Source organism: Pelmatolapia mariae, linkage group LG13, assembly GCF_036321145.2.
Source record: "Pelmatolapia mariae isolate MD_Pm_ZW linkage group LG13, Pm_UMD_F_2, whole genome shotgun sequence".
Classification (NCBI taxonomy): Eukaryota; Metazoa; Chordata; class Actinopteri; order Cichliformes; family Cichlidae; genus Pelmatolapia; species Pelmatolapia mariae.
Genome location: NC_086238.1, coordinates 20,882,236 through 21,026,414, shown reverse-complemented (window position 1 = coordinate 21,026,414; position 144,179 = coordinate 20,882,236). Strand labels below are relative to the sequence as shown.

Below are 144,179 nucleotides of genomic sequence, written 5' to 3'. Positions count from 1 at the left end.
AAGGTAAAAATGCCACCATCACAAAAAACATTAATTTTAACTGAAAAAAGTTATTCCGGACCAGCAGAACATTAATGTTTTACCAAGTACCAATCTTTCCCTCATTTATACAAAATGTTTTGAGAAGCAGCTCACATATGTTCCACATAAAGTAAAAAAGAAAAAAAAAACTTTTGTTAGGACAATATTGGAAAATTCACATTAGACATACCCTGTTGAACAAAATTATCTGCTTGTAGATAGCTGCCATATTAGTTGGGCTTGGCTAAGACAATAGTCAAGTAAGTGGCTTCACCTAAAACAATGACTTAAGGGAAAGATGATTTGGCACGCACGTGGCAGGATCCTTATTATAACTTGAGTGTGTGTCAGCAGCCAGAATTAAGTTATGGCCCAGTGGTGCTCCCAGCTTCTTAAACTCTGACATTACAGCCAGACTAATTAGCCCCTGTAGCCATAACTAGCACGAGTAACACAAACACTATAGATCTCTCAGTGACGTTTTAGCTTGCTAAGCCATCAAACACGCCAGTGCTCTCTGTCACACACATAAATTCCATATCCGACCGACAACAGCTGGTTTCTCCTGACTATGTGCAATTTGTTAAACTATTTTTCAGCTTTAGCCAAGTAGCTAATACCAACTTTAGCTAGCACTGTAAAAGGAAAAAACAAGGCGTAGATGCATTACAGATTACTTTTCATATAGCATGCACTACAATGATTCTGTGAAAATGTCCCCAAATAAAACAAATGTATTTAATTCACTTCTCAGTATGCCTGACTGAGTGCCAAAGTATGTGGTCTCCTTAAATTATGTTGCTGTCTTATTGGATAAGAGTCTAAAGACAGGGGTCTTATTATTTAATCATATTTAGTTGTTGTCTTTGAATATATTGCAATGATTACAATGGTTTTAGTATTCTAATTTAGTCACTTTAAATCAATGCAAGAAAAATGAGTAGTTTCAGTATTGTTTATAATCAAGTAAATGCTACTTTATTGAATCATGTAAATAAAAGAAACGTGAAAGGTGTGGTATCGTAAGAAATTATTTGTTTATATAAATATATTGGTATAACAGTTTTTATTCATAGATACAGACATCTTAAGTTCATGTTGCCTGGCGCAGGATTGTAACTATGGCAACACGTTACAACAGATGTTGAGAGATAGGATCGTCTCTTGTCAGAAATAGACCTCACTTTTGACAAGGCTCTGTCAATTGCAGTAGCTATGGAGACTGCAAATAAAAATGCACAGGATCTGCAGACCTCTGGGGCGACAGCAAACTGTTTCAGACTCACCAAATGACAACAGGAGAGTCGTACCTTTAAGGGAGAAAGCAAAGAGTGTTATCGTTGCAAAGGAACCAAGCACACAACGGCAGACTGTAAGAAAACAAGAAAAATGTCTTGTGGTAAAGTGGGACACATAGCCGGAGCTTGTAGAAGCAAGACTAAACTAACCCAGAAAAAGTATGCATCGACATATGTAAAGAGTGACAAAAAGCAGAGTTCACACTACCGTACACAATGTGGGCGATAACAGCTAAACTGATAGCTCTGAAGATGACTCTTTCACTTTGAACTGTGTCAAGTGCAGTCGAGGGCACAAAAGAAAACTGTTCAAATTAGGGCGTGGCAGTGTGGTACACTTGAGAAAAGTAGACCCCTACACTGTGGACATGCAAATTGATGGGAAAAAGGTGAACTTTGAAATAGACACTGGATTTTGCCTAACAGTCATGAATGAAGAGAAATTCAGAGAAACAGGGCAAGGCACCAAGCCCCCCGGCCTGCAGCCCATCAAAATCAAGCTGGAAACTTATACTGGGGATCCTGTTAAGGTGATTGGGGCGACACGAGTCAGCGTCAAATACCAGCAGCAGAAAAAACATCTGCCCTTGGTGGTGGTCAAAGGAGACGGCTCCAGCTTGCTAGGTCGAGGTTGGCTTGAGGAAATTAATTTGGACTGGAGTGAAGTGAAAAACAGTCATAACAATAGAAAGCTGCGTTGGGGAGCCCGAGTAATTATTCCCACCAAAGGCAGAGACAAAATATTGAAACTCCTGCACCAGACTCATACAGGCATGTCGAAGATGAAGGCTTGGCAAGGTCTTATGTATGGTGGCCAGGGATGGATGAGAACATTGAAATGGAAGTGCAGGCATGTGAGAAGTGTCAGAAACACCACAAGTCACCACCTACGGCACCATTACACCCTTGGGAATGGCCGGAGTCACCATGGTCCAGGATCCTTTCCTCGGGGAGATATTTCTAATCATAGTGGATGCTCCTTCCAAGTGGATGGACATTTACCCTGTGAAATCCTCTACATCACAGGTGACTATAGAGAAACTGCGACAGAGTTTCAGTGTGTTTGGACTACCTAAAATGTTAGTTTCAGACAATGGAACATGCTTCACAAGTGCTGAGTTTGAGTCATTCATGAAGCAGAATGGCATTGACCATGTGAGGTCAGCACCTTTCCATCCTTCTTCAAATGGGCTGGCTGTGAGGGCGGTCCAGACCCAGGAGGGAATGAAGAAAGTAAAAAGTGATACCTTGCAAACCAGACTGTCCTGATTTCGGTTCAGTTATCGCATCACACCGCATGCCACTACTGGTTTATCACCTGCAGAGTTGATGATGTCACTGAGACTCAGATCAGTTTTGGACTTGCTCATGCCTGATGTGAAAACAAAAGTGCAGCACAAGCGATGGAAACAGAAAGAAACTCATGACAACATGAAAATACTGAGAAGTTTCACACCAGGAGACAAGGTGTTCATCAGAAACTACTCCTATGGTCCGAAGTGGATTCCAGCAGTCATTGTGAGAAGATTGGGTCCAGTGTCTTACATTGTTACTGTTGGATCGGGTCAAACTGTGAAGCGACATGTGGAGCAGGTGAGAGCAAGAGTAACAGACACTGTTCCCAGGGCACTGAACAGGGAGGTGGAGCCATTTCATGACACAGAAACAGTTCCTGAGTGCTGCTTGACATCAGAGTTGGACACATCGCCACAAACCCCATCATCGGAGATCCAAGAGTTGCCATATGTGGCAGACGCCCTCAGACATCGGTGCGTTGGTGGTTCTTTGTGTCTGGGGATGGGCGTCCAGGTACACACCGGCTCACTCCTTGGTGGCTGCTTATCGGGGCCTGGAGCCTGGGGCTCGCTCGGACCACTTCGGGGGTGGGGTGCCCTCGGCCTCTCGGCCTGGGGCTCGGTCACTCTGGCACAGCTGGCTGCCGGCGGAGCTCACGGGCACGTCACTGCAACCCCCCCTGGCTTCTGCTCCACGGCTGCTGAGTGACCCCTCATCTGGGGCTCTCCTCAGCTCTTTCTGGGATAGTGGCGCGGCTGCCCCTCTGTTGGTCTTCCTTGGTCTCTTGTGTTCTGGGTCTCTTGTGTTCTGAGGACCTCTGGATGTCTGGAGTCTTGATCTCCTCCATACCTGCTTCATGCCCTGGTGGACGGGGCAGTGGCCCCCCACACCCTCTAGCAGATCATTACATGAAGGAACCTTTTCAATACAAGCGTGCTCACGCTCACAGGTGTACACACGGGTGATCACACACACAAACTACACCCTTTTTGTCTCCTACCTCAAAGCACACTGTGCGCTGTCGATCTTACGTGCTGCACAATAATGTTTAATATTTAGTATTTACTGTTATATTCCCATATATCATTGTGATGTTGTTTATTATGTTGCTCTTTTTTTTCTTCTGCTTGTTTTCTCTTTTTTCTTTCTCAACAGGTGATCCAGGTGATTGATATATGTATTTTCTGTCTGCTTATTTTGTTGGTTTTTGTTTTTTGCCCTTTATCCCCGTCCCTCTTCCCCGCTGTTTTTCTTTCCCTCTTTCTTTCTCCCCTTTCTTTTCCCCAGTCAAGTCTGTCCCGTATTTAACAAGTGAAAATAAAATAAAATAAACAATAAAAGGTGAATCAAATAGACCCTTACGGCAAGGCTGGGATGGTCCATTTGGTAAAGTAAATGCGTTGGGCATCTTTCCTCGCCTTTGGACAATAATTCTGATGGCAAAAGAGCCAAATGGGACAGGCAAAAAAAAAAAAAAAAAAGATCATTTACTTAAATATAAAGCCCAATTTTCCTGCCTGCCAGGACAGTATTTATGTACTTTACATTTTGCAAGTCTAGACTATATTTTCCATCATAGAGAGGATGATGTGGATCTATTATTCAGGAAAACAAATGAAGACTTAACTAATTGTCAGCTGTTGTAATATTTGACAAATTATACATAAATTAGAAAATGTTCTTAATCATATCTTAGAGTGACAGAAGCTCTTTTTAACACAATTATTTCTGAGATTATCATGTTAATTTAGTAAAATAGAGAACACGTAAGTTTAGTTCTCAAACTATTAGAATTTCTGAGAAACTGAGGCTACTTCCACATGTACACGGCTATTTTTGAAAACGCAGCTTTGTCTATGCACTTGGGCCTTTCGTCCACACCCTAAACAGCATATTGAGTCACTCAAAGGTGAGATTTTTAAAAACTACGTTTTTGTGTTTAGGTGTGGATGAGGAAAACTGAGATTTACTCAGGCAATGTCAAAAGTGTGTGCCGTTTTTGACGTCACGCTGTGGCCACGTTATTGTTTACATGAGATCAGTTTCTACAATGCAGGCGGATGTAGACAAAATACTGTTGCTGTTAATCTTAGTATCTGCAGTTTTTACACACATATATACACACAGTTACTGTGCCTGCATTTAGAAAGACAGAGGCATCAGAGTGAGCATCAGGTGTGGCTTCTACATTCAACACAGACGCTCTCACAGCCCAAATCCTGACGTCGGTTTGGAATAAATATAATTAAAAAAAATTACATTTATGCATTTTGTCCATTCCAAAGAATCTGAATCTTTGAATCTATACCAGCCAAAAATGCTGTCTGTAGTTATTAACATTTTAAAAGATGATGAGGGCACTTGAAAGTAACACAAAATTAGCTGCCTTTCCAGAAAAAGACAAAAACCTTTCAGAAGTACGTAAGGTTTTGTGAGGTTTTCCTCCCAGGCTTCTAGACTTCTGATTGGCTAGCATTTCTACACGGTTAGGATTTGGCATGTTCCTGACAGCGTTTAACTTTGTTTTTAGCGTTTACATGTGGAAGGAGATATTTTTTCAAAGCTGCACATGTGGATGGGATTTTTTATTTTTAAACTAAAACGGAAAATTTCCGTTTTCAGAAATACCAGTGTACGTGTGGACGTAGCCTAAAGTTATCACAAAAATTCGCTGAACATTCTGAGTTGAGATTTAGTGATCGTTGTTGTTTTGTGTTCCTTGTAGTTAAAATGAGTGGAAGAGGAGATCGATCAGAAAATACCCGTAATGGTTAGCACGTGTAATCATTCTTGAAATTGATGAAACTGATTTTCAGCAGATATTTATGAATGCTAATTAAAAGATAAAATGATCTTGCAGGCCGACAGGTTAACCCAGAAATGTTTCCAAGTGGAGATCAGGAACCAGCTTATGAGCCTATAGGTGGACTCTGGGGCTTACTGAACAATCTTTATCTTGCTCTCTATGACAACAATGTAAACATTCTCAATATTAATGTGAGAGACAATAATGCCAATGTTGACAACAATGAACTGCATGATGATCATAATGCTGTTGTTGTTGTTGGCATTGAAAATGATGATTCTGATGAGGCATTTGAAGACTGTGTGGATGTTCACCAGTACATCCCAGAAGAGGATCCTCAGCCAGCTGTATCCAGGAGGAGGTCTAGAGAGATGGATGATGAAGATGTGGAACCAAACAAAAGAATCAGATGGAGCGAGGAGTTTTCTGATGGTGACTCTGACTTCATCTCTGCTTGTGACACTGATAGCGAGGGCTGTCCTCATGTTGGTAATATTGCTGATGAGGACATCAGCAGGTAACAGAAGAAGAACCGCTGCCTGGTGGATCCACGAAAAGGTCCAGAAAGGAAGATGTAGATGAAGAAGAGCGTAACAGCAAAAAATCAAAGCTTGCAAACTCTGATTCAGGGACTAGCTCAACTGTCTTTTCCTCATCTTTTCCTTGTTTTGATGTAAGAATTCCAGGATCCAGAATTCAAAAATATGTAAATAAGAAAATATTTAAATTGATTTTTTCTGAGTAACACAATCAAACCTCTAAGATATCACTAGAAGGCGTCAGATCTCTTTCACCTGTGCTGAACAGGTGAATAGAAATAATTTTGCCATCTTTTGTCTGCAATAGAGAGGACAAGCCAGGGCCTCGGGGTCTGTTCCACTTATTGTGTATGAGCTGATACATCAGGGCAACATGGGTGTTCCCCTTCCCAGAGGTTTAAGATGTCAAGGCAGTGGACAGTATGATGCGATGGTCTATTGTACCCAGAGGGGTGGAGAAATCCAGGTAGAGTTGGAGGAGAAGAAAGTGACAGAAGCTGCTCGAGAAATAAAGTTTTACCCTGTGAGGAAAGAGCAGAGAAAGAGAGGGATCTGGAGGTGGCAAGCCCACACTCTCTACCCCATTTCAGACTTAAACAGGACCAGCGGACTCAGAAATATGAGGTGAGGAAGGAGCTCCACTACTTTATTCTGCTCTTATTTCATTCTTTTATTGGGGGCAAGGCACTGTCATGACTTAGTTACCCAGCCTCACGTGTAAAGGTAACATAAAATAATCGTTATTGCATTTCACTAAAGCACTGATATTTTTACTGAAAATTAATGTCAGCTTGAATATAAATAAAGGACGAAAGCTTCACTGGACTGATAGTGCCTCATTACATGGGTCAGTTTGTGACATACTTTGGCAAATGCAAGTGTATGTTAACTGTGACCTGCTGTCAAATTCATTTTGCATCAAGGTCCACATTCAGCCCACTTTAATCTTAAGTGGGCCGAACCAGCAAAATGCATTTAATCCCCTTTAATATAAAACAAAAGTGCAATTTCAAGACTTTTTTTTCTACACAATAAAAAAATGCTGCTCAGAAAATGTTATTTTTCCCCTGTGGACTCCAGTAATCGGCATATTAGTAATACAAACCAGCTAAAGCTACAGTTAGTTGTTAAATACCAGGAGGGGTGAGAAGGGTCGCTCTAAAACCTTTTACAAAACCTGCTTTTAGCATGAATTAAATTCATAAATATATTTTGCATCATTTTTACAATCTGGGAGGTGGGAAGTACAAATTCTACATTACTGTGCTTAACTATGTGCTTTACTTGAGTATTTATCTTTAGGTAATTTTACTTTTACTTCCTACACTTCAGCTTAAATATCTTTACTTTCTGTATGCATTTTTTTTTTTTACCTCTGGCTTTTACAGAGGCTTATATGTTGCACTGTTTCTTAGAAGGCTGTCACTTATTTTGGTCTTTTTTCCTTTTTCTTTTTGCAGCTAAACAAAGAAGATATAATATGTTCACAAGCCTGTCTCTTTTACTTTGGGCTGTGCAGGAATATCTGCTTGCATGTTTAGAGTCTTTGTGCTATGCTAAGCTAATCAAGTACAGCTTGACATGAGACTTGACAATAGACTGGTATTTTTTTTTAAATGGTCCAACCTTTTCCACTCACAGAAAGTGTAGCGTTAGAGTAAGGAACAGCAGACCAATTATAAAAATCAGAGGACATAAAGTTTTAGCAAGACTAATAGCGTTCGTGGCAATGCACTTCTTATTTGTCATTTGCTAAAGCAGGACTCCCCCTTAAAGAAGATTAATATGATTTACACTAGGCGTGCCCATATTGATGTAACTGGAGTCAGCCTCAGTACTGACTGTCCATCCAGAACCTTCTCCTGAGACACAGACAATAGCGTTGCATGCCCTGGAGACAGTATTAACATTTAGATGGTAATCTGAGCAGAAGAAACAGAGGATTGTTGGTATTATTCTCATAATTTAGCTCAACTGTACTCTGAGTCATTTCCCATAAAAATGCTTTGGTGGCGGGAAAACCACATGACATTATGCCAAAAAGATTTTAAACCGAAGCCCTCACCTCAAAACTAACTCACAGTTGAAACTCTGAGTTTAATTTATCAACTATAGTTATATACAGTGGCTTGCAAAAGTATTCGGCCCCCTTGAACTTTTCCACATTTTGTCACATTACAGCCACAAACATGAATCAATTTTATTGGAAATCCACGTGAAAGACCAATACAAAGTGGTGTACACGTGAGAAGTGGAACGAAAATCATACATGATTCCAAACATTTTTTACAAATAAATAACTGAAAAGTGGGGTGTGCGTAATTATTCAGCCCCCTGAGTCAATACTTTGTAGAACCACCTTTTGCTGCAATTACAGCTGCCAGTCTTTTAGGGTATGTCTCGACCAGCTTTGCACATCTACAGACTGAAATCCTTGCCCATTCTTCTTTGCAAAACAGCTCCAGCTCAGTCAGATTAGATAGACAGCGTTTGTGAGCAGCAGTTTTCAGATCTTGCCACAGATTCTCGATTGGATTTAGATCTGGACTTTGACTGGGCCATTCTAACACATGGATATGTTTTGTTTTAAACCATTCCATTGTTGCCCTGGCTTTATGTTTAGGGTCGTTGTGCTGCTGGAAGGTGAACCTCCGCCCCAGTCTCACATCTTTTGCGGACTCCAAGAGGTTTTCTTCCAAGATTGCCCTGTATTTGGCTCACATTCATCTTCCCATCAACTCTGACCAGCTTCTATGTCCCTGCTGAAGAGGAGCACCCCCAGAGCATGATGCTGCCACCACCATATTTGACAGTGGGGATGGTGTGTTCAGAGTGATGTGCAGTGTTAGTTTTCCGCCACACATAGCGTTTTGCATTCTGGCCAAAAAGTTCCATTTTGGTCTCATCTGACCAGAGCACCTTCTTCCACATGTTTGCTGTGTCCCCCACATGTCTTGTGGCAAACTGAAAATGGGACTTCTTATGGTTTTCTGTTAACAATGGCTTTCTTCTTGCCACTCTTCCATAATGGCCAACTTTGTGCAGCGCACGACTAATAGTTGTCCTATGGACAGATTCCCCCACCTGAGCTGTAGATCTCTGCAGCTCGTCCAGAGTCACCATGGGCCTCTTGGCTGCATTTCTGATCAGCGCTCTCCTTGTTCGGCCTGTGAGTTTAGGTGGACGGCCTTGTCTTGGTAGGTTTACAGTTGTGCCATACTCCTTCCATTTCTGAATGATCGCTTGAACAGTGCGATCAGTGGGATGTTCAAGGCTTAGGAAATCTTTTTGTAGCCTAAGCCTGCTTTAAATTTCTCAGTAACTTTATCTTTGACCTGTCTGCTGTCTAAATCCAATCGAGAATCTGTGGCAAGATCTGAAAACTGCTGTTCACGAACGCTGTCCATCTAATCTGACTGAGCTGGAGCTGTTTTGTGAAGAAGAATGGGCAAGGATTTCAGTCTCTAGATGTGCAAAGCTGGTAGAGACATACCCTAAAAGACTGGCAGCTGTAATTGCAGCAAAAGGTGGTTCTACAAAGTATTGACTCAGGGGGCTGAATAATTACGCACACCCCACTTTGCAGTTATTTATTTGTAAAAAATGTTTGGAATCATGTATGATTTTCGTTCCACTTCTCACGTGTATACCACTTTGTATTGGTCTTTCACGTGGAATTGCAATAAAATTGATTCATGTTTGTGGCTGTAATGTGACAAAATGTGGAAAAGTTCAAGGGGGCCGAATACTTTTGCAAGCCACTGTATGTAAAAGGAGCCAATACTTATGTTTCCTGTGATAGGTGTTCATATTAAAAAGGTCAAAGTTTCAAATGCTGAAAACCTGAGCAAGTGTATTCACAACCACTTTATGTGAGCTGAAAAAACAGAAATTAGTGTGTTTAAAACACTAATACTTTTTCCATTTTTGGATTTGTATAATATCAGTGATAGGAGATACCTCTAATTCAATTCAATCCAATTCAGTTTTATTTATATAACAACAGTCGCCTCAAGGCGTTTTATACTGTACAGTAGACCCTATAATAATAGATACAGAGAAAACCCAACAGTCATATGACCTCCTATGAGTGAGCACTTTGGCGACAGTGGGAAGGAAAAACTCCCTTTTAACAGGAAGAAACCTCCGGCAGAACCAGGCTCAGGGAGGGGCGGGGCCATCTGCTGCGACCAGTTGGGGTGAGAGAAGGAAGACAGGATAAAGACATGCTGTGGAAGAGAGACAGAGATTAATAACAGATATGATTCAATGCAGAGACTATTAACACATGTTGAGTGAGAAAGGTGACTGAAAAGGAAAAACTCATGGGAGTCCCCCAGCAGCCTACACCTATTGCAGCATAACTAAGGGAGGATTCAGGGTCACCTGATCCAGCCCTAGCTATATATGCTTTAGCAAAAAGGAAAGTTTTAAGCCTAATCTTAAAAGTAGAGATAGTGTCTGTCTCCCGAATCCAAACTGGAAGCTGATTCTGTCAAGGTTGGCTGAAAGAGAACCCAAATGCTGGACTTTTAGAATGGAGAAAGTGTGTTTATTTACAGAGAAAACAGTGCCAACAATCCACAGTGTGTGCTCTCCCAATTCCCCGTGCTGTGATTCCTCTCCGTGATGCATGGTAGTGTTTCGTCCTCCTCGGTGCCTGTGTTCAACAGTGTGCTGCTCCCTCCACACATTTCCGTAATCACCCTGGAAACAAGAGATGCCACGATGAGTGCCGTCCCATCCACCGACCGATAAAACACATTGACCATTCCAACAAGAGAGTAATTGAAAACACGACTATACGAGCTGAGTACTAACTGTATTTCTAGATTAACGACCTCACAGCGACTGCAGCTCCACTGCTCTGTTAAGTAGAGCTCCTTGATTAGGCAGATCAGCAACAGGTGAGTGATTATCACAGGTGTGGCTGGCTCCAAGGCAGGGACTCTCCAGGCCTGGTGGGGCAGCAAAGCTGACATAACAACACACAGGGAAACGAGGAACCAGGAGCAGATCACACCACAACCATAAATGATTAAGAAAGACGAATAAAACTCATAATATTCATTAAACTCAAAAATAACACATGATCCCCGGGTCACAGACCCAGGCCCATGACAGGTTCCATAGAAGAGGGGCCTGAAAATTGAAGGCTCTGCCTCCCATTCTACTTTTAAATACTCTAGGAATAATAAGTAAGCCTGCAGTGCGAGAGCGAAGTGCTCTAATAGGGTGATATGGTACTACAAGGTCATTAAGATAAGATGGGGTCTGATTATATAAGACCTTGTATGTGAGGAGCAGGATTTTGAATTCAATTATGGATTTAACAGGAAGCCAATGAAGGGAAGCCAAAACAGGAGAAATATGCTCTCTCTTTCTAGTCCCTGTCAGCACTCTTGCTGCAGCATTTTGGATTAACTGAAGGCTTTTCAGGGAGTTTTTAGGACTTCCTGATAATAATGAATTACAGTAGTCCAGCCTAGAAGTAATAAATATGATCTGCACCAAGACCCAGTAATTAAGGAGGTTTTTTAGACCTCAACCAATCAGCAAATAATACTGGCTGACAATATTGCCTGCCAGTGTTAGCTATTTGCCATTTTATCGGTGTTGCAATTTATCAAAGTTTAAAAATGTTTTTAAAGCAAAGAAGGTGATAAGTGCAAGTGAGTACATTAAAAAAAACATATAACAAAGGTTATAAAAACCGGTTTTAATTTTGTGTGTCTGAATAAATTTTAAAAAGTTGTCTCATATATTGGAATATAGTACTTTTAAATCCCCTGGTATCCAAAATCCGTTCAAAATCCTATAGCTGTCAGCTGTAATTACTTTTAACCTTTAATCATGCAAAGCTAGTAAAAAATATGGCAGGAGGATAGAGGATTAACAGGTCAGGTAAACTAAAAAAAACAAACAAACCTAAAACAAAACCAAAAAACTAATGAATAAATAATAAAAGTGCTTCACTTTTTTCGTCTTGTAAATCTGGATTATCAGAGCAGAACATTGTAATAACCTTAATTTCTTATTCCTTCTCTAAGTCTACAGAAAACTGAAAATTTTGTTATCATAACACCAAAAATTATAACGTCAATAACAGAAATGATTTTTGCTTTTTGATCTTTAATACCATCACCCAGTTTGTGCAGCACATGACATTTTTTCAGAAGCCAAATAACTGCCAGATCTTACAAGTCTACAAAATCTATTTCTCATTTTCAGACAAAAGACAAATTAATCACACAAAGACCCTTAATCGGGTTTGGGGCGTTTATTTTTAGGTGAAATGAAACATTTGCTTTAAATATAAAACTCAATGTCTTCATTTATGGTAAAACCAGGTTGGAATATTTCGGCATGCTATGTCTTAGAAAGTGCTACGATTACTTTGACACTTCTTTTATTAAGTGAAGGCATTAACTATAGGAGATCTAATTTTATGGTATGATGTAGCCATAGTAAAATTTTAGGAACTCAACAAAAACATGTTTTTTCTTATTGAAAACGACAGTCCTACTTAGATGGTGAGTCAAGATAACCCTATAGGTTTATTTGTGTTAAATCGACCATAACAATGATGATGATTGATGAAAGTAGGCCTGTAAGTAGAGTAAAAAAGGTAACACATGCTCTCTGGTTACAAAAGCCTAGTTACACACCAAAGCTTGACAAACAAACCTGGATGACATTTCACCTCACTCTACATAAGGTAGAAACTGAGGCCACTTGGGTATAACATGGGTGTTTATCTGTACTTAGAGAGCTATAAAAAGTCTAACTTGGGTGAAATTCCTCTCTCCTTACCTTTGTATACCTTTGTATGAACTCTTCTTGTTTATCCATTGTCCAAGAAGAGTACAGAATGCCTACAATGTTTCTAGAAAAAGTATATTGTTGCATATGCTACTTTAAATAGTTATGGGCAGCTCCCATAATTTTCTTTTCATTGCCTTCACAGGTTTTCACTTCTGTGGCTGTTCAGTCTATTTGCAGTGCTGGATTACTGCAGTGCAGGTATCAGACTTCTGCATAATACTTTCAGGTGACACATGATCAGGTGCATCTTCTTTCAAGCTCATTTCTTGTCTTTATGTCTTTTCAGTTGATCTGAGGGACTGTGAGGAAGCAGGCAGCAAATGTAACCCCAACGCTGACTGTATAAGGATCAGAAACACCTTTACCTGTGCGTGTAGAATGGGCTACCAGGGCGATGGTCTGACGTGCAGCGACATCGACGAATGTGGCAGTGGCCTGAACAACTGCCACAAACAGGCAGACTGCACCAATACCTTAGGCAGCTATAACTGTGTCTGCCGCAGTGGATACACTGGAGATGGTACAAACTGCCAGGACGTAGATGAGTGTCAAAGAGACAATGGGGGTTGCCATGAATATGCCCTCTGTACTAATTTTGAGGGAGGACGAAAATGCCAGTGTAAAAGTGGCTTCAGTGGTAACGGCTTTCAGTGTACTGATATTAATGAATGCACAACACCGAATATTTGCCATTGGAACGCCACCTGCACCAACACCCCAGGGTCTCACGTCTGTACCTGTAATCCTGGCTATAAGGGCAACGGAAAGTACCTGTGTCTGGATGTAGATGAATGCTCAGAGACTCCTAATGTGTGTCCTTCTGGACGTGGCTACAGAGGTTGTAGAAATCTGCCTGGATCCTACAGTTGCCTGTGCAGCCCTGGCTTTGAAAATATTGGAAAGAATTGTGTGGACATCGATGAATGTGCTGCTAGCACCTGCAGCCGTTTTGCAGATTGTGAAAACAGCTTAGGGTCATACATGTGTACTTGCAAAAGTGGCTTTGCTGGAAATGGGCTGACATGCGTAGACATAAACGAATGCAGTGGAAACAATGAATGTGACCCCAGGGCGGTGTGCATCAACAGAATGGGCAGTTATGAGTGCTCTTGTCCAGTTGGTTTTCTTGGAAACGGAAGACAGTGTAACGACATAAATGAGTGTGAAAGAACTAACATCTGTCCTTCTACCACTACCTGTGTGAACACTGGTGGCTCATACTACTGTGACTGTGGCCGCGGCTTTATCTTCAATAACTCCCAGTGCATTGACGTGGATGAGTGCGTGCCCGGCCGCTGCAGCCCCTACGCAACCTGCACCAATTCACCTGGGTCCTTCTCTTGTCAGTGCATGGAGGGATACAGGGGGAACGGTTTTACCTGTGAGGATGTGGATGAATGCTCGCAGGCTAAGCAGTGCCACACCAGTGCCCTGTGCATTAACCTTCCAGGCTCCTACAACTGCACTTGTCAGGTTGGTTATTCTGGAGATGGGATAAAGCAATGCAGGGATATAAATGAGTGTCTGGTGGATAACGGAGGTTGCAGAAACAAAGCTACGTGTGTCAACAATCAGGGATCCTTTTCTTGCCTGTGTCAGCCTGGTTACATCTTGATTAACCGTACTCTTTGCCAGGATATAAATGAGTGCAAGGAATTGAAGAATCCCTGTGGTGTGAATGAAGAGTGCAATAACACCGATGGGGCGTACCAGTGCCCATGTCGGGTTGGGTACTACCGCCCTGGTAGCAACATGAATTGCATCGATATTGATGAGTGTAAAGACAACCCATGTCATGTCCACGCCACGTGTATCAACACGCAAGGCTCATACACCTGCACCTGCAAAAGTGGCTTTGTAGCAAACGGTACCCAGTGTGTGGATGCAGACGAGTGTTCTCAGAAGGATATATGCCACGCACGAGCAAACTGCACTAACCTAATAGGGAACTTCTTATGCACTTGTCAGGAGGGTTTCAGGGGCGATGGCTTCTTCTGTCAGGATGTGGACGAATGCTCCATCTCTAATACAACCTGCCCCGCTTTCTCAACATGTATCAACTCGGCCGGTTCTCACGTCTGCTCATGTTTGAATGGTACAGTGGCCTTTAATAACACTTGTGTGCCACCCAGCCCACTGTGTGACCCTGCGTGCCACAGTCGCGGCCTGTGCCACCGTTCACAAACTGGATACCAGTGCGTTTGTGACCTGGGCTACACGGGTAATGGACTGACTTGCTCCGACATAGACGAGTGCCAGAGGGAAAATGTTTGTCCTCAAAATGAAATGGAGTGTAAAAATATCCCGGGATCATTTTCCTGCATCTGCAAACAGGGCTACACTCTCAATGGAACTCAGTGTGTCGGTAAAACAAACTTTTCATATGTCTCACAAATACTCTGTCAAGGCATGTTTAACACTTAATTATAAAGTTAAAAAAAACAATATTCTCAATAATATAATTGCGTATCTCTCATATAATGTTTGATTGGGCTTTTTATTCAAACTGTTTAAGAAACCATGCTTAATACTGATTAACAAACCACCCGCTCTTCCTGAATCCAGAATAATGAGTTACTTCATTTATAGTATTCATTCCCTAATATTTGTCTAAACCTCCTAGGACCTGGCGTCCACATATGTGGATATCACATTTTGGGTTTCTAAAATACTAAATTTTGCTCTACAAGGGCCTGATATCCACTTACGAGGACGTTATACTGCCACTGTTCTATCGAAATTTAAAGCGAACGTCCTCATATGTTGATCTAATTTTTCTCAGAAACAAAAATCAGGTTAAAAAAAAATCATGTAATTCTTTGTTTTTACATTCATCAGGTCCCAATCAGCCCAAATAGCAAAGAGAAATTAAAAATACATGCCATGAAAGAGTTTGGGTCTTAGGAGGTTAAACTTATATGTATGTTATCTCACTTCTAGATGAAAGTTTGCTTATTAAAAAAAAATTGAATCTATATTATTTTCCTTTTTTTCTACCCTGCCTTACACCTCATTTCCTGTTACCTTTGTAGATGTGAACGAATGTGAGACAGGTCAACAGGATTGCAGTGAGTTTGCTAAGTGTGTCAACACAGTGGGCAGCCATTCCTGTTTCTGTCTCAGCGGTTTTACGGGTGATGGGAAGAACTGCTCTGGTAAGTCATAAATCCTCATTTAAACTTCAGTTGCAATAATAGGTTCTTTTGCACCAATCAGTGGACTTTCTTTTGAGCTTTTTTTAGCAGCATTCGGAGCTGTTTCGTTGACACTGTCCCATTTTGGATAAATTATAGACTTCGATGAGTGCCAAGGCCAAAACGAAGGATGCCACCCAGCTGCCAGCTGCACTAACACACCTGGATCATTCTCCTGTGTCTGCCCACTTGGCATGGAGGGAAATGGCTTTGACTGTCAGGATGTGAACGAATGCCAGGAGAATAGTACCCTGCCACACAACTGCAGCGCCTTAGCTTTATGCCTCAACACCAACGGCTCCTACCGCTGCCAGTGCAAGCATGGATACCAGGGTGATGGCTTTGTGTGTGATGATGTAGATGAATGTCAGCTGGTCACAGCCTGTAGCAAGAACATGACGTGTAGCAACATTCCCGGATCGTACACCTGTTCATGTATCTTGGGACGGGAGTACAACAAGGGCACATGCGTGAATGAAACAACCTGCCTGAATGCTAGTGCCAACTGCCACCCACTCGCCAAGTGCCTTCCACATGAGGGTTCCTTCTACTGTCAGTGTACAGATGGTTATGAAGGAACAGGAACTGACTGCTGGGATGTGGATGAATGTGGCAAACTACAACATCAAATCTGTCCTGCCTTCTCCAACTGTTTCAACACAAATGGTTCCTTCATCTGCACATGTTGGAGTGGTTTTCAAGACAACGGGACGCACTGTCTGGATATAGATGAATGTGCGATGGGTGACTTCCCTTGCCCTGACAACAGTACCTGTACTAATCTAGAAGGGAGCTACAAGTGTACCTGTAATCCTGGTTTTACAAGGAATGGCACTCTATGTGTGGACATAGACGAGTGCTCACTTGGCCTTACCCGGTGTCCTAAATTTTCCAACTGCTTAAACACAATTGGATCTTCCTTTTGTAAATGCTGGAAAGGTTACCAAGGAAATAGCACTGTCTGCAAGGAGATCAATGAATGCCTAGACAACATTACCTGTCCTGAACATAGCAGGTGTATCAACACCAATGGTAGTTACCTGTGTCCTTGCGACAGAGGATTTTCCAGCGTTGATAACTTGTGTGTGGACATTGATGAATGTAGTAACAAAGAACTAGGGGAGCTTTGCACCAATGGAACGTGTGTCAATGCTATTGGCTCATATTACTGTGAATGTGTCAAAGGATTCTGGAGTAACAATACGGAATGTGTAGATGTGGATGAGTGCTCAAACTCTTCAGTGTGCCAGCCCCATTCCACATGTGTCAACATCCACGGGTCTTACGACTGCCGCTGTAATGAAGGGTTCAAACAGAATGGTACTGAGTGTCAGGACGTGGATGAGTGTCAGGAACCAGAAAACAGCCAGTGTCCAGAGCACTCATTTTGTAACAACACCATAGGGTCCTTCTTCTGTCAGTGCTCTTCAGGGTACAAAACCATTAACTCAGGCTGTGAGGATATAAATGAATGCAAAGACACCAACGCCTGCCGCTTTGACCAAGTTTGCAAAAACCTGCCTGGATCGTACAGCTGCTCTTGCCCATTGGGATATCATGAAGAGAAGCTGGCATGTGTAGACACCGATGAATGCAAGGATTCACCTTGTCATCCAGTGGCACGTTGCTTGAACACACCCGGATCCTTTTCATGCCACTGCCCAACAGGTTTCAATGGAAACGGCTCCTGGTGCAGAGATGTGGATGAATGCGCTGCCTTGAGTAAACCATGCCACCCTCTTGCTCACTGTCACAACACCCCAGGGTCATTTGTTTGTATATGTATGCCAGGGTTCATGAGTTTGGGGCCATTGTGTGTGGATATTAATGAATGCAATGCCATGAATGGGAATTGTCACTCTGCTGCCACATGTATCAACAATGTAGGAGGTTTTAAATGCTCGTGCAATCAGGGCTGGAAGCCCACCAATGACAACGGTCATGGAAAAGAAGGATGTGCAGACTTGAACGAGTGTGCGTCACTCCATCCATGTCCTGGAGAATCGTCCTGTATCAACCTACCAGGGTCTCATACCTGCTCCTGTCTGAGAAACAGCACATTATGCAGAAGGATAACTATGACGGGTTGGCTATGTCTTAGTTAATCACCTTAATAATTATACACTGATGTTTGTGTTTGAAATGTGAATATTTTCTTATTTTATGTTCTCAAAACTTTCTTTTGGTCAAATTATGCATTATCCAAACAAAAGGTTTTCACTGTGCTACAAGCATCTATTAGCCCTTCTGGCAAGCTAAATTTGCAAATTCTATTTGAAACTATCACTATCACTTCAAAAACAGCCTGCAAATAATGCTAAGCTTCTTGAAATTAATTTGAAGGGTATTCATGTAACTTCATTAAAATATATTGTGTAATTAATAAGGCGTTTGTTAGTATACCTGCGTTGCCTTACTGATTAAGCTAACTTTCCTGCAAAATGAGAAAACAAAACAAAAACAAAAAACAAAGGAATAAGAAAACCTTACCTTTATTTACACGTTTTCAGTCGATGGTTGTGGATTCAAAGTGCTTCCTTATATTACCACTGAGGTGGTTAAATATATTTATCTAACACAATGTAGATTAAGCTGCTAGCTGTACGTAGTGTTTTCAGTGGGAGAAACACTTCGTCACTCATCCAAGTGACTTTTTCAGTCCTCAGTGGAGACTTGGATCAGTGACAAACACTGCGTTCAGATTAAAAGAATCAACTTTATGTACCTTTCTGTCTTTTCTGGATGATTGAGAATGCTTTAAGAAAGTTTTCAGCATGTTGTATTAGCAAAAAGGACAATAGTCTAGCTCACAGCATGTTAGGGTAGCAGTAAAGCTCAGCTGGATTACTGTTAATGACACATAAACATGTGACAATCAAAACAATAATTGTGCATGTTTACAGCAAACTGATTTGCATAGTTGATGACTGTATGGTGAAATACAGTTCACATTAATATGTAACTTATTAATTTTCTGTTATTCCCCCCACAGAGGGCAATCTGTTTCCCTATGGAGATGATGTCGGGGATAATGGAGTAAACATAGACACAGAAGATGGAAATTCTCCATACATCACACCACCAATGGGCTTCCTCTTCATGGGGAAATTGTACGACAGAATTTATGTGAGTTCTTACTACACTTCTCTACAAATACTAAAACGAAAGTCCCTAATTTATTATAATGTTGTAGAATGTTCCTTCAAAGTACCAGCAACTATTGAGAAATGCTTAAATTGTGATGCAAATGCAGTAACATAATAGAAACAACACATTTCAGAAATGAGAATGACATTTTCTCACTTATACATTTGTTGAATTACGCATACTGTACATGCAATGTACTAATTGCAGCAGGGTATTAGCCACAAAATATGCAAATAATGTAGATTTTACTTAAAGGTTTACAGCAGTGGGAGTTCTTGCACTCAGCTCTTTATAATGAAGTAAATATAGTGAGGAGAGCATGTTAATATACAGTAAAATTAGCCATAAATATTGAGTTTCATAGGAGAAGATTGGTATTTTAATGTGTGTCTGATATTGTCTCTCCGTTTTGTTTTCTTAGTTTTCTGATAATGGGCTTGTCCAGTTTCAATCTGTTGTTGAGAATGAGCAGTATCTCCTCCCGTCTCCTTTCGCCAGTGGCTTCCCTGACGACATGAACTTGACTTTGTTAGCTGTGTTCTGGGATGATGCAGACCTCACCCAAGGGAATGGACGGCTCCTCTATCAGGTTCAATGCCATCAAATGTCATTGTTGAGCTAGGATCAAAATGACTTTTGAAGTTCATTTTACATGATTTTGTTTGGTTGAAACAATAAAGTAAAACCAAGACAAAGAACAACCTAGTTTTCTTTTAAAGAGATACAGCTTACAGAGCAAGCTCACCATGGTGTACTTGCTTTGTTTTAATACTCCCTTTCTTGTTAAATGTTAGGAATACCACACATGGAATGTGTCAGATGTCTACTCCCAGGTAGTGGTTAATCGTACGGCTGAGGAAGTAACAAAATTTGAGCGCCTGAAAAACAAGCCAGCTTTTACCCCTGCCTGGATCCTCAAAATCACCTGGGACAATGTGATGCCTGTCTCTTTCCAGAAGGTCAGCTTCTCAGAGGTGAGTGTCAGCCAACATTGCTTGCATTCTTATTTTATATGGACATGTCACACAAACATTGCATATGGTCATAATCAGTAGCTTCAGATGAAAGAAATATAAAAAGAGCAAAAGTTGTTTGAAGAGCAGTTTAGGTTTTGATGTTAATGATGTTTGTAAAAGTTTTGCTTTATTATATTATTTTCAAAACTACCAAACTCCATCTCACAACAATGCAGTAACATGCTTTTGTGTGTGTGTGTTTTTTTTTACTATAATACTGGGCTAAATATGTTCACATTCATAGTGTTTACTGGAAAAGTTAATGACCAGTTTATAATCTGAACCTCTGATTCAGGCTCTACCTGTTCCTGAAAGCTCTTATGTACCAGTTTCAGTAAAAGGTTTGATTGAGCAGGGAGTGTAACTGGTTACTTGTCAGATTGACCTCATTTACGTGTTATTCTTTTATGCAACGTGAGCCTTTTGAACAGTGAGCTGAAAGAAAGGCATTCAGTCCTGAGTCCTGGAACATGCTGTTTTGTTTAGCTCTGGTGCCACCTTGGGGCTGTGTTGCCCTGAAGGACTTGAATGCAGAGTGCAGTGATATCTGCTGCCACCAGTCTTCATCCTAGATCACTTTTACACTGTATCTAAGCTCTTGTTGCTCTTTTGTACTGACAATACTAGACGCAAAGTACATCAAAACAAAAGTATACATTTATTAGCCACTTTGAATAAGTGATTGAATTCATTAGATTTAGTTATTGTTGCAACATGTTGAGTTAGTTAAAGTTAATGTTTGTTATTTTTAGAGCAACACTTTCCAGTGTATCCTGACCACAGATGGAGCACGTTCCTTTGCCCTCCTGCGATACGGGGAGATGAAATGGGGCCCAGGTCAGAGAAAATACCACGATGCTCTTATCGGCTACACAAATGGAAAGCTGTCTATCAAGGAAATCCCAGTCCCTCCTGAAAATCTCTTTGGCCCTGGGGGACGATACAGGCCTCAGCAAGTGAAAGGAACCATGGGGAACTTAGGCCAGCTGGTGTATGATTTGACAGGACCGACGGGGTCAGACGTAGATCCCGGCTTCAGGTGCCAGGAGTGGGCAGTGATGCAGCCTGATCCTGATGAATGGACAAAAGGGCTGCCTGCCTGTCCCTGCACACGGAACCAGGTTCTGGAGGATCTGTCATTTATGCAGGATACATCTGTGCCTAGTCCAACTGTGGTGAAGCTGAGGGGTCAGCGGTGGGGGAGTGCACAGGGGCAGACCTTCCGCTCAGTCCTGTCCAATATATATGGCTCAGGGAAGAGGTGTGTGTATGAACCTGATGGTGCCCTGCTAGCTGGATACAATGAGCGCTACTTCTCTGGATACAGCATACAGAAACATATTGGTAATACAGGCATTTTTTTTGGTCACATCAGCCACAAAACTAGTAGAACTACTAACTAACATATTAGTGTAATGTACAAACTTGTCACGGCCACTTGATGAAATAACACGACTATGTTATTTTATTAAACTTCTCTCTTCAGATGAAGATCTCCTGCCCTTTCAGTGGTGTTGTATGGAGTCTCCACTTTGCCACTTTTACCTCGACAAGAGGCCGTTGGACCGCTGTCAAGGTTACAGCTGGACTAGACCTGACGGCTTCACCCAATCCAAGAAGGTGACACAGGGTATAGGTGAGGGGCTGCTCCATTTTCAGAAAAACTAATACATATCTATCTGTCTGTATAAGTAAGTGTCATGGCTGAGAAGGCGGTGTGTTTTTGATGTGGACCCAAGTGGGGAGATGAACTTTAACGAAAGGCGAGTCGTTTATTTTGCCGAAAAACATGAATACAAAAGGCAAAAAATGAACAGTGGCGAAAACTGAAACTAAAACCTAAACTAGGAAAAACTAGACTGTGATGACTATGAAAAAAAGATGTGGCAGGAGCATGTGGGAAGCTGTGAGAATAAACATGAACATGAAACATGAGCATGACCTGAAGAGAATCATGACGTACCTAAACACCTGACATGACATAAAGGGAGGAAAACAGACACACCGACACTGAACAGATGAAGACAGAGGACTTAAATACGCAGTAGAGTAATGAGGGAAGTGGAAACACAGCTGACACAAATAAACATAACGCCACAGGGGAGCATAAAACTAAACACACTGAACAGGAAACACAAGATCTTTCAAAATAAAACAGAAATATAATAGAATGTAGACATGACAACACAGGCTTGACAATAGACATGGAAACACAAACACATGACTCACTGGGGAAACAGAACAAAAAGAGAGACATATGGGAACAGATAAGGAAGACAAAAGCACAGGCATAACTACACGTTAAACATAGAGGACAAGACAGACAGAAGACAGGAAAAGACTCATAAATACAGAGACATGGATGAAATAAAAACTAGAATAAAACTCAACTAAACCCTAACTAAATAATAACACAAACACTTAACATTATCACAATCTAACATAAAAAAAATCTAAAAGCTGGGTCACAGGCTCAGCCCCTGACAGTAAGATGGGAAAAACTTTTTAATTTCTCAATCCCCCCCCCCGTGCAGCAATGGTGTATGGCAGCCTCCATTTCATCACCTTCGATGGGAGAACGTACTCCTTCAAGGCCCTGGGAGAGTTTGTGATATTGCGTCTCTCATCTGCCACCGGCTCTAATATCTTCACCCTGCAAGGACAGATTGACAGGCTACACCCAGACGCAAACAGGATCACTGAAGTCCCAGCGGTGGTGCGCATGGCTGCCTTCTACCAAGGCATTGGCAAGGTCAGGATAAGAGCGAGAAAGTCTGTGTGCACTAAAGGAATAGTTCCATGTGGGAAAGTATACATATTCACTTCTGGGAGTTAGCTCAGGAGACGGATTTTTAGCTTAAGCGAGATTTTCTAAGATAAGCTTATCATCTCCACTTCATTATAAAATGCACATGGCAGTAATCCTCTAACTTTCGGGAAGTAAACAGATGATTACACTTTCTTTATTTTCCATAAAAGAGTAGAAATCTGCTACAAATAGATATATATTATATTATATATTATACTATATCAATTTGACTGAACATGTGCGATCATCTCTGTTGTGGCAGGTACATGAGGTTCAGTGTCAAAATCTTTAGGCAGTAATGAATTTATCTGAAATATGAATTCCATATTTTTCCTATGCTTCTTTTGTTGCAAGATGCATGCAGGCTTAAATATATATTAGATGATATTGTTGATATTCCATGGATGAACCAAGCTCTAGATAACCATTTACCATTTTCAGATTGAATGGAGGAGTTCAGAGAAGGACAGCGGACTGCGAGTTTTGGTGGATGACGTTGAAGTCCCAGTCACCGTTGGTAATGATCACCACACACATCTTAAGGGGATCAAGTGTATATTTTTATTCTTAAAGTGTACTAGAGAAGCTTTGCATGCCGCTGGTGGGTGAGGAGTCTGTGATCACAGCCTGAGCCGTGTGCCTGAGATGACCAAATAAGGCTCATTCAAAGTGAGCAAAGTGAACCAGTTGGCTCAGAGAGATTTCCTTGTTATTACCTCATTATTTGAAATTTTCAACACATTTAATACAATCATCCATCATTGTAACAGTGTATACATGACTAAAAAGGAGGAAAAGCAGTAATAACAGATCCCTTTTAAAAAGTATGTAACAATTATATAACAGTAAATCATCAAATTTGAACCTAGGCACGTGTATGAAGTATTACAGATTTGAAAGCTATTATAAACAACACATTACAGTCTTAACTATATGATGCATATATGTTTGCTGTCCATTCAGGTCTTGTACATGCTGGTAAGAATAACTTTGCAGTGCGCTGTACTGAGCTGCAACGCTGCGCGGCTGTGTATGCCAACGGCCTCCACGTGGTGGTGTGGCGAAGTGTGGGTAGCAATCAGCTGTGCGCCATGGTGGAGGTTCCTGAGACCTTCTTCAACCGCACCGTGGGTCTCATGGGCCTCTGGAGCGCCAACCCCTCTGATGATTTCCTCATGTCCGAGGGCAAGGTCATTCGCTCGACGGATGTCAGCACCCCTGCAGAGGAAAAACTGCATCTCTTTGGTTTGTCCTGTGAGTGGATCATTGCTGTTTTTAGAAACAGGTTGGGGCATTTTGAGAATTAGCTTAATACAAATCATTTCTGAGAGGAGTGTTTTTATTTGATGTTCATCAGTTTGTCTGAAGCACAACTCCAAATGAATGCTATGCTGCCACTAGGTGGCAAAAGTCTACGACTTAAGCTTGTGTTACTGTTTTTATTTATACTCTCGAGCTGTGCTGAGCTCCCTTTTGAGGTTTCTGTTGTTAAATCATTATCCTTAATACTAAACAACTACAGATTCAGATTTATTGGAGCAGGATTCTAGAAACTTTTCTGAGGACTTACTTAAGGTTTTAAAACAATTTAACTGATTTATGCTTAACATCTCTTGTGGACTGACTCAATATTCCCCCTTGCTTGCCAGCTAGCTGGCTAATAAGCAAAACAACACTACAGCAGAAACAGTTTGTTGTAGAATTTAGTAAATTCATGACAGATTGAAGAGATGTATTGCATTAACATCAACATTTCTGGCCCAAAGATAACAGGAGATGAAGCATAAAACACAATATGCCCCTTTTACTGGTGTATGTGTACCTTTAAACGATGCAGTATAATTTTAATCGTGTGTGTGTGTGTGTGTGTGTGTGTGTGTGTGTGTGTGTGTGTGTGTGTGTGTTTAGGGGCAGTCCCAGGCCCAGAGAGCCTATTGTCCTCTGTAACTCCTATGAATTCACTGGTGGTCACCCCCACTGAGAACCTGCTGAAAAGCATCAGTCCTGCTGAGATTGAAGAGCTGACAAGAACCTGTAAAAGCAGCATGCGATGTGTCCATGACACACTAGCAACCGGTGTTCCTGAACTGGGCCAGGAGACTCTGAAAGATGAGACAGAATTTCAAAATCTGGCCCTGATCAAAGGTAAACTTGTCTGAACCCGTCTCTAAAAAACAATGGTGCATTTTTATCACTGACCTGTAATAATTAGATACAGCGTTTTTGTGATCTGGCAGGTAACATGCCTCCCATAGTGACACAGCCCACAGTGATCCGCTCTCAGGTCAAATCCCAGGTCAGCGTTCAGATCATCGCGGAGGACGCCAACAGAGACAGCATCACTTATTCGCTGCTCTTACCCAGGCCTCCCCAAGCTTCGATCAACAGCGGTGAGACACCTACTCAGACTCTCCGTACCTAGCTCCATTTGTTGCTGTTACAGATGACGTTACTGTTGACATTTGTTAGAGGGATGGAGAGGCTGCCGCTGTAGCCGGCAGTGCAGTCTGTCAGCAGATGGGACATTTCAGAGCTGAGTCAGTAGACTGTAATGCTGAGAGTGACAAGCACAAGACACAAAATACACAAAACATGAAAAAATATGAAATGCTGTTTCAGTGATGTAGGTTTTTACAGCCTCTTGTGTTCTCTCCTGTCCAGGTAATGGCTACCTGACTTGGACCCCTCTAAGCACCCAGCCTGTCCAGCTGAGCATCAAGGTCAGTGACAAACTGGGCAGCTCCCTCTTCACTCCCATCCTGCGTGTCTGCAACTGCCTCAACGGAGGAACGTGCCAGTATGACAGCATCGCTGAAAACCATCTGCAGGGAAAGTTTCAGGTGCTCTATTGTCTCAGTTGAGCTGATACTTTCATCTAACTGCAGCATTTCTTGTCATGGCATTCATGATTTCTGTTTACAAAGTTGCAGCTTTGTGCCAGTGTCAACCTTGAACAGCGATAAGCAGGTGTAACTGAAGATGATGTAGTGGCAGCCCTGACAAGAACTCATAGTATACTGAATGTTAATCATCCCTAAAAGAACAAAAATATATGTATTTATATCCTCCTACTCTTTGACTAGGAGGTGTCACAACACAGGCAACTGTAGCCAGTGTTGCCAACTTAGCGACAGCTATATTTAGCGGGTTTTCAGACCCCTTTAGCGGCTTTTATTCTAAAAAGCGACTAGCGACAAATCTGGCTACTTTTTCTGGTGTTATTGGAGACTTATTTATGATGACTTTTTGACGTGAAAGTGCGTATCGCTCTTCTCAACAAGCAGCGGTGCTGCCGTGGGCACCTCGCTCATGCCAAAGCGCTCACGGGTGGAAGATAGTCCTCCCCCAGCTGCTATCAGGGCTGGAGATGTTCACACTTATGCGTCCAAACTGCAAATGAATCGCGCATGAGCGAAGCCGCTGCTCACGCGCTGACTGTAACGCAGTCAGTTCTTCTTTTACTGTTATGTTGTTTTGTGGATCACAAGGTTTAAAACTGCTTATAAACACACACACACACACACACACACACACACACACACACACACACACAAAGTAACTCCACCAGAGTGCCTATTTCGGGTCACTTTTGCCGGTCCAAGCCCGGATAAAGGAGCAGGGTTGGAATTGTGACATTAAAAAACCAATAATTGCTAAAAGAAATTTAATTTGTAGTTCTAAATAAATTCTAAATGCATTTAGGACGTTTTTTACTCACTTTATGTCTCTTCCACGATGTTATTTCTCTCTCCAACAACGTAGGTTACAATTACATTAGCATGACCAACTATGCAAATTAGGCGATGATGTCACATAGCGACTTTTAGGACAGCCAATAGTGATTTTCTTTACTGAGGACTTGGCAACACTGACTGTAGCTAATAGCTGTCTGTTAATACCTCCGCTAACTTAAGTCACTCAACTGGATACTTCGACTATGTTTCTGCAGTTGATGCCTTTTAGCTTTATTAACTGACCAAAAACATGGCTTGATGTTTGATACAGACTCTCCAAAAAGTTAGTGCTTGGGTTTTGATCAAATTCTAAACTGTTTAGCAGGAATTTGGACCTGTGCAATAGAGCCATACACTTTATGGAGCTTGCTAACCATGCTCACTAGTTAGCTGATAGCTTAGCACTACACTCCCTTCCAGTTTTTCCCCTGAAAAGACCAAATACCTCCTTCAAAATGTCCAGTCCAGTCGTGAAACCAGTGGGCAACCTCACAGTGGCCACAACTGTGTTTTATTTACGGTCTGTGGTTTGGACCTTCTTAAGGAAAGGGCAACCAATCTGAAGAAAGTTAGTTTATTGAAAGGGAGAGGGCAGCTTTGTGGTGAAATAGGAATGCTATGTGCGATCTACAATGTGCCTATCCTTCCAGGTGGTGGGGTGTCTGTGTCCAAAGGGATTTAGTGGGAAATTCTGTGGGAACACTACAGATTTATGTCGAGGCAAGCCCTGCTTCCGAGGAGTGCAGTGCCGATCAGAGTCTGGCCAGTTCACCTGCGGTGAATGTCCTGATAACACTTTCGCTAATGGGAAAAAAGGATACAAGTGCTTTGAAAGTAGTATGTAGATTTTTTTTACTTGTCATCACATTATCACCTTCTAAAAACCACCATGACTGACCCCATAATTTCACCCTGTACCTTTTCCCAGACATGTGCATCCCTCCTTTTCCCTTCCCCTGCCACAAATATGCTTATTGCAACAGCACAAAACAGAGCTACACCTGCACATGTATGGAAGGCTTTAATGGAGATGGGCACAACTGCACAGGTAGTGAGCACTCAGCACTCGAGCATGAATAATAATGCAGCTTTTTAAAACGTCTTCACTTCATTCTTTGTGTCTGTGTTGTAGATAAAGACGAGTGCGTGGAGATTATGGCTTGTGAAAATGCCAAGTATGAGTGTAAGAACAAGCTTGGTACCTATGAATGCATCTGCAGATATAAAAACTCCAAGGATGATGAAGGATGTGGTACGTTCACCCTCACAAGTAGTGGACTATTGTGGCAGTCAAAGTCTAAATATCCATAAATGCATTAGAGTGAGTCAGATGACAGTTTGCAGTTTCCAGATACTCATGTAGCTCTAGACAGGTGTGTGAGTTATGTAATATGAGGAATAAACAGTTTTGCGCATAAATAACTAGCCCCAGACATTATATTTAATATTAATATCTACACTTATAAGTGTAGAGGCTGACACAAGAAAAAATTGTCTTAAGAAAAAATAAAAAACTAAATAGGTTTTTCTGTGTCTTAATGAGATCTTACCCAGTTTCATATGGAGAAGTTTTTACTTAGCGAGTGAGTTGGTTAATGACTAGTTAGTGACAAAGAGTACTTCCTCTTTTTGATGACCCTTTTAAACTTTCTTTGAACTGTGGAAACTTTAACAGGTGTTCAACACATAGCTTCCACTGTAGTTACTATAATACCTCTAAAGTTACAGCAGGAAATCAAATAAATGTACACACACTAGATTCAAAAAGCTTCAACAACCCTAAAACAGCAAATGAATCCAAACCATTTATCGTCTTTTACTTGGAACCTATCCCAGCTAGGGGAGGCCACCAGTCTGTCAGCTATCACAAGAGACAAATAAGCATTCATGCTCACATTCACATCTACAGATGTAGCTGATATACATGTCATTGGACTGTGCATAGCTAGAATACCTGTGAGAACATGTGAACTCCACATGTAATAAATACAACAGAGGATTTAAATCTAGGACCTATTTGCTATTCAGTTCAATTCAATTCAATTCAGTTTTATTTATATAGGGCCAAATCAAAACAACAGCAGTTACCCCAAGGTGCTTTATATTATAAAGTAAAAACCCTACAATATTCGAGAGAAAACTCCAACAATCAGACAACCCTCTATGAGAAAGACCATGTCACTTTATAATGCTGGGTACAAAATGATTGTTTGGCTAAGGATAGTACAGATGTGCAAACATCCTCTTGCCAGCTGATACGAGTCATATTGAAGCTGCTGACAGCTGGATCATGCTAAAAGAATTCAACTATTCAATTGAGTTTTATTTATACAGCGCCAAATAACAACATTGTTGCCTCAAGGCGCTTTATATTGTAAGGTAGACCCTACAATAATACATACAGAGAAAAAGCCAACAATCATATGACCCCCTATGAGCAAGCACTTTGGCGACAGTGGGAAGGAAAAACTCCCTTTTAACAGGAAGAAACCTCCGGCAGAACCAGGCTCAGGGAGGGGCAGCTGTCTGCTGCGACTGTTTGAGGGTGAAGAGCGGAAGACAGGATAAAGACTCACTGTTGAAGAGAGTCAGAGATTAATAATAACTAATGGTTAAATGCATAGTGACATATAAACACCAAGAGAAAAGAGGTGAATGAAGAGGAAACACCCAGCTTAATAGGCATATTGCAGTGTAACTAAATGAGGATTCAGGGTCACTTAATCTAACTATATGGTTTAAGGGAAAGCTTTAAACCTAATCTTAGAGATATAGTGCTCTACATACTGCACTGTGCAGCTGAATTAAGGAATCAAAACAGGAATCCAAAACTGGATTAAGACCATGACACTTTCTAAACATGCTCACTTCTAATTCATGGTGCCTACTTCCATCATTTATGTACAGCCTATTGATGAAACTGAATCTCTCAAAAGTGATGGAGTATTAGAATCACCTCCACACTCAGAAAGGCACAAATTGAAGTTGCTGTAGTCTCTGCATATGTAAAAACTGTAGTTGTCTACAGCAGAGCATACTTGCTGGTTTATTATAACTCAGCTGATGTGTTTCTCTGCAGGTGACTCTCCTAATCCCCCAGGTAAGCGCTCCCATATGGTTTCCCTTGTAGCTTCATCACAGCTCACCTGTTCCTCTGGTGTTTTATGGAAAACATCCGCGTTTATTATAGCAAAGATGCTTAAAGCTGCTCTTTCTGCCGACAGGCTATAACATGTTCAATGTCTCTGTGGTCTGGAAAAAGAACCCAGCTGGTGGGATCCAACAGGTGTGTTTGCACATCAGAGATGTCTGGTAACACGTTCATCTGTAACAGTAATACAGGTTTATCAGTAGTTTACAGTCATAATCTCTTTTTTTTCTCTCAGTTGGATGACATATTAACCAAAGGTTTTACAAGCAAGTATTATAACATCACCGAGATCAATCAGGGATTCACACCAGATGTGCTCGAATATCGAATCAAAGTGTCCAGTGACACCCCCCACTGGTACATCACAGACTACCTGACCAGAGTCAGCAGCCACTATGGCATCCATGCCATAGAAGTTAATGGTAAAATATCTTTTATCTTTATATGCGCTGTTACTAGTGTGGATGCCGATTATAAACACAGCCAAAGTTTCAAGTAATGAGGTCAGAGCATGCAAGAGTTCAGGCTTCAGACTGCTCTAAATTCCAGGTTTCTCAAAGGCTTTTGCCCACTTGTTTCTGTAAGATGTCAATAATATAGCTGTAAGCAGAGAAGCCGCACCCATCCAGCCTTCTGTTTGTGAGTCAAAGCTAATCAGAAGAAAGTTGGTTTATATGCACACAGCTTGTTTAAGACAGACGATGAACTGGAAAGCTGCACGGAGACACTGTTCAAGATAAATAAAGATTATTTTTAACTTTTAATCTACTCAAAAATCTACTCAACTGGAGTTCAGCATTAAAGACATTAGCATAAACGGTATTGCATGGACGACACATACATACTCTGACGTCATTATTTGGATATTTATGCGTGTATTTTTGTGTATTTTATTAGTAGAAGCATAACAGTGTTAGTAAGACTGTTTCCCTGCCTACAGACGTGGATGAGTGTAGTAGTAACGAGCATAAGTGTGACCACCCTGCTCTGTGCACCAACACCTACGGTGGCTACAGGTGTGTTTGCAACCAGACTGAAGTGGATAAACGCCAGTCCTGCATCATAGGTGAGCGTGCAATGTATTCATCTTGTGTCCGTCCTGGTTCTACATCAAGTTACCAAATTAGTTTTTTAGAGTTGAAGTGATTCTGTTAAATGGGATGGTATAACCTTCAAAACGCTGCTCAGGTTGCATAGCAACTATTGTTTGATAGAAATCTCACTCGTCTTCCTTTTACTGAGGTGTTTCAGTTGTATGTGATGTGTCTGAGGCTGAGAGATCACAGGCCTGTAAAGACAAGACAAAATTTGTTATTTGGCTCATTAGTGGCTGATCTATTACAGAAAGAGGCCAAGTGAACGACACAGAGGTAGACCTGGTCCTGGGGCTGGTTCTGGGCATCTGCATCCCTCTGCTGCTGCTGCTGCTCCTGGCTGTTCTGGCCTGCGTCTTCTGCTGCCGCAAGAAGACTGTTACTGGAGAGTGAGTGACACGAGCTTATATACAGTTTTAAATTTATACATAACATGAATGCAAACTGAAATATAAAAGTTAGTGTTTTCAGTGACTAACACTACGTTTTGATAGCTAGGAATTAATGTTCCATGAACTCACTGCCCTTTAAGATCCAAGAATAGCGGTCTTAATTTCCAGTGTGTTTCTTTTTTTTTTCATTCATATGACACTGTTGTCTCCTGGCGCACAGTGAGCACCATGCATCAGGCCTCATGTGTTCTGGTCTGTAATGAGCTTTACAGCCTCACAAAAGCCGTGCTGAGACAAAGCCTACAAATTAGCCAGACCTTCGTGGGGCACTAAAACTCTAATGAATAAATATAAAACATGCTTTCAGGTGGGTCAGCAGCTCCTTTGGGCAGGGTGAAACGAGGTTTATTGCAGGTCATCAAAAGATATACTGCTGCAAGGAGTGACCGGGCCAACACGCACATACACCGCTTGCGCACAAACACAGTTACACACTGTGCATTTCAAGGTACAGTAGTCAAGTAGGTCTGCCCAGAGACAATCTTCTGCAGCAACTTGAAGGCTTTAAATCCTGTCTGCTGTTCTGCTGCTGCAGCACCGTCGTCCTCCTATTTAACTTCTCAGTTGGAGTACAGACTGCCCACTCTACTGCTATATTAAACAAAGACACTTCCTACTAACAGCTTTGGGCCGAGTTATGAAACTGCACTTGGGTAACACTGAGGAATAGTTACGGGTACAATAAAGCCTAAACCAGTGTATTGATGAGGGGAGAACATTCATCGGTGGAACAAATCTTTCAGGTTTTATTTATAATTAGAGACAATATTGGCTTTCAGCAAAATGTCTAAAACAGCACTGTGAATCAGTCAGCTATTGCAATGTTTTAAAGCAGGGATGTCAAACTCATTTTACATGGTGGACCAAATGTATCTAAAATAGATGTATAAAATTACAGCAAAAGTTTGGTTGCTGGGTTTTTGCTAATTCATAGAATAATTTTTTTCTTTCTTTGTTTTTTAACCTATTCTTTAGTTGCTTTAGTGCAGTATGAATGACCACGTGGGAGGTCTCGATCAGTAGGAAAACCTGTAAAACACAGTTAGAAGTCCAAAATCTCTATCCTTCTTAACATTTTCCAGTTGGAGTCTTTTGTGGGCTAAATCTAACCCCGGGTCTTATTTTTGACGCTCCTTTTTTAAAGGAATAGTTTAAACCTTTTTTGAAAGGGAAACTACTGACTACTATTTTCTTGTGTGCTGACTTACCTGAGGAGGTTACTACATTTATATCTGTGTGGTAAATATGAAGTTACAGAGAGCAGGAACGTAGCTTAGCATGAAGGCAGGCAATGGGGAAACTGCTAGCTGCTAGCTCTGTGTATAATTTGGTATTGAAAATATACCCAGTATATCAGGTATCAAATTTTGTTACATGTTGATGTTAGATGTAGGTGTTGGGCACTGGGGGCACAGGCTTCAGAGTGGTCACTGTTAGACTAACGAAGGCATGAGGTCAGAAGGGTGTGTCCATGGACTATGATGTTCACAGATCACGTTGTAATTTGAGAGCACAAAGAGCTGGAGGTATGCACTAGAGTGAAAGGCAGTGGAAACAAGACTGAATACATGTATGTGAATAAGAGGGCGGCAGTATCTAAAGTCATGTAACAGTGAACGTGCAAGGACTAGAGGTAGTAAAGATGGATGAGTTAAATAGCTGGGGTCAACCATCCAAAGCAACAGATGCAATGCACAATGAAGACAGTGTGGATGGGGTGGAGTGGATGGAGACGAGTATTAAGGGCGGTTAATGACAAAAGGATAGAAAGTTAGAAAGGGTTGACATGGTTTGGACATTTGAAGAGGAGGGGTAGCAGATATATTGAACAACAGATGTTGAAGCTGGAGCTGCAAGGCAGGAAGAGAAAGCGAAGACCACAGTGAAGATTCATAGATGTAGTGAAGGAGGATGCGAGCGCTAGGGTGAGACAGATAACCCCTTTCCCTTCTTTATGAGCAGCCAAAATAAGAAAACTGGTGCACAGGTGCAGGGAATTAGAGCTGTGAGGAACACACACATTATTCGCGCTTTCTTTATGAGCTTGCTTTGTCTTTAATTCATGCAACTGACTTTTAGGTTGTGTATTTTTAATCTAAAATATTGACTTTAGTTTTTTCATCTCAATGAACTGGAAATGACTTCAAATTCCCAAACATGTTTTTGTTTATTTGTTTATTTATTGCTAGTTGGATTGCAGTTAGAATCATGCTCAAGTGCTGAAATTGTCATTTATAAAAGTTGCACAACTTTCTGAATTTCTAAAGCATTGGTTGCTGTATGGGTGTGTACTGACAGAAGTATCCTAATTGAGACACAGTCTATGTCTCAGATGAGATAACTTGGTGGCTGAAGGTGGCCTTTAGAGAATCTGGTTCACAGAGTGCTCCAGGAAAGAATGCAAAGAAAGCAAGAAAGTTAGAATTTACACCGTATTTTTTGGACTATAGGGTGCACCGGATTATAAGGCGCATAAAGCGAAACAAAACTGTCAGATAAGTCAAACTTTATTCAACTCATTCAAAATAGCTCTCAACATTGTTCAGTTGTAACACAAAAAATATAGAACAATACACTCACTTTTTCAGTTCATTCCTCTCCCACAAATCCATCAAATTCTTCATCTTCAGTGTCTGAGTTTGACAGTTGGGGAATTTCAGCGTGTCTCTTAAAAGGTGCCATTTTGGGGTCCTTATACACACACCATAATATTATGTTGAAGCACAGTAGGTATTACTCTGCAAGACTCCTGACTACAGTAGCCGTAATGCTCCGACAAGCTATCAAGCGGTGCGGCTTCATAGCTTACCAAAGTACCACATAAAATCAGTTTGAGGTCAGTAAGCACAACCAGAATTAATACATAAGGCACACTGTTGATTTTTGAGAAAATTAAAGGATTTTCATGTGCCTTATAGTGTGGGGAAAAAACGGTATTTTGAAATGTCTTCTTCTTCAAAAAAAAAACCAACAACAAAAAACTGTAGTTTTTGATCTTTTTAAGCTTTTTATATTGTGTTTTTTATGTAGTCCTTTCGATGACCTGATATATCCAGATAAATATTAAATATATATCTGTGTGTGTGTGCGCGTGTGTGTGCGTTAAAAAGTGCACCGCAGAAGATCTGTTTATGACTTCCGCACGGACGTAGAGCAAACGAGGTATTAGAGTGGCTTGCTGTTGGTTTCCTGAGACTCAGGTGGTAGAGCAGATCAGCTACTGACTGGAAGGTTGGTGGTTCGATCCTTGGCTTCCCCAGTCTGCATGCCAAATATCCTTGGGCAAGATGCTAACCCCAAGTTGCTTTCCGATGTGTCCGTCAGAGTGTGAATGCATTCACTGAAGTGCAATTGGTGAGATTGCACTTGAGTATATATTGTATGAGTTGGTGTGAATGGGTGAACGAGGCATGTTGTATGCACGCTTTGAGTACTCCGAGAGTAGAAAAGCACTATATAAGAATCTGACGTTTGCCATTTACCAAGAGACAGGGAGGGGACGGTACAAGCATTCTGAGATTGTTAAAGTAAAGTGAACAATAAAAATCCAGGGAGGTAGTTATCATGTTTTCAGAGAAAAACAGATACTTGGATTACTTAATAATATGTTAGTAGTCCTTATGATAGAGCAGCTATAGTTTCATTTCCTTCTTTTCACTCTTTCCATCAGGCTGTATCAAATATCTTATAAAATCAGCTCTGGATATAACATTTCAACACTCTGACTGCAGTTTAGACTGAGCAATATCACAAAATTAACTCTAATAAAGAAACAAACAAAGGGTCTGAGGAGGTTTGCACATTCAATTGGCAGCATTACAAAGAATCACTTGGCAAGATATGTGTTTTTGTTTTGGGTCTGTTATTCACAGAATGACTCATGGTACAGCAGGTTCCACAGCCTGTACCTCATTATCAGTGGGGATATACATATTTGCACAAAGAACAACTGTAATTATATACCATCAGACACCAGTGAATGGCTAATCAGACGACAGTGAATCTAGAGAGCCATTCGGGATGTGTGTTTCATGTTTTTAATCAGCTTTAGCCCCGGATTTCAACCTCTTTCAACACTCGGGACAACTGTGCTGGAGCCTGCATGAATATGCATGAGTCAGTGAGTATTCCACAAGAACTGCTGCCCATCCAAACATTTCCATAAATTTGACTGAAATTATTGTCTTTTGTGTGGAAACATGGACGGGTATTAATCAGATTAAAAGAAAATACAGTAGAATCTACAGAGAACACCTGCTATTGATAGAGGTCAGTGCTGCAACCAGGCTGTGCTACATATGGACCCATTTAATCCAAGACTCTGGCACCATCTCCTTGTCCGGAAAAATGCACATATAAATACAGAATCATGACCTGTAGACTGCGGTGATTTCATGTTTACTTCTTCAGTATGACTGGCCTGTGTGTTTTCTTCCAGAATCCCCCACCTGTATCCAAACTACATCCCGGAGCAGTACAACCCTCCACCCTTCAACTATGCAGACCCGGCTCTGCAGTACATGACTCACTGCAGCCCTCGAATCCTGGACAACTACGTACCAAGGCAGCGCCATAGATAGCACACGCTTACAGCTGCATACATCTCACGCACATTTGCATCTTATCAACCACAACATTAAAACCACATACAGTACACAATTGTGTATTACACCCTCGTGCCCCAGATCACCTCTCAGCCATCAGCGCGTCAACATGGGACCTCTTGATGAGGCGTCCTGTGGTCTCAGCTGTGGATCATTGCGACTGTGGGCTGTTTTAGGGCATCCTGTGGACTCTGTGGAGTATGAAACTATGGGTCAGCCTCTTTTTGTTGTTATCTTTAAGAAATTGCTGTGAAGTCATGGCGTATTTTTCTGCTGGGGAGGATGCTGCCGTCGGTGAGGTGCTGGGGCAGAATGTTGTTCATTTCTAGTGTCTTCTCATCCTGATGCACTGTAAACCTCCTTCATCTATCCATTAAGCATGAGGTGTAATTGAGTGCTGGTTTAGCACTTATTTGTTCCTCCGTGCTTGTTGCTTTCACTTCCACTCAGTTTATTCTGTAAAAACAACTTGGTTGGTTAGGGTTAAGGAAGAGATGGTGGTTTGGGTTAAAACGTACCCCCCAGCTTTGTTTTTGACACATGACGAGCGACAGGGGATGGCTGCTCAGTGTCTCTTATGCTACATGTGTCAAGACATCCATGCCAAAGGAGAATGAGCGCAAATTAGTCCTGTATGATAAACATCACTAATTCACGCCCCAGGGATGCCAGAGGGCTGTCACTTTCCCTAACAGTGGTTTTAATGTTGTGGCTAATCATTAGGTGTTTAAAAATGTTGAGATGACAGATTTTGATTAATCCCATCACAAAGAAGTAATCAAACCCAAGTGACTTTAAAAGACAGTTATTTCCAATCCTCTCCATTGATCCAGTGAAGGATGTGCCAAGTTCGACAGTTTAGAGTCAGAGTCTTACCCAGCAGAATTCGACAACCTCTTGGCTGGAGACGCTGATGAAAAGTAAACCACTGCAGTGGTTCTTGGTTTCCAGCTGATCCAACGCCAACAGCTTGTTTGATAGCAACATTAGCATTTGTCAGAATACCTGATGTCAGGATCTGTTCACAATAAATAAAATAAAATTAATCCCTACTGGCAAAACCAGCAGCACTCATACCCAGTAAAACACAATGAATTCAATTTGTGTTATTATTCTGCCGAGACTTCAATCCATGAAAAGTAGATGTCGCTGTTTTTTAAAAGGTATTTATCTGCTGTGAAAGTGACACCCTTTATTGTTTATTGATTGACTGTGTCCCAATAAATTTGACAAAGAGTGATTCAGTGCTGCAGCTGGAAGCTGTCAGTCGTAAAACCTCCCAGACTCTGCAAGTAAGAACCATTTCTAAGTCTAAATAAAATGCCACTTTAGCAACCGTGTGATATTGTTTCAAGAGCAGAAAGGGTGGATGCAATGAATTTTGCTATTGCATCAACCATGTCACTTTATAATGCTGGGTACAAAATGATTGTTTGGCTAAGGATAGTACAGATGTGCAAACATCCTCTTGCCAGCTGATACGAGTCATATTGAAGCTGCTGACAGCTGGATCGTGCTAATAGAATTCAATTATTCAATTCAGTTTTATTTATACAGCGCCAAATCTCAACACTGTTGCCTCAAGCCAATGTAGACCCTAAGGTAGACCCTACAATAATACATACAGAGAAAAAGCCAACAATCATATGAACCTCTATGAGCAAGCACTTTGGCGACAGTGGGAAGGAAAAACTCCCTTTTAACAGGAAGAAACCTCCAGTAGAACCAGGCTCAGGGAGGGGACAGCTCTCTGCCGTGACTGGTTGGGGTGAGAGAAGGAAGACAGGAAAAACAAGAAGTGAAAAGAAGTGTTTCCTTAAACATTTAAAGGTAATATAGGCGGGTTGCTCACATTCTTAAATCAAGCACTTCATGAGAAAAGAGGACATTAGCCATTATAGTCACCATATCACATTGAAATAATTACAATTAGTGCATCATTCAAAGCTAAAGCAACAGTGCCAGTTAATTAGGAGATGTCATTAAGTTATCAATAAGCATCTGAACTGTGGTGGAAGAAGTACTCTGTCCAGCCTGTCTGTACAGTTAGGAGAATTGAAAATGAGCTTTTCTTCATTCACAGTGTTCATGGAAGTAAGTGAAATTTGAATTCTATGAGTGTATTTTCAGAGTAAAACAACTCATTATGTATTAGGATATAAGCAGGATAGTGTTGGTCAAAAAAGGTCTAAATTTTAGCTGATTATGTATTTTATGCCATGGATGATAATAAGGGTGTCAGCCTTTGGGGACATGGGTTTTATGTTATTTAAACAAGTGGACAGTCTAAACAACCACAACAGTCCTGTAGCAGTTTAATCTTTGCTGCCTGTAACAAAGAACCACACCTACTCAACCAATCGGCAGTTAAAAGATTTGTATGCTTGTTAGTTAATATGTTGAACTGAAAGGAGAGGTACTCTGTAATACTGCATGTACATAAAGTTTTGTAAAAACCTTCAGTAAAAGTTCCAAAGTATTATCCACAAAGTGTACTTTAAATAAAATAAGTACTTATAGGCTTAATGCTCCCTTTCTGACTGTTTATTAACTATATCTTTGCATCCTAATGTAAATTAAATGTAATCTCATACTTATATTTCTATACAGCACTTAGCAAAATAGACAGTTATTTTCCAGGATTGCATTTGATTAGTATTCCTTTCACAATGCTTCATGCAATTCCTGCTCCTACCACCAGGGGTCAGAGCTGAGACTTTCCACACAAACTGGCTCAATCACATTTGTTTACGAGCTGGGTCTGAGCAGAAACAGCACTCCCACAGCTTCACATAAACGCACACACAGACAGCCTGACACCTGTTCTGCAGCCTTCATCTGGAAGCGGCCACAGCATGCAGCAGAGAGAGCTACCCCCTGCAGAATGAGATCATCTGAGAGGGGGCACGGAGCGAGGCAGCCCTGCAGGTCCCTGCCACTGCGGAGACAGACTTGGCCCGCACTCCAGCAAGGGTCAAGGACGCGAGAGCTGCTGCAACTCTCTACCCCGTCACTTCTTTTGCACACCAGAGAAGGTGCTCGTGCACAAAAATGCCCCTGCCTAACCTCTGTGATGCTCGTTGATTCCTCTGGTTTCACTTTCTACAGGGCTGACTGAGAGAGTAAACTGAGATTACACCCACACTACACAGAACATTTGTACGGGGAACTTCTGGAAAGAAAGAAGCACAGACAACAAGCTGAGCTCCTGACCCCTGCGACCCCTGTGCGAAAGCACGGGTAGCACCCGGTGAGGATGAATTCACCTTGGCATCGGAGCTTTGTAGTGCCACCTTTCTGGATGGTTCCAAGCAGCACTGTTTCATGTGCTGCTGAAGGCTGCAGTGTTTGAACTCTGCAGCAGACAACCTGGAGGCGAGCCAGTGAGAGAAAGGGTGGAAGGGAGAAGGACAGAGTTAGACAGAGTCAAGGAAAGAGTTTGTGTTGGGGCGGGCGGGTGGGGGAATTGCAGGAGGGAAAATAAAAAGCCAGCGAGTAAAGATAAACTGTAGTGACTGTAGTGACAGCCAGTAAGTGGTTTTGTCCTTCAGATCCTATCAAATAAAACTACTAGCATGTGCAGGTTTTGTTTTTTGGTGGGAGGGGGGTGCATTCCACTTGATTTAGTGCCAGGCTTTACAAACAGCAACACGTTTCGGGAAGAGGGGGTAGGAAACTAAGTGCATGCTTAACACTATATCCATTTCATCACAACATGATTGAAATAGGCAGGGAATCACAGGCCCAGACCAAATCCTCTTATACGATTTGAAGCCATTAATCATTTCTGCCTCATGATGTAATTTTGAAAAACAAGTCTTTTCTCAGTAACAGGTAGGCCAGGGTGCCCTATGGGATTGACTCATGAGCGGCTAGCCCGTTGTTAGACCTTATATGGCTAATACCCTTATTGAATGGCTATAAAGCCATCCTTGCTGACAGGGAGTGGTTTCCAGCGTTACTGAATGGACCAGATGTCTGGCCACTGTGTGCTGGGAACTATCGCTAGTAATCAGGAAGTATTTGCAGAGGCTGGTCAGATGTACAGACAGGTGACAGATTAAAGGAAAAACCCAAACCCTTGTTCCTAACAAGGGGTCAGAGTACAGTGACATGTACCTATGGCATGGGAGGTTTTTAATTAGAGGGAAATGCTGTAAATCAATAGAGAGATATTCTAAGTAGTCTAAGTAGGTGTATATGCATAGTGGGCAATAAGAGGTGAGTGAAGAAGGACCACTCGTTATATCAGCATATAAGCCTAGACTTAACTTACTGAGGGTTCAGAGTCATTGATCCAGCGCTAACTACTTGTTTTATCAAAAAGGAAAGTTTAAGCCTAATGTTAAAGTAGCTGGCTCCACAGAAGAGAGGCCTGAAAGGTTAAGGCTCTGCATCCCATTCTGGGAGAGAATTCACCAAAACACTATGGAAAAATGGTGCTCCATCCCTCCAGCAGAGAGCCACATACTGTGAGAATCAGTGCTAAGGAACAGTGAAGCTATTTCAGACACATTATTGAGATACTTGTTTTTCCCTTGAATTTTCTCCTCATAAGAAGATAAAATAAAATACATACATGCACAAAACGCACCCTTCCCCCCCTGCTGTTTGACCATCCCTGCATGTAAACATACACAGTTGCATTCAGATGTTCTAACACGCTCTCCAAAGCAAACAGGTGCAGCGCCCGATGCGCACGTTGCTGACATGATGCAAAAACTCTTTTCACTACTGGCTTGACACACGGCTAACAGCCATTCTCCGCCATGAAAGGTGATCCTCTCACTTGGCACTGAAGCAGCAGGTGCATTACAAATCCTCATCCATTAAAAATGGCGCCCGCGTCTTTCGGTTACACAGGTAAACATCGTCTCATATTTGTCATCGCACAACTTGCTTGAAAGCTGTTTTGTTTGAGAGCCTCTGCCAGCTACCATAGGGCGAGACGCGGAGTACAGCTCGGAGAGATCACCAGTCTGTGGCAGGGCTAGCACATAGGATGTAAATGGCTGTCTCTTAAAGCACTTTGGGTCCGCTTCTGTTGTTTAAACATGCTATAGGCTATAAATAGCATTTCCAATAAAATAGTTTATTTAACACAATTCAGTGGGCTACATACTGAACTTAGAGGATAGAACAAAGTATCCCTCCTATTGTACTGGTATCATTCCAGTACCAATAGCAGCATTGGTATCTATACCATCGATATCTGGATCGATTCACCCACCTCTAAAGCTAACTGCTGTCAGTGGGAAGGAGCATTAACGTGTTGGGGGAAGCAATGTATTAATGAAGATGGAGGGCTGACTTGAGCTCATTTCCACTGAACTAAAGCGAACTTTGACCCCTGCAGTACAGTAATGAAAACTGCAGTATTATAAAAAGAAAACAAGCTCTGGGCTGGGCAGCGTTTGATAAGAAAGCAATACGTGAGGCAGTTACATATTCACAGAGCTGATAAGAAGAGGGGAGACGTAATATGTGCTAGTGCCCCGCAGTGGTTTGAGCATTGTGATTAATCTGAGCGACTAAATAAATAATAAAAAAAATAATACCCCGGAGTTAACATGATACCCAACATCCATAATGCCAAAACAGGCCTGCAACAAATACTGTATAGTGTTCCATGTTAAGCCTAGTGTTCATTTTAAAGCCTCCTTGGCTTACATCATGGAGCCTGGTTTCAAGTTTTATAGACCATTAAGTAACACCTCTTTAGTTCCAGTATGCCCAATCCTTATTAAAATCCAGCCCGTACATACCTTTGACCCGGAACGAGGCGCTCTGAGACCTGGGGGGCATTGAAAGTCACGTCATCAACCAATCAAACAGCCGATACTGCACATTAGATAAAGTGTAGCTATAGAAACCGGGGCAGGAGGCCGAAGTGGAAAGCTATTATGTTTTTGAAATATTTATGGCCCAACAGTGTACCATTGTGTCTAAAAAGGTCTTATTAGAGCAATTCCCCGTTGACGTTCCTTAATAACGTGTGAGCTGAAAGCAGTTAAATGTCTGCGGCATTGACAAAAGTGCATAAAAGTCCACATTGTCCTGTTTGCCAAGTGTTTTTAAGGAGACGCAAAGTGAATTCGTACACCTCCGTGTACAGTCATCGCACATGCATCAGCTTAACTGGTTCTTGTGACTGATTCAGGCTTCTGTGCCGTCACCTCTGGCATTGCCTAATCTGCACAGTGACAAAAACCTCAATACGGGAAAATAACAAAACAGAGTTCAATGAAAAGAATCCAGTACGATTCAGATTAGTTACTTTTTGTTTTGAAATTGTAGAGTGGGCTTGGCCGGCTCATTCTGAGGCTGCTCAGCGGCTCACAGGGCACGATCAACAGCACTTCTGTAAACAGCCCAGATGGAATCGGAAAGCACTCTGGGTCATCATTTCTTCCATATAAATGTGACAAATTCTGCTTATGCTTATAGTGTGACATTTGTGTCTAATAATAAGAAGAAATGGGAGAAAGGCAGGGGGTTGAGGCTGTTTAGGCACATTGGAGATTCTAGTACATTCCCAGAGTTGTTCTTCAAATCTTTCTCCTCACACATCTCTGTCCACCCTCCTCCACCTTCTTCCTCGCTGTCTCCCACGGGGCCAGGGCAGAGACAGGTGGTCACTGGGAGACAGGAGAGCAGTCAGGCATAAGCAATCAGGCTATCAGATACTCCAATCCACACCAGCAGCAGCACAATGAGACCCGAGCATCATCTGACAGCAACAGACCCACTTACATATTACACATCTAAATGTGCACAGTGCACACACTCGCACGCATGCACGAGCTGTAACACCTAACTATTAGACCCAAACACTCCATCCCTGACGCTGCATCTAATTATGCATAAAATTCAAAGTGATGAACACTTGCACAGCAGAAAGGAGGAACACAGGATCAGTTTGGGGCAACCTTGTAACAGCCATTTAAAACAGCATGGCTATCAGCACACTAATAAAATATAAGTAATTCAATCAGAAATGAGAAAACTGCAGTAATAGAATAAATAGAAGCACAAACTGGGTCAGTGCTAGATCATTTACAAGTAATCATTTTTCTTACTGGTAGCTAATTACTTATCAGAATTGTGTTATTGTGCCTCTCTGAAGATGTTGCCCATATGTATACACACTATGCAACAAGCTTGTCTGCTGTGCCTGTGGCACTGACTGAGATGTCTATGGATAAGATGCAGCGGCAGCGCAGACCATGGGAGTGACGCATTGCAGGTACAAACACACCAATCAGAAAGCGCGATTTCTTTCGGCTACATCTTGTGCCCCATCACGTAGTAGCAGAAAGTATTAATCCGCCGTTATGTAGACCGCAGGGGATACGCGGTGTGATTATAAATATCAGAGTCGAAACCTTCACAGCATTCATAGATGAATGTTTAACTTGTTTCTTGTTCTTACTGTATAGATATCGATTGCGATTTTTAAAATAATAAGAATTAGGGACCTGTAGAAGAGGCGAGTTGGCGGATTGATATAAAAAAGAGGAGGAGTTTAGAATAGCCGTTAAAGGCGAGTCCAGTTGCCTCTGTGTCAGTGTGTTCATAGAGAGTGTTGAGTTTTGGAAGCTTATTCGGCTTAGGTTTATTACGAATTTGTCGTGAACCAGCCACTACATCTACATCGAAATGGTAAGGGAAATAAGACTGGCTTTCATTTGCGGGTTGGATCCGTTCGTAAACCTCTAACCCGTTGTTTTTTTTCCGGTCGGAATGAACGGAAATAAAACGTAACTCAAAAATGCCCGCTGTAACTACTTCATTGCTAGCCGAGTAAACGTCTTCTTGACAGTAGATAGGCAAAACTAACCCGTCCGAGGAAGCTTCTGTTTAGTTTGAATGAAAGTATAACGTCTGTTGAGCACCGTTTACGCATTTACGCTTAAAATGGTGCATGTGCGTCGAGTGTCCCAATAACGTTGCTTTTTATGGCAGTTCAGCTGCGTTCTAGCTAGTGTCCCGCCTAGTAGTATCCTTTAACCGAGTAAGCTGTATTGTGACTATTTGCTAAACGCGGTATTACTTGCTGTATTAGTCACTCATTGTGCTGAATGTGTGTGGCGTTGTCTTGAGTTGATGAACCGGCATGTAATGGTAGCTAGCTAAGTGCGGCTCTGCCTAGCTAACGTTTACCGCCAAATTGTACAACATTAATTATATACCGCAAATTTGGGGTCTTCGAAGATCGCTCCAATATTTCGCGCAATTGCCAATGTGTGGCGATCCTTTTTTTTTCCTTCTTCTGTAGGACAAAGTGTTGGCTTACAGTCAAGAAAATGCCTTTGTGCAAATTTACTGGTAGTACTAAATATTGCTGTTGTAACAACATAATTTTCGTCAGTAGCAGCTGTGCCAAAACGCGGCTGTAAATTTGAGAGAATCCACGTAAACCAGCATTTGGGGTGGGGGTTAAGCAGGAAAGTGTAACGCGAGGCGTGTGTGTGTGTGTGTGTGTGTATGTATATATATATATATATATATATATATATATATATATATATATATATATATATATATATATATATATATATATATATATATATATATATATATATATATATATATATATATATTTTTTTATTTTTCTTGTCTGGCATACTAAAAGCTGTTTTTGTTCGTGTATATTGCAGGCTGATCAACTTACAGAAGAGCAGATTGCTGGTAAGACATGGCTGCATTGATCTTCTACTTTTCCTCATAACTGCAAGTGGCCTGCCTTATGGATCTTTGCATCCCATTGCAGTGGATTTATACTTTTGCCTTTTAAGGCGTTCCACAGAGCAGCCTGCTGGTTATAAAACTGGAATGAAAGAAACCGCTGTTGCTTACTGGCACTGGAGCGCTTAAGGACTCCCTCATGGAAAACTTTGCATTTTCATGGTTGCCATGTAATAAATGATGTAATCTAAAAGAGCTGTGCGTTCTGGCGAGCTGTTGGTGCTCACCTTTACATGCTTGCGTATGGCGTGAGGTACTTGCTCATGAAATGGGAGTGCTACAAGAACATTTGTGGTAGTATACTGGGCTTGGTGCACTGGTATGCTACAATAAGGTGTTATGTAAATAATGCAGGCCTGTAAAGTCTATAAAGATGATTCATCCGATTTAGTGGCTTCCTTATACCTTCCCGCATGACCTGCGGCTTGCCCCATGGAAATCAGTCCCTGTTGATATTCCCGCTGTGCACAGCAGGCCCTCTCTGTCAGAACAAAAAAGGGTGTTGCCCTATGTGTTTGACCCTGGAAATGGCAGGGCAGGTTCATAGTTTTCCTGACACTGACAAGCTGCTGCACGCCACTACACATTGCCCGTTGGCCTCATCACGCTTGATGAGTGTGTCATTGTTCGTCATCCCTCAGGGATCCACCAAAGCTGCACGGGGCTGTCATTTGTCGTTGATGTAGCACAACTTTGCCCTCTGTTGCTCGGCCTCGCGGTCGCTGCTCTTGTTTAGCCAGAAACTTGTAGTTGGAACTCGAGAGGGTCTCATCAGTATCTCGGAGTTGATTTATATGGACATTTAAGGATACAATTATGAGCTTGCTCTTAAAGTGGGCTTTGTGACGTGATGTTGTGGTATTGCCAGTTGTTGGCGATTGCTTTACAGGTGTGTGTGTGTGTGTGTGGTCCCCCCCCCCCCTCACTAAAAAGCCAACTCTCTTTGTTGCAACTAGAATTCAAGGAGGCCTTCTCACTCTTTGACAAGGATGGAGATGGCACCATCACTACCAAAGAGCTGGGCACAGTCATGCGCTCTCTGGGCCAGAATCCCACAGAGGCAGAACTGCAGGACATGATCAATGAAGTGGATGCTGATGGTGAGAACTCGATCAAACCTCAAAGGCTTCCAGCTGTTTACACGGTCACTGTGCTGGATGTCAGTAGCTCAAATGTGCTGCTTTTTAAAAACTTTTTTCTTCAGGAAATGGAACGATAGACTTCCCAGAATTTCTGACCATGATGGCCAGGAAGATGAAGGACACAGACAGCGAGGAGGAGATCAGAGAAGCATTCCGTGTCTTTGACAAGGTAAATGCATCCAGCTCTAGTGTACATATGCACTGTAGTTTGTAAGAAGGGGAGCTCACTGACTGACCTGATTTCTCAGGATGGGAATGGCTACATCAGTGCTGCTGAGCTGCGCCATGTGATGACAAACCTTGGTGAGAAGTTGACTGATGAAGAGGTGGATGAAATGATCAGAGAAGCAGACATTGATGGGGATGGACAGGTCAACTATGAAGGTTGGTATATAGTTCTCTTAGTCTTTTTTTTTTTTTTTTTTTTTGTGTAAACATTTTGGGCTGTCTTTTTAAATGTAAAATTTTATAATTTTTTTTCCCCTCTTCAACCCTGCAGAGTTCGTACAAATGATGACGGCGAAGTGAAGGCCTTGTACAGATTTCGTATATAAATAATTTGCCTTTTTTTCTTTGTGTAATTTATCTGTAAAATCTTAATAGCCCCTATTCATCCCTGCCCCTTCTGCTGTCCAAAGGAACTGCATGTAAACTGCATAGGCTCTTGTCCCCATGTCCCTTTCTTTTGCTGTCATGGTGTTTTGGAGTGACAGAACGGTCATACAACCAGATGCCGTGGAGGCCCCTGGAAGCTGGAGAACTTGGAATTTTCCTGTTATGTGCTCGGGGCCCCCTCCACGCATGGTGACATTGGAAACCTGTCAGCTGGTTGTCACTTGGCAACACTGTTGGCATGGAAACGATGTAGAGAAGTTGAAACTCTGCATGGACTACGGACAAAGTATATATGGAAATCTCAGCATTGCACTACTGCAAAAAAATGACACGGGTGTATCTCCTAGGTACTCGTACAAACTCTTTTTGTATCTGCTGTTCTATATACCAGAAAAATGACAAATTTTACCATGCTTTTTAATGTTTTACTCACTACTCTTCCTTTTTTTTTTTTTTTTTTTTTTTTTTTTCTTTCTTCTTCTCTTCTTTTTAAATGACCACAGGTCAAATAATCCATTCCAAGTTGTATATTTTTTTTTTTTTTTGGGTTTTTTTCCAATAAAATTTACAATCTACCCATATTTGAAAATTGTCTTGTTTTCAGTTATGGATTGTTGAGTTTGTATACCCTGTAATAATTCCCATTTTGTATTGAAGACAGGATGCTCCAGTTTTGATAGGGTTTTTTTTTTCTTTTTTCTTTTCTTGTTGCTTGGAATACATGAGATGTTTACCAATTAAGTCCCCCTGTTAACCCCCCTCCCCCACAGCACTGAGGAGCATCAGCCAATGCCTCTTAATGTTCAGAAAAGCTCACATCAGATGTGCATTGTCATTAAAATAAAAGCACTGAGTGGGATCAAAGGCTTCTATTTTGAAGTACACACAATGGTACTCGAAATTAGATTAGCCTTGTACTGTCCGGCTCACCCATCTGACTGCATAGGCCGTGTGTGTTAGAGCCAGCACAGCACCATGTAGGACCTGACTGCCTCATGTCTTGCGTGGCATTTGCCCCCAATCATAAGATGTGGGTGACTGAACATGTATCAGAAACCATGGTGTAAATAGGTGTACCTGTGTGGGACTCTTATTTTCTGTTTTATTTCTGATGAGTTTGTTACAGTAGCTTGCAGAGATACTAAGTTTGTTATTTTGATGAATGACAAAATAAAGCTCTATTGTGGACCTCTGTGCTGCCTCCTGTGTGAAATTTGTTTGGTGTTTTTTGCATCCCATTTTGGGGCGGGGGGGGGGGATGCAATCACCACACTTTGGCGATGTGCATCTGGCATTTGTAGCGTTGCAGTAAACATGATATTGCACACAGCTAAGTTTAATAGCTGAAAACAAATTGTTGAATCCAGTGGTGGTAGGGAACAAGGAATCCCCTTGTAATTTGCATTTCTAATACAAATATCTGCACAAATCTAAATATGCAAATACGTGTTAAAACAGTGTGCAGACCTTAATGAGCTGCTGCACCTGGGTGACTAAAAGGAAGCATGTTCCAAACAGGAGAGCTGACAGGTTAAATGATAGGATGATCAGACGACTTATTCAAGTAGGGAATCCAACCAAGGACTGACAGAAGATGCTGGGTGTTCTCAGCTGTCTAAAATTTGGATCAGGTCCCAATCTTTTATAATGAAGGTTATAAAAGTAGCATATGCAGGTAGATGGGAAAGTGTCAGGTCAGAAAACTAAGCTAAAAAACCCAAACGTACAATTTAATTTAGGACCCATTCTCATTTCACAGACTGAAGTTTTGGTATGATGTAATCTGAAGCTTTTTTTCATTACTAGGGATGATCTTGTTCTTGATTTTATACTAACCATATATATGACGAATCAAAATAATTTAACTGTTTGCTGGATGCATGTACCTGAAAGCCTGAATGTTTAGTACAAGTATTTTTGTGTCATATGGTACTGAGCAAATGTCTGGAACCACTCCTCATGTATTTATATTTTACTTCCAATGATCCAGACTTGTACTTTTAATCTATGAAAAATGTCAAAGATATGTTTGATGGGCATAAATTAGCTATTTTGCACCAACAAGCTGAAAACTTGTTGACAGTGTGAAGGGTGCCCTTGAAAAACTGAGAAACCTAGACAAGTGGGGGACGGAAGAAGTGGCAGCCTTCAAAATCAATAGCATGTGGAGAGTATCTGAAAGTCACTTCCTTAGGAAATAGAAACCCGGCAAAGACTTGACACAGACCCGAGACCTGTGTCTGGTGCTTCAGTTGATCCATCTATGTTTCACTGAGGCCTCATCAGAAATGCCCTCAGTGGAGTGGGTGGCTGTCGGAAGATCATTCTCAAGGAAAGGTAACAGGGAGAAAAAGGCTGCATCACCAAATTACACAATAACTAGACTGAAAATCAGTAGCAACAGGTCTCATGGAGTGATGAATCCAAATGTAGAATCTCTGGTTCAAATCATCATCAACATGTGTGGAAGACGTCAGGAGGAAGGTGCAGCACTGAGTGTCTACAGTTAAAGAATAAAGGTGGTCATACCAAATATTGAATTTCAAGCTAATTAGAATTGTACAAACTATTTTATTGTTTGCCTCATACATTGAATTTCTATTTAAATTTGCACCTATTTCTCATTTTCTCAGCAAAATATAAAGACTCAAGACTTTTGCACAGCACTGTACTGGTGATTTGTTCATTTGCTGTAAAAGTTGAATGAACATCCACCAAGTGTGGCGTTTCCATAATTATTTTTTTTCTAAGGGTTGTAGCTTTTATCATAATGCTGAACCAGATGAAACTTGTCTTATGTGTGAAGTTATGTGATGGTTCTGACTGCCCCCCCCCCCGGGAGCATTGCAGGCTGCAGTTGTTTGTGGCTTGGTCAATCATGCATACTCAGAGCTCCCTTGTGGAAGCACATTTAAACATTTAGAGCATTACAAAATGCACCGAGGTAACAACTAGTACGCAGAAAAGGTAACTGCACTACCCCAGATCTGACTCTGCTTCGTCTCCTGTCATGCGCAGTGACACAAACGAGTGGGTTCTTGCTTTCACGCGGCACCAGCTTCAGTTCCAAGGCACAGAACGAAAAGGAACACCACGAGCCACCGCGGCGACTTCAGGTGTGAATCGATCACACGAGAAACTCTCATCGTGTTAAACCAATTATCACAAGACTTTAAAAAAAAAAAGAAGAAAAAACCCTCACAAATGAAGTGTCATCGCAGCCTGCTTATAAAAAAGTTGTTAATTACGCTGCACATGCGACACTAGTCCGAAGCTGTCTCCTGCATTCATGCCTTGTCCGAACTGGAGATGACTGTACATGAGGGAGTCAGGGTGAAGATGTGTGTATGTCTCCTAGTGCACTGTGGTGTCACATGAGACTTCCTTGACAAGCAGCGGAAGCATGAATTCTTGGCTCCTTCCAACCATGTGCTGCATGTAGCCTGGCAACCGGGCCGAGTGTAGCGCTTTCTGTTCCCAGAGTGAGATTTTCGCTTCAGCTGGCGGTCTTGAATTTTGCTGTACTGAAATAAAGCGGGAAGAAGAGTTCATCCTGGAGTAGGATCTCAGGTGTAAGCGCATGCACACACACACACAAATACACACAGACAGTTTGCCTGCAGACAGTGATGAAGAAGAGATGCAGTCCTGCTTTGTTTTCTGTGTATTCTCATTAAATTCACAGTATTCCTCCATATATCACATGTTGAATACTGCCATCCCTATGATTATGGAAACTGGACAATGAAAGATGATGGATGGATGGATGGGATGCAGACAGTGACAACCACATAACCACCTGCAGCACCTACAGCATCTCGGTGCTGGTTCACGGTTGTGTCTTACTCTCAGCCAAACTAGCCAATCTAAATTTAGCTCCCCTTGCGAGGCCAGCTTGTTGAAAAATTGATCGATAGTGGAGTTGCTGCTATAGTAACGGTCCCTGTTTTAATGGTGGTCAGGTGTCACTGGATCTCCCATTAAGCAGATAGTGAACGACAGCGAGCGCGGCGCAGGACGATGAAACAAAGTCGCCTCTGAAGCCAGTGACATGTCCCGGAGTGGTCACAGGACAGATAAGGTGAGGCTTTATCTTTAAAACTCTCATAACTCTGTGTGTGGTTGCATGAGGACAAGGTGGGAGACGAATCAACACATTGTTGGCATAGCGATGTCATCATAGCAGAAGCAGTCTGGTGTGACCTGTGCCTCGTTCCTATCTGCAGGGTGATGACACGGTGGAGCTGGTGGCTGGGAACACTGAGAGTAGGTGTTGCACTGCTGTTTGGTTTCATGGACTCTCTGAAACCAAGTGTGTGCTTCAGCACAGCCCAAAACCCACATGCCACTTACATGCATGAGTAAAATGACACATCACAACGACAGGCATCAGAAAATAATGACATTAATATTAACCTTCAACTAATCAATGATTTCGATCATTCTGGTTGCTGGAAATTGAGTGAAATTGGCATCTTCAGTGGAATTCAACAGCTGTCTCTCATGAGGTCACCCATCCATGAACTTACTGCAGCATTGCTCTTGTATTGTTCCAAAATGTCAGACTTTGAACTGTTGTAAAATAGTTATGAAATTAAGAAATGTGGGTCACAGATTCCCCATGCTCCCACTCTTCCAGGACACACCCATCCCGGGAACCTACCACGTCCGAGACTTCGTTGAGGAGGCTGACCTGAACCCTGTGAAAAAAACTTACGGCTTCAAAGGTGTGGGCAGAAAAACTCAGACCCTGGGTGTGCGTAAGGGGGATCTGCTGCTGCCTGGAGCGTATGAATATACAGACTCCACCCAGGAAGTCCTGATGCACCAGGCTTCCTACTCTTTCAAGAACTGCCCCCGACCCGACATTTTCACCCTTGGAATTAGAGACAAGGTAGCACGGAGACTCATTTACTGATCCTTTTGTCATATGAAAGTTTGCATAGTTTTTGCTTTCACTTGAGATAGAAGCCATATGTAGCCAACCAGTTGCTGCTGAGTATGAAGCTTCTTTACTTGAGTTAACACAACAAAGGTTTACATCGTGGGTCAGGTACAGCCCAGTTCAATATTAGGTGGCTCCAATAACTACCTACTAACCGGTAAAACAAGGTGCACCTCTAAATTGTTCCCCTTTCTTTCAGCGTAAAGAAGTTATACTTAACATTTAATCACTGAAATAGCTTAAAGAAACCAGTATGATGTCAACAAATCAAGGTGGGGAGCTTCTTTACGACTATCAGTTTCTTACAGGCATTAGTTTATACACAGCTCTCTTAAGGTCCTGCCACAGCATTTCAGTTTAGACTCTGAGACATTTTAACACATCCTGTTGCGGATTTGCTGCTGTGTTCAGGATCATTGTCCTGTTGCATGACTCAGTTTGGGCTCAGTTTTCAATCTTGAGCTGTTGGACAGATGGCCTCACATTTGACTGCAGAACACTCTACAGAGGAGTTCATGGCTGACTCAATGAGTACAAGGTTCCCAGGTCCTGTGGCTGCAAAACAAGCCCAAATAACCAGCCCTCCACCATTGTCCTTGGCACTTGGTATCAGGTGTTTGTGCTGATATGTTCTGTTTGGATTTGCCAAACACAGCGCTGTCCATAACTAAAAATCGCTGCTTTGGTCTTGTCTGTCCAGAGGATACTGCTCCTGATCTTGTAGTTTTGGGTACAACTTTTCAAAGCTAAGCCGTGGTGCCATGTTCTCTTTATAGAGAAGAGGGTTTCTCTAGGCAACCCTTTGTTTTTTGCAGTTTCTCTGCACATTGCACGGTCTGACCCTGAATTTGCAGTTAACACACACATGAATGCTCCAGACGAGCAAACTAGAAATGCTCGCGTTTGTTAATGATCAATCAATCAAATGCATCTGATTAGACATTAGACCACATTACCAGCCCCATTAATTCCAACAGAAGCAGCAAGGCTTTACTTAGCTTTCCATAGGACTGCATATAGTCCAGTGGAAACCTTCTCTTTCACATAGCTGAATTCACTTTGTGCCACGCAGCACTAGAAAATAGGATCAAACTAATCTGGCTCTTATGCAACTAAAAAGAAATACAGCAAGTCAAAGTTATGGACGCGTGGAAGAATAAATGGTTATTTGTTAAAACAATAAAAAAGAGAAAAATCTTTTATTTTACAGCCACATATACTAACAGTATAGTTTAGCAGGTATAGATTTCAGGCCCTGGAGTCAAACCTGGCAACCTCCCCATAGAGATTGAAGTCATTATGAGCAGAAACTTTTAAACGATAGACTTCTGCTTTCAGTAGCCTAGGGGTGTAATTTACTTCAGCAATATTTATTAACTGCTCCGTTGTGGAAGTCTGTTTGGATGTAACCAGCTATCATCCATACTTTACTTTAAGCACAATAGGTGCCCCCCTCAAAAAACAAAAACAAACTCAGGGTGATACTTTCGTATATATTTAAAAAACATCTTTATCTTCTTTTTCTCCTTCTGCCAGCACATAAACACTTCGCCGTGTGACTACAATGTGACAGCGAGACCAGTGGAGAAGATCCCCTGCAAGTAAGCGCTCGACAAACAGCCACTCTTTAACTTTCAGATCACAGCGGCGCAGACAAGCCACGAATCATCCCTTGATCGCGAAATCCTTCCTCCTCATCCGGCTTTCTGGTTCCCTCTCTCACCTCCATGCAGCTCAAAGATGGAGGAGCAATCACCAGGCTGCTCTCTCCTTTCCTCTGCTGCCGATCACAAACTTCCTTATCCATTTCTTCTCTCACTTTTTCTCCTTATTGTTATTTTTCTTTTGCCCCCTTCCTTCTCTTATCTCCTGTTCTCGCAGGCATGTGATGTTTCGCTCGACTGTGCAGCGGATCAGCTTTCTGCCTGTAAGTAGGATCTGATCGCCAGGACCAATTATTAACACCATTCAGTCTTTCCATTGTCCACAAAAAGGCTTCATTACAATACACTTTCAATAGGTTTTGATTACAAGCTATGACCTAATGTGCACAAGCCAGTTATGACAACCGCAAGGGTCGAAGAAAACCGATCCCACGGGCGGTCTGACTGTATCGTTTTCCCCCATTTGAGGGCCTGTTATGGCACTCCTCTGGTTGACCAGTAAGCTTTGGTTCATATTGCAGCTTCGGTGCTGGTAGCCGATGGATATTTGAGCTGCGCTGGCAGCTGCTGAGTGTTGACAGAGAAGGAAAGGCGCTAAGAAATCCCGAGGGTGTTATTACTGCAGAGTTGGGAGCAGTTTTCTGCCATCGCTGGTGTCAAAGCAACTCAGAGACAAGATTTTTTTGTCAAAGGTTAAGCAGCTGCATGTGGGAAACATTAGAATATCAAAGCTGAGGAGTCTTAATGGTATGTGATGAAAAAATTGGTGTGGCCCAGCGCGGGAATTTGAAATTTCTTTCCTTGTAACTCAGAATAACACGAATCTGACTTCCTTACATGGATGTATATTTATTTAATTTAGTTATTTGGCTTGATTTGACTTAATTTCTCCTTCCTGGTGAAATTTTGTGTCTCAGATTTATATGTTGTGCTTTTGATTTGACTGCACTAGCTGAGACTTAAGCCTTGAGATTTAAAGTCGCCTGAATTCATTTAAAAATTGCATATATTCTGATGTGGATGTTCTCTATTGTTAGCTGTTTTAATGTGGCCTACTGTACAGCTGGCAGTGGCATTCATTTAAGACCCCCAGAGGAAGAAATCTCATGTCTTTGCTGAACATATTCGAGATCTACCCAGTGGGTGGAGTTGTTATTATTTTCCATTTGCACTTTTCCCATAAAGTAGTGATACCTTCAACTACACAACTGGAAACTGCAAAGTTCTATAAAACTTTCCTTAAGAAAAATCATTAGAGATATTTCTTTTCTTTTTTTTTTGATTTCACCTAATCTTAGAAAGGTTTAAAACTTTAATGAATATCAAGGCACCGGTGGAAAAAGAAGTCAAAGTTTAAAAGTTTCACAGACAGTTGCAGAATATGCCAGGTACCTACGTCGCCCAGGAGAACCTTTCTTACACACTGTACCGCAGCAGGAAAGTATGCCAAGCGCATTGGCCCAAACACACATGCACAAGAGTTTCACAGCTGCCCGCTGACTACCATGAAATACACCTGCATTAGCACCTCTGTTAGCATCAGGCAGGCGTGCCGAGGCGCTGGCAGGCAGGGTAGTGAGGATCAAGTGAGCTGGCAACTGGAATCAAATGGCATGTAATGGTAGTAGCCACTGCTGCAAGGAGCAGGGTAGAGGGGAAAAAAGCACTATCCTGTCTTCTTCTGTCAGAATCAAGGAGGGATGGAAAATAAAAGGCCCGTCCTGTGTTCAGGGACAGGACGACAGTCTTATGGAGGAGAGCGGAGGAGGGGTGATGCTATTTCTGCATGGCACGCCGCTGGTGATGACCAGTATGTGTGTTAGTGGGTAACGGGAAAGGAGAAGTGAAAGGCACAGAGAGGAAGAAGGACTGACCGAGTTCTGACAGAAACTAGCCTTGAACGTACCTGTGATGAAATGCGCTGATATTTATATAAGTGCTTGTCTTGTTGTAGCAACCACTCAATGCTCTTTAGACTACAAGCCACGTGTGACTAATGCCATAAGTTCATACTGTGCTTTATTCCATACACTTTATCTCATATACACTCACCAGTTAACCTAACATGTCTTTAGAATGTGGGAAGAAGCCAGAGGAAACCCACACAAGTACAGGTAGGACATCCAAACTCCACGCAGAGAGGCTCCAGTCAGGGCTTGAACCAGTGACCGTGCTGCTGTGACGCAACACGCTAATCTGTGTACCACACATCTGCTGGCAAAGGTTAAAAGTCAGGACTGAATTGATATATTGTATGTCTTAAATGTAAGACCTCGAAATAGAAGTGGTGTACATGGTTAGCACATCCTTCAGATGATTGAGTATCAGACTGGGACAACAATAGGTTTTCATGAGCAAACATCAAAGAGCCAAGGAATTAAAAATGATAGAGGACATGGTGTGCAATAGTAGTGCACCATGAACCTGTGAACTGTATATAAAAGATAGAAATGGCCGATATCACCCTTTAGTTGGTGAAGCTTCTTATTCTGGAGCTTTAAGTTAAGCATTTTGGCCATCTTGGTGCTAAATCTTCATCTTCTATTTACAGTCTTTGACAATTTTGCTCTAAGCTTGGTGGGTAAGCACCCTGGAGGTTAATCACAGAGCTAGATACATCAATATTTTACTGCTATTTCCTTCAGAAAGATGGCCCTGCTCCATGCCACTACGACCCACAGACCAAACCAGCTAAAGCCATCACTTCCTGTTTCAAATCCACGTTGCCACGGCTACATGGTGTGCACTCAGTGAGTCTTATTTACATTTCTTGTGTTTTTCTACATGCCGTAATTACTAATTTAAGCCTTCCTTTTTTACATTAGCTGCATTAGAACATTTTTATGTTATTAGGTGCTTTTTCAATTTGTTTAAATGATGATCATATTTTTACATGCTTTTAATGGAAATTCATCTGATTTTAAAGGGATTAGTTATTAAACGGGATTTAGATAACTCCTGTAAATAAAATATAACATCACAAGATTATGTAACAGGATAAAGAAATCAAACACACACTGAATTTATCCAAATGGAATGGGGCACGGATAACACGGACTGGAGACAGATTAAAAGAGAAAGCAGATGCAAAGCAAAACAAGTCTAGCAGGCGCGGACAATTCTAATTTTGCATAAGACTGCAGGAGGAAAAGTCCTAAGTGACTTCGATAGAGGGTTGAGGCACAGATGGCAGGATATTTAGTCAATAGCGATCAACTGGTTAGTGTTTCAGTAAGGAAAGTGCCTAAAATAACAGCTGCATTTAGGAAATATGGCCAACAATTTAATGCATTGCACAGTTTTGGCTCGCAGGTATTACTCATTCATATTCTGAGCTCATTATTTGAAACATTGACCATATTTATTTATTGCATATAAGTATGGACCATTGTAACAGTATGCATAGAGCAGAATATAGAATAAAAGAGCAACTATTTCTATCAGATTGTTTCATCAGAGTAGATGTAGTCTATAAGTTATTACAGATACATTAGGATTCAACCTGTAGTAACATCCATACATTATAATACTCATAGACATGCCTTTTGTATTGCGAATCAATACAAAGTTGTTCTAATTTATAAACTATATACTGTGAACATTTCCATTCCGATGGAGTGCTCTCTTTCAGGAAGACAATGCCTCCATCCATGGGCCGTAGAGTCTCACTGAACGATCTTATAAGAAAGCTAATGGTGTGAATCGTATGATTAGGCTTTCAGCTGATCACTCATGGGTAATTTTTAGACGGATGTGATAGAAACCGCTCTGCACCAAACACCAACTGAGGGGATATCTTCTGAATGAATGGCGTTCCCTTCCTCCTGTAGTGTTTGGAGTACTTGGATATTAAATACTGAGATGTGTTGAAGCTTAGACCTCATATTGGTTACACTTTATGTTTGTTTCTTTGGTTGCAGTCTCCTGTTTGTTAGCAATCAAAGGTTACAGCATTTAGAATTCTCTGAATTCATACTAGAAAGCTACAAACTGACAATATATTATAAATTGAAAAGTAATTACAGTTACTTGTGTATTTCACAGAACACTCCAGGACCGGGGGCCTACGATCCTTTCAGGAAGTCGTTTGCACAAAGACGTTAAGGAGCCATCTTAATTTTCCATGATACAAGGATCCCTGCATTTAGTCATTGTTTCAACTTACAGAGTGAAGTCACATAATCCTGTGTTTTAAATATAAGATAAAAGTAAAATCATGGCTGCATGAAAGAAGGAAAACCTTTGGTCTTTTATTACTTGGAGCAACGTTTATCTGCATGTCAGTGAGGGATTTTGTGGTCTGCCAACAACATAATCAGCTACATTCGTCGTGCTCAAATTGCTTTAGTGACGCCGGCCAGGGAAGCAGAATGATCTTATCTGCAACAAAGGGTACTTCATTCCACTTAACTACATGTTCCCGGTATTGCGCCCTCCCTTCATCTCTCTTCCCTCTCTCGCTCCTCTTTCCCTCTCTGTTGGCAGTCAGGCTGCCTTTGCCTTCCTACTATCTCTGCCCTGCGATGCACTCAGGAGGAGGAATGCTGCTCAGCCATGCGTCACATGCACATAGCTTAGTGTGGCATGCTGCACCCTCAGATAACACATTCGGTATTAGAGGCCAAGGCAGTGGCACACAATAAAACAGCTATTCTTATCGCTACCTACTCCACATACTCGCTCTTTCTTTCAACTAAACAAACAAGCCTGGGACACGGAGAGCAGCGCAGATAGGAATCGCCTCTAAGTGAACATAATGCTGTTGTAGATTACCATGCAATAGGGGATAGGCACAGATATAACAAACAAGCTGTTACTGTTAGGAATCTGGACACTGTTATTTACCCAGACAGGAGTTTCGCTGAGCATGCATGCACTACTTTATTGTAGAGTTGTTGAGGGACTCGGTTGTACTCGGCTCTTCGGCCCAACCACACTCTGTTAATGAGATCCAGGGATTAAAGCCCACTTTATTAAGATATTTGAGTGTTGTGTTAGTACAACGCATACAGTAATATTGTAAGGATGAAGAACAGTTATGTTAAAGCTGATTCACAGAAAAGAAGTCAAATGACGAGTAAAGATCTGAACTCACTATTTAACTCGTTTGGAAGAAAATCGTCTGGAATCTGTAAATTTCCCATCAAGTGTTTGAGCACCAGTAGCTACCTCACTTTAAAAAAAGCATACCCTAATCTCTTTGCTAGTTGAACACTGAAGCAGCACTCACCTATACTCTTCATATTCATGGTGGATCAAATGGATTTTTGTTATCACGCAATCGCATCTTCCTTCATTTGTGTGAAATATTTTAGGGCTTTTCAGCTCTTTGTTTCGTTCTTATGCGTAGGCCCAAACAGCAGACTTACAAGCTGTTTATCTAGCTTATATATTCACAGGGAAACGTTCAGCAGATAAAAAGAGACTACGAAGAGTCGTTGGAGACCAACTATACCAGCGGTCTCCAACCCCCGGGCCACGGACCGGTGCCAGTCCGTGAGTCGTTTGGTACCGGGCCACGATGTGTTGAGGCTCGGGTGTGAAATTTATGGTTTTCAGGGTTTTTATCGTTATTTTTTAAATCTATTTTATTGTTAACTCGGTTTCCCTGGGTCTTTTCCCGTGTATTATGAATAAATCTTTTTTTTGTTTGGTACCGGTACTGGTTTTATTTTGCTGTATTTATCCACAACACCTTATAGGCTGGTCCGTGAAAATATTGTCGGACATAAACCAGTCCGTGGCGCAAAAAATGGTTGGGGACCGCTGGTCTAGACCATTAGAGTTCCATGGGTATCCCTGTTTTTACCAACTGGTCACGGCAGATGGCCGCCCCTGCCTGAGCCTCGATCTGCTGGAGGTTTCTTCCTGTTAAAAGGAAGTTTTTCCTTCCCACTGTCACCAAGTGCTTGCTCATAGGTGGTCGTGTAATTGTTGGGATTTCCTCTCTAATATTGTAGATTCTTTATTTTACAATACAAAGCTCATTGAGGGAATTTTGCTCTTTGCAAATAAAACTGAATTGAATTGAACTTACAATTTCAATTTAGTACAGCTGATTGTATCTAAGCGTTGCATTTACAGCTTATTGTTTTACCGAACGACTGAATGATGCTAGAAAAACACCCATTTAAATGCATCTTTCACTGCTGTAGTCCATGAAGTGGGACTAATTCACTAGGTCTGGTTCAGTGTGTTAAAATGGAGGATTTCCACTGTGATTTTTCACATTGTCATTCCAAGCAGACAATAAACATCTGCGAGGTAACAAAAAAACACCACTGACAATTCAGCCAGCTGCTGTGGAAGAGGTTACGAGCTACTTCTGAGGCATCCGGCTGAATCTTTTATGTCTTGACATGACTATTTGGGACGGTGGTCATGGAAGTCTTGTGCAGCACTATCATAGCACATCTACTTAGACAACAGTTAAAGCCCTCCCACACACACACACTCTCTGTTTTCCTTCAGTTGCTGACACTTAAAAGCTTGATGAGGTTGAAGGGCCAGTCTCTTATTCCCCCTGTCATTATTCCAGAGACAAAAGAGGATACACTACCACTCAGAGTAGAAGGCAATCTTATTAACACGGGGCTTTGCATACACTCTCTTGAGAGCTGGATCTCCACAGTCAGCACTTGCGAGGAAGATACAGTAGGAGAGATATGTGTGCGTGTTTGTTTGTGTGTAACAAACAGCCAGAATGGCCTGCAGTCAAGGCACCAAGCCGCCAGTAATCTCTGACTCCATCAACCCCTCGTGCCCCCTCGTGCCCTTCCTCCCTTCTCATCTCAATGATCTCCACAGTCCAGCACTGATCTCTGACATATGCCTCATACTGACGACTTAACACCCTCCACCTCCCACAGCCTGCCTTGACCACAGGCACGGCCGGGCACCCGCTCTTCTGTTGTCAATCAAGCTCACCCTCGTAGATGCACGGTGCATTAAAATAAACACTTGCACATCCGTGCAATGCAGCGAATGCACACGCGCTTGTGATCCTTTGCTTTTTAAAAATGCGCTTTGCAAACTGATGCGCAAACCTGCAAGCATGTGCACACACACAAATTTCTTAAAGGCTCCGTGGGGAATCAACATAATCCAACATATCAGTTTTTCTTAATCTATGACGAGTAAAAACATCAAAGTAACACAACAAATCCTGCCACACACACACATCGTCCTTCTTTTTGTTTCTTATCTCTGCTAGTTTTTCATGTGGTGGCAAAGGTGTTTTAAGCATGATTTCAGTTGCGTTGGCACAGTGGAATTCTCTCATTTAATGGGTACAAGAACATCTGGTGCCAGGGTAAGTCGTACAAGCAGCCCAAACATCGACTCCTCTTTCTGGGAACAGCTTAATGAGATCCGGACGACATTCGGGAAGCAATGCAGCGCATCGGTGAACGTCTGGAATAAATCTGTGTTTTTGGCAGCTTACAGCAAAATTTGACCGTGCTACTCAGCTCCACCGTTGGGCCAGAGTTGAGGATGTCAAATTAACAGCTAACACTAAACAACATGCTGAGAAAATGGACCCGGCTTCGGAGCGATGACGAAGGCAGACCACTGGAATTTTCAAAGAATGTGAGGTTACTTAAAAATACTCTAATCCAGCACTGGTGTGGGACTTCTTATTGGTTTGTTAAGTCCCAGCTAAAGTTCTCCAAACAAATAAACCCTTGAACAGTGCAGCCATTGTTTATTCACTGACATTGCGTTGAGCTAAAATGGCCCTGCAGTACTAGCTCCATCTTGCTCCATCTGTATAACACATCACCTTGAAACACCAGGAGTGAGGATAGACAAAGAGATTTGCAGGTTTATGTTCAGAGGGCTTCAGGCTCATTCACTTTCAACACTACAGCCCTACACTAAGGGTGACGACCAAGGAATCTAGCAGGCGGTCCGACACACTGGGAGGTTAACTAGGTATCCTTTCACCGCCCATCTCAAGCTGCTGACAGACACACAGGAGGTACATTACACTTCTATTAAATGACATTTAAAAATTTAATCAGCTCCAATGAGCGACTGTTAGTGAACAAGGGGGTCATTGTTTAAGTGGGTAATGGTGCTGGCGCACAGTGTGTGGAACGTGGGCCAACAGCGCTGGAGGGCTATCAAGTTTTGGATCTGGCGATTGATGGAAGACAACAAACTGCTGACCAGGCTGCTGTTTACTGTGGCGTTATTGGGCCTGCTTGCTTGAAAATTTCAGCCTCATAAAAATGAGTGCCAGAGCATGTCCAAGAAATGAGGCTGGCAGCAGGGTGGCAACAATGTGAGAGTAATATAACACCAATTTTATATCAATAAGCAGGTATATCAGATATTCTAGTGTCTGGCAAAGGATTTTAGATGGTGCATGTAGATTCTTTCAGCGCTACAACTTACCATACTTACACAGGAAGGTGGAGGGCTAAGTTAATAATGCTAGAAAGGTTAGCAACTTGTATCCATAGCTAGCTAGCAGTGTTGGCATCCGTCTATCAGTAGTGAAAAAAAAAATTACTTGTACACCAACCTGTAAACATTTTTTTTCAGGCTGTAACACTGGGATTTGTAACATAGGAGTCAGAATTGTGGAATGGCACTAAAGTAAATATAGCTCTGATATCTGTTTGTTAAATGTAAATTTAAGGCTAGCATAGCTTAGTGCAAAAATCTATTTTGTATTATTTTAAAAAGTGGCATAAATTCAACAACTTTGGACTTTACACATTGTGTTAAATATCGACCTTTTGAAGTTACAGTAAACAGATTTACTTACCTTTAGAAAAAAAAATCCTTTTCCTCTATTAGCTTAAACTTTATGCTAGGTTAAGCTAACTGCCTACTAGCTAGTGCAGTAAGTCTGCAGAAAGCACGTAATCATGAGAAAAAAATGTTAGATAAATCTTTTAGCCAACCTTTGAAAATGACACTCATGCCTTTTATAATGTTAAATTTTCATTATAGCCTACAGTATATCGATTCAGGCAGATTTTGTTTTGAAGCTATAAACAAACATTTATTGAGTTTTTTTGTTTGTTTTTTTAACTGAAAAATCATCTCAATCATCAAAACATTTTACTTTTTATTTTACAAATGATTTTTACAGCATTTTGAATACATTCTTATGTCAACACGTGAACACTGAAAATGCTCGAACACATTTTCCCCTTGGGGATCAACTCCGACGCATCTGTCATTTTATTAATAAATGAGATTATGAAACCACATCTGATCCTTATAACCTCCATCACACCCCTCACCCATCCATGACTCCCCAGCCTTGTTTGGTCATCACAGTGATGGTTTACGGTTTCCTTGTTGGCGCCCCGCAGCAGCAGCACCGCCCAGCCCGTGCCCTCCATGTGCCCCTGCCGGGTTGGCATCCACATTGATGACCTGAATACCACGCTTGCATAGAAACCTCCCCCAAAGCGGTCATCGCAGTTCGTTGTACGTTTGTTTATCATGAGGCGTGGAGGGTGTGTTGCTCAGGTATGAAAGTGACGCCAGAGTGATGTGCACGGGTGGCATCACAGTGACAGTGTAAGTATGAATGCGTGTACATGTGTGTGTATACTACATGTTTAAGCATATATACTTGTGCTGTACCTCAAAATGACTTCATCGCATGTCTCTCATTGTCAGAGTATGTGTGTATCTTTGTGCACCATGTAATGCTTCACTCCTTCCCCTTGAGGATTAGACCATTCATCTCCCGAAGCCCCTGCGTAGGTGTCTCACACGGTGCTAATGAGGAGAGGATGGAACAAGGGAGAGTCAGTGAGTGAGGAGGGAGAAAAAGTAAAAATAGACTATTCCGATGGCAGAAAAGAGGCGACAGTGATAGATAATCTCCATGTCCAAAAATCGAAGTATTAATGAATGAGGGATTTTCATGCCAAGAGCTTTTTAAAAAAAAGAATACAGGGAAGGTAGAGATTGGTGCTTGCAACGCTGCAGGGAGGGAGAAGAACAGACTGCTTTTTTTTTCTCTCAAAGCAAAGCCAGGGACTCTTCCCATAACACAAATCAATTTACACCAGCCTGAGACATTGATTATAGCTGGTTTGTTCCTCACATGGTAGCAGCAGACATCAAACAGACACTGTCAAACTTGTAAAACCACACGTCTTGTATGTGTGTGTGTAGTGACTGTTTGTGTCTTCCCACTGTATATGTATGCTGTTCAGAGGACCAGATCTCTCTCCACTTCCCCAGTTACTCAAACAAGGGGATGGCTGCTAGGCAACGAAGCCACATCACATCACATCAGCCAAGCTGGGAGAGGGCAAGAGACATAGAGGGTTAGAGGGAGCGAGAGAGAGAGCGAGAGAGAGCAATAGAAAGAGGGAGGGAAAGGAGGAGGGAGTTTGGAGGCAGAAAACTGTGCTGGCAGTATTACATAAGCCAGCAGCCCAGTCCCACTGCTCACATTTATGTGGTTAGGCACTCGGAAGTGATGCCCATTAGTCACAAGTGACAAGGCAGGTGAAGATACAAAATCCAGCAGTGATTTTTAAAAGCCATTGTTGTTTATAATTGACGGCATTATGAACAGATGAGTCAAGCCCCCCACCCCCACCCCCCAAAAAGCACACATACACACACACCCATGCATATGTGCATGGATGAGGGCCTACTGTACCGTACAAACAGAAGATGGACTGCTAACATCCCAGAGGGATCATTCAGAGGGAGCAGATACACATGTATTAAAATACGTCATGTACACACATATAATGATGCCATATGGAATGACGTGTTCATGCTGGTTCTTTTGAAGCTGAGCAGGAGGGAGTGTTTGTGCCTGCATGTGTGCATAAAAAGCTACACCAGTCAAGGCCATCATCAAAAATACATCAAAGGTCCAAATAATAATGAAGTGGAGCTGCTGCTGTGATAAACAGCATGTACAATATCCACCTATCTGCACTGCCACATGTATCAGAACACAACAACATGCTTTTTATTTCAAGATGTAACCGGCACATCTCTGAATTTATGAACCCGGTGATTGCAATCATTAAAAATATCCCTCCATAGACTCCACAGGAGACTTACAACAGAACGCTACTTATGCAAAAATATTAACTTTCTATACAGCCGTCTTTTATATGCAAAGACCTAAAGCCCTCTCTTTCTTTATCCGCACAAACTACATTAATACAATTGGTGGTGTTAGAAGCTAGCAATGTTCACATAGGTACTATGGAGCAATTAAACTGATAATCATCAAAGAGACAAAGCAAGTTGCTGAGATTAATTACTTTTTCAAGTTGAGGTAAAAGTGATTTGTTAAACGCTTTGTCCTTTAAAATATACTTGATGAAGGAATGGCTAAAATTTTGGAAAACAAACTAAAGTTAGATGAGTAAATAAATACCACTCAAACCTCTGTCCCTTAAACCTGAAGTCACATTAGTTTAAGAAAAATATGAAACATGGGGAGACAGCTCGCCTAGTTCAGTCCAAAACAAAATAAATAAAAATAAATATTTTTCAGAAAATGAAAACTTATATCTTTAAGCAACAAATATGTGAATTTCAATTTAGTGACCTGCAGCACACTGCAGCTCACAGGGCTGGGTACACCATCAGGCCTTCATACCAACAGCTGGTTCCACAGAAGTATTTTAGACTGGTCTGTAGGGTTAGACCAGTTTCAATTTTGAACACACGTTAGTACAATTAAAATTAGACCACTACACAAAAATTAACAAACAAGAAATTAGGCAGGCCTCTCCTCTCCTGTGGAACCAGCCTGCAGTTTAAAACTGGTATATGACATGCAGTTGATGCTGGATCCGGTGACCTTCAACCACTTTTTAGTTATCCTGCAGTGCAGTAGACCAGCACCCTTCCTGAGACTGGTTATGCTGGAGGTCTTTTTTTGGTTAACTGGGAATTTGTTTTAGACAAAGTCTCCAGACCAAGTGCACTTACTTGGTCAACTTGTTTTTTTCTTTTGGTTGAAAAAAGTCTTAATTTTCCCACAATTCATAATTAACATAATCCTGCAAAGCCCCAGTTGGCAAGTGGCTGCTGGAGGCTGCTGCACCAAAAACCTGATTGTCATCATTATATTGTCCGGGTTGTTTGTAATTTGCATGAAAGACACAACTTTTACTTCGAATTTGGGCAGTCTCGATCTCCTGTTTGTGTTGCACTTTTCAGTTTCACTTCCACTCGGCAAGTGTTTGCAGACAAGCTTACAAACTACAAATTTGACTGTGGCAACCTGATAGCAACCAAATCAGTCAAATCGAGGTCTTCCATGCTGCATAATTTACCTCTTTGCAACCAATTATATGCTTGCGACCACCAGCCACTTAAAGCAACCACTTGCCAACTAGTTGGGGAAATAGATACTATTTTATTTTATTTTGTCTTCAAATATCGTAAATACATGAGTGATATCAGTCTGTTCATCTCCCCAACAGCAAAAAAACAGACCCAATACCCAAAACTAACTTTTGATTTAAAGCTCGTGTTTCCATTGTCTTTCTTCAGCTTATCATTAGATTTTAGCATTTTGACAAATAGCCAAAATCTTCACCCCAACCCAAACCTCAAGGCCACTGCAAGGCCGTCATCTCAGAGCTCTCTGGGGATGACAGTGAAGGGCCGGACGGGACTGGAGGCCTCCAACTCCAGGGCTGTCAAGAAGCAGTCGGGGGCCTGGTTGCAATCCCGAGACTGAAGAGCCTCACCAAGTCCACTCCACGCTTCGTGGGAGGTGCTGTGGATCTGAACCGCATCACGCAGAACCTTCTCGCCTAGGTGGACACGCCCAGTTTTCACCAGCAGACGGCCCTAAATGAACAGAATGATGGAGACGTGCAGGAAAAAATTGTTTTACATTTATGTGCATTAATGTCACACTTCATGAGTTCTTTTCAAAACCTTAAAACTCTCTATGCACAGAAAGAAGTGTCCTGCTTAGAAAACAAAAACTGGATTTCTCTAAAACCTTTGGGAAAATAAGTAACTAACGAGTAAACTTATTTACATTTTTATTTTAAGCTAGCTGAGTGTGACACATTAAAACTGAATAATAATCACTTTCAAAAAGTTGGAGGATAAAAGCTGACCTTTGGCATACTCTAATGTTCACAGAATGGAGATTTTACATTTAATTTTAGTACCTAGTTGCTCATATTATGTTTTTACTCTAAATGTCTACTATCAAAACGTTTTTATGGCATGAGAAGATCAAGCTAGCAGATGGTGGCTTTTTGCTAAAAACCCAAATCTTGGATTAGAATGCCTGCTGTCCTGCAGACGAGTTAGGATGACAAAAAACAAAAACGGAAACACAAGAGTTGTATTCAGCTGGGATTGTACAGCTGAACGGAGAAAATCCACAAATGATGAGATTAGGAGCGACCTTCTGCAGAAAGATGATGCAGTATGTTAGTGTGCACACAGTAACACGTGCACAAGCGCACACATACGCTGATGAAAACTGATAGCGGGCTTAGGGTTAGCGAGAGAGACTGCCTGAAGGGATCCTTTAAGTAGATGTGAGTTACTTGCTCTTCCTGCAGATGATTTGCCAACGCAGACTGTCACTTTTTGAATGACTTAACTGTGTTTTTCTGGGTTTGTCATAACATAATTATCAATTAAAATATTTTCAGAAGGAAATAATAAAAACTGTATTGTTTAGCATCTGTGTACCTTTTTTTTTTTTTAGCACAAATGCAAACCCAACAGCAGTAATCGAAGTCTGTGAGAAATCTCAGAATTATTGCGGGCTCATTTGAACCTCTTTATTATTATAACAACAGTCACATGTTCCCAGAATGCTGTGTTTTAATGGGTGAGTAAATGTCACAATAACTCTATCCATCCATGCTCTACTGCTCATCTCCATTTGGATGCAGACTTTCTTCACCCCAGCTACCTCTTCCAATTAATCCAGGAGAATACTGAGTCGTTCCCAAGCCAGTTGAGAGGTATATTTTCTCCAGCAAGTCATGGGTCTGCCTTGGGGCTTCCTCCTGGTAGGACATGCTCAGAACACCTCGCCTAGGAGGCATCCAGTAGACATCCTTACTCATCCAAGTCGGCTGGCTCCTTTTGATGTGGAGGTGCAGCGGTTCTTCAAGGACCGAGCTCCTCACCCTATCTCTAAGAGATAGCCCAGCCACCCTTTGAAGGACACTCATCTCCACCACTACAATAACTATTAGACAAAACTTTTAAGTTTTTCCCTTAAGCAGCATTAAAAAAAAAACTTCCTCACTGATGTGAAAGTTACCTGAAAAGGTTTAATTCATGAGTTATTAAGTATTACCACTATAATGACATTGCTCTAACAAGTATGATTTTGCTAATCATCTCCCACGCTAAATGGTGCCTTAGAAAAACAGCAAATTGTCTGAATGCATATGTGATAGATTTTGTAGGTAAAAGGTTACAGGGAAAGATAAAGGTTTACAATGCAGCTAGCATAGCACTGGGGGTATTTGCTTACCACCACTGTTAGCCAGTGGCAGCCCATGAGAGCTCATAACAGACCATTAAAATGTGCAATTGTAAAAGGAATCTTTCTCCTTTCATGTTAAAGAGTGGTCTGCATCCATCCTTGAAATAACTGCTATCTTGTTGCCTATTGTCTCTGGAAGCAAGATTAACTCAGTTTCACTATGGTCTCACCCACAGGCCATATCCAGGTCCCAATAAAAGGAGACCGGCAGCCTTTTCTGGTTGTTTGCACATGCACAATGTGGATAAACGTCTGGTTTTTGGCAGGAAACTGATGCGAGACGAGCATGCTAGACAAGCTGCTGTTAGCTCTGCTTTCACTGTCGAGATCAGTTACCGTCTGGCCATTGTGTGGAAATGTCTGTGATTTATCAATGCAACAGATAAGTTTGTTCTTACTATCTACCTAAGCCAAAAGACTCCACCAACACTTTAACATTAACATAAATCACTTGCTTGACTGAATGTACAAGATCAAACCAGCTGTTTTGTTAAAACACCACTTTCATTTTTCAGTAATCGTTTTAATCCACCTGTACATACTGATGGTTAACCATGTCACACAGTTTTCAAGTCTTTCAATTCAGCTGTATTTTTTATTTTGTAAATATATTTAACATACTTTTTAAAAATCAAGGTCAAGCCGCATACCACTGATGTTAGTCATGCTTACGTCTCACTACACACAAGAAGTCGTGCACTCCAAGTGAAACCACTGGTAAATGCATCCTCCACTGGTCTCTTGTAAGTTTTACTCATTACTAATATTATCAAAGCCTCAACAAAATACTTTTTACCAAAAACATAGAGACCAGCCTATGTCAGATTCACTGTTTCATGTATTCAGAACAATGTTATGGCAATTACTGGCAATCGCTGTCATTAGTCATCTTAAATGTCCCCTTTTTGCTTATTTACAGCGCCACATTTTTTGGACTCTACTACAGTAGCTTTGCATGATTCACTGTTGAGAATAATCCCTATTATTTAATACTGGGCGGTCATGTCGTTATGTAAAAACTAAGGAAGTATAACAATAATAAGGAAAAACTCTTTAAGCTTCAAAAGTTCCAAACTTTGGCAAATGCTAATTTTTAAGTTCAAGTTCAAAGACATTGGTATGGTCCTGTACAGAACTTTATTTTCCCACAAAGCTCATTTGCAGTTGGGGGAGGGGGGGGGACTATTACCTGAGGCTAGACCAGGAAGTATGGTAGGTATGCATGCACCCACTGGTTTTGCACTTCATGAACATACTCTATATACTATGTATACAGTATGTTCATAAACAATCCACGGTTTTCCTTTACAAAAAGCTGAGGAGAGGAAAGAATGAGCTATAGCTGGCATTTTTGGTAATCTGTAAGCTCATTACCACTGATGTGCATATATTTAAAAAATGTATGTGCAAAAGAGAAGAACATTGTGGACGATAACTGTTGTCACGATGTTAAAGATCATACCGCTGCATAGGTTTTGTCGTTTTGTAGCACAGCTCCATGGGGAGTCTGGCACAACACAACCTCATGCAACTGGCCAACAGCACAGAGTCAAATCTGCCTCACATATAAGCATCGTCTAAAGGCGCGCACACAAGCTCCAGTGTCACATGCATACTCAAGGTGACAACAGGGAACGAGTCTTGCACAATCATCCCTTGACTTACTCTGACTATCTGTTACACACACACACAGGCACACACACAAACACACACATACTCTGAGATGGCCTGAGGTCAGACAGACGAGTCTTGTTATGCAGTCTCTGCTCACAAGCTTGAGATTAATTGGGCTGAAATTCACAAAGCTGTCTAGGGGCTCTGATGCAACTTTCAATAAGAGTGCACACTCTGTCTTCCTCCTTTCCTCTGCTCTCCTTTTTCTCACTTCAGCTGGGTGGAATACATGGAAAAACAACAAAACTGTTGGTACGGAGAAATGCAGGATGTGCACACAGGTCTCCAAGCTTGTAAACGTGTGTACAAATGTGTGCATCAGTGCACACATGTGCAGGGATGTATGATACAGTCCTTGCTGCTGGTTTGGTCACTAGCTTCCACATCTCACTATCTGTGCCCTTGTCTCCAAACTCACATTGGCTACATTGTTCCAACATGTTTTTGGCATTAACAGTTGACTACTTGACTAACACACATATACACACCAACAGTCTTAGCCTTCCATCTGTAACCTATATATTTTAGGCTGTTAACTATGGAAAAGTTGATGTTTATAGGCCAGTCAACTTAACAGTACTGTACTTAATATACAGTACTGTGTTTTACAGGAAGCCATTTCCGTATTTAACTGACTTGATTTAATTGGCTTCCAGTAAATTTCAGTGTTTCTTGTAAAACACTGAAAAACTGTTTTTTCTTCTTTAAGTAAGATAAAAAGAGCAGCTTGTGGAATGTGGTAAGCTCAGAATAACAGATGGGAAATGTCTAACTTAGGGGTATGAGGCGATTTAGAGGAAGTATGTTTCTAAGCTGCTTGTTGACAGTTTATCTGTGCACCAAGGACACTCCTGTGTGGCAACTCTGGCTACAGCAGGGAACAGTAGTTAGGATGAATAGTCAATATGATTAATAAATATACTGACAACATTAAGATCCAGACACAACATAATGGTGGATTTGCTTGTAAAAACCAGAAGTTGAATTTCCACTTTTGAGCAAATTGACCAATTGCATCCCATCTCTGTTGTTTTTTAAGGAAAATCATAACAATTATGAGCCCCATCCACTCAACATTTAGGACATATTATGCTGATGGTTTATAGTGCATTCATGGAGTAAATGAAATATGAACTCCAATTCCCCTCAAGTCAGAATAACAATATATAGGAAGAACGTAAGCTCAGTTAAATTCATGTATTGCATATTCATTTTTTACTGACAATCATTTAACTAAGGCTGTAGTAAGTAGTGTTCTCACTGCTGTAGTGAAACAGGACTAGAAACAAGGCAATCGACTGGAACCCTCCGGTCGTTGGGGTAAAATGTATATTTACTGCAGCGGTAGTTCTGATAACAAGTCTGGTAAAGCCTTTATTTTCAAAACAGACGAGCACAGAAGGGGAAAGAACAACATTCACACTTAGATACTGAGCCATCCAAAAAGCACATGGATGTGATTCCAGGACCAGAAGGCCAAATCAAAACTAGAGCTTGCTAATTGACAGTTACTAGCAATTAGTTGGCTCCCCTCTTTTTCTAGTGAAGGAAACGATAACGTTTCTTGAGAACAAAACAGAATGTGACTGGCACAAACTCAAGAGATGATTAGCACCAGCATCTGGCTCACAACAGTGTTAGCAGTTATGTCTCAGTCACAGTAGAATAAAAACAACAGCCACCTGCGACAAGTAAGAAAATCAGTGTCTGAAATGTTTTCTTTCTGTGACTGATTGTAAACAGTTACAGTGACAAACTTACTGCACAGAGGTTGACCAGACATGGAATAAATGACAAATGGTGACCACTTTGGATTAATAAGGTAATTGAACAGGTATTTCGATGGGAGGCAACTTGTTGCCAAATAATTGCAGTCTGACTCAGACTGACTGGAACCACATTTTTGAAATAATTGCTATTTAATTTATACATTTAGACAGATTGTCAACGCATTGGCATCAATCTGAGTTAATTGGAATTGGTGCAACTCAGCTGTCATGCATCTCTTTGCTGGTTTCTGACTTTTTGAAAATCTCATATTTCACCCTGGAGTTAAATCACTGTCATTTTTCTTTTTTAAGTTTTAAAATTAAGTTTAAATTCTGAATTTAAGTTTTAAATCTCTGAAGTCATAACCGATTAGATATGCAATTTCAGCCAATTTATCACAGTGAATCACTGTTTTATCATAAACAGGTAATTGCTCTCATTTGATTGCAGACCGGTAGCAGCCTGATAGTAGACTGACATCATATTTTTATCTTCATCTTGACACACCAAACATGCTTTGAAGACGCCAACTGGCTGCAATTATTTACAAACCTGGTCCCCATCTTTGAAGCGAGCATTACAAAGCCAACAAGATCACATGGCCATTGTACTTGCTCGCAGTGGTTTTGGTTGCACCGCAGTCTCCAACAACTATATTCCCCAGTGTGACTGTTCACTACTGACCAGACAAGATTTTAAGAAAGCATTTTGCAACATCTTCTTTGGCAATGAATGCACAGATATGAGACTGAAATTAATGTCCTTGGAAAGAAAGCAAATGCATGTTTCTGAAACTACTAAACCGAGAAATCATTTTAGAGAAAGAAGAAGAGGACACATTCTTGCTGAATTATAACAAGAAGAGAAATCCAGACACAGGACATCCACTAATCAAAGGGCCGACACTCCTACTTTCCACTTGTCTGAGGAAAACACAGTGAAAAATGCTGATGGTTAAGCCATTGTTGCCCAGTGTCATTGGTGTGCATGTGTGTGTATGTGTGTCTTTGGATCAAATTTGATTAGAAATTCAGCCAGTACAAATAATATATTGTGAGGGAGTGGGAGAGAGAACAAACAAATTCAAAAGCATTTCAATTGCCATCAAATGTTTCTGGCATTACGTGGAGAAAACTGGTATCTAATAGTTGGTCTTTAATTACTCCCAGCCATCTGTCTCCAGTTTTACCTAAAGCTGATCTCAGTGAGCTTGGCAGCACAGGTTTGTTTCTTTTCATGCCGTTTAAGCACAACCGAACTGAGCTGAGCCAAACTCTACGAGTGGGCACTGGTGTTTTCATCAGTCTTTCAAGCCAATTTTTTTAAGCAAACTTTTGAAATGCTTCAAACTACAAACAACATTTAATTAAGTGAACGTCCTTCGACTAGACTGAAGAGAAGGGAAAAAAGGCTTCCTGGATGTCGCAAACAAGCACACCCAACAGAGATTTGATTATAGAATTGATTAGCATTGGGGAAATGAGTTCTTGTTCTTTGGTGTCAGCATTATTATATTATTCATATTCCATACAGTACAAAGACAAAAAGAGGACTTTGTAATACTCTAGCATACCAACTATAGCTAAGCAGGCTCCCGGGAGATTTATTAAGAATAATATTCATTCAATAACTTCTTCATTACCAAAACCTTTTTCTGCCTCAATTGTCCGTAGTCATCGTAGTTTGCATACAAAGTACTTGGATACAACGCAGCCTAACTCTTAAGCCAAACATAGATTAAAAAGGTTTGTGGAGGCAGAATAATGGTCACATACTTAAAAGGCATATACACAAAATCATTTTGGGATAAGATGATCATATGAATATTTTCACAGTTTTAAAAAAAGCAATAAAAAAATTAACGTCTTTGAGACAGCGGAGAGACAGATGAACTCTAAATTTGGATTTGCAATCTGCTGTTGTCAGCCGTGCCGCCTACAGAGCTGTGACTGTCCAGACAATCCAGGAAATTAGAAGTTAAGGTACAAGTGGCTATATAGACTTGATCTAGAGAGAATTAAATGATCCTACAGTTTGGTATAGCACTCAAAACCATCTGCTGATCTATACACATCAACTACACACAAACAAGTCGTGGCATAATACCCTCGCATTCAACCAAGACGAGAGACTTTACTTGAACTTTTAATCAGTCAGGTCTGGACGGGCAGGTATGGGTACAGTGAGCCAAAGTTACTATATTTACCTCTGCCATGTTGGCTTGACCTGTCTTTGACTGCTATTGGATTAATATTAAGTAGTGCTGTCAGCATTAATCTCGTTGAAATGACGTTAACGCCATAACTGCATTAACGCGGCAAATCTCCATTAGCGAGTTAACGCGTATCGCCCCGTGCATGGGGCTGCATGGCGCTGCATGGCGCTAACGTGTTAACGAGCTAACCGCGCTGACGCCGTGCAGCCCTCACACGCGGCAATCCGCGTTAACGAGCTAACGGAGATTTGCCGTGTTAATGCGGTTATGGCGTTAACGTCATTTTAACGAGATTAATGCTGACAGCAGTAATATTAAGTTTACTGTTTCTTCCATTAACAGCTCAGTATTTTGGGAGGCAAGCTGAAGCAGCTTTCCGAGGTTGTTAGACGCACCGCCTTTCTTCAGTGTTTATTTCATAGAGCAAAAGTAAAGCAGAAGAAGAGCTTTGAGTTGTGGAAACGTATGTTGATTGATGAGCTGGTGAATGTAGTGCGGACACCTACCATTAGAAAATATATTAATGCTGGTATGCAAGAGCTCTTAATGTTACCCTTAAAAAACCAAATGAACAAACAGTAAATAAACACCAAGAACAATACGTGGAGAAATGAACCGAAGGCAGAGTCCAGATGTGTGGAGAACTATGACTTCAGTGAAATATGAAACTCTTTCAATGCAGATCCCATCAGCTTGCTCAGAGTCATCCACCACTTGGCAAACCAACGTAGAATGAACATGTACAGCTTCAAACATCCAAAACAGGGGGTGACACTGTATTCCCAACTGCTGGCCGGCCATTATATCTCTTTATATTTTGAAGGCAACAGGTACGAAAGGGTTAGAAGGTATCTAGTCCCACTAGGACCTCCACACTGGGTTCTTAACCCCAGGCTGTCTCGAGATACTTTAGTCTTTAATACAACATACAGTGCAATAATTAGGGAACTTTTCAACGGCGATACCTGACACAGGTGCAAATGTCTAGTTGGATTGGACGCAAGATGGTCTTCAACTTCCCAGCTCACTATAGTCTATTCGATGTGAGATTGTGCTGTTGTGCGAAAAGTGCGCCAATACTCTCCTAGAGGTGCTTCCTGCACCCTCTATCCAGGCACCTTCCTGTCCAGGCAACCCATCTGAGCTGGACTATTTTCTGTTGTGCTTTGAGTGTCTGACAGGATACTCAAGAAACTGTCAAAAGGCCCGATGCTCTTATCTAAACCTAACAGTATAACTTATTTCACAGAAGTATTCCTTGAACTGAGAACTGTGGAAAATATTCTGACTCAAGGTTGCCAAAAGGTTCATGTGTGTCATGATAATCTACATACCGACTGACTGTGATTTTATATTCAGCATTCAAGTAGTTGAGCGATAATATTTCTGTTCCTAGCTCTCAAACAGAAAGGGAATAAGCAAGTTTTGGTAGAGGTGTTCCTCAAAGTGTACAAAAGGCCTGCTGTCCCATCCTGATCTGTTTGGCATCGCTGGTTAATTTGGATGTCCAGGAGAATTTAGTACATAACACACACTCCTCCTACCGAGATTAAAACATCTTAATTAATTACTTTCACTTTTGTTGGGGCGATATGACCACACAAATCTTCACGCACCTGGATGGCATATTTGCATGGAAAATACCGTGTGTTTGTTTGGGAAAAAAGCAGCACATACAGTGCGGCTACGGTTGACTCCTTCAAGTACATTCTCACCTTACAGCACATTACATCACCTATATAAATATATACTGGAACAAAGTCCGACGCACAAACTTGCACGAACACACGTACCGACGTGGAAAGAGGAAAAGAATGAAGGACAGAGTTGATACTGGAGTCTCAGAAGTAAGGAAAAGGAAGAAAGAGAGGAAGGAAAGAAGTGTGAGTGAGCAAGAACGAGCTAAACTGAGAACAATGAACAGAGAGAGAGAGAGAGAGAGAGGGTGGGGGGAAGGGGAAAAAAGGAGAGGCGTCAAAGAAAAAGGAAAAAATAAGTGAGCCCAGATGAGCCATACATAGCAACGGAGGCACCAGCCAACTCCCAATCGTCTTTCTGTTTGCACCCCTGCCCGCATCCACCACCACCACCAACCCACCCACCCCATCTTCTCACTCTCTCACATACAGTCAGTCTCTCTCTCTCCCTCTCTCTCCATGGTTATCAGAGGTCGTGCTCAATAGAATAAATTTCCCTGGTTGCTAGGCAATCCCATAAAGCGGCGAGAACGAGCAAAGTGATATAAATAATGTATTTGCATTATCTAATCAGCTGACAACCACCCCCTCCCACACGCAGAGAGGAGAGAGAGTGCGAGCGAGTGAGACAGGCATGGGGGGGGCATTTGATAATTGGAACGCGATTAATTCATTGAGCGCAAAGCCTTCGTCCTTGAGAGTATGCATGCATATGTGAAGCTGTGTACGAATATGGGTTCGTTGGAGAGGGCCGAAAGTAAAGTGTGCGTTTTGTGTGCGGCTGACTCAGAGCGGGCTCCACTACAGAGCAGGAGAGATGAGATGTGGAGGATGATGGGAGTGGGTCAGATTCATTGCATACCGCGCCGGAAGCAAGGCTGGGCCATGTTTCAGGATCAGCTAACTGTCAAAACACAAACACACACGCGCACATGCCACACATACGCACAAGTCGACCAAATGCTTACCATAATGAGGTTAACAGCACAAACAGATAAATGTGTAATAGCTACTCCCATGATAGACAAACGTGCATGCTCAGTTGTAGCCAGTGGACTGCAGCGATCGAGAAATTAAACTGAAAATCCCGGTCTCACACACATACACTTGCACACTTACAAACACCATACTATAGTCATATACTGGTTTCCCTCACTACCGCACCCTCCATCCATCCAAAAATACTCCAAAACCAGCAGCTGACCAGAGCAGTGAGTCACTGTCTGATGGCTTCGTTTCTTTGCCTCTCTTACAGAGAAACCATGTGGACACAGCTGATGCTAACATGAAGTGCAGTGAGTAAAGCGGTGTGCGCGTGAATAAGGGAAGATGGTAGCCACATTGCATGGGTTGGTGAGCTTCTGCATGGATTCCAGTAATGGGTTTCTCTTACTCACATTTCCCTTTCCCTGTCTAACATGGGTAGAGTGGAAAATCTACACGATGCTGTGTTATAAAGGACTCATGTCAAACAAAATGTCCTAGAACTCTGAAAAACTTTGGTGGTTTCTGGATAATTTGGCTAATCAGACATAATCACCTTTCAATTCTGGTTTAATGCGCAGGCATGTGGACTGGGCCTGATGCTCTTAGCTAAACCTAACAGTATAACTTTTTTTCACAAAAGTATTCCTTGAAGAGGAAATGTGATTTCAAATGGAACATCAGAGTCACAAAGCCTTGCTGTAGGATTCAATTAGGCAGGACAAGAACCCACCGTGGAAACCTCACAGGCTGTTAGGAGACTTAGACCTTTCTCTGCTCCTGGTTCTGCTGGAGGTTTCTTCCTTTTTTAAAAAAGCTTTTCCTTCCCATTGTCTCCAAAGTGCTTGCTCATAGAGGGTCGTCTGATTATTTTCCCTGTATTATTGTAGGGTCTTTACCTTAAAATGTAAAGCCCCTTGGGGCAACTGTTGTTGTGATTTGACTTTATATCTATAAAACTGAACTAAACTGAACTGTATTGAAGCTAACAGTTTAATGTCAGTGACTTTTGAAATTAAAATTATTCAGACAATGCCTGCAGCATTTCAAGAAGACTGCTGAATGGTGACACTAGCTTCTGAGCTTTGTCACACTTTTTAACTTAAAAGCAGACTATAGCTTACAAAATTAACATCATGTTGTTTTAAAGGAAGCGTTTACTGAGAGGATAGATTGAGTCAGCAGCAGTTTTTCTGTTGACTTCTAAACATACACTGCTTCTTGCAATCCGATGAGTCTCCCCCTACTGGATGTAAGAAACATTACACGTTTAAGGTAGTTATGCACTGGCTTCACTCCTAAATCTGGAAGCAACGTATCTTTTACAGTTTATATGCAGCTTAAATTACCTTAAGAAAGGCCCTCGATCTTCTAGTGAAAGCAATGTAGACAGTGCAGTACACACTGGGCACGCATGATAAGCCCACGGAAACCACTTGCAAACAGGCTCATAATGAAATTGCATTTCCACAATAAATATTAGATCACATTAACTGTTGAGCCACAGAAAGGCTACATCTTTAAAGTATAGTTACCATGAAAACATCTTAAGGACATTCATGGAAAGTACAGTAGGTACTTTTGCAGAATAATAACTGAGGTGTAAGAATATCTACCAAGAATATCTTAAGAATTCCCCTTAAGGCACAGCAGAAAATGGGCCACTGGCACACAAAATGTCCACAGCAGATACTGTGTAAAAATAAATGGATGAACGCAGAGCAGCACAGCACCACAGAGTAACTGTAGGCTCATTTCTGGCCGGCTGATGCAAGTCACAAATATGGGCGAAGCTCCAAATAAAATGTCCCACACACTGTCCCACATAGGCTCCATAACAATGCAAGAATGCAGATATTTACTGCAACCCTAAATTAATATGCCTAACATAGTGTAATCCATAAACTTTAGTGTTCTACAAGCAGAATTTTTGTATTTGGGTCAATTTGTGCCTATTACAATGTGTGCCTCTGTCCAAGTGTACACATATAGTTTACTTTAAAAAAAGGAAGCCCAAGTAGTCCACATGTGCTCCAAATCCGTGGAGGAAGGCTGGCATACACAAACACAGTCATGCCTAAACACATGCACATGCGTACACGTACTCAAACACTCAGACTGAGAACACATCTGTCCTGTAAGAGACCCAGAGTAGGACGCTGCCAGCTGGCTTTGTTTCAACTTCTCACCCCCTGGGATTGGTTCTCCCACAGGCCAAATATGGAAGAGATGCGTACCTCTGTCTAACCCAGTGGGACTGCACTTCTACGCACACAGACACACGCACATGCATCCAAAAGTGCGCTGTAGGAGCAAAAGCACTAGCCTTATGTGGTCACAAGAAGGCTAAAGTGATATCAGCCAGCACATCTCTGGTCACTATGGAGACCACAGTCATTGTGTGTGAGTGTGTGTGTGTGAGTGTCGAGTGCTGCGTCTTGGATTTGAGGAATATCCCTCTCTCGTTCGTTCACTGTGACAACAGAGTCAGTTCAAAGGTCAGAAGAGCTGTGGTTAATCCTGTGGATCATCTGGAAGACAGACTGAGAGAGCGAGAGAGAAGTGAGGGAGTGGGTGGAGGTGGGCGAGAGAGGATCTTTACAGTGCGGCAGTGAGAGAGAAAGAGGATCTGCTGGGATGAAAGAAATGTGGGCGAGTGATCAGGAAAGAGAGAGCGAGTCTTTAAGCGCTATTTTTCATTTGCTGGTGATGGAGCGATTTTTGTTTGCTTCTATTTTCTGAAATTTCAGGTTTGCCTGCAACAAATTGGCACGTCTCAGAGGACGACAGCAACGCACCGCGATAAACAGGACTGAACCACTAAGAGTTCTGACAATGACACAGTACAGCATGCCACAGAGGAGAGAAAGACTACACGATTACAGTGTGAACAGTATGAGGCAATATAAGTGTACTAGCAGCAAATCGCAAACTTTAAAAAATGCAGTACAACTAAGTTTCTGAGGCTAATATAATCTACAGCCATTTGAAACATGAGGGATTTGTTTTGCTTCTAAAAGAGCAAAGAAGCTACCATTGCTAATATTAGCAGCTAATAAGCATCTGTTACAATTATAGCCTTTATGATAAAGGGTACAACATCACCCACTGGTTTGCAAAGTCCTGCTGTGAAGCTTCAAGCTGTGCCTATGAGACCATAAACTCGTCAGAAAAGTGTTCTGAGGTCATAGATGAAGCTGAGGGCTGCTTTCACACAGAGTCCTACTTAGGTTTTGCAGACACATAACCTCTAACCACGTGACGTTACTCTTCCGCCATTTCTGACGTGTGACAATCATGGCGACAATTTAAGCTCAAATGAAAAGGAAAAAGCCAGTCATACTGGCCTACAGACCAGCCCGTTCTCACTCCAGAGGCGAACGCAAAAGGTGACCTTCCGCGTTCTTATGCTACACGCCTGGTTATGGATGAAATCCAGTAGAATGACTCTACTCGTTCCAGACATGTATTCCAGCCCTGACCCTAACCTTATCCCTAACGTTAACCAGAACTTTAATGAAGTTAGATAGTGTTTTCCAAAGCGATTTAAGTAAAATGAACAAACGTGTAGATTCATTCCAAACGGTTCTCAAATTTCCTCATTTTTCTGATTTCGTAATATAGGGACATGTTGGGTGCCCGGAAGCGTAATATATCGACAGTTTGTCACCTAGCATAAAATGTTACACTTTGGGAGTGAGAACGCGTTGTACAGACAGGTCCACGAGTATGTGGCAAGCAGCCATCACGAGGGGAAAATTCCTTGAATGATTGCTGCAGGTTGATGGGAGTCGCTAGGAAGTCACATAATCATAGAGACGGAAAGTGTTCCTCCTGGCAACCATCTGTCACTAGGGAGAAATGTGTGTTCCTGCACGGGTTGGTGAAAACATCCTCGTTAATGCTTTGCTTGCTAGCATAATGCAGTGGTTGTAGTTTGAATGGAAGCAAAGTCCTTGTCTACAAACACTGTCCAGCTACTCTCCGAGCTCTAATGAAACTGTGAAAAGTGCAACACAAACCGGAAATGGAGACTGTTCACTTCCAAAGTAAAACTTCTTAAACATGACTGTATCTGTGGAGCAAAACTTTTACTTTGAAAGCGAACCTTCCCCATTTCTGATTTGTGCCACACTTTTTTAAGTTGTACTACCACTCGCCTAGTAGTTTGCAAGATTTTGCAGACAAACGCAGCCAACTGTGGCAATCTGTTAGCAACCAAAGCAATCACTGTAGGGTTTTTTGTTTTGTTTTTTTGGTGGAGCACCTTCTTTAAATCTGATTTCACCCAGTGAGAGCCAGCAACCTCTAGGAACCACCAGTGTTGGGAAGGTTACTTTTAAAATGTATTCCATTACAGATTACAGAATACATGCCCCAAAATGTATTCTGTAACGTATTCCGTTACGTTACTCAATGAGAGTAACGTATTCTGAATACTTTGGATTACTTATATTATCATGCTTTTTACAACTACGTGAATGTACTATTGCTGTGTGATTTATTACTATTACTGAAGGTCCGCGGCTCCGAACCGTAGTAAAGGGACCTCTGACTAATACGGCGGGTTCCGTGTCGGGCTCGTAGCTGAAAAATAGCTTTACTTTGTTGTCTGGGTCAACTTTGCTTGCGAGAGACAGAGAGGCGTTGAAAGGCTGCTCCAATGGAACTTATTGTTTTCGGAGGAAAACACGAACACAGTGTACAGTCAAGTCTTAATAGCTTACTTACAACTGGGCTCGTCAGGCACTCTTCTTGGCTGCAGTGGTTATTATTATATTTACATGCTTCCAGCTCCCGTTTTTGCTCGATGACAGCTCGTACTTTTCCACTCTCCTTTTTCTCCCTCTTCTTGCTCACAGACACATAACGTGTATGGCAGTCCATTCTCGCTGCAACACGGACTACACTGCCCATGAGGCTACATTCTTTAGAGCTATGCCTGTAGCATTCTGCCTATTAGCTTAGCACAACAACAACAACAACAACAACAACAAAAAGGCGCTCTCTCACCCAGGAAACACACAGTCGCTGAGAGAGAGCGTCGCCCTGTAACCATGGCAACCGTAACGCTGCCGCCTGGAACAACAGAACGTAGCTGTCAAACAAACCCAAACAGTCCTGACCCGCGAGAATATGAAACAGGAAAGTACCGCCGTGTAATCCATTTATTTCACCAAAGTAACTGTATTCTGAATACCACCTTTTTAAACGGTAACTGTAACGGAATACAGCTACTCATATTTTGTATTTTAAATACGTAACGGCGGTACATGTATTCCGTTACTCCCCAACACTGGGAACCACTGCCAACCAGTCGGGCAAATACACATTCTTCTCTATCAGCCAGTGACTGTACCACATCCAGCATGGCAGACAGCTCTCATGCAATGTGCAAATCGCATCCTGTGAGAAACCACAATAGAATCTGTCTTCATTTTTGCATTCAGAGCAGTCGCCGCCTGCTGGTTTGCAGGTTCAAAGTAAATCCGCAGCCGCTTTACTTTCACACGCTATGGCTATCTTATGTACACTATATTGGCAAAGGTATTCACTCGTCTGCATTCACACACATATGAGCTTGAGTGACGTCACATTCATAATCTATAGGGTTTAAAATGATGTCGAAATATGATATAACAGCTTAATCTGGGAAGGCTTTACTGAAGTTTTTGACCGTTCTCCCAGAAGCACATTGATGAGGTCAGCCAGTGGATGTGACTGGAAAACAAGAATTCAATGATTTGGATGGGTGAGTGATAACTTTTGTTAATATAGTGTATAGGTTATAGTTTAATACAGTAACTGAATATAAAATTGCTAAGAGCTCAAATTCATCTGTGTCTTGAGTCCTGTCTTTAGTTGTTTGATCAGATGGATTAAAATCTATATAATAATTTAAAAAATGGTTTAAATATCAAATTAAAAATGTGTGCGCACACTGCCATGTTGCTACTGTGTATATAAGAACATGTGACCACAGTGGGACATGGTTTAGTCTGACTGACAAAAGTCCTCTGAAATGTACTTTTATCTACACATATTGCTGTTGTTGTTGCGAGGAAAGCCTTTTCCTACTCTTTGGGAGGCGTGTTTATGAAGGCTGAAGGCAGCTGATGCAATTTAACTGTGACGTAATTTAACTTGGTGAATTTGAGAAAACGTTTAACTTCATTAAACAGCCCTACACTATCTGAGTCAGAGCGTGTGAGCTAATCCACAGCAAGTACAAATGTAAAAGATCTCGCGTGATGTACACTTTTATATAACTTAGCTCAGTCAAGTAAAAGCACTGCAAATATTTCATTAATATATGTGTGTGTGGATGTGTGTTTTTAGCAGACATCAAATAAGTGTTTGCACATGTTCCGCTTGCATATTACATCAGTTTTGATTTAATTTACTCAATTATAGCATTTAAACATGTCACTGTAGCCAATCATGTGTTTGTGTGCATGTGTGTGTGAGAGAGGATACTGAACACCATGTTTACATGTGTGACACTTGAAAGAGCAGAGCGTTACATAAGTTCTAACTTGATTTTGCAGCCTCTAAAGCATCCGCTGTCTCTCACCGTGTGCACCAGTATCCGTTCTCCTGTAGGATGCATGGCCAGGGCCTCGTCATACAGGCCTTTGGCTTCGTCCAGGTGGCCCCGGAGCTCGGCCAGGCGGCCCCGCTGCAGCAGCACAGAGTGAGAGTTGGGGAAGAGCGAACTGGCCTCGGCTATACAGAACTGAGCCTCCTTTAGCCGACTGTCTGCCATGAACAGCTCTCCTGCAGGATGACACGGAGAGAGAAGTAAAGAAAGGAGGTGGAAAGGTCAAGAGAGGAAAAGAGGTGGAGGGGGAAATGAAAAAGGACAGAATGACAGAGGAGGGAAAACAATAAAAGAAAGGAAGTGATGAAGCAAAGATGGAGAGCCAGAGAAAGAAAAAGAGGAGAATAAGAGTATTAATGCCCTGAGTAACCCTGTGACAGTGACTGAGATGAACTTTGCTGTGAGTTCAGCAGCATCATGTAAAAATAATATCTGTGCAGTGCTCAAATACTACACACAACCACACACACACAAACACACACGCAAACCATGAAAGTGAGAGTCGGAGCGATGTAGTGGCTGAAAGTCATGAAGCTGTTGCCTAATATGGCCATCACATATTACAGCTGCCTGCCTCCTTTCTTTGCTGCTGGGAAGATGAGGACAAACCCCACACACAAATGTTTACACACACACAAAGTCAGAATCACGCCCACAAGCACTTTACTCTCCAATAAGACCTCAAAAATAAGAGCTGACCACAGGACCTGCCCCCTCAGCTGGAGCAGACCAATGTGCAGACCGGACGCTTCAGCGGGACCTGTCAATCATTTACGTGAGAGGACATTGGGTCAACAGGCAGAGAAACCCTGAGAAGGAAACCCTTCAGCTCTAAAACACTGACAGCATTGTGCGCCCGTGTTACAGAGAGGGCTGTTGTGCAAATACATCGAGAGAGCCGTCTGCTCCTGAGTGCAGAGAACCCATGTGTGTGTTTGGTAGCGGATGTTTTGTTTGTTTACCTGTGTCTCAGAGATGCACAGATGGGAAATACTTAGTGCACGCATGCTACCTCTGCGAGATGAGAAAACAAAAAAATGGAAGAAAAAAAAAACCCTTTTCAGCTGCCTCAGGGTTCCTTTTCATGGCTTCATTTTGGGGAAAAAGGTTTCAGTGAGTGGTTATGTAAGACTTTCTCCTGCTGCTCATAGGAAAAAACTGTTAGATCAGTGCCTGCATGCACAGAGAATATTTATATGTTTAGAGCTAAGTATGTGAGTCTCACATACTGCTAAATGTATTCCTTTTAAAGAGCCGTGTGTGTGTGCGTTTTTCTGTTAGGCCAAAGAGAATGTAAGATAAGAAGAGGAAGTGACCGATGAGAAGAGGAATGCTATGAAAGAATGAAGGGGGGGGATTGGTGTCCAGCCTTGAGCCAGGGGCCACACCCTTGGTTTCTCTCACACACACACTGCTCTCAGCAGATGAATAGCAGAGGCTCAGAGGTTACACATAGAAAATAACCTTCAGATTACACAAAGCCACGGGGGACGTGACCGCTTGGCTCCATTCAACCCCTCCTGCGTCGTAAAGCATCGAACACAGCAAAGGCATCTTCGCTGTGTGCATTTCCATTCTTGCTTCTCATGGCTCATCCACTCAAGCCAAGTGCAACAGATCCTCGGCCTTCATTTCCTGCTCATGCTCTGCTCTTTTATGTGAACTTCCTCAGGCAGGCTGAAGAAGGGTGGAGGCAGCAGCGATATGGATAACTGGGCATTGTCTCCTTAACAGAGCAGTGGCCAAATGTATTTAAGCACTGAGACACCTCAGTGTCAACTATTCAGCTATTTCATTTTAAACACCAACAAGCCTGCAAATAGATATTCTCTTCCAAAAATCTGCTATACTGTAACGCTGCATTCTCCAGGCTTTCGCATGTAGCAAAATTAATATTCTCTGAGAATTTCAGTGGCTGTTGTGCCCGAAACAAAAACGCACACTCACAATGAACCAAGCGCACAAACAATGTCTCACTCCCTTGAGCGACTGAAACTCATCTGAGCTGATAAACAGGTCAGCAAGGCGTTGGAAGACAGCGAGGCTGCACAGCTTTCATTCACTGTAACATCACACATTCATTAAAAGGTGCCAGCGGAGATTGTATTTGTATTTACTGTAGGGTAACCTGGATTTCTTTGGTGAGGTCATCACTGACACATAGTCGAATGTTTCAATAGCTATTGAGGCAATTACTGTAAAGACACATTTGCATCTGGTGTCTGAGTGAGTTAACTCAGTTGCCATTTCCAGTTACTTCCTGTTTTATTTTGAAGAGTATGCCCTGTTGTGGTATCAGGTACTGGTACTGCTCTGTGACATCACCAGAAAGACCTACGCACAGTGCTTAGGTAACTTATTAGACTGCCACACACTGTATGATTTATGCCACAAGCTGCTCTAAATTAACAGAGCATCATGGAGAATTATTTATAACACTACATTATGTCAACTACAACTCAAATGCTCCTTTTACAGTGTATAGTAGCATAAAGGAACTAAAATCTCCACACGTTTGACGTGGATGTGATCGTTCTCTGTTGCCAATATCATCTAGAGAAAGCGAGGCAGATCTATGACATTGGTCGAAGTTCAAATTCACTGAAAGGACTTCCACAGAATTTTTTATGGTTGCCACAGGATGAAGACTAGTTACTTTAAAGGTCCCCTAATATTTGCCTCAGCATGAAGTCAACAATGTAAGTTTTAGGTTTTCAATAACTATCAAACAGTTTACCAGTAATTTGCTTCAGTCATTCATGTTGCTTAAAAGCCCCTTTTCCATTAGTACCTGCTCGGATTGACTCGGCACAGTTCACTACGGTTTTAAGGGTTTTCCATTAGATAACAGTACCTGGTACCAGATACTAAAATAGTACCTGCTCGGCCGGGGTTATAAGCGATCTGAGCAGGTACTAAAATGTGACGTCATCAGACTGCATGCCAACAATTGGCTGGTCGGGGAATCACTCAGTGAGTCATGAGAGCGTCTCCTTCACGAAAATCAAAACCACCAACAACACTGTGGTCCCCGAGTCTGACGAAAAGCCACAGACCAACCAGCAGGTATACTGTTGCGTCGACATCCACCTTTGTTTAAGCGTTCGTGGATCATGCTAATTACGTCACGGGACGCTTGGACACATTACTTTAACGACAACCACTCACATTGGGTGAGTAGGTACTAATGGAAAAGGGGCTTTAGTAAACTCAAGCTTTTAATTTAGGTTTGTCATTGTGTCAGAATCTTTTTTAATCGGTTGATTAAATTCATTACATGAGCTGCAGACTGGCTTTAGTGCTTACTGATAAACATTAGCATGCAAGTATACTCAACCAGCAGTGTGAACAAGGTAATCTATCAGCTAACGTGTTAGCATGGTGTTTTAGCAGACAGGTGCTGCTCATGAAAACACTGTCATGCTTTGCTGAGCTGTGGCCTCGTTGTCTACTTTATAGCTTTTATTTATAAAAACTGGATAACTGGAATGGTTTCTTACTGTTGGGCTTCAGATCATTAGGGTAAAACACTGAATCTGATTCATTTGTCCAGCAAAGTTAATGCAGGGCTTGTCTTTATTTCATTTTTAGTTCACCAGTAAGTTCAAGCACGGACCCCAACATGGTTCCATGATGTGGGCTGACCTTGTATCTCAGATGAGGATGAAAAGAGGTTCAAATCCCAAAAGATCCCAGCCATAATAATTTCTGAAATATCATTTTCATACAAGTGTGCGCTCTCATACCAGCCTGCAGCCAAATGCGTTCCAGGATGGTCCAAATGTAGGTGGGCCCGTGGCGACGGGTAGAGCTGAGGTCTGACACCTCGGACAGAGCCGCTTCGAGACGGGATAGTGCAACTGATGAAGGACTCTGTGAACCTGAAGTAGGATCATAGGTAAGAAATGGGAGCTGTTAGTGCTGCAAATGTTTCCTCATCTTGCACATTAAACCAACTAAACACTAAAGTGGTGATTTACAACCTGAACAATGAATATGCATATGTTAGCATGGATGAGAAGCAGACAGAAACTGTGTTTTCCTCTGTAGAGAAAAAAAAGTAGCATATTTCAAAGCCAGTAACTATAATGTCCTGAATCCCTGAACACTAAATGTGCAGGTTGCAGATCCTGCTCTAAACACAGGTGTGAGTCACATCATTGATATTTAAACAGCACATCTGGTTTCTGGAACTGGGTTGCAGACAGGCAAACAGGGCTTTTAATCCAGAATAGGTCAAAAGCTGGGGGATTTAGACTGACCTACAAATTCACCTTTCTCACTGCTATTTACCCAAAGCCATAGAGAGAGCAGGATGTGTTTAACTTAAACTAATCAATTCGGCATGTTGCAATCCAAATATGCACAGTGACACGTCCTTTCTAAAAGATTTGAGCAAGCGAGAGAACAGACCAGTGGAGGTGTCCTGGAAGTCAGGCAGGGTGAGGTGGATGGAGGGTTTCCTGCCACTGGGGCTGACCTCTGTCCTCTCAGGCATCGGTATACTGCTGCTGTCATCTGTCTCGCTGTAACACATTAGAGAGCACATTCACATGTACTGTTTTTGTTTTTATCCGTGAGATTCCCCCTGTGACTGAAATTAAAGATCAAGTGCATCTTAAATAAATTGGCTTTAATACACATAATTTGTGTATTACAGCTCGCTTGCTAATAATGAAAAGGAAAAGCAAAGGTGTGGGATAGCCAGGTCCTCTTTCTGCTATTAGCATTTTGCTATGCTAAAGGTTATGCTAAAGCTAAAAAGTATCAATGACTCACTTTTAACATGAAGGCAGCATAAAGGAAAAATAAGTCAGGAAATGGTCAACTCTAAAATCAGTATTTTAAATCAGAGAATGGGTTATGAATATATTTTATCTATATATATATCCTAAACATTTTGAAATGGCTAGGCTAGCTTAAATTACATTGTTCTGAAAAGTATTTGTCCCTTTTTAAAAATACATATTTGTACAACATTGTTCCTTAATAAATGCAGTCTTTCAAAAATTGCACATTAAAGTTTATTAGCTTCCTCAGTTCTTTCCTCCTGCATCTTTTCTCTGTATCAAGTTAGAAGGAGAGGTCAAAGAAAAAAGCCAATGAAACATGAGCTAGCGAGCTAACTGTGTAGCAACACTAATGCATGCATCCATGCAGAGGTTCACAATGTAACCAGTGTGATGTTGAGCATTATACTTGTTATTGTAGCAGAAACTGCACTTCCTGAAGTTCCAGCATGCCATTTATTCAAGTGGTCTGCGGGGATGAACCATAGACATCAAATCGGTACTCCTGACTGAGCCATTAGTGAAGCCTCAGCTTTGTGGATGCATAGTAAATGCACAACATTCAGGGGAAAAATATATTTTAAACCTTATTTCTGGAAAAAGTCATAAAATGTGAAGCCGTTTTTAATCAGATTCAAGTGGTGAGTCAGTAGATGTAGTTTTTTAAAACCTGAAGTTATTAAAATGACCTTTATTCTCCCAATTCATTTAAATAGAGATTTCAAAAAAATACCTACTGGTGTTACCCACACATGTCTACAAGGAGTTTAGTGTGGAAGCTATGCCTGAGAGTCAGTCATCAAACTCTCAGTCATCATCAGCAAATTCATCAGCTACTTTGAGTCACTGAAGTAGACCACTCCAATGTACTGGATGCAATGATTATCACCTGATGTGAGGTATGGACCATCTAAATTATTTTTGCTTGTGTTCTGGTCAGTGAAATTCTAATGTGTCTAACATTTAGAATTTATTATTAGGCATAATTTTGTTAGTGTAATACATAAATAAAGAGTCTATGGAGGTACCTGGCTTAGCAAACTAGCTAGCATTAGCTGATGCTTTAACTTAGTGCTCCACTTTTTGTCCAAATGTTGGTCAGGTGAGCGCGGAGACAGTTGTTGGTATCAATTCTTTCATGCTCCAGGAGCTGCCTGCATACTCTTGTCACATGAGTCCGGGAATTGCTGTGCACCAAAAGGAACACAGGACCCACCACACCAGCATTTTATCCCAATTCCTAATGGCAGTCAGGGTGCTGTTGCCTACCCTGTAGAGGCCTGTGTGTCTCTCCTCAGATACGCTTCTACACACCTTCATTGACCTACCACCAAGAGAGAGCTCTTGAGCAATGGCATGAAGTAGCTAAAACTGATTAAGAACCCCTTCTCCTGCCAAACTGACCAGATCAATATCCCAGATGTTTATCTGACTTCATGCTAAACTCTGATTAAAAAATGGTCAAAGAGTATATTTGTTGTTCATCCTCCTAGCTCCTTCAGGAACTATGTGAAAATAAAGAGTTAGATGGGAAATTTTTAAAAAGAAAATACAAATTCCATGCAAAGTTTTGTCTGTAATCGTTCTACAAGGCTTCATTTATAAATAAATATAATTTTTGCATTTTTTTTTTGTATTTTTTATTTTTTTTTGTATTTGTATTGGTTTTGGCAGTGCCTTTAGTGTTCAGTTATTATGAAGGGTAATAATAAGCTTTGCTGTATGTCAGTTCTGGTATTCAAAACATGAAAAAGGTCAACATCTCAAAACCATTCAGGTCACAGGTAGAACATTATATCAGAAAAAGCATTAATGCGTGAACACACACACACAGACACACAAACAAACTGAATAACACCGCAGCAGAGACAGCCGCCCCCTCCCAGCCTCATCGTGCACAACAGCACAGAAACTATTTGAGCTAAAAGGTAATGCACATTCTGCAGTGCACGATAAACAAAGTAGCACCAATGCTTATCTCTCTTGTGCATGCTCACCTGGAGCGGCTGACATCATAGCGGCTCTGCCAGTGTTGCAACATCTCCTCACAGGTATGCAGGGCTGCAGCCGGGCCGAGCAACACCTCTTCAAGCTTTACCTTTGTGAACAACAAACTGGAACAAGAAAAAGGCACAATGCATTTTTGTTTAAATTTGAACAGTTTTGCAAAGTATTATAACCAGAACATCTGTTCATATAAGATTAACTCATATGCACATTAAACTGTAAACTCAGTGCATGAGATTGAAAGCCTTGAAACAGTTCTTATTGCTACATAAAAGACTGGAGGGGATGTAAAAGCTACCAGCTATTATCCCCTGCAACAGACTTTAACCTTATTTGGTTACAAGAGTTAGAAAACACATCACAAGACATACATTGCATGCAAGCATAGAGTTATGTGATTGTGTGTTTGTCCTAGTGCAGTAGCTGGGAGCTTAGAGCCCATAAACATATTGCATGCAGAATAATGCACATATGGATCAACAGAAGCAGAAAGAGTAAAGATACTCATCAACAACAACCTCTAAGAGTTGCGTGTGTGTTGAGAGGCTGATGAGAGGAGGCTGTAGAGTGTTTCCGCTCGGCCCTTTTAGTTGAAGACAACTGGTTAAGTGATGTGGGAGTCTCTGATGTGAAAGTGTGTATGTCTGTGTGTTTGTGTGTGTGTTTGTGTGTGTGTGTGTGTGTGTGTGTGTGTGTGTTTGTGTGTGTGTGTGTGTGTGTGTGTGCGTGTGTGTGTGTGTGTGTGTGTGTGTGGTAATTGCCAGAAGGGGCTCTCAGAGGATGGGGTCTGTCATGGGCATCACTCATCCATGAGTGTGAGGAAGGAGAGAGGGAAAGAGGCAGAGAGACTATGGTGTTTGCCACATCTGACGCCAAGCTGTCCACTGCCTCTGTTGAAGGCTCCTCCAATTATTCTGTGCTCTCCTGTCAAGGGGGAGGGAGGGAGTCTGGAGGGGGGAGGCGGTGGGATGAAGAAAAGATGGATGAAGTGATGGAGGGAAGGTGAGGATCAATGGCTGAGCGAAAGGAGTTCGTGTCAGGGGAGAAAACTCTTGTTGAAATGCGCCTCGTTACTGACTCACGGGTCGGTGCACGGCTGGGAGAAGGGAGTGTGTGCGGAGGGTGTGAAGCAATGATGGAGGGATTTTTGAAAAGGAAAAAAATGCACGAGTGTGGGAGGAACGGGGTTGGATTTGCTGACATGCAGATGACAAGTGCTGCCGAGGGACGCTGAGTTAAGGATACGCCTGCCAGTAGGAGTCCACCAGAGTGTGTACGTGTGGTTGTGTGCATCTCTCTAGACTCCCCGTTACCGGTGTGACAAAGCGTTTAGAAGCTTTGTGATGATGTAAACCCATCTAAGTGTTAAGATGTGACAAAGTGTGTGTGTGTGGGTGTATCTCACGTGAACAAAGAACCGCGTAACCTGAAAGTTTGTAATTATTTTCTAATAAAGCTGCTGAGTTTCAAATGAGTATGTAAAACTTATAATGTGTAATGTTTATACAACAAATAATATAAATGTCATACTCATTCACAGATAAATTACAGTAATCTTGCTTTTTTCTTCCAGTCAGTTTCAACTTGTCATTAATGAAACCCACTCCTTCATGGTAATTTCAAAATAAGAGCTTGCAAAGAAATAAATTTGCAAGTTTCTTCTGAAACTGAAAGAAAACTAGAGTTCATAGGAGACCATTAATATGGTTAATGGAGCTCCATAACTAAAAAAGTGCTTTGAAATCAGCAAAGATACCCTGTTGTTCTGAATCCCTTGTTTAATTTAATGAAGTTGAAGTTATTGTATATTGTGCACACTCACTGACCACTCTCTAATCAGCCAAAGGTGATTTAAGTGTTGGTGCCAGACGGGCAGGTCTGAGTATTTCAGGAACTGCTGATCTATTTGGATTTTCCCAGATAACCATCTCTAAGCTTTGCAGGGAATGGTGAGAATGCCTTGTTGATACCAGAGATCAAAGGGAAGATTGGCCAGAGTGCTTCAACCTAATAGGATGGAAACAGGGGCTCAAACAACCAATTGCCACAACCAAGGCATGCATCTCGGAACACACAAGAGATGAAGCCTTAAAGCAGACAAGCTACAGCAGCAGAAGACCACAGCGGGTACCTCTCCTGTCAGCTGAGGCTACAATATACACAGGCTCACCTAAACTGGACCACAGAGGACTGGAAAAATGTTGCTCTGTTGCGACATTATGATGGTAGCGTCACAATTTGGCCTAAACAACATGAAAACATGGATACAATATAATCCAATGAACGATAAATCTAAAAAGAAATGTCTCTTGCTGCATTAATATCCTGCATCTTTTAGAATATTAAAAGGACTGGCTCACATCAATATAACGCTTTTTCATTGTACTGAAGCACCTAAAGTGCTTTATACAACATGTCTCATTAACCCAAGAATTTTCCCCGATATTTAAGTGTTTTCTGTCTAACATTCACGCTCTGATGATTGCATCAGGAGCAACTCGGAGTTCAGTATCTTCTTCAAGAATACTTTGGCATGCAGACTAGAACAACTAGGAATTAAACCAATAACCCTCAAACTAGTAGATACCCTGCTCCACCCACAACATCCTAACGTCTTCAAGAAGATGGTTGTCATTTTCTATCAACCAAATCTTATTTGTAGAGCTCCAAGTGTTCCTCTGCATAAACACTATGAGTTCGGCTCTTGAGTTCCCACTATATGTGAGCTGTTTGCAGACGTTGTTGGGTGCAATGTTGCATCAAAAAAATATTTTTGGGAGACAGCGGATGGTGCATTACACGCTTCGCTCCGCTCATGCAATATGGCAAACACAACATCCCAATTTGCTGGTCTATTTAAGCTGTAAATTTCCCATCTTTCCCTCTGATATGTCAATGCTGCCACTACTCCCCTGCATCGCTGCTTGCTCTTTCAACCCATCCACCACCCCAGCATCTACCTGTAGGCTTCATGGCTAGGTTAGACCATCATCATTCCCTAGATGCCAGTCTCTAACTATATTCTGCTACTGTAACAAATAATCAAAGCGAGTTTTCGGACCTCTGGAAAGTGTTGAAAGGCTTTTGAATAATGTTTGTAGTGCTAAATTTCACTGGGCTGCACTACTTTTGATAAAAGCTGGAGTTCAAATGATGGGAGAGGCTCCATTATTTTCACTACTTGCATCTTTTATGTACAAATATTGTCGTCATTTACTATTTAATTCCAATAGCTTTTACTTGTTGGTAAAAGTAAAAGCAACTGGAATATACTTTCAGATTAAAAGCTTAAAAAGGGATGTGTTTTGCCCTTTCGGTTAGTGAAAGGCTTCAGTAGCATCAAACATGATGAACGTCATCTGAAAAACAGCAAAGTGAAGCAAACTGTTTGCATTCAAGAAATTTTTAGTCTTGTAGCAATCAGAAAACAGCGGACATCAGCATATGAAATTGGTAAAATTAGGAAAAGATCTCACCGTCACTGATATAGGGCTTCTAATACAGCATTAACAGTAAAGTCATATATTCATTCTACAGCGTGTTTTTGCATGATTAATTCACTGTGAACATAAAAAAGAAATATCAACTGATCTAAGTCATCCAAGGATAGAGCCTTTTCCTCTATTACAATCAGTGCTCTCCCTCACAGCTCCACAACAGACAGATTTCATCAAGATTACAACATTCAAAACTGCACATGAAATTACAAAGGCTGTCATTTCCAGCCTCCTGGGAGTGAGCCTGGTGTGTGCAGAGTGGAGTGTTTGAGGATGCATAGCAGTGAGTATTGTAGCTCAGAGTAAGAGCTCAGTGGTGGCTGGCTAAGTGCGGTGAGCGCCAGCGTAAACTCCATATAAAAATAGCTAATAATGTTCCTTAGAAAAAGTGGTACATGTACAGTATTACTCATTCTGCACTCCCACAGATCAGAGTGCGGATACTCTACAGGCAGATGGGTGCACGCACACACGGAAAAGTGCACGTGTGCGTCACACTCGAGTATATAATGAGTATACAGATATACAGTATGCACATCCATAGAGAATAACACGCAAGACCCTGGGCAGACATGCTTGCTCAGAGCACACAGTAATCCAGGCCTGCATGTGCAGGCTAACACATGCTTGTGCAGAATCACACACACACACACACACACACACACACGTAGCAGTACACGCTCCTGCTGCAACATCCCGTTAGATGAATGCAGAATCAAAGGCTGGGATTAATCATTCTCTTTAGTACAAACTGTGAGACCACAATCACTGTCTCTACTCCTCTCTCTCCCTCTCATACACACACATGCACACATACAACCCTCCCCCCTCGCCCCTGTATTGCCTCAGCTCTCTCAATCTGTAGCAGAATCCCATTTCACATTGAAATGCATGCCTCTTTACTGAGTGATTAAAATTGCAAAGAAAAGGGAGAAATGGAGACTGAAAGATAAAAAAATGAGAGACAAGAAAAGGAAGAGAAAGAAAGAAGGAGATAGGATGAGATGGAGAGAGAGAAGACGGCAGAAGCCGGGGGTAGAGGATGTGGGAGAAAAAGGAGGAAGGAGAAATTGTGTATGCTACAGTGAGCTGACAGTTTGCTGTGGTGCAGAGAGGCAGTGGCAAACAAGAATCACACACATGCATGCACACATGCAGTGACACACAAACATGCGTGAGCAAGATTACGATCTCAAACACACGGTCGCGTCCTCTTCGCCCCCTCCACAGCAGACAAGTACACACACAAAACACACACATGCACGACTGTCGCGGAATGCGAGCTTTGATCTCAGATGCTCGCTCACGTATTCAAAGCAAATGATATTCAATGAGCTCGTTACTGAGAAAACACATCCTTTCACACCAAGTCTTTGGATCTTTTATTCTCTAACGCTGAGGTCTGCAAATGGGCCTCAGTCCAGATGGTCCAGAATGTTCTAGGATGGATTTAGGACCATGTTTCTGTTTGCAGTGGCTGGTTGCATTGCATTGCAACTTCAGTGATACAGTGTTTGCAAAAGGCCTTCATAATATTTGACTATTCCTCTCTGCATGGAAACAAGCATACTCTGTAGGTTCAGGTGGAGACATTGATGCATTACTATATAAATTTGAGATTTAACACTGGTGTGCCTATTAAAAACCTGAGATGGCTCAGTCAGTGAGCTAAAAAGCTAACTTTGAAAAGAGATGAGTTGCTTTCTGACTGCTGCCACACAGTCACACAACAGTGTCATCTGCATAGAAATTTAGTTATTTTTTTAGGAAAAGCTATTCTTGCCTGTACATATGCACACAACTCAATAACACCACCAAATTACAACTTGCTAGCTATATAGCTAACACTGAAACTAAATTTATCTGGCTTTCCTCACTAATTTATTGTGTAAAGGTTAGCTGGCTAAGGGTGAGAAAGAAAGCGAAAAGAAGGAAAAAGGAAATTACAAGGTTGTCATTATTTCATAGATTCAATTTTGAATAGTTAAAATTAACCGATTGAGGCAGATACTAGCAGCTAGCAACTAGCATTTTGAGTTGCACTTCTGGTGACTCTTCTTTTGGCTCTTTTTTTTGGTCTCCACCTACTTCATCATAAGCTGCCAAAATGCTCCACTTCATCTGACTGGCTTTATATACATCACTTAAAAAAACCTAAAAACAGCTGCTGCGAATAAAAATAGGATAAGAGAAAGGATATCAAGAAGCTCATTAGTTGCTAGCTGCTGCTGCTAAAACAGCTGCTAAGAGAGCAGCTAAGGGAGATGCAGAAGGGAACACACTGACACTAGACAATCTTTCAGTATAAAGCTAATGCAAAAAAAAAATATTCACCAGTGCCCTGCTCATAACTTTATCTTTGTAATCCAACTTAGTCCAGCTATCACTTTAGCTATAATGTTTTGTAAGCTATTATGCGCTTTATGATTATTGATTGGCTAATAGTTTGGGCTTAAGCAAGTAGAGCCAGCCTATTCACATCGCTACTGTATGCCTCTCTCTCTACTAATCTGATGGCTTAGTTTCAATATGTATTACTGACTTGACAGTAAAATTATTACTAGTATTACAGATGAATAAATCTTACAGGTAATAATAAATAATACATCTGGTAAACCTCGATTAATGATTCATTTGTTCCTTTCAGCAAACTACCAATAAAAAGATCTGTTTCCTTTTTTCTTTTCTTTTTTTCTGACTCAGTGTCTTGGTAGTGATCTGTAACAACAGTTTGGAAACAACAACCGATGCTGCCTGCTCTATCCATATGACCTCATGGTTACCGGGGCGATGGGGATTCCTGGCGCAGAGAGTGATGTGATTGGCTGAGCCCGGAAAAGAGCTCTTAAATGGGTCAAAGCAGTCAAGTGTCTCTGCGAAGGAGGTGTGTGTGTCTAAGAGTGTGTGATTGTGCATCGAGACAGTGAGAGAACGCATCCGAGCTACCGACTGTACCTACAGTACAGATCGGTAAATCAATTCTGTAATCATCAGTGTCTTTCCTGGATCCTCCCACTCTGTGTGTTTTTCTCCTTCTGCCAGGCTCTCGTGTCCTTCCTTCCTTTCGCTGTTTGATCAATTTTGTTGTTTTTTTTTCTCGTCTGCATTTCCTCTCCCTCCTGATCTATGGATGCACCCCATCTGTCTGCTCTGCGACCGTGGAGGCCAACACTGACCCCAAATGGCTGTACTGTGTAATGCTTGACTGGGCTTTGAGATAGAAAGAAAACACATCAGAAAGATGATGCAACATGCTTCCAAATTATTGTTAGTGTGAAATAATTGGCCTTGATAGTTAATGTTGTCAATGTCAGATACAATAGAGCTTTTTCCACTGCTAATGAGCATGTTTTTTTTAGATGTTTTTGTGCCGGATGACTAGAATTATGTGAGTGAAATACTGTTAGGAAAGAAACCAGAGCTATGGGCTCATGCTGCAGCTAACCTGCTTCAGATGCATTCCAATCAAACCGGATTCTAATTAAAAATCTTTCTTATCACTTTCTCATACTTATGATCTTGCGTATTTTGCCTACTACAATACTTTATCTGTTAATGACAGTGCGGGGAATGAGTGGGAGGGTGAGGTGGGCTGCTTTTAACCATGTAAAGCACTTTGTTCTACAGTTTGTATGAAAAGTGCTTTATAAATAAAGATTGATTGATTGATTGATTGATCTATTAACTCTGGTATACTTTAAAAGTCTTGGTCAAATATGATTCTGCACAAAGGTGAAGAAATGGTTAGTAATACCAGCCCTGAAGCCAAAGGTCAAAGGTTCAAGCCCTTAAACCTGCAACATGTCCTTTCACATCACTACTTTCCTCCATGCCCAAAATGACTTCACTTTAATTGTCAAAGTGTGTGTGCTTAGCGTAGCGGACAGGTGGGTTTATGTGTTAGGACGTCTCAGCTCAGCCAGGACAGCAGCGCTTAGGTCTGGGTCAGAGCTGCAGTGTTAAAAGGGTAAGGGTGTATGAGGGACATCGGTACCGCAATGCAGACTTCCACTCTGGCACGTCTAAATAAGGCTTCAAGTGTGTGTGTGTGTGTGTGTGTGTGTGTGTGTGTGTGTGTGTGTGTGTGTGTGTGTGCTTGGCCTTTTGTGTAGTGGAGCAGACACCCTATCCCTACGGAGAGGACTGGTGTTAGGATAGAACCTGGCTGCACCACTCTCTGGAGCTACTCTTACACACACATTTAAAAAACAATCTACAAAGTGTTAGAAGTACAGTGATCGATTGAGTTATCCTCAGTCCACCAACATTTTCTGTTGCGTACGTGTGTGTGTGTGTGTGTGTGTGTGTGTGTGTGTGTGTGTGTGTGTGTGTGTGTGTGTGTGTGTGTGTGTGTGTGGGATGGCGTAGTAGGTTTTACTTGAAGTTGTCAGGGTGCTGGCCGAGGGCCAAAGTAAGGGTGTCCAGAGCATGACGGTGGTGTTTCTGGGCACTGAGCAGCAGGGTGAGCAGGTGGAGGGAGTGTAAGTCATCCCCACAGAGAGATAAAGCTGCCTGAAGGGGCTCCATAGCTGCTGATACCTGCCAGATAAACACCAAATTTGTCAAAAAGAAAAAGGAAAAAAAAACAAGTTTGTCAAAAAAAACAAACAAAGAGCTTCAGTATTGATTCCATTGGCTTGCTTTTACCTGGCGTACGATGGCCAGCTGCAGAGCCAGGTACATGGCAATCTGCGCATCCTGAGGGTCCAGTGAATGAGCTCTGTAGAGGGAAGACAAATAGCTCAGTGAGGGTGGACTGTTGAACTGTGTGACTCGCTTGCGTGGCTGAATCACGTGATAGAGAATGAAACAAGCCTGACTTACTTTTTCAAAGCATTTAGTGCCTTTTTGTTGAAGTCGTTTCGGTCTGTGGTCAGAGAAGCTGCAGGAAAAATGGGAAATTTACAATTTCAGATAAAAATAAAAGCTGATGATGGACCACGGTTCAAGCAAGTTAAAACAAGAGTTGGAATAAGGGGCAGTTATATGAAGGCCTGTGTCTTGACAAGTAGCTTAGACAGTCCATCATTGTTGATGTTGACTAAACTATTTCCTATTAGCCAGAAATAAGACCTACCGTATTTTTCGGACTAATAATGCCAGGCTCACACTGTGCGATTTTTTCAGTCGCACGATTCAGCTCCTGCTCAAACTGTACGATTGACTCGCAGGGGTTAGAAGTTCACAGGTCACGATGCAGGGTCTCACACTATACGGCCCGATGCTCTGATGCGACCTGAGTGCTCACACTGTGCGTCCATAAAATGAAGGTTATAACAGAAAATCTGTCGCTCCCTCTCCCTCTCTGTCTTTCACTCACATAGACACGCACACCACCACCATCAACTTTGCTAAATTGCTAATTAAAAACATTGATCAGGCAGCTGTGATTGAGCAGCAATGTAAATCCAACTATTTTCACGGTTGTTGTGGTCGTGATAATTTTGTGAGGCCACATCGAAAAGGCTCGGGTGAGTTTGCCATAGTTCTACAAGTTGTGCCTCCATCGCTTGTGTCCAGATCACACGCTGCACTCCCGTGCTGCGCCGTCTTTTTCGCTGACATTTGTGTTTGCGCGTGCGCAGTGCGAGAAGCTGCGGTGACACCCTCACGACGGTCGCGAGGATTTCAAACAGGTTTGAAATCCTCACGACCAAGCGATTGATGATCGGGAGCTGGTCGTGAGGTGTTAATCGCCTCTCGTTACCCCACGTATACTACACGATGCACGACGCACGATGAAGGCCAAAATCGGGCCGATCGCCAAAACGGTCGCACGACTCAAAAATCGGCTCAAAATGGGCCAAAAATCGCACAGTGTGAGCCCGGCATTAAGCGCACTTAAAATCCTTTAATTTTCTCAGAATCGACAGTGCGCCTTATAATCCGGTGCACCGCATGTATGAATTCTGGTTGTGTTTACAGACCTCAAATCGATTTTATGTGGTACACGGCGCTCAAAATTCTGTCAAAAAATGTTTTAGTACGACTTTGGTAAGCTATGAAGCCGCACCGCTTGATGGATTGTCGGAGCATTATGGCTACCGTAGTCAGGAGCCTCGTTAAGTAATCTGGGTCCAAAACTCCGTCTTCTTCAGGTCCCAAAGTCAAACGATCACTGCGGCATCACTGAGAGTTAAAAACTGTCTAAATTCTTTCATCTTTAATAAAATGATCACCGTTGCTGCTTTACCAGGTGCAACAATTAAGTTTAACATCCAGGCATTCATGAAAACGGAATTTATGACATTTTACGGAGTTAGCAGGAAGTTAGCTCGTTATTTTTTACCTTAATATAATACAAGAGAGACAAATGCAATCACATGGCAGGATGCTGTAAACGGATCAAACTTCAGTCAGGAGAACAACTGAGATAATCCATCCACAATACGAGGTTAGTCATTAATATACTGGAACAACACGGGAACAGAGCAGCTGCGAGATAATTCTACATTAATGAATCAATAGTACGGAAGTGGAGGAAGCAAGAAGAATGAGTTGAGTAAAGTTTGACTTATCTGACTGTTTTGTTTCGCTTAATGCACCTTATAATCCGGTTCGCCTTATGGTCTGAAAAATACGGTAAATTGTGTCCTATGGAGCAGCTCAAACTCATCACAAGGTTTTCTAGCTAGCTGCCTTCACCTACACTGCACTTACAGTTTTGCATTATGCTGATTGACGCTCAGGTTTTAGATTGCGCCAACGCTCCATTTTGTATGAGGTCAATGAGAGTAGATATCCCGAATTTACTCATCTCAGGGCACAGCTCTGGCTGTGGACATAGTTTCCCTACACACCTGTTGCGCGGTTCCTTTTTTGGGGAGCAGTTTGAAAAAATAAAACCAGGAAATAAACTTGTTTCAGACAGTGGATGAACTGGCAGGTTTTATAAAGGTCCAGTCTAATGTAAGGCGAACATGAATTATTGAATCAGGCAATGCTAATCTCATAGACCCAGAATAAATGTCCCATAGACAGTAAGATCTAGTTAACACTTGTCGATTAAGCTATTTCCTGTTGGCAGCAGACAGGATTTAAACTGTGTCCATTGGAAATCAAGTGAACCCAACATCAGCCCTGAACTCATTACAAGGTTTTGTAGCTGGCTGCCTTCTTCTTTGCATGACCACAAACTGCTGCTTTTCTCAGGGAATTCCAAACAAATGACCAGTGCTATTGTTTTTATTTTGGACAGGATATTCTCCATATATTTCTTCAGATTGTGTGGTTAGATTTACCATCAGAGGCCTGCAGACTGCAGCAGAGTCCCAGAGCCAGGTAGGCTTTAGGCAGAAATTCTCCTGCTTCCTCCCCCATAGACACCACACTCTGGGACAGAGCCTCTGCCTCCTTGATCTGCATACACACATAAACACATTAACCTCTGAAGGATGTTAGCTGGGATGAATATGCGGCAGAGGGATGAGGAAAAACACCCAAGTTGAATCAATCTTTGGTGCAACAATAAGCTACATGGAGATTGGGCTGGTCGAAGCATCGCGCAGAACTGTCTCTTTGTCTTCGATCTCTTTGCGTAATCCCCAGCTGACTCTGTGATGTGGAGATCAGTGCTCTGTAGAAGCCATACCATCTGTTACAGTCGACTCAGTTGACTTCTTGTTCTTTTTGTGGCTCTTTGAGACTCTGGTTGCGAAGCTGGGATCAATCACATGCCTCCCTCATGGGTGAGCATGATGGATAAGACTGATAAAACTCATAAAAATAAAAAATCTATATTTGCTGTGTGAATTGTGAGGTACTGTAAAGTGAGCTGAAAACTTTGCCAGTCTGTCCATTTTATGTGTCTGTGATGCAGTGGGGAGGGACGCGAGTTTAGTGCGAGGACAGTCCGGACAGATTTGCTTGAAGGACAGCGCAGAGTTTGCTGAAGGACACACACGCTCGCCCACACACGCAGCAGTAGACTGCAGGCGGTGTGTGGCTCAGCCGAGCCGAGGTGCTCTGAGCTGAGGAAAAAGTGTGTCACTCCGTGTGAGGTATGGCTGGTGGCGGGCGGGCAGGTGGGTAGATGGGCATGGGTGGAGGTGGGGGGGGGGGGGGGTAATGCCTTTGACAGCACACCAGTGCAACAGCAAGCAAACTGCTCTGACACCCTCCCTCCGCTTCACGTCCTCCTCCTCCCTTCATCCTCCTCCTCTGTTCTCTCTCCCTTTCTCTGAATCCAGCCCTCGCTCTTTTAAAGCCTGCGCACAATAGACCAGCCGTTTACACGCCGACCCTGTCTGTGCACGTTTTAGGAAGATTATGTTTTTGTTTTGTTTTTTCTCCTCCCCTTGAACAGTGTGGAGAAAGAACACATCGCCATTGTCGGTGGAAAACCTTGAATCTGCAAAAAACTGCTCTTCAGGAATTTAGAAAAGCAGCTTTCCGTGCGAGATCAAGAGTCCCACAGTTCATGGTGATGTCACTGGTTTGGGGATTTCATATATGTCTACAAGAAACCTACGACAAACCAACAAAAAGAGCAAAAAATGTTAAAATAAATAACGTTGTTGGCTGCAATAAATATCAGCCCAGACTGTCCAGTGGAGCTGATGGTGGATAACTGTGGCACATTTATGTAATGCCACACTGCACTACGACCATAGTGTCCCATTGTGATTACGGCTGTAAGCTCCTTAGTGTTTCCAGCCTGCCATGATCTCCAGCCACTGACAGATGTGCTCTCTCCATTTGCCTCTGTTAGCTCCACTTTTATAATCTCTCTTTCTCTCTCCAACTCCCTCTCTCCCTCTACACTAAATAACACTGTTGGTGTCATTTTCTCTCTCCTGCTGAGATCATGCACTGAAGGAGTATCCAAGCTGGCCCGGGATTCACAGTAGTAGTGTGTAACTGTCTGACCCCAGCATCAATCTCAAATATTAAGGACCCGGTGATGTTGTCTTACAACTTTTGATCAGCACATTAGATGCACTATACAATTCTGTGACTCGATTTTATGTTATATTCTTGTAAGTACTAGCCGAAGCTGACCATGTGCATGAAAACTGCTTCCATAGGATTTAAGAAGGTAAGCAGCAGCCAGGTGGTGCTAATCAAATGCACTTGATGAAATTATCATCAGCAAGTATGAGCATCTCTTAACACAAAGCTAAAATGTTCCCAAGAGGGAAAGAAACTGCAAAAATCCCAACAGCTACATCTCAGACTCTACAGACCTCAGCCAGATTGTTAAATGTTAAAATTCCTGAGAGTGCAATTAGAAAAAGACTGAACAAGTATGGCTAGTTGGAAGGTCTGCCAATTGGGTCGAGTGATGTTTTTGCAACAAAGCTAGAGCTCTGCAGCAAAAAACTAACCACAAAAAGTCATTTTATCCCAATAATCTTAGTTTTATAATTGTTAAAAAAGCAAAGCTGTTCCATTTTCCAACTACTCAAATCTTTTGGTAGCACTAAACCATGGGCTGTTTCCAGCATCTGACTGAGGGTGTAAAAATGTTTTTAACTGACACCCACAAAGCAGTGGGAAACTATAAAATGATATCAAATGGCTTCCAGCTTGTAATTCCCACTTTCCAAAATGGCATTAAGAAACATCAGTTAAGCACAACTGTGAAAAGAAAGGCAAGCTCTGGAAGAACAAATTTATATGGCTGCTGGATAGAAAGGCAACGCAAAACCCCCATATGACTGCAAATTAGCTAAAAGAAGGTTTAACTGACATGAGCGTGGTAGTGCACCATTTCACAACGCAGCTCTGACGCACAAACAAGAAGTTTTCTGACTAGTCCCTATAGATTCCGGACTTGAACGTCAGTAAAAATTTGGGAGGAGATCATAAACAGGCTGTGGTTGCAAGTCAGGCTCAAAATATCTCTCTCTCTCTCTCTCTATATATATATATATATATATATATACAGTGTTGGGGAGTAACGGAATACATGTACCGCCGTTACGTATTTAGAATACAAAATATGAGTAACTGTATTCCGTTACAGTTACCGTTTAAAAAGGTGGTATTTAGAATACAGTTACTTTGTTGGAATAAATGGATTACACGGCGGTACTTTCCTGTTTCATATTGTCGCGGGTCAGGACTGTTTGGGTTTGTTTGACAGCTACGCTCTGTTGTTCCAGGCGGCAGCGTTACGGTTGCCATGGTTACAGGGTGACGCGCTCTCTCGCTGCGTGTTTCCTGGGTGAGAGAGCGCTTTTTTGTTGTTGTTGTTGTGCTAAGCTAAAAGGCAGAATGCTACAGGCATATCCCTAAAGAATGTTGCCTCATGGGCAGTGTAGTCCGTGCTGCAGCGAAAATGGACTGCCATACACGTTATGTGTCTGTGAGCGAGGGAGGGAGAGAAAGGAAAAGTCCGAGCTGTCACGGGGCAAAAATGGGAGCTGGAAGCATGTAAATATAATAATAACCACCGCAGCCAAGAAGAGTGCCTGAGGAGCCCATTTGTAAGTAAGCTATTAAGACTCAACTGTACACTGTGTTCGTGTTTTCCTCCGGAAAAAATAAGTTCCGTTGGAGCAGCCTTTCAACGCCTCTCTTTGTCTCTGGCAAGCAAAGTTGACCCAGACAACAAAGTAAAGCTATTTTTTGGCTACCAGCCCGACACGGAACCCACCGTATTAGCCAGAGGTCCCTTTACTACGGTTCGGAGCCGCGGACCTTCAGTAACAGTAATAAATCACAGCAATAGTACATTCACGTAGTTGTAAACAGCATGATAATATATTAAGTAATCCAAAGTATTCAGAATACGTTACTCTCATTGAGTAACGTAACGGAATACGTTACAGAATACATTTTGGGGCATGTATTCGGTATTCTGTAATGGAATACATTTTAAAAGTAACCTTCCCAACACTGTATATATATATATATATATAAATATATATATATATACCATATATACCTGTGAACTTGATCTTCCATCTTGTTTCCTGTTGTATTTACCGCACGTTGTTTCATTTTAAAACTAATGAACTACATCATTTGGTTGTGGCTTCCCACACTTTTGCATACTGTTTTGCAGGCTGGTTGTGTGACAAGCCTTTGACGCCATCAGCATCTCTGTCAGTTATGAGCGTTCACATTATCAAGAAATAACACTCAATCACGCTAGCTGCACCTTGCCTTGAGCTAAATGCTAATACACCAGACTGCTAATATACTTACCGTGACAGTGCTGACATGCAGATGTTACCAGATGTAAAGTAAATGTTAAGCTTTGAGGGTAGATGCAGGGCTGCGTACATGACTTCATTGAAAAGAGCTAATTAGTATATATGAATGTAATTGCTAAATCCGTTTTAAGAAGAAGAGACGTGAAAGTCATTGTCATGTGGCAAACAGGGCTGCTTCATTATGGCAAAAATAATAATCACAGTCATTTTGGTGAATATAGAAACCTTAATTTTTAAGATCTCCACCGTGCTTGACATGTGTTATGAGGTGGTGTTGGCCAAACATGGCGCTGTGTATCATGGCTAAACATGATCTAGACCAGGAATGTCCAACTCCAGTCCTCGAGAGCTACTGTCCTGCAGCTTTTAGATGCATCTTTGTTCCGACACACCTGAATCAAATGAATAGCTTGTTACCATTTGATTAAGCTGTGTTGGAGTAAAGATACATCTAAAAGCTGCAGGACAGTAGCTCTCTAGGATTGGAGTTGGACACCTCTGATCGAGACTGTCCAAAAGACTTCTGTTCCAGACGTCGTGTGGTTTCTCCAGATGCAACACAAAGCTGAGCAGTGCTGCCATGTCTTTCTCCTGGCAACACTTCCAAGCAAGCCATACTTTTTCAAACTTTTTTCAATTTTACTGTCATGAACTTTAACATTGTAACTGTAGAGTTTATGATGTTTATGATTGCAATTTCTCTGCAGATTCCTCCTTGGTATTGAGTTAACACACACCTGAATGGTCCAACCCAGCAATTGCTGCTAATTACCCTTTTAATTCCTATCGGTTCAATATGGTTGTAATTGGTTTTTCAATTAGTTTGCTGCTTTTGAATTTCGCATTGGTTTTGATATTTAAATAACAGCATGGTGTATGTCATGTTTTACTTTTATTGCCATGTGTAGACGTGATCTGCAAAACAAAAAGTTCAAAAAGTAGGACCGAAATGAGAGAACAGTCAATGTAACAATAAATCAGTCATACTTTGTGTTTCATTAATGCGAATTTCTTTTGATGTTTATATTGGAAATCCCGGATACATCCCAGGAGGATGTATGAGGATATATTTGCTACTCTGCATCTCTGTGTCACTTCTTTATAGTTAATGGCATAATTTCCAACACACTGCAAAACAGACAAGGAAAACAGCTCCACCTACAGAAATGTATACATAGAAAATTTACACCACAACATGTATGCCTGGGAAATTGCCTATGTCTTACAGATCTGCCCCTAAAAGTACATGTCATGCCAACAAAGGAAATCATCAGCATTCTAATCAAAGCATTTTTCAACCATTTTTTTAAGTTCTCTTTCCTTTATTTAAGCATTGAATAGATTTTTCAATTGATCAGAACGATGCATAGACATCTGTTAAGTAAAGCTCTTTGCCTGAATGAGCTGCAGACCAATCATGCTTCCACAAGTAGCAGCTGCAAAAAGCCAAATTAGCCAGAAATAAAAAGTATTTAAGTTGAAGTTTGTGCTTTTTTCCCCCCTTTTTTGAAGGGGAGATTTTACGTGTGTAATTACCCAATGCAGCTGATCAATGCAGACTTTAGCAGCCAACAAGGGCAACGAAGGGTCTTCTGGTCTCATCCTGGCACACTCTTTAAATACAGACACAGCACCAACCCCCTGAAACGCACACAGACACACACACACATACACATACACGGAAATGTCAATGACAAATTGTGATTAATGAGCAAACAGCAGCCACTTATCATGCAGCCACAGATGACATGGATCGCTTTTGAGCGACTGTATCAAACATACATTAACTGTCCTCACACAGCCCTAATAGACCCATTTAGACACACGGTCACTTAATACATGTAGGTCAATCATTAATGGACCACGTGCACACGCACATGCGTGAGCACATGTGCGCGTGCACGCCCGCCGGCCCTAAATAGAAGCAGATCTGACAACACTGAGGCGGTCCCTCTCCTTCTAGGGAGCAGCCTATTTCTAGATCTCACCATTGATCTGCAGTCACTTTATCATGCAATCCACATCAATTTTTCTGTCACACACATGGCTCTGTGCGCACACACACGCAGACACAGACACACAGAGACTGAAAGAGCACTGTGAGGTATTCTGAGGACTCCAATTTAGAAAATGTGCCTTTTTAAGATTACATGTCATTGCCATGAATACCTAGATAGATAGAATAGATAGAAGATAGATATTTCCTTTGGGTGTGACGTGGTGTTTGATTTAAACAGAGAAATGAGCTCACTTTCCGGGCGGCCATGAGTGACAGGCCCAGCTGGTGCCACAGGTGAAACTCGTTGAATGAAAACTTCATGGCTCGTTCCAGACACTGCGAGGAGAAATGCAAATACACAAACATGTTTAAGTTATGAAACTTTGTACAGAGTGCGCCGATAAGAGTGGACAGTTCGGTCTGGACATTAAGCTTTTTGTTTTCCTTTACAGTCAAAAAACTGAATGGCCACTGTTCGTAGCCACATTCCTCTTGCTCAAAATCGATTGTCAGTCAGCGCTCACCACCCACTCTGTGCTGTTTCAGTACATAATGATGTGAGTGATGTGTGTGTGGACAAGCACAGGATGGTGTGGAGCGCCGCTCAGTCAGATGTTGTCAGTCATGCAGAAGAAAAAAGGTCTGCCAAGTAGTAGGATTAAAAAATGTGCACTTATTAGAAAGGCTGCACACAAAGTAACATGCAGACAAAGATGCCATGCTGAATAGAGCAAAGGCACACAATACCAACCTCTGTGGGATTTAATTGAATAAGAGAGTGTGGAATATGTAGCTAATTGTAGACGTGAATGGGCTCTGTATTTTCTAACATGAACTGAAGCGTGTAAGAAATGTAATGGTTCACTGCAGGTCTTTATGAAGCTATATGAAGCTGCAACTGTCTCTGCTGCTACATAGCAGTATTGCTGACCCTTGTTAACCCAGCTAAATCAGGCCCCAAACCATTACAAATCCCTATTTAACCTCTGTTTAGAAGGGTTAATGTGTAGAGCTCGAAGTAAGGTTCAGCCAAATTGTAATACGGGAAACAGAGGTTAAAAGATACAAGTGCGTTAAGTCTCTGTACTGTACAGTACTTTGAGCAGCACCATATATAACTATTGTATCAACTGGACTAAATGCCTACAGTTTTGCATTATTAACAAACAATGGAATGACAATTAGCCCTGTGATAGACGTGTCAGCTGAGACATATGTGTTTAAGAAAATTGATGGAATTAGTTGATATTATTAATTGCTAACTTTTTCTAAAAACTGGTTCAAGAACCACCTATGAACAGTGTTTGCATGGATGCCACTTGTTTTAAGGATATAGTAAGTAATTTTCTGAATTATGTAATAGAAAAAAAAGAAAACTGTATTCATTCATTAGTGTGAAATTATGTCTTCCAACAGCAACTTCCAACCACTTACGTAACCTTATAAAGATCACAAATAGCTTTTAAATCTTTTAAACTATAATGACCATCTATGTTTTCATTATCGTTTTCTCATTATGTCTTCCTCCACCTCCACTTCATCCTCTTCCTCCTCACTTCAAGCCACCACATGAAATTCACCTTATGCCTGAAGTCAGGGAACACGCAACAACATGTCTATTTATTCCCGATATTGTTGCAGTTACTGCTAGATACTGTCAGGCTGGCTAAACAAGAACAACAGTTGGTTAAAAGCTAACAATATGCAGGCTAATATTAGGCTTGAGTATCCTAAAAATCACGCTTTCCTTCTGATAAATAGCTTGATTACATTCCCACATCGTATGAGTTTATTTACTAAACATCACTAAGAGTCCAACAATGTTCAGTTAACTTCAAAGAAAGTTTCACAAACAGCGGCTAACAGCGGCTAAAACAGCAGCTAACAGCGGCTAAAACAGCAGCTCTTACTGACAGAAAAGTTCAGGATATCCTCAGTAACTCTCTTTAGCATCATTGTCATCAGACAGAGTCATATTTAAAAGTGGGATAAACAGCGGTCTAACAACCGACACTCACTATAGATGAATGATGACCTAAGTTGTTTGGATTACAGCAACCACCAGGATTATGCACTTGAACTGGGAGGGGCAAGAAAACCGAATTCAACTGACTGCAGTCTTCAAGCTTCTATCGGTGAGATTTTACATGGTGTACCTTTAAAGAGTGCACAAGTAGGCAGGTGGGGGTTGGGAGGTTTAAATTATACATCATTGATTCTGGAAACTACAGTTCATGTTTGGTTTCATAATCAGGCCAAAACTACATGACTGGGTTAATGACAATGTTTGGGTTAAGGTAAAATTTGACAAGCTGACTATCACATAGAGACACCTTACAGGTGAGAAACCAGCTGTGTCGACTAAAGGGCAGCATTTAAAGCCCTGAGACTGACCAAACATCTATCCATCTGTCCATCCAGTCAACCTGTTAACTAGAGGGATGAACCCTATCCTACCTGACTTTGGGTGAGAGGGTGGGGTACTCCCAGGTCACTAGTCCATCCCAGTGGGCATAATTCAAAAAATGATTATTTCCTGTTTGAAACACTGACATAAATTAACATAAATTATGACATCACCAGTGATTAGTGTGAATTATTCATTACTAGAGTTTGAATTTTAAAAATAAAATTTACTAAAGTTTAATTAAGTTTATTAGCAATAGTCCTTTTAAAGTTTTTCAGTCAGGTGCTTATGTTATAATGAAAGTGTTTCTGCTACTACTCACAGTGGACATTAGGAGACATAACAGTGCTGTAAGCAGGAAAAACACGTTAGACCTTATATAAAACTAAGATGGAGCTGCGGCACATGCTTGACAGAGTAAAGGGATGTCATTCAGTTTCACTCACTGGGCCCACGTCCTCATTTGAGGTTTGATAGCGTTTTAGTAGATAAAGGTGAATGGCTTGGACATGAATTGAGCTGCAATTTGGGGAAGGCCTTTCAACCAAATTGCAGCTCAATTCAAGGGGAGCAAAGGGGAGCAACGGCCAGTCCCCTTGGGGGACAGATCCCCATGCACGAAATAGAAATGAAGAAGTTAAAGAATTAAAAAGGGGAGTGAGGGAGGGGCACGTAAATGAGAACGAACAGCTTGTAGAACCGGGGGAACCTATATAGATGAGAACCGGAAGGAGCGTGTTTGGAGGCGTGGTCCCGCTCCTGAAATTCAGATACTTTATTTCCAATTATTTAGTACAACATTTGCCTTTTTCCTCTCCTCAGCAGCTCAAGACTGAAATACTGTTTGGAGACACGAACTTTTCAACTCAGATTACTGAGTTACTGTCACGATCTGCGGGAGCAGATTGTGTGAGCTGTGAATTGTGGACCCAAACGCAGACACAAAGGAAGGCGGAGCTTGACTTAAGTTTCAAACGGAAAACGAGCCTTTATCATGGCTGATTACAAGAAGGCAAAACAAAGCAACAAGGACAGTAGCGAAACTAAACTAGAATGTAAACTGGGAAAACTAAAAACTGAAAACTCTGACTCAACTCTGAGAACTATAAAGACTATGAGAACTATGAGAAGCCGTGAGGGAGGTAACACAGACGACCTGGCAAAGACAGAATGAAAACACACAGACTAAATACACACAGGAGGTGATCAGGGGAAGTGGAAACATATGGAGAAACAGCTGACAAAAATTAACATTATGACGCCACAGGGAAAAGTAGCACTAAGCACGATGAACATATAAACAAGACTTTCAAAATAAAAGAGGAAACATGACGGGACACAGACATGACACGAACTTGATAACATGAGCCACGCAGACATGAAACACATGAAGGGCGAAGGGGACTTAAACACAGGGGATGAAGACACAAGGGGCATCTGATAATAAACTATAACAAGGCAACCTAGGCAAAATAGACATGAGCACATAAACAATGAATATCAAAATATAAGAAAACTCAAAAACACTGGGTCACACGACCCAACACTGTGACAGTTTGTGCTTCAGACAAACATTCTGTGCACAAAATGAGAACCGTGACCTTTGACTCTGATTTCCACTGACAGGAAGGGTATTGAACTGAACTGGAATGCATACAAGAGTAAACTAGCTCTAGAGTTTTATGTTTTTTAAATGGTCAACCTATTCTTCAAATCGCTCATCCAAGTGCATTATTGCATCAGTGGTAAGATAAAAATAAATCTTTACAGTATATGAATACGAGATAACGTTTATATTCCTTAGTATTACTACTTTGATAGACAAGTCTTTGGAATAGATTGCTTATTTTCCTTTTACTTGAATATGAAGGGAAAGCATAACAATAATATGAATTCCTGGTATGAAATTAAAAGATGATTTCTTACCACAGAGACATCACGGACTGACTGATGCTACAGTAAGGATGCAATCAGTCTCATTCATGACGTCAAAGAGGGAATGTATTGACTGGCTGACACCTGATTTTAAATAAATGGCCCATGCAGGCCTCATACATCAGCAAATTGATCCACTGGTGTAGGTGGAACTACCTCAGTGTGTGTGGTCTCCCATATGCTATATATGAATCAGTGAGACTTGTGGACAAACCTAATTTGAGACAACCCCGCTAACCTCCGCCTCTAAAACTTCCCACATCTGGGTAGAAAGTCACACTGGGGGGGGGACAGTTTAAACAAAAAATGAGAAAATGGAGGAGGAATTCAAAGCCAGAAGAAGAAGTAGAAAAGAACAGGCAGTGTGGGGGATGGTGAGAGATGAAGAAGAGACTGAGAGGCAGTGAGAGAAAAAGACACATAATCCCTGTGCTCCAAGTGATAAGGACATTCATTAAAAAGTTTGGCAAAGGCAAAGCTCTCACTAACACATCTCATCTCTCCCTCTTTTGCTCGCCTCCCCTTAGACCTCCAGCATAGTGTGCGTCTTTACAGTTTGCGTGCGTGCGTGCGTGCGTGCGTGCGTGCGTGTGTCAGAACACCTCAGAGAGCATGGCGTACTGCCCCCTCCTGACCATGCCGATGGTGAGCAGGTCATAGACTGAGGTGGCGTCCTGCAGGCTGGTCTGGCGAGCCTCAGCCTGATCCGGCAGACGACTGATCACTGCGTCACCGCTGGCCTGGATAAAGAGAGACGAGGATGAGGAAGACGAGGAAGACTTAGCAAGGAAAGGTGGATGTGTGTGTGTGTGCGTGTTTACATATCTTTGTGGGGACCAAAAATTGGAATTTTACCAAGCTTATGGGGACCAACAGCCCTAATGGGGACAAAATCCCGGTCCCCACGAGGCATTTTTCAGACTCAAAATGTGGTTTTAGTGTTGGGGTTACAGTTAGGTCACGGTTAGGTTTAGGCATTCATTTTGGATGGTTAGCATTATGTCAATGAGGTGTCCCCACAAAGATATGAAAACGAATGTGTGTGTGTGTGTTGTGTTGTTTGTGTGTGTGTGAGAGAGTATCTCACCATGGATTCTGTGATGAGTAGCAGCAAAATGGCCTCCTCCACCACGTCCTGAGGACAGAAGCAACTGCCAGGACACAGAAAGCAGGAAATAGTACCAAGAATGGGAATTTTATCCCTCTCTCACTCACACACATACACACACACAAACGTCCAAAAGTACACTGGTGTGAGTGTCACATTTCTGTCTCACCTGTGGAGCTGTAACATAATACAGACCACCCTGGATATATCACTATACAGTAGTATCTCAGATGTCTCTCGCTCTCTCTCTCTCTCACACACACACTCTTTGGGTCTTACACTTTTTTCCTTCCATTCATCACTTTCTTTGCCCCTCTCATCAACTCTGTGTCCTTTTAAAGGACACGTTTACCAGACACCACAGAGGCCTTTTCAGGAGGCAACTGATGACAAAAGCCACGAACAATGCCGAAGCACAGCCTGAAATCTCCTGTTCCTCCTCTCTCCTTCAAATCTCAGACATGGATTTAGATCTTCACTTATGATAGTGTGGGCTAGCTTAGTCATGTTGCGGTGACTAAGTATGGCTTGCAGGGCCCGAGCAACAAGCGCAGGATTCCTTTGCAAAGAGGGCAGAAACTAGACAACTATGTGGTGATCATTGTTGTGTGCTGTTGCACATAACCAGTTTGTCCTGTTGGGGCTGGCCAAGGGATTGTTCTGCCTTCTGCTGTTATGCTACACTGACATGTTATGTTATATAAGCATTATGTTCAAAGAACCGCCCTATAGCACAGATAAAACAGAAGCCTGCTTTCTGGTGTCAGAAATGAACTAATGAATGAACTGAAGTCTAGCTTCACTCTGAGCCCTTTAACCTCCTCTAAAGCAGGTATTCAGCCAGTGTTAATTAAGCCTGGGATGTGATGACCTCTAGTGGCATCCTAGTGGTTTCTCCAGGACAGAGCTGAACCACAGGCGCAGTGAAAACCACCCGAGGTCAGCTTCAGACGACACAGACGACCTGAAAGACCATGTGATTTTTTTTGTTTCTCCAGACAAAACCCGTTTAAAAGTTCAACCTTCAGCTAAACTATTGACAAGTAATAGTTCTTCTTTAACTCCGATGCTTATGTTTTGTTACAAATCAGGTTAATTTTGTTAAGAAACACAAAAAGCTAATTTATCTCACAATCTATAAAGAATATAGACCGTCCCTCCCAGCCCCAGAAAAGAGAAAATAGAGCAGCTTCTGGGAAAGTAACAAAGGAGGGAACCCATGACTGATGGACATGTTGTGTTTACGGAAGAGACAAAAATAGCAAAATCCCATCAAAGGCATCACATTATTAAGAACAATATTGTTTTTTGGGGGCCATCTTAATGGTGTCCATCCAAAAAACTATTTTCCTGTTTCACATTTGTCTCTAATAGACTGGCAACCAGCCCAGGATGTACCCCACCTCCCTCCAAATGACAGCTGGGATAGACGCCAGCCCTCCCAGATCCTGAAATTGGATCAGTGGTTAAGAAAATGGATGGAAGGGAAATTCATTTTAGTGTTGCTAAGTTAGTGGACATGGGAGTTAGTGTAGGTTGTCATGCAGCAGGTCAACACTCGGGTCAAACTGCAGTAAGCACCAAGGTCTTAAGGAGGGTAATTTAGACAAAAGAGATACTCGTGGGCTCAAAGTACTAAAGAGACACTCCTTAGTGAGATAATCTTTGTCCACTATTGACAGCTTATACGGTGAAGTAACTAACACCATCATAGCAGTCATGTATAGCTTTACCCAAGCTAAATACTTAGCATGACTCAAGCAGTTGCATTTAGCATGATTAGACTAGAGCAGACTGAAACAGAAAATGGAGCCGAAAACCAAAAATACTGAAATGAAAACAAAAAAAACAGAGAGTGTACAAACCATTCTGTGCTGTAGCGTTGTGGTGGTTTAACAGTGGGGTAGATGGCGTCTTTGGAGGCAGCGGCTCCTTCTCTGTGAAGCCAGGCTGTGGGTGGGGGGCCCAGCGGGGGCCAGTAGCTGTCCTCGCTCACAGAGCTCAGCAACACCTCTGCTAGTTTTCTCGCTGCAGACTAGGATGGAGCCACATGCAGATGCTGTATTAATGCAGGTGTGGAATACTGATACTTTGAGTCCTGTATTTATGCTGTTTTTCAGCTTTCATGGTTTAACTTTGTATGATTCTCAGTTCTCAGTCTTTATTCATCTCAAGCAGCCAGTATACGATAAATAACTCCCTTCCCCCTCCTGTTAAGTGTGCTTTCTCCTGATTGGCTGCCCCTCGCAAAGGCTTCTTAACCACAGTTTGTAACTGAATTGATTGTATTTTAGGAGCTCCGCTCTCACTGGCATCATACAGATCCAAGAACAGTCTTTGGCCTGAACTTTCAGTTTACAGGGATTACTCATATCTGATTATATGTGATCATGTTTAATATGATCATCCACTCACCGCTGTAACCGTTTATACACATGACAGAAAAATGCGGAATCTGTCCACTTGAAATTTGAATGATAATAATAAGAAGAATAGAAATAACTTTTTTTTTTTTACTGATCGTTTTACAGAAAACATTCCCGTATAAAGATGTGTTTTCAGTGTTTTTCTCTAAAGCCAAAGCACTGGACTTCATCAGACTTGGTGCAGAGGTGGAACAGTCCCAAAGAAAGATAATATTACATTTAAATGTGGACAGTTCACTGGCTTTGGTGGAGGGCGCATTTGCCTACAGCCTTTCTAGCTTAAAAATTGTGCTGAACCGATCACCTGCATCATATGGCAGCAGGTCAGTTAGTACTTTAACTTGTACTTGTGTTATTATGTATGTATATGTATAATATTATACATACAAACTGCATGAAAGCTGGTAAAAGCATATGACTGGTGTCGAGTAAATGGACTGGGACTGGAATTATGTAACAATGGTTAAGTATTAGAATACAGTGCAGTGTGTGTGTGTGTGTGTGTGTGAGAGGTGGCCCACCTTTCTGAAGTTCTGAGACCCTCGTGACTCCACCACCCTCAGCACTCTACGCAGCTGGTGAGCACCCTGTGCAAGATGACTAACACACACACACACACACACACACACACAGTAAGCGTATATCAGTGTGACGTGTAGGTGTGAAAGTGTAACATTATGTTCCTATGTGACCATTCAAACGCTCCTTGCTTTTCTATGTCTAAGAGCAACACTGCCACCTATTGATCACGAGTAAAAATGCATCTGTGGTGCACTAAGGTCAAATGGTGCTGGAAAGCTAGGCTTGATTTCTTCTTCTACTCTTCACTCTAACACAAGCTAAATGACAGAGCACACAGCTCTCTACTCCACAGAGCGAGTCTTGTGATGAAAGGAGGAATCAACAATAAAACTCTGCAGTGCACAAAACAAGCATCCAATCTGCAACTACACATGTAACAAATTCTATTTAATATTTATGCAAATATAATTATAACAAAATTGAAATCATCTGACTTGTACTCTTATCAAAGACGTTGGAATTATACTGTCACATGTGAGCATGTCTAAAGATGTTGCCGGGTCTATTTTTGCTTTTCAAAAATAAGATGGTTGTTATGGTTGGTACCCTCACCCCCTATGCAGCAGACAAAGGTAAGCACTCTGTAATGCAGCCTGCAGGAAGTAGCCCAGTTCAATATCACTGGGTGAATGAAGTAAAATGGTTTTGGCTGACTTGATGTGGGGCGTTGTTACAACCTGAAAACACAGAGATAAGTAAGAAAGTTTCTGTCAAAAGATTATTACAACAACTCAGTATTCATAGTGACAGATACAGAGCCATTAAACACTATCAAACATCACATGTTTGTGTTGGAAACAGTAAAATGGAGTAAAATGCCAAACCAAACACAGCCATAACAGGGTCACACGCGTGATCATGCTCTCACACGGGCATAGAAAGCCCACCTTATCGAGCTCCTGCAGGTAGGACAGAGCTGCGTCACAGGCCCTGAGGTAACAGGACAGGGACTCCTCCTCTCTCTCAGAAAGACGAACACGGGACACGGCAGAGAGCGTCTGGTGATCCAGAGACAGACCTGAAACGCACGGAGAGAGACCGTGGCGTGGTCGGTTTTTACGAGCACCTGGTCTCAGCGACTAACTAAGCAAACAAACTAACAAAAGCTACCATTAAAAATGTAACTGCTTTAGTTTGCAGCTGGTCAGGTTAAGCTGAAAATGTAATACAGGAGCTGTGGGTGACTGGAAGAGGTCAATTTACCTGATAAAACAGATCATTAGTATTACTAATAACAACATTTCAAACAGGGTTTTTCGAAATGTGGCAGTCAGGGGTAAATGTTGTGAAGTATTATGTGAAATACGGAGGCTGAGCCTCACAAAATAGACTGAAAGTGGCGATAACTCAGACTTTACTGCTTCAACTGTTTGTCCATTCATTGTTATTCGATCTGCACTTGCAATGCTCAGTTGCTCTGACAGACTTCGCTGAGATAGATCTGAAAATACAAGTAACTTTAGTCTGTTAAAATGAGACTCAGATGTTTCACCGTGCATTGGACGGCTCTGACAATATTTACTAGTCCCAGAGGATGAATCCTGATCTTAGATGATCCCATGACTTTTCCTCGAGCATCTCTCAAGGTTAATATTTGTGATTTCAAGTGAAATATCTCAGCAGTTCTTGGATGGAAAATCGGTACAAATGTTAGCGTCTCCTTCAGGATGAGCATCTAATAACTATGGTTATCCTGTCTGCATAATGTTTTCAGTTATACAAACGAAGGCATCACCTTTAGGGCTTTGATTGTCTTCCAGTGGAGGGTTAGGGCTAGTTTATTTCTGCATTTCTATATTCATGAACCTGTCTACGTTTTCCCCTAATCCCCCTTAGCCAGTCGAGGTAGATGGCTGGTTCACCCAGAGGTTTCTTCCTTTTAAAAGTACATGCTCATTTGGTTTTGTGGGGGGGCTTTCACCTTAAAATGTAAAGGTTTGTGCTGTATACATAAAAATTGAACTGAACTCTGTCCTTTTGTTTTTGTTTGTTTTTTCTACCTATAAGTGCATTTCTGATGCACAAGTACAGAAGCAGCCGTTAACAGGCCCGTGCCGTCCAGATGATGTCTGCTAGTGCACTTATTTGTACAATAAGTGCACTAGCAGACATCGAGGGGAGCAGGAACTTCTGTAGACCGCAGGAGGCCTGTGACGGGCAGCAGTCTCAGGCCAGACGCTAAGCTAAATCAAATAAGGAGACGTCATCATCCAAGTATTCACATCTGACTTCATTTCCAAAGCAACGCTGGGAAAAGTGCGGGGAGGAGACAAGCAGCCCCCGCAGGATCTGATCTACGTTAAAAGTGTTTGCAAAGACCATCCTTCAGTGGGCTTCAAAGCAATCAAAAGAAATCTGACAGTTATTGCAACAAATTCTCTCCAGTTTGATGAGCGTGAGGTCACGTCCGATCATCAGGAAACAGGGAGTGTAGCCGCATAATGATGATGATTATGGTGAGTGAAACAAGATTATCCAGGCCTCCAGTGTAATGTTCTGTGAATGTGATCTGTGACCTTTAATGATGCTGGTATTCAGTGAGTCACATTAGAGCAAAAAAAAAAAAAAACACTTAAGGCTGTATCTGACTGGAAAGAGCATATTTTTAAAATGACTCCAAAATAAAAAGTGATGGAGGGGGAGGGGGGCCGTTCATGTTTGGGCTTGAGACAGCTTGTGATTGTGACTAACTGTAAATTCTCCCTTCACGTATGACTCATGATTGTTGTGCTTTTAAAAGAAGCATCTGTATAAAAACGTGTCAAGACAAAGACCAGAGGTGGGAAATCAGCTTCCAGAGGAGCTTTACATTGTCAGCTTATTCCCAATCTGCTCCCTGAAGATGTCTGCAGGACAGAACAGACACATAGAAAGAAAATGCACCGCTTCATCAGGATCTTTAAGGTTAAAACACAATAGTAGCACTGTGCCCAATCAAGCTGATGTTATCCAGTCGTGCAACATTTGAATCCACAGTCTGGCCCGTCGCCTCCCTTCCATTTCCACCAAACCCCATAAAAGGTCATTGTGATTTTAAGGCTGTAACAGCTCCTATCAGAGGGATTAGTTAAGGGATCATTAAGGAAATGTATGAAGAGAGTAGTTCAGCCTTGCTGCTGGTGTTTTTCAAGGAAACCTGCCAGTTCTTAGAGCTGCTTTTGCTTACTGAAGGTCCAGGCTGACAAGCAGGAGATGTGCTGTAAATGTAAACTGTGCAGCGGTGTAGCAGACATCCAGAAGTCATACTGAAACACTGTCAGCTGTGTTATGAAGTGCATTATATTTCATGTAGATAGGGTTAGAGTGAGACCACTGCACAGATGCGACACTGGTAGAACGCCCTGTCGTGCGAAAACATTGAGATATATACATATATATACATTGCAATATATAATGTATGCTTTCCACCTCGCAAGTATTCTTTAAAACCACCACGGGTCTGTCTCAGCACTCATACCTGGCAGTATTAACAAGCAGTCAAATTTCTCCTGCGTGACATTTTTATACTAACTGTGCCTCCAAGGATTTTAGAGATTTATGGAGCTCACTGGGACAGGCTTCATTAATAAGGACACATCGTCATTCTTTCACACAAAGACTGTGGGCACAGCCAGGCTCCAGTGACACTTACAATCAGTTGGCATTAAAATCCCACATTCAGGAGTGGAGAGAGGAGTTCCTGGAGTTAGTGGAGCGTTAAAGTGGAGCTGTGTAGAGTCTACTGTTTGTAAGAGGAAAAAGTTTTAATGGCTTCTGTCAGGTATATTTTTAAGTAATGATCCTGTTTCTAAATTAAAAGAAATGTTATTGCTGTATATTGCTGCTGAGTGCGAACAAATCAATTAAGGTCTAAAGAGACTTTATTATTATTACGTGTCCTTGGCCCAGACTCTGAACTTGGTAGCTAGCGGTCTTCTGCTGTCGGTGCGCTGCTGCCACCAGCTGTCAGTCAGTGACATAGTGTAGAACCAGTAGCACGGCTGCAGTTAGCGGTACACGCTGATCGGCCACAAGTCAAAATCACAGGAAGGTGAGGTGAATCGCATGCTGTCGCCTTACAGTGAAATGCATTGGGAAACCTCGTGTCCTTGGGTTCATATGCATCGTTACTTAGACACATATCTAAATGCTTTTGAGGGGCATCTGCAGGATGAAGTGAAACACACCTGAGCTACCTGCCCTTTAACCCCCTGATCCCAAAGGAGCTACTGCCAACGTCCTTTAAAATTAAATAAAAATGACCAGGAAGACCTCAAGTCTTGGTCCAAACTAAGTTAGTTTCTCCCCATGACATTTCCCACGAGCCCTCCTGCTTCCTGCTGTCCCCTCGTTGTCCTCTGGTGCTGGTGAGTGCGCCGTGTTGTCAGTGATTTTGCTTTTTCATTGACCTTTCAGCCTCGCAGCTTAAAAACATGAATGCAGCCACTAACGTGTGAGTACGAAGATTAAAGCTCACTCCTCTTAACTGAAATACATTCAAGACACTGTGTAGGATTTTTTTCTCTTTGGTGTACCTGCAAAAAAGTGGATGTGCAAGTCTCTTTCTTAATGCTGCCCATTGCAACGACTGTCGATCATGGCAGCTTAAAGAAACAAAGTCACGCAGCAGACAGTCACACAGGACAGGAAGTGCAGAAAGATTATGTAACCCACTATATTCAGTTAAAACTGAGGAGAGAGCATGCACAGAAAACTACACACTCCCTACTGCACATGCAACAGATTGGATTCTCTGCAGTGTTTATCTTTGTTTTCTCTTCAAAGTTAGTTTGTTTTCTTTTCTTTGCTATCAAGAACCAACCAATTAAACTTTTAAAAAAAGGAAAGAAAAACATTTTTTACCTTTAATCACGAACGCCTCAGCCAGCAGGCGGAGGTGGTAGGTCGGCTGGTCATCCTGCGTCAGCTCCTCCAGCCCCACCCTGGCACACATTCCCTGGGCGTCCCGGTAGCGTCCCTGCACGTAGTGCACTTTGGCCATCAGCAGCAGAACCTCGTTCAAGTAACGGGGCTGCAGGACAGCAATATAAAGAAATGCTGAATAGGAAGAAGCCACGGAAAAGGATGCAATTTATAGAAGCTGTCAGTGCTCTGTTTGATTAAGGGCTTTGTTTGATTAAATGAAGGAAGTCATTTTTTAAAAAGCAGAGCAAAGTCTAAAACTCAGATATCAGAAGTAAGTTAGATGAGACTAACTGTTAGACGGCCTCGGCTAAGGATGGTGTTGAGGTGTCCTTTGGCCTTGCACAGTTTGGGCTGGGTTTTGTCCACCAAAGGTTTGGACCTGCGTAGCAGATCCATGTTTTCCAGCAGGCACTCCTCCAGCAGCGCCTCGGCCATCAGCAGCGTCCCGTAATCATCTAAAGGAGGGGGGCGGCATCGAAAAAGTTCACAGTGAGCTGAGTATGCTGAAGGTCTGAGCTAAAGGTCACAGGTCATTTGTTTCTGTAGCCAAAGCAAACCTCCCTCAGTCCATTCAAAACAGCAATTCCCAGGGAGAGCAGTTCAAACATGCCTGAGTCCTTAAGTCTGTTTAGAAGCTACAGTTTCCATTTCTCCTAATATTTTTCTTAAAGAACTTTAACCTCGGTATCAGCAGATAAACACTCCCATCCACCTACAGCGAATTAAAGTTTACATGTGTAGTAAAACAACCCGCTTCAGATGGAGCCTTGCACTCAGTTACAGTCCAGTAGTAAACCTCAGTGTCTGTGTACACACACACACTCGATTAAAGCTTTCCTGTTTGGCTTTTTCACTGTGCGTATGTGTGTTTACCACTGCCAGCTCTGCGCGCAGTGTTTATGCCCTGATATACTTGACATATTTGCAAGTTTGGTTTATCAGCACCGTCAAGGCTGAAGATATCTGCGAGGGGAAGGTGAGGGCTAAACACCAGGACGTGTCTCAGCCCGTGGCCACATTAAGAGCAATGTAATAACTGCACCGTCAAGTTGGAGCCCAGATTTTGGCAAGAATCGGTGTTGTAGTAACGTAACAAAGGACTGAGATAAAAAACAAAAACATTCTGGTTTCACTTCAAGACTTATCAAGTAGAGAGATCAAATCTACCCTGGAGTTTGCTCACACTCAGTTCTCTTGAATATCATCATTGCTCTGATTATCTGATTTTCTCGATTTTCATTTTACGAGCAGCCTTATCATTTCCTACTAATCACCTCCCCTTTAGTCAGCAATTTCCTTGGATTCCTATAAACATTTGAACCTCCTGTGAATACGATCAAAGCGTTTCTTGCTATTACTGATGAGCTATATTTTGTTTGAAGCGTAAGTAATAATGCTGGTTTCAATATTTTCATAGTAGCACATGGATCTCTTAATGAAAGAGGTCACTGATAGTGATAAACACAAAGAGAGTTTGCTTTTTTAGTTCTAATTCCCGGATGTTTTCAACCCATTGCCCGTTCTTTTATGAAAAACTCACAGCATTGATTTGGCCTGTTCTGTCCCCACTTTGTCCCTGTCAGACATCTCCCTCTGGGAGCTAGCATTCATTGTTGTTTTTCTTTTATTTTTTCCTCTTTTTTTTCTAAAAAAAAAAAAGCTCATTCAAGATTGTTTGAAACATTGAAGTTGCTCTAAATATATTTTCAAACTAAATTACTTTGTTCATTGTGTTTTAGTAACCTGTTTCTTTAATTTCAAAGTGGAGGTAGTTCCAAATTTTCAAACACTACTGGTTAGCTAATGATTAGCCCTGTAACCAGATATGCTAAGAGTGATTTAAGGCAGATAAAGTATAGCAACTAGCTAGCTAGTGGTAGAGCATTTGGTTGCTTAGTAGCCAGATAACCCCTTTAGAAGTCAGTGCAGACCAAAATGGACTAAACAGACAACACGCACTACACTAACATTAAGGTGGACAGAAACACCACTCTAAATGTTTGCTAAGATGTTAGCTGTCAGAAGTGCCTTCCACCCTGGTATGTCTGAAGGCCACCGACTTAGAGATAGCTGTCTTGCAAAACAACTTGTGTTCCTCTAAGCTAAACCTCTGTAGGTAAACAGCTTTCTAATTTGACCTGAGTACACACTTTCCAGCTTAGTTTACAAGATCCAACGTGCCTTTCCTTATCACATCCAGAATTTTTAAACCAAACTGCAATGGTGAAAATGCTAATATTGAGGATTCAAAATGGGACTTGGGAAGCCTCACGTCCATGACCATGTCCAAAGGTAGCCATGCCCACTTGCCAAAAGTTTTGTTTCTGCTGCCCCCATGTGGCCACAAAATGAGATTGCTGGTTTTAAAGACCATTCACCAAAACTACTAGATATCTTCTGCACAATATATACACATGACATAGAGACATGTTACAAGGGAAGAAGTGCACTGGCTGCAGTGCCTTTGTTGGGAAGCAAAAAGGTACGTTGTAAAAACCGCTGACTGAAAACATTTTAAAACCTTCTGTAGTTAACTAAACCAGTAAACGCAATGTTAAGAGAAAACGGCTATGCTTTCCAAGACGTTTTGCAGTAATATTAATTGAAAAAGAAATAAAGATAGCTTTACTCTTGCATAATGCCACTTTGAAGTACAAGATTTTACGTCAAGTCAGTAAAATGTCCAGTCTGCCCTGAGTCTAAAATGACTCGTTCCAGCATTGTTCAAGCTAGTGCTAGCTCAACATTTCTACAGACACCGTGTTACTATGAGGCCTGTTTTAGTAGCTAAAGAACACAGATTATTTTTGATTAAGAAAGAAATTAACATTTTTAAATTGAGATTGAAACACTGATTAGTTAGAAGCTACATTTCAGTGCTCTAGTATGAAATAATTTCAGATGTACACAGATGAATATAATGCTACGCTACAACTTTCTGGTAAAATGGAGACACCTTGTGGTGAAAGCTTTTATTACATTTATAAAGGGTTTTTACAAAAAGTAGCTTTAAGGATACGTGCGATACCTGTGAGGAAGAAAATTAATGGTCACATATTTTTTTATTCACCAATAAAGATGAATAAATAAATACATTTATAACACAGTAAAATATGCTGTACTTCCCGTATTTTACTAAAAGCTCCAAATCTCCGTCTGCCTTAAATACCGTATCCAAGTAGCTATCCTAAAAGATATCTGCTGTTTTTAAGTAGTGCATTACCACATCTGTCCTTTCTGTTTGAGTGAGATAAAATCAGACTGTTACATCTTCCTCACAACATCACCTACAGCAAACTCCCCCAAAAAATACATTTGAAACTTGAACGCAGAGTACACCACGTATTACTGCTTTTTTTTTTTTTTTTTTTTTACAGTTTTACAGTTGGTTGGAAGTTTAACAGCTTATTGCTTTACTTGAAACAAAGTTCCTCTATCTCTAATCTAAAAAGAAAAACCTTTCCACACACAGTCCCTGACAGATCAGCTACAGTGTGAGTCATGCATGCTCACAGCAATACCACATTAATTTAACACATGAGCACATGTGCGGGCAAGGAGAAACTGCCGGTCTGCACTATCAGCCAGAACTTCAGCCCATATTTACTCTGCTAAGGTGAGGGTTGGAGGCAGGTGCATTAGTGAGCTACCAAATGAATGCTTTATGAGGCACAGAAACAATATGCCTGTTTGCATTTCTTTGAGCACGTGTACAATGTCAAGTGATTTCAAGGGTAGAGGCGGGCAGTTAATAACCTGTTGGAAAAATCTTGTTTTGCATGCAGGCAATACTGGTCATCTTGCACGCAGAAGGCCACTCAGTTCCTTTAATTATTTATATACCCTTTCAGTGTGTCTACTGTAAACTTTCATTGAGGCCATCCTACTGCCCTGTGTGACCCTCTCTGCACATCACATTGGGACACATAGCAAATTTATTGTTGTAATATCAACGATTAAATAGATTTGCTTAGAAAAACTTCAACAAGGGGAAGCCAGTGTTGAGAGATCAAGGTCCAACCTGTGAGCAAAAAACACTGCAAAAAATGTCCATGCTTGATCAACACTCAGTGAGTGTTTTGTGAAAATCATTAGAACTAAAGCTGGTGGATATTACTACAAAAATCCTCAGTACTTTTAATTGTTTAAGAGAATTTCTTACCGCTTCTCCCCTGGAAGCAGCTTCCCGAAACTTAAAAAACTTTTTTTCTTTCTTTTTTTTGTTTTTGTTTGTTTGTTTTGTTTTTTTACAGTGTACAAATCAATGAACAGTTAAAAAAAACAGCCAGGAAGTGACAACAGCCACCTGAACTTAAAAAAACCCCAGGTGCATACCACCATCAACTCACCGTCTTCGTGGATCCGCGCAGCCTGCATCTGCTCAACTATCGCCGGCATCTTGTCCCACTGGCACTCGGCCCGGTAGCGCTCCAGCTCCGCTTCCAGCCGGGCCTGAGTGAAGGAGATCCGGGATGCCATCGCCGCTCTGTCCCGATGGTGACTGTACTCCCCGGTCACGATGGGAGTAACTGCAGACTAGGACCAGGAGAAATAAATGTGTAATCACAGAGTGCGGAGGGAGGCTGGTGGAGGGTGGGGTGTGGGTTATTACGGGCACAGAAAGTCAACAGCAGCAAAGTCCAGAGAAATACATGCAGGCGTTAACATGGGTTTAATTGCTGTTGCATTACACATCAGTAGGAAGTCCCAAGAACCTGCACACTCTGTTTATGCAGGAATTATTGCTCGTGTTTATTATAACATTCACATTCCTGCTTTTCTGTCTAAAGCTTTTTTTTTTCTCAACTTCAAATGAGTGTGGCATTTGGAGAGGGCTTGATCTGTAGCTGTTTGAAGGGAAGGAAGTCCTCTTAAAACCCATGTCCCTAATCTCTTGCCGTCAACACTTTAACTGGATCAGGTAGAGCTTAAGAAACAGCAATGCAAAGAATGCTGCAGCAAAGTGGGCAACCCAGCCGAGGCAGGATATACAGTACAGATACATATTGTGGGTTGTTTTTTTAATAGTGTTCATTTAATAAATGAGTGAAAAACAAAATCTGTTGGTAAATCCTTTGTTCACTGATGCTGGATCAGTACATCTGACAGCTATTGCGCTATGAGGTGTAATTGCGCTTTATCAAGCTCAGGAATGTGATGTAAAATACAATTCAACTAAATGGGGGGCGCTGGGGGGAATCACACAGTGAGCATTTACCCATAAAACCACAGCACAGGGTGCACATACAGAGGAAACGAGGGTCACTGACTACTCAGGATCTATCAGCTACTTTATGACATTAAAATAAAACCTCAAGCCTCCTGAACAGAGACTTAGCTGCTTCATTTTCTCTCTGGAAAGTTGACATTTGCTTGACATAAACGACGCTCGTCCCTCTTGTCGTGTCCACCACCCTGTGCTGTGCTGGGCTGACAGACCTCACAGCTGAGCGGCCACGCCCCCTGCTGACGTAGAGAAAGTCTCACCTCAAAGTGACCCGATAAGATAGGTCCGCCACCAGGGGCGTAGGCTTCGTTTGAGCATTAAAAAAAGGGGGGCTCTTTAAGTGGAGGTGTGTATGTGTGTGTTCATGGATATTTATACCTTTATGGTAGGAATACTTTTACATATGTAAATATCTGGAACGTATCATTGGATTCTCCAGGCCTCTCTGAACCCTGGTGGGAATTTTCGCCAACCCCAAATTCTCGAGTGGCTCCATGGTTTGGTGGGTCACACAATTTGATGTGAAGTTTGCTGGTTCTATTCAAGGAAGAGACAGACACAAAGAAAAGCCCAACATCAGAGGGTCACAAGCTAATGTATACTCCTTCAGCTGGTGTTGTGCCAAAAAAGAGAGTGTGTTTTTTTATGTGTAACGTATTTTCCTATGTTTGTAAAAAAAAAAAAAACTGTAGTCAACAGGATTTATGGAGGGGTTATATATGGAAAGGAAAGAAATGACCTGTTTTGCTGGTATCTTTATGGTCCAGCCTTATTGTAGTTACATTATATTCAATCTAGTGCTTTTGGCCACTTAAAATATCTCTTGAGAGCTATTACATTATATTTGTTGCAATTTCTGCTGCCCTCTTGGCCATATTACTCTTTAGAAAATACATTTTTAATGTTGATATGTCTTTTTAGCTGGATAAAGCAATAGTATATAAAACTCACTTTGCCAAAAACTGATTGCAGCTTCTACCTTCTGGTAAGAAAAGTTGCTTGTGGCTTAAAATGACTTTATATGATTCTTGACATAACCCTATTTGACAGGTTATCGGTCATTTATAAGAGTTTCAATACTGGAAATCACCTTTTTCTTGGCCCAACACCAGTCCTTAGCTAGCAAAGGTTGTGTCAGGAAGTGAAACAATGTGGATCTTTCTCCCGTGGTGACCCCTGCATGCACATGGCACAACAGGAGAGGAATTGACGCTGTGCTGCTATTGGCTGAGATCACAAATGCTGTGTGGGATGAGAATAATTAGGTTTGCCTTAAAAGATTCACTGGTTCCATAAACTTGTCATTAAGCATATTCATATCTGAGATGTGAAAAACACCCAACATTAGAGAAAATATGACTGCCTCTGTGACAGGAAGTTTTTACTGAGTTTTTTTTTTTAATCCATCTATCGTTTAATGTTTTATTAGGGAAGACAACATCGATACATACAGTCTTGTGGGGGGAAAAAAGTACATCCTTACTGCTTCTGAGGAACTAAAGAGATTCAAGACTAAACCGGAAATGTTTGGCCAAAAGCAAACACAGGATAAGAGCACAAACACCTCATAGTGTCATGCAAAATGGTGACGGTTTGGATCAAAGTCCAGATTGAAACTTGATTGAAAGGCTGTGCTGGGACCTTGAGAGAGCTGTGCATAAACGAATGAAACCAAAGCCCAATGAACCAAATTCTTGATGCATGTTCAATCATCCAGGTAAATCCCAAAAGGTTGAAATGATCAAGGAACTGACCTCACAGCTCTTTGTTCATTCAGTGGTCTGGTTTTAGTCATTGTGCAAATGTACTCTTTATAAGGTTGGGGAAACCTGCAGTCAGCTGAGACTGAAGAAGTCACTTGGACGAGTGACGAAACGTTTCTCCCACTGAAAACGCTACGTCCAGATTCCAGAATCAACTTTTTGGGGCCAAAAAGTCATACAAAAAACTAAAAGTTTACCAAAAACCTTTAAGTTATTACCGCTAAAGGTGATTCAACAGCACATGTCTGTCACGTGAATTCATAAATTCTGTCAAATGATCAAAACGCTAGTTCGTGAAAACGGAAAGCACTAGAAATATATAAAATTATTCTATACGGAATATTCTATAAAGTTTAGTTTGAGCCTTATTACTGTATAGCAATTGAACACGAATCTTACTGTAACCTACAACACAATAATAAAACTAATTTTAACTTTAAACAGAGAAAGACGAAGAATTCAGACTATCGTGGAGGGAATCATCTTGCCCCAGTTGAGCGCTCTCGGATAGCTGCAGCCAATCACAATGAGCTGTCGTGTCAAAGTGAAGCTACGGAAAGCCGCTCAGTCCGAGAAAGCTCGGATTGATCATTAAAACCCGCAAACTACGCACAACTGCACAACTGTTCACGGATACAGGTGAAGATAGAAATTATTTAAACGTAAGTACATATATATTTTTTTATTTTTTACCAGTTACACCAAGTCATGACCCATGAAATTATGTTATTTCAGCGTAGCCCTGAAATGCAGCTTGTTGCCGTATTTATCTTATAATGGCTCTCAAGCTAACGGTCATACATTCCTCTTTTATTTTGGCTGTTTAACTGAGTTAGCATAGCAGTGTAATCTCACAGCTTAATGCAGAAACATCCCTTTTAGTGCGGTCCATGTAATTATGCACTGTGTGTGTCTGCGGTGTTTTTTGTTAAAATGGGCCATAAACATATGGTGCTGATTTGTAGCACCTTGCTGTTGTCTTATAGAGCCAGATATCAAACTTATAAAACAGGTGTGAATGTAGTTTGATCAAGATAAACATGGGAATCCGTATGAAGGTGTATGCTGGATGTAAGTGAGGTGCTAAACTGAGGACATTTGAGTAGTAAGAAGGTGATGTCCAACATAGATATTCAAGAGCTGTCTTTCTGAACTTGCTGACTGTCTGTCTTTGCCTTTCCGCAGCAGAATGAGGAGCAGCAGGTGTAGTGTGCAGTGGGGGGGTATGCTCCTCTTTTTGTCCTGCTGTTTTCTGTGCGCTCACGCTCAGATGAACCCAGACCACCACCACCATCAGCAGCAGATCGTAGAAAGTGCAGCCAGCCAACATCGCCTGGATAGAAACATGGTTCAAGACAAAGAGTGAGTGACATGGCCGTGCACGACTCAGGACGAGGTGAACTTTGGGTTCTGTCTAATCAGTAGCTGTGTTTATTTGTTGTCCCTCTGGTGGCAGCCACATCATGGAGCATTTAGAGGGCGTCATAGACAAACCAGAGAAAGACATGACGCCCCAGGAGCTCCAGCTGCACTATTTCAAAATGCACGATTACGATGGGAACAACCTGCTGGACGGGCTGGAGCTTGCAACAGCAATCTCACATGTACACAGAGAGGTGAGAATGCATGTGTGAGCATGTTTTTTTGTCATAGTTGGCATTAAAAGGATACATAACGGTTACTTTCCCACTTTCTCATACCCTTCTTACTGTGGGTTGGGACTGAGACATTTAAATGCTTTGTGTTTCAGAAAGTTGGGACAGGGGCATGTTTACTGTCTTTTAGCAGCACTCTGTAAATGTTAGCTTTGCTCTAGTTTTTTTGATATAGAATATCAGCATGTCTGCAGTTCAGGGTCTCTTCTTATCATAATTTTTTAAAATTTGTTTCATAATGCACCAGCTGTTTCAGTGGGTGACAGGTCAGTACTGCTGGCGGCCTTTAAGCTCCAGGACTTCTTTATATGGGAGTCATGCTGTTGGAATATTTGCACAGTGTGTTAGGAATTGTCTTGCACAAATAAGGTCTTCTCACCAGTTGTGCCTTTGGCCTTCACAGACACCACCATGGATGCTGGTGTTTGACCCGTGTGCTGACAGAAACACTAATAATTAAAAAAGGAGAGATTTAAATTTCATCTTAAATAGACTCAGAGGAGGCAGCAAGCTTCTCTGTGTCTGTTTTTAATGCAGTACACACTGAGGGTTCAAAGGTCACAGCTAATCAGTACAGATTTTTGGCCTTTTCCCATGTGCACCGAGACTTCTCTGAATCTTTTATTGACACTGTCTCCCATTAAGCCCGTTACTGGCTTTAATTAGCCAGTAACTAGCGGGATAACAAAGATGAGGCTTTGTTATCCCGCTAACTTTTTAAATGTTCAGGAAGGTGTCAGGAAGGGTGTCTGGGACAAAATCGGTGACAATGCAGCTCCATCACCCCTTAGGAAACAAAGAATTCATGCAACGTGACACCAAAGCGATTAAAAAAGTTTTGTTAGCTGAGACGTTTTCTGCTCCTTTATTTCTGTTGCTGTGATTAAAAATATTGTTGTGACACATATTCGCCTCACGATTCCTGCGCACAGAAAGGTCCAATCGTTTTTGCTGCTCTGCTCGTCTCTGTTTAGGAGAGAGGAGAGAGCAGCCAGCCAATGAAAGAGGAGGAACTCATTGCCCTCATCGATGACGTTCTGAGGGACGATGACAAAAACAATGACGGCTACATAGATTACGCAGAGTTCGCCAAATCGCTGGAGTAGAGCGTCTTTCTGTTGCTTCCCGTCCACGACGACAGCAAGGAATCAGCAGAGAGGCTGGAGGGTGAGCGTACCTGCAGCCAAAACTGAGAAGCCGCATCACTTTTTAGAAGACCATCTTTGATTTCTTTCTTACAGATTATCGGTCAGGAGTATCAATCGTTCATGAAACTTCTGACGGATGATTTTTCAAGCTGAATCAGCAGTAATCTGATAAATGACAAAAAGGGTGGAACACAGGATGGTGGACTTCTTTTTTTGTGTGTGTGTGTGTGTAGATGCCATTTTGAAGGGTCAGTTCACCTAAATTGCTATTTTTCTAGTTAACCCTTAGCAGTATACTTTCAGATCTGAATCCCCCGGTTTTGGAGCTGCATATGTGCAGCTGCGGAGTTTTGAGACAGCCTCATTCACACACAGCCCTGAACGTTTGAAGGATCAGTACTCTGAGTGGGTGGATTGGACAGTATTGGTTCTTTATTCCCTTCTGTTAAACTTCTTTATATTTTTGCTTTTCCTCAAGACGTTTTTTTTAATATATAAAAATAATAAATAAATAAAGGAACAGGGAGTGATTAAGGTACAACAAGCAGGTGGTTAACTGAGGCCTGGTTAACCGCCTGTAACTTCCGGTTTCCACAGTGAAGCTTGGACTTCACTATATTCTGAATGCTGCACTCTAAGCAAAGCTGCCTTTGATTTTGGGTGAACTGATCCTTTACATGTACAAAAGCTTGGGTAGAGTGTTTTCTTTTAGTGGTGCTACACTTTGATTCTCTCTGGCAGCACAACAGTCTGTAAATAGAGTGTTCTCACATTAAAGGGGACCTGTTCTACTCATTTCCAGTTCTGTATTTTTATTCTGGGACTCTCAAGAGTAGCTTTGTGTTATTCAGAGTTCAAAATATGCCTTATTGATCTTTGATTGGCCACTGCACAGACCACATTAAGGATATCTGTTCTCATCGACATCATACTGAAAATAAAAAAAGGTAAATGGAGCGTTTAGATTAATCTGAAACCTGAGCTTTACTTTAATATACAGCCAAGAACATCCAACACTGTAAAAGTGTATTTATATGACATGATGGGTCCCCTTTATACATCTGCTTCAGATGGACACACTCATTTACAAGCACACTCATCCTGAACACAGCGGGCCAAATGGTTCCTCCTGTCAATCTGTTTAATTTGCTGTTTATGTGAGGATGGTTCCCATGACAACAGAAAGTGACCTTGACTTGATCACGCGCACAGTCCGTATGTTTGATGTGAAGCCCGAGGCTGCAGGTTACAGTAGCAGAAATACTGTCTGTGTTTCAGTGATAATCGCCGAGTCAGCAGGAGCTCGACACACACCTGTCCTCGCAGAGTGAATGTAAAGCAGCGGCGTGTTGCAGATTCTTCATCACTGGATAAGCTAGACTAAACGCACACTGCCGTTAGTTTTTAAAGCGGACTCTGTTTTACGGGCTTTCAGAAAAGCACTTGAACACAACACGTTTGCTTCAGACTTTAACTGCCTTTAAAACAGACGTGAGTATAATATGTCAGGTTAGGTCTGTTCAATTCATCTGTGATTTCTTCTCAAGTAGTTTTATTTTTTTGCCACACGTTGATGACTTCTCTATATTTTTGCCATCTAGTATTAACTCTTCGGTCAACTCAGGTTGTTCTGAGTGCAAATATTTAAAAAGCATAACAGACGCGACTGTGTTGTCTCTGTAATGTGAAATATTAAAAGAAGACTGTATTCTGCACACCTTTTTCATGTGGTGCTGTCTGTGTTATTTGTTGTTGGTCACTTTTGGAAAAAGCAGATACGATAGAAGGCAGACTTCCAAACAGAGGGATCGCCCTCTGCTGACCACTAGAAAGAATGCAGCTTGAAAGTGTTTTGCATTGGCTTCAATTATCAGATCCAGAAGGTATGTCCACAGTTTCTATGTAGGACATAGTTATAATTATATCAGGACATAAAACTATTTATATAGACATACTGTGGGAACGCCACCTCTTTTAAGGGGACAACAAGCACGTCTTCATATCGTAAATAAATATTATATTTCATGTCAAAGCTACAGGGGGCAGTGTGTTCTAACACCAACATCCTACTGGAGAACAGTGCGTACATGCTTTATAGACTAAAGGAACGAGTTACTCCTGAGCTTTGGCTTCACATGAGTGCCGTCTTACCACCACTGCAAGCACTTTTTGGATCTTTATTTTCCTTTCTGTTATTGCGTTGTTCTTAAGACTAGTGGATAAGACACAGCACATATTCTAATGCCTCAGAACAGAATCCAAAGGAAGTGCAAGTGGAGTCCAGTTCACGCAAGGTTATTAAGGATTTGTGCGTGTGTGTGTGTGTTTACATGTTTAGACTTCTTTGTGAGGACAGAAAAATTGGCATGCTACTATACTTGTGGGGACAAAGTGCCTGTCCACATGAGTTTGAAAACATTTTTTAGGCTCAAAATGTGGTTTTAGTGTTAGAGTTAGGTTTAGGCTGAGGGTTAGGATTAGGCATTCATTTTTGATGGTTGGGGTAAGCGGCTGGGGCACAACTTCAGGTGTCCTCTTCCACAAGGACTGGAGTTTGAGACCCCTGTCTTAGTGAGAACATCTCATTGGCATAATGCTTTCCCTAGCCCAGGGGTGGGCAACTTCAGGCCTCGAGGGACGGTGTCCTGCAGGTTTTAGAACTCACCCTGGGTCAGCACACCTGAATCAAATGATTAGTTTGTGACCAGGCCTCTGGAGAACTACAAGACATGTTATGGAGGTAATTTAACCATTTGAATCCGCTGTGTTGGCTCAAGGACACATCTAAAACCTGCAGGACACCGGCCCTCGAGGCCTGAAGTTGCCCACCCCTGGGCTAGGGAAAGCATTATGCCAATGAGATGTTCTCACTAAGACAGGGGTCTCAAACTCCAGTCCTCGAGGGCTGGTGTCCTGCAACCTTTTCATGTGTCCCTGTTGCAACACACATGAATACAATTAGTAGGTCATTAGCAAGAGTATAGAACTTGACTGCATGCTGAAGTGGCAACCCCTAACTCTACTTAAGTAAAATTAGGTAAATGTAAGTGTTTGGAAAAATGTACTTCTTAAAGTACTTTTATTGCACCACGTTCATTCACTCATGAGCTGCTGTAACATGAATCAAATGGCTGAATTGCCACCTAAGCATGCAGCCAAGTTCTATAGAGTCTTGCTAATGAATTGTATTCATGTGTGTTGCAACAGGGACACATGGAAAAGTTGCAGGACACCAGCCCTCGAGGACCGGAGTTTGAGACCACTGTACTAAGATATGATAACCAGTGTGTGTTTGTGGTCTACTAACACATACTGTATTTGCTAATAATGGAAATTGTTTAGATGTAATGATGTAGAAACCCACCTCCCAAAAAGGTGGGAAAAAACAGAATGCAGTGATTTGCAAATCTCATGAACCATCATTGTTGAATTCACCATAGTTTTAAACTCCATCCATCCATCCTCTTCCACTTATCCCAGCTGTCACAGGGTGAGAAGCAGGACAAATCGCCAGTCTATCACAAGGCTAACACAGAGAGATAGACAACCATTTACACCTATGGGTAATTTAGAATCACCTAACCCACTAACTGTGTGTATTTAAACTGTGGGAAGAAGCCAGATTACCTGAATTTGTCAAATTCAAACAGGGATTTGAAAATCATTGCATTCTGTTTTTATTTACATTTCATTTAATGTCCCAACTTTAGGTTGTAGTAATGTTACCTGTAGGTGTATTAGGGAACTATGAAAGCCATGACATGAAGCTGAAAGGTTTATAAAATTAAAAACAAATTCTAGTGTGTGCTCCTTGAGCTAACCTTTTTTTGCAAAGTAAAAAAAAAGTATCCTTAATGTTCAAAGAACCTTTTAATGCATTTCTATAAATCCAATAGACATCAGTCGTTTCCAGCCAAGGGACTGGGGAAGCTCGGGTGTGGCTGAGAAGATACATTTTATTTTACAGACTAGCTGGAAAATGCAGCAGTGAGAGAGCAAACAGGATGTGTGTAACTGTGAAGATGAAAAAGAGGCTTTCTTAGTATTCTGTGTGGAAACATCTGGTGCTTCTTAGCTCCAGTGAGAGGTGGGATCCAGAGGCGGCATGGAGGTGAGCGAGAACATGGGCGAGGTGAGGTTGCTCCTCAGTGAGCCGTACCAGTCATCATGCTGCCGCTGCGAGGTTGGCTGAGTGGAGGCGCCGGGACATGGGCACTGGCTACCTGGCCCCGGGTGGCGGGTGTATGCCCCTGAGGGCAACATGGAAGAGAGGCGAGGGATGTGGGGCAGGGGCTGGGGGTAGTACTGCCGAGCCATGCCGGACGGCTGGATGTGCACACCTCCCAGAAGCGCCCTGTGGCCTGGCATCACGCCCACTGGGAGAACCTTCTGCGAGGCCCTCTCCTGCTTACGCTGTTTGGCTCTCCTGTTCTGAAACCACACCTGCTGAGACAAGGATGGGTTAGTCGAGGCTTTTACATACAAAGCATGGTGGGTTCAGCAACAAATAGGGCCACCAGTGAATTAGACTGAACCAAATCAGGATTATTGATCAGAATGTTGCACGCAGCCTTCCTGCAATACAACTTTGGGACAAAAATCTGAAGCATTCAGCCAACAATGATACGCCACAGAGGTCAGGGTCCCTTATATTTGTAACTGTCCCAGGTCCTCCCAAAGCAAAAGGTATCAGTGATTTGTTACTGATTTAGTGAGATACAGATGAACAAAAAGAGCTGAAGTAGAGGTGGGTTGCAAAGTGTCTTGCAGATGTAGACCAGCTCTTTTGTTGAACTGTTTTATTAGCAGTTTTGAAGCATTTGTGCCTAAAACACCCCGCCCTGTTTCTTTTTTTAAGTTGCACACCCCAACGCCCAAAAAGCCACAGTTGTCAGAGAGATCTAACGTGAAGACCATCCCACCTGTATGCGAGCCTCATTGAGTTTAGTGATTCGAGCCAGCTCCTCTCTGTAGTAGATGTCAGGATACTGATTTTGTCCAAACGCCACTTCCAGCTGCTCCAGCTGTTTGTGGCTGAAGGTGGTGCGGTGGCGTCTTCTGGCTGGGGAGGGGTATGCTCTGCTCCGTCTATTGAATCCTACAGCCACGGAGGTCTCGCACAATGTCCCCTTCCTCACCGACTCTCCTATATCTGTTTTCAGGAGCGAGAAAGGAAAGGGGAAGGGGTTGCGTGGATCCTTTTTTTTTTTTTTTTTGTTTAAGGAAAAATTCCCCAGCTCTTATTTCTTCACTTCCTCAACATGACACAAAAAATGCGGCCTTAACTGAAAAAGCAGCAATTCACCAATGACTGTCTCAAAAAAAGGAGGGATTACCCGACTTTCTGGTTCCCACTGCCATCAGGCAACCTGAGAGCCAGAGAGCTTTAGCTGGCAAACACAAGCTCGTGAGAAACAGACACCAGAAACTGGAGGATTTGTCCAAGATTATTACCACAATCACCAGCAAAGGGACTCATCTCCTTAAAATGAGTCGACTTGGTCTGCTGGTATCAGATGACATTATAAAACAGCTGGATGTCGAATGGCAGAGGCAATTATTATGATTACATGAGCAAACTTGGTAACTTGCGGGGGGGTTGGGGGATTGTGTCAGGAAGGGCAACCAGCGGGGGAAAAAAATCTGCCAAATCAAACATGCTGTGAAAATCAGAGAAGCTGAAAGTAGGGAGGTTTTATATAACAGTTTATTTTTCCAAAGCTTTAAACTTTTATATCGTGTGTTCATCACTTTCCAACACTACAATACTCTGTTTATTAAAGAGTACGAGACCAACAAAGCATCACAGCTGATTAAATAATCTATCAATGGTAAACATAGAAAATACTGCCTTAAAAGCTAAGAAGCTAATCCAAAGGTTGCAAAGTAAACCAAATCAGCAGGATGACAGTATAATAAAGGCAATTAACATAACACCACTTCTTTACATAAAGTGGTTTTGCTAACTCTTTATAACAAAGCTGACAATATACAATGTGCAACTCGTGTGTCAATAAAATTAGAACTAATTTAATGTAGATGCTGTGGAAGAACACAAGAACGGGGTCATTAGGATGTTATTTGACTCACCTGCACTGGAGCTGACAGTAGCCATGTCGGAGTAAAGATCTGTGCTGTCCTGGTGGATCCTCACACTCTCTCCCGCTACCTTCACCTGGGCCATCGCTTCACTTCTGATCCCCCCTCACACAGGCGCAGCTAAACTTAAAGTCACATGTCCCACCCATCCGTTTTACCTTCACCTGTGTTGGTGGGCCGGTTGAGTTAAAGGCACCATATGTTTCTGCTGGTCCAGCACAGAAACCCATCGGTTGTGTTCTAGTAGCTTCATGCTTTTCAAGTTCAGGTCATCAGATGAATTCTTTTCAGACCCACTGATTTGGTTCCCTGTACCATCACGGGACTGTTCATCTACAGTTTTGCAGTGCGCCATTGCAAAGACGTGACGTATATGCAAAGAAAGTTCAACGTAAAGAATGCACATTTCAGTAGAAAGCGGCAAGAAATGTATCATATATAGAGAGGATATAAAATAAAATTGTCAAATAAAAATTGTCAAATAAAAACTTGAATATATGGATAAAATTGTCAACATATGCAAAAGAACATGAATATATGGGATGAAAGTTGAGTATTTAGGATAACAACTTGACTACATGAAAAGCCATTAAGTCTTTAGCAAAAAAAGTTGAACATATAAAAATAAAAACCTTAAATATACAGAATGAAAGTTTAATACTTGGAATGAAACATCAATATATACAAAAAAACCCCTGAATTTATGGGAAGAAAACTGAAAATATGTGAAAGATGAATATATAGACCCAAATCTGGGAAGTAATGTAAAATCCAAACTTTGAATATGTTGAATGAAAGATGAACATGTGGAATAAAAACTTGAATTTATGCAAAAAGATCTAATAAAAGCTGAAAATATAGAAAAACGTATATGCAAAAAAAAAAAAAAAAAAGCTGAAGATATATGAAATAAATATACTGAATGAAAGTTGAACATGTAGAATAAAAACTTGAATATGTGGGCAAAGGAGGTGAATATTTTTGCTCTATGTGACCACCAGGTGGCACTGTTCTGCCAGGTTGAGGCAAAGACTGAACATGAATTATAAACATTTTTTCATATGGATTTATGTGGTGCCTGTTGGGGGGTGGGGGACTGGGGATCCTCCATAAACCCGACCCCTCCGTGTTCACCTCCAGCCTTCGGTTCACTGTCTCCCGACTGAAAGAGCACCCCGTCAGCTGGATTAACTCAGCTGAACTCCAGCGTAACCTCCCGGGACCCCCAGCTGCTCTCAGAAATTCCCATGATGCTAAACTGAGTCCAGGCCCAGTGTAGAGGAATGGCCCTGATACCAGGAAGAGACCCACTAATGTCCCACTCAGCACTGAGTCATGACAGGGCAGCAAGAAGACAGCTCACATAGTTGGAGAGCAGCAGCTGGCTTTTTATCAGCGCTCCAACGAGACGGCCATTCATCACGCGCTATATTTGTTGAACAATGCTATTTGCTTGTACGTGTGCGCCGTGTATACATGTCCACTGGCTGTACGTGTTAAGTAGCTTATGCAAGAGCCCCTATTAGACTACACTTTTACATTCTAAGCAGGCCCTCTCCTTGTGTAATGTTATAAGATGCCATTTGGCCTGAGCCATACGTGCAATTCCCAAGAACCAATAAATCTAAAGTTCAAATGCTGGACTCTACATGTGTGTGATACAGCAGATCGTAGTCCTGCCTGGGACCGGGATCCCTGCCAGGAAAGTGCAACAGACAATGTAGAGTGATTGAATGGCTCACTGTATAAGTAAGGCCTGCATGATCGTCTGAACCAACTTTTCCTTGAGAAAGTCCCTCGCCTTGTTCTGGGTTCACAGCGTATTAATATATAATTTGATTCCTTGTGACATGCCGTCTGCCAGGGCCAAATCCTGTGTGTCCAGGAAGAGCTTCCATCCTGCCTGCATTATGTGTGTGTGTGTATTTGTGCATGCACATCTGCCAAGCCTCTTCAGAGCTCACATGTTTCCTGTTCCAGACAACCCAGCCACAAACCCCTCCAGAAAAAAACCCCAAGCCTGTCTGTGTGTTTTATTTGCAGTTGCACTTCCTTTTATCTTCTTAATAAATATAATTCCTTGAAATGTGGAAAACGTTCTTAAAATCCATCTTCTTCTTCTTTTTGTTTAAAGATAATGGAGAAAAATAAACTCTGTGCATTAAACTGGTTTAATCCATATCACAAACTCCAAGCCATATTTCAGAGAAAGGGGGAAGTTATCATACGTCTTCTTCTTCGTCCCAGATGCCGAGCTTCACAAACTTCATTTAAGCCACTAAAAATAACTTTTAACCAGAAGTGGAACCAATGGCTGGATGTGGAAATAAGCCAGCTTCTGCTGACAGGTTCCACATATCCAGTTAAAGCTGTTAATCTTGTGCTCACGGCTTGTTTATCCTGAGGCCAAAAACGTGAACAAAAGCACTGCTTTAAAGAATCAGATGATGACACTAAAGTTCCTTAAAAAGAACTGGCTGTGAAAAAATGTATTTCTTGTGCAGCTTTGTGCTGATCTTCCACTAACCTTTTTATTAAAGAGCTTACCTTGCTTTAATGTAACATTGGCTGATTGTTAATTTCATTTAAGGTAACCTGGGGTTTAATGAACAAGCTCCAGACACAACATATTCTCTCTGTGTACAGTTCACTTGGATATTTTGTTGTTGTCACGTTCTAATATTGACTGTCATCCTCTGGGATCTGTTACTTTATGTTTAGTGTTAAACAGGTAGTGAGTTTATCCGGGCACTCTGCAGCAGCTGAAATAAGGGTAAGTGATACTTACATAGCACTTTTCTACTCTGAGCACTCCAAGGGTGTCAAGGTTTCCTCTCTAATTCAATTTGGTATTGCTGTTTTGTCGTCTGAAAAACAGGCTTAGAAAACCCAACAAAAACTGAAACGGCAATTCTTTGGAGTCTGTTTTAGCAAAGCAGAATACTGAACGAGTGGACTTTGGCTCTGACTGAGAAACACGTCAGAGACACAGCGTCGCTCAGCATAACGGCTTCAGTCACAGAGTAACACTCTCTGCTTTACTGGCCATTTTCCTATAAATCAGTGCAGAATTTACCACACAAATGACATTTTGTGTTTAGAAATCTGGCAATTGAGACCATAACACTATTTGCAAAATATTTACTGAGATCATACATCAAGTAATAACTACAGCACAGATTTATAGAGGAGTCGCCCCCTGCTGACCATTAAAAGAATGCAGGTTTAAGGCCCCTCTGGCCTGGCTTTACTTTTCAGGTCCATCCTTTATATACAGTCTCAAACTGTGACGGTGGGCTAAAAATTTTTTTTTTAAAAAGCTTCATTCTTCTTGAGCTTAAGTTCAAACCCAAACTGCAGATATCCCGAAAAGTCCACAAAAGCAGTGGATTGGAATAATAGGCGAGGATGATTCACTAGAAGGTGACAGTCTTGACAAATTGCAGATGATGTGTAACTGGGAGCATGTGTGTGAAATGGCTTGTGAACACTTTGGAGGCCTGTGTCAGTGCATAGCGTTTTATCTGCAAACATGTCGCTTTTTGTTTGCGCACGTTAACGTGATTCATGCCTTTTTCATGTCACAGCAAATGCAATATTGAACACCGCTGTCCCTGCTGACCTGTTACAACACGGGCTTAACGCAGCACAAACCAATAGCAAGCAAAGAATAAACTTCACCCCCTTTTCTGTTCCCGTAAGTTTATCTTTCCATCTTTCTATTATTGGGCTGCAGCTTGTGCCAGACGACTTGGAATCTTTTGGGAGTATCTATCATCTGTGTGTTGTTGTGCATCGTGTGAAAGTGGGGAACAGGAGATGAGATGCAGGGATTCCTAGTAGGAAAGAACAGTAAATATACAACAACTTGTTTTGAGCTTGTGTCAAAACGGAGGTGGTGGGAGGTCATCAATCCAATCAACGCAGAACTTATTGTGAAAAATATGGCGCTGTAGTTGAAGGAGAGTACACACGTGCCTACACAATCTGATACTTTCCAAACATGTCCGCACTTACACACCACATATGTGTGCGTGTGTCCTGCATGGTAAGAAAATAACATGCAAGTTATATTATACCGGGTGCTCAGTTTCAAACATTACACATGCATGCACACATGTGCCCCCAGTGCATACAGGCCTCTGTGCGGCTGTGCTCGTGTCCAGCATGGACAGCACAGAGGAAATTCTTCCCTCCCAATTTCCCGGGACTGAACTGGGAGTGACCTGGTTGGCAGACGCACAGCCCCGATGGAAGGAATGTAACTCAACCCCCCCACCCCATCTCGCTCTCAGCCCCTCAACCCCCTCATCCATCCAGAGCAGTGTGGGCCCAGCTGTGTGAGGACAGACAGAGAAACATACAGTACTGTAGGGTGAGAAGAACAGCTTTTATACCCCCAGCCAGTTGAGAAACACTCCATCGTTTTTCCCCCATGTGAAACAACCACAGACCCGCAGTCATGTAAAAAAAATACAAACAAAAATAACAAAATGAAGCTAACAAAGACAAATAAAGAAACAAACAATCAATAATCGAGCGTATAGTCAGGCACCGAGAACCGTCCTGTGACTGCTGTGGTTGGAAGCAGATAACCATGGTAGTTTGCATTGAAGATTGTAACATGTCTGCAAATATTTGCTAACCAGCAATAGTGTCACGAGTAGTGACAAAACAGAAACAGAGAATGTTCACGTTTACAGCTGAAACCAACACGTTTCAAAAGACAGAAAAGTTTTTACTCAACATTTTCCGTCTCCAGTTTGGATCGCACTTTTCTCAGTTTCACTACCACGAGTAGTTGCCAAATGTTTGCAGACCAGTCTGCAACTATATTCACTTATTCCATGCAAACTGCAGGCAACTGCAGCAATCTGCTAATGACAAAGCAACTGCAGGGACGATTTCAGTGAAACACTGTATAGCTCTTTGCAAACCTCCCGCAACCGCTAACCAGTGGTTGTCAGCAGTGTTGCCAACTTAGCGACTTTGAGTTTTCAGACCCCTTAGCCACTGCTTTTCTAAAAAGCGACTAGCGACAAATCTGGCAACTTTGTCTGGTGTTAATGGAAGTTTATGACGACTTTTTGATGTGAAAGCACGTATCGCTCTTACACTCAACAAGCAGCGGGTGCTGCCGTGGGCACCTCGCCCATGTCAAAGCGCTCACAGGTGGCAGATAGTCCTCACGCAGCAGTCGCCCCCAGCTATGGCAAGCAGCTGCTGTCAGAGCAGGAGATGTTCACACCTCTAGCGACTTTTAGGACAGCCAATAGCGATTTTCCTTACTGAGGAGTTGGCAACACGGGTTGTCAGGGGGTCGCCAACCGGTTTTTAGGTATGTACATTATGACTTCAAATTAAATCTTCACACATCTGGACACAAAATGAATTCATTTGTGTTTTAGGTTTAAATGTCCTTCTACTATCACTTCTGCTGTAACTGTTTAGAGTTAGCTCGTTGTTTTGCAGGCTATCATGAGGTGTCCAGTACGATACATTTTCCATGGGAAAATGTATGAACACTACCTTTCATCCCACACAAATGCTCGCATGCAGCCATAAAGCTAACGAAATAAAGCTGATTTTATTCAATTTTCTTTTGGACATATATTTGGCCTTTCCTCTTGGCACTATCCAAAGGCCAAACTTTCCAGTCTTTATGCCTCCCAAGTAGAACCTAAGTCATTCCAGTCTTGTTTTCTCATCATTGCAGCCTCATCAGACACGTTCAGAACTCGCAGTCCTGTTCTCTGACAGCTTCTCAGTGTAAAATTTCTTCATATTCTATTTTATGCAGGCTGATTTACAGCTTGTTACACTTGGAAAGTGCACGTGGTTACTCAAGTAATTATTACTTGGCTGTTCCTAACCAGACATTTACAACCTGAACCATTTTGGGAATTAGCCTGTCTTTCTGACCACTGAGCCACTCTGCAGGGTGAAGTGGGAGCCCATTATGACTCAGCAGATGGTGTGGCACGCAGCACCACCCTCTTAGTGCTCAAGTGCTCGCAGCAGTACTGTATGTTCTCTAATGATACTCAACTCATCCAGGATGTCACATTACCCTTCGCCTTGGGATTCTCGTCTTTCCCAGCTTCAAATATAAAGCCAAATGAGCCAGGTTTGTTCCGGACCGGCCGTCCTGGCTGCTGCAGTGATGTCCCATTCAGAAAGTTATACAATACAGCTTTGACAAACATACTCAAACATAATAAGAATGAAGCACTTTTAGGCTGTCTCTCTCCGTCTTCTTTTCTCTTTTCGCTCCGTCTGTCACGCTTCCATGGAAATGTCAGCTTTATTGTAGAGTGATTGAGATAATGGTGGCGTGTGGCAGCCTGCCCTGTGTGAGGTTTTCGAGGTTCAGCTGTTTGGCGGGGAGGGCCCGTAGATTTGCAGAGTTGTTGTCTGGATGCCTCCTCCTGCTCCAGACTCCCTAGGTGGTGTCCTCTTTCCTCCACGACAGCCTTTTATTGGCTCCACAGGCCTCTTGTGCTCAAAGGCGCTCTAGACCTCAAGCATGGTACTCTGCCCCCACCCCTGCCACCTCTTTCTTGCCCTTATTCACCACTATGGGGGAGGAAATGGCCTGAAGGAGGTAGAGAGTGGCACGGTATAATTATCTTCTTTCTACATCGCTCCCTCCACCTTGGTTTCCTCATAACACGTCTCATGGCTTCACTTTGCAACCTAAACAGGATTGGGCATCAGCGCTCTCAGCTCTAAGCTATGGCAAAGATGTAGGGTAATGAAACCTACTTATATCGGATTATCGTGTGACAGATTGATGTGATATTATTACTTAGTTACTATTATAACAGACCATTTGCTGTGTTAGCAACAGCTGCTATGCATGTTGTTCTTCCTTTACCCTGAAAAAAAGGTGTAGTAAACTTTCTGAAAGTGGGCAACCAACAACAGGTGCCAAAGGTACATATTTAAAGTAAAAAATACGGTGGCCCTGAAAGCTCAAATGTAAATGCAATTGCTTCTGTCCTGGATGCTGTTTGCACTTTACCATCTCGGCCTTTTGTGTAAAAGCATCTACACAAGTACAGGCACATGAAAAAAATCGTAGTCCTGCGAGTCCTCTTTGATCAAGTGTAAGGATCTCTATAAAAGTAGAAGCATTCAGGTGTTTATGCCACTTTTTTGTTATTTTTTTACTTTATTTTATTAACACAGTGACAAAATCTTCCCAAGGACTGAATGTGTAAGCAAATTCATGAAAAGGTCAGACGGTGCAGCGCTCAGAGAAACTGCAAAAAACCCTGAGCGTCAACTACCCGCTCAACATGTTAATTTCCTTCAGCCAGACTAGAAAAAATGGGGATGTTTGGAGTAAACCAAACAGAGCTTATCAGCACAAACACCTCATATAAAATGTCATCATGATGGTGGAGGGGCGATCATTTCTGCTCGTCTTGCAGCCACAGGACCTGGAAACCTTGTAGTCAGAGTCAACCATGAGCTTCTCTGTATAACAAAGTATTCTAGAGTCATATGTGAGGCCATCGGTCCAGCTGCTACGGTTTGGCCAAAACTGGGTCATACGACAGCACAATGATCCTGACCACACTAGCAAGCGTACAGCAGATTGGCTGAAAAAGTGAAGAATCAAGATTTTGCAACAGCCCAGTTAAACTCCAGACCTCAACCCAGTTGAAATGCTGTGGCGGGTGACATCATGATGGCTACAACCATCTTTTGTATACAGTTCATGGCCACATCCTGGAGATCTTTTTAGTTATTCCAAAATATTGCTAATAGGATCATTTCTGACTTCTAAAGATCTCATTCCACAACAATTTTTCTTGTGCAACTTTGTTTCTAAATATTTTATTTGATGAGTTGTGCAACAACTTGCTTTTCAAAGCAGGGTGTGCGAGTGTAACCATGACGACAGAGGCTGGTCTACAAGAGCTGCTTGCAGCCTTTGTCATCAGAGAGAGGTTGCAAGCGGCCCTTATATATCTCCCAGCTATATCGACACCACTGAGCTGACTGCACTGCTCACCATACACTCTAATGGCTTGCGTGCTTATCCTCGTGTAGACATGCATGTTTTCTAACTTAACGTATGTGTAGACTATAGTTTGTCTCACAGACTACGTGTGCCCTCTTAAGTGGGACCAGCGCTCGCTTGCACACTGTGTGACCTCTGGTCGAGTGTTGGATTTCTGCTGCTATTACAGTGCATATTGTAGTCTGGTCTGCAGGCTATTCTTAGCAGCACCATAAGTGAAAACATGAGGAGGAAAGCTAGAGGGCTTTTAAAGGCTGCGGATCAGATATGTGCTTTTTAACAAATCATCATCTGATGCACAGGAATCTGAGACAGGAATACTTTTACTGTCAAGGTCCATTTCCATTAGTTTTTGACTGAAGTGAACCCCAAAAATCAAAGGCAGACACACTGATAAATCAAAGCATTATGAATAATATACTGCTGCTCCTTCTAACTGAGACACCTACAGCTCTGTAGGTTCCCTGTCTTGATCCACAGCAGATTATTTATGATGTACAAGTTCCACTTTGCTGGGCCATAGTTTGTCTTGATTGATAGAAACCACTGGTCACTGGGAGCACCTCTCAGGCCTTACAGATACAGGAAAGCTCGGCTCTAAAAACGTGGCCCACGTCAAAGTCAGTAAGGTCTCCTACATCTAACAAGTTAACCAAAAGATCTGAGTGCTATGCTAGCCAGTTTTACAGCCTTTCCACTACTAGAAGCCAACCTCACAAACTATCAATATCATTCATATAAAACACAAGAAACAGAAAACACTGGCTGTAGAAATGGACACTGTGAGGGGATTTGGCAATTCCACAAATAAAGAAAGAACACAGTAAAGTTATAATAATAATAAAAAAAATGGAACACCCACCAAAGGCATTTATTTGACACACAGCGTCCCAGCTGACTGCGAA

General features: G+C 41.9%; 5 protein-coding genes across 6 annotated transcripts; 3 read left to right on the top strand and 2 right to left on the bottom strand.

Moving 5' to 3' along the window:
• Window positions 1-43,520: 43,520 nt before the first annotated feature.
• On the top strand, window positions 43,521-47,685 carry calm2a (calmodulin 2a (phosphorylase kinase, delta)). The gene is made up of 6 exons (XM_063491077.1): window positions 43,521-43,648; window positions 44,647-44,677; window positions 45,691-45,834; window positions 45,939-46,045; window positions 46,125-46,260; window positions 46,376-47,685. Exons 1-6 carry the CDS (start codon window positions 43,646-43,648, stop codon window positions 46,402-46,404), a joined length of 450 nt encoding a protein of 149 aa, XP_063347147.1. The 5' UTR covers window positions 43,521-43,645; the 3' UTR covers window positions 46,405-47,685.
• A 2,825-nt stretch (window positions 47,686-50,510) lies between these two features.
• stpg4 (sperm-tail PG-rich repeat containing 4) lies at window positions 50,511-57,204 on the top strand. Its single transcript, XM_063490939.1, has 7 exons — window positions 50,511-50,572; window positions 50,718-50,757; window positions 51,131-51,385; window positions 52,973-53,037; window positions 53,318-53,363; window positions 55,746-55,850; window positions 57,145-57,204. Exons 2-7 carry the CDS (start codon window positions 50,722-50,724, stop codon window positions 57,202-57,204), a joined length of 567 nt encoding a protein of 188 aa, XP_063347009.1. The 5' UTR covers window positions 50,511-50,572; window positions 50,718-50,721.
• Window positions 57,205-62,161: 4,957 nt separating this feature from the next.
• On the bottom strand, window positions 62,162-124,790 carry ttc7a (tetratricopeptide repeat domain 7A). The gene is made up of 21 exons (XM_063491236.1): window positions 124,663-124,790; window positions 123,700-123,886; window positions 119,642-119,805; window positions 119,288-119,456; window positions 115,333-115,463; window positions 114,998-115,122; window positions 114,385-114,463; window positions 113,303-113,472; window positions 111,417-111,480; window positions 110,932-111,069; window positions 106,240-106,323; window positions 105,525-105,629; window positions 100,068-100,185; window positions 97,651-97,708; window positions 97,474-97,546; window positions 97,205-97,365; window positions 89,320-89,436; window positions 86,946-87,058; window positions 86,279-86,413; window positions 82,506-82,708; window positions 62,162-65,913 (listed from the first exon to the last, which is right to left on the bottom strand). The coding sequence occupies exons 1-21, from the start codon at window positions 124,717-124,719 to the stop codon at window positions 65,695-65,697; spliced, it is 2,670 nt and encodes an 889-aa protein (XP_063347306.1). The 5' UTR covers window positions 124,720-124,790; the 3' UTR covers window positions 62,162-65,694.
• Window positions 124,791-126,886: 2,096 nt separating this feature from the next.
• mcfd2 (multiple coagulation factor deficiency 2, ER cargo receptor complex subunit) lies at window positions 126,887-130,858 on the top strand. 2 transcript variants are annotated; one of them, XM_063491376.1, is made up of 4 exons: window positions 126,887-127,002; window positions 127,529-127,702; window positions 127,797-127,956; window positions 128,970-130,858. In XM_063491376.1, exons 2-4 carry the CDS (start codon window positions 127,530-127,532, stop codon window positions 129,099-129,101), a joined length of 465 nt encoding a protein of 154 aa, XP_063347446.1. In that variant the 5' UTR covers window positions 126,887-127,002; window position 127,529; the 3' UTR covers window positions 129,102-130,858. The 2 variants fall into 2 exon arrangements, with proteins under 2 accessions (XP_063347446.1, XP_063347445.1); XM_063491375.1 differs by having other exon boundaries at window positions 127,526-127,702.
• A 2,214-nt stretch (window positions 130,859-133,072) lies between these two features.
• Window positions 133,073-135,327, bottom strand: prop1 (PROP paired-like homeobox 1). Its single transcript, XM_063492067.1, has 3 exons — window positions 135,234-135,327; window positions 134,066-134,295; window positions 133,073-133,586 (listed from the first exon to the last, which is right to left on the bottom strand). The coding sequence occupies exons 1-3, from the start codon at window positions 135,325-135,327 to the stop codon at window positions 133,215-133,217; spliced, it is 696 nt and encodes a 231-aa protein (XP_063348137.1). The 3' UTR covers window positions 133,073-133,214.
• Window positions 135,328-144,179: the final 8,852 nt, after the last annotated feature.

Coding starts and splice junctions, on each gene's coding strand:
- calm2a (XM_063491077.1), top strand. Junction 45,835..45,938: donor CAATGAAGTGGATGCTGATG/GTGAGAACTCGA, acceptor TTTTTTCTTCAG/GAAATGGAACGATAGACTTC. Junction 46,046..46,124: donor CATTCCGTGTCTTTGACAAG/GTAAATGCATCC, acceptor CTGATTTCTCAG/GATGGGAATGGCTACATCAG.
- stpg4 (XM_063490939.1), top strand. CDS start 50,722: ATGACACGGTGGAGCTGGTGGCTGGGAACACTGAGA. Junction 50,758..51,130: donor GGTGGCTGGGAACACTGAGA/GTAGGTGTTGCA, acceptor CCACTCTTCCAG/GACACACCCATCCCGGGAAC. Junction 51,386..52,972: donor CCCTTGGAATTAGAGACAAG/GTAGCACGGAGA, acceptor TCCTTCTGCCAG/CACATAAACACTTCGCCGTG.
- ttc7a (XM_063491236.1), bottom strand. CDS start 124,719: ATGTCAACTTTCCAGAGAGAAAATGAAGCAGCTAAGTCTCTGTTCAGG. Junction 97,366..97,473: donor AGCTGGCCATCGTACGCCAG/GTAAAAGCAAGC, acceptor TTTATCTGGCAG/GTATCAGCAGCTATGGAGCC. Junction 86,414..86,945: donor CTTCCAGGACACCTCCACTG/GTCTGTTCTCTC, acceptor ATCCTACTTCAG/GTTCACAGAGTCCTTCATCA.
- mcfd2 (XM_063491376.1), top strand. CDS start 127,530: ATGAGGAGCAGCAGGTGTAGTGTGCAGTGGGGGGGTATGCTCCTCTTT. Junction 127,703..127,796: donor AACATGGTTCAAGACAAAGA/GTGAGTGACATG, acceptor CTCTGGTGGCAG/CCACATCATGGAGCATTTAG. Junction 127,957..128,969: donor TCTCACATGTACACAGAGAG/GTGAGAATGCAT, acceptor GTCTCTGTTTAG/GAGAGAGGAGAGAGCAGCCA.
- prop1 (XM_063492067.1), bottom strand. CDS start 135,327: ATGGCCCAGGTGAAGGTAGCGGGAGAGAGTGTGAGGATCCACCAGGAC. Junction 134,296..135,233: donor TACTGTCAGCTCCAGTGCAG/GTGAGTCAAATA, acceptor TCCTGAAAACAG/ATATAGGAGAGTCGGTGAGG. Junction 133,587..134,065: donor TCAATGAGGCTCGCATACAG/GTGGGATGGTCT, acceptor TTGTCTCAGCAG/GTGTGGTTTCAGAACAGGAG.